The sequence below is a fragment of the Lathamus discolor genome, chromosome 3, assembly GCF_037157495.1.
Source record: "Lathamus discolor isolate bLatDis1 chromosome 3, bLatDis1.hap1, whole genome shotgun sequence".
Taxonomy (NCBI): domain Eukaryota; kingdom Metazoa; phylum Chordata; class Aves; order Psittaciformes; family Psittacidae; genus Lathamus; species Lathamus discolor.
The window spans coordinates 92,289,519-92,433,697 of record NC_088886.1 but is presented as its reverse complement, the minus strand read 5'-3'; the positions used below and the strand labels follow the sequence as shown (position 1 = coordinate 92,433,697).

At 38.7% G+C, this 144,179-nt stretch overlaps 3 protein-coding genes and 2 long non-coding RNA genes across 15 annotated transcripts; 4 read left to right on the top strand and 1 right to left on the bottom strand.

Annotated features, from left to right (window-relative positions):
• Nucleotides 1-2,683: 2,683 nt before the first annotated feature.
• Nucleotides 2,684-18,708, top strand: LOC136011123 (uncharacterized). Of its 2 annotated transcripts, none has more exons than XR_010611216.1 (4): nucleotides 2,684-2,819; nucleotides 13,685-13,733; nucleotides 16,169-16,293; nucleotides 18,634-18,708. It is a non-coding gene; the product is annotated as an uncharacterized LOC136011123 (long non-coding RNA). The 2 variants fall into 2 exon arrangements; XR_010611217.1 differs by lacking the exon at nucleotides 2,684-2,819 and adding an exon at nucleotides 3,688-3,773.
• A 3,858-nt stretch (nucleotides 18,709-22,566) lies between these two features.
• Nucleotides 22,567-51,772, top strand: TANK (TRAF family member associated NFKB activator). Of its 10 annotated transcripts, none has more exons than XM_065670593.1 (12): nucleotides 22,567-22,808; nucleotides 23,394-23,527; nucleotides 27,369-27,542; nucleotides 28,171-28,244; nucleotides 30,610-30,718; nucleotides 31,563-31,675; nucleotides 39,787-39,966; nucleotides 40,825-40,901; nucleotides 43,061-43,179; nucleotides 45,070-45,653; nucleotides 49,940-50,095; nucleotides 50,169-51,772. In XM_065670593.1, the coding sequence occupies exons 4-12, from the start codon at nucleotides 28,173-28,175 to the stop codon at nucleotides 50,175-50,177; spliced, it is 1,419 nt and encodes a 472-aa protein (XP_065526665.1). In that variant the 5' UTR covers nucleotides 22,567-22,808; nucleotides 23,394-23,527; nucleotides 27,369-27,542; nucleotides 28,171-28,172; the 3' UTR covers nucleotides 50,178-51,772. The 10 variants fall into 10 exon arrangements, 9 of the variants coding, with proteins under 9 accessions (XP_065526665.1, XP_065526664.1, XP_065526663.1 ...); XR_010610727.1 differs by having other exon boundaries at nucleotides 22,568-22,808; nucleotides 49,940-50,265; nucleotides 51,287-51,772; XM_065670591.1 differs by having other exon boundaries at nucleotides 22,568-22,808; nucleotides 49,940-50,108; nucleotides 51,287-51,772.
• Nucleotides 51,773-76,556: 24,784 nt separating this feature from the next.
• On the bottom strand, nucleotides 76,557-82,486 carry LOC136010010 (uncharacterized). The gene is made up of 2 exons (XR_010610728.1): nucleotides 81,570-82,486; nucleotides 76,557-78,075 (listed from the first exon to the last, which is right to left on the bottom strand). It is a non-coding gene; the product is annotated as an uncharacterized LOC136010010 (long non-coding RNA).
• A 290-nt stretch (nucleotides 82,487-82,776) lies between these two features.
• PSMD14 (proteasome 26S subunit, non-ATPase 14) lies at nucleotides 82,777-131,330 on the top strand. The gene is made up of 12 exons (XM_065670588.1): nucleotides 82,777-82,892; nucleotides 87,851-87,938; nucleotides 90,830-90,881; nucleotides 105,916-105,987; nucleotides 106,307-106,426; nucleotides 107,456-107,526; nucleotides 108,507-108,657; nucleotides 120,929-121,036; nucleotides 124,433-124,507; nucleotides 127,250-127,375; nucleotides 128,639-128,701; nucleotides 130,900-131,330. Exons 3-12 carry the CDS (start codon nucleotides 90,834-90,836, stop codon nucleotides 130,996-130,998), a joined length of 933 nt encoding a protein of 310 aa, XP_065526660.1. The 5' UTR covers nucleotides 82,777-82,892; nucleotides 87,851-87,938; nucleotides 90,830-90,833; the 3' UTR covers nucleotides 130,999-131,330.
• A 4,085-nt stretch (nucleotides 131,331-135,415) lies between these two features.
• On the top strand, nucleotides 135,416-141,334 carry TBR1 (T-box brain transcription factor 1). Its single transcript, XM_065672799.1, has 6 exons — nucleotides 135,416-136,107; nucleotides 136,491-136,645; nucleotides 136,970-137,091; nucleotides 137,426-137,584; nucleotides 138,383-138,444; nucleotides 140,491-141,334. The coding sequence occupies exons 1-6, from the start codon at nucleotides 135,416-135,418 to the stop codon at nucleotides 141,332-141,334; spliced, it is 2,034 nt and encodes a 677-aa protein (XP_065528871.1).
• Nucleotides 141,335-144,179: the final 2,845 nt, after the last annotated feature.

Genomic DNA, 144,179 nt, shown 5'->3' with positions numbered 1-144,179 from the left:
CCAGCTATTGTGACTGCAATTGTGGAATCTGTACAGAAAGTTTCTCCCAACATCCAGTTCTTAGAGCTCTCTGAGAATAAAGTCAGGATACATCAGCATACATATCTGAATTAGTAGTAATATATCAAGTCCTGAGGACTTAATATTGCACTTAGGAGCTGGATCCTGGGCAATGACAAACTTCGGGATGCAGCACACAATGGCAGCGGCTTGCTTGCACAGTACTTCCTGTGCAGAGGCAAACCGAGTGGGAGGGCAGTGGTTTCCTGGCACACAGCATGTTAAGCAAGGCCTCAGCACTTCACATCTTCTGTGAGTCAGAACAAGGAAAGTGGTAAAAATAGGTATGTGGGAAGTGGGGAAAATTCATTATAGTTCTACTTTAATTACAAATGGATGATTTCAGTCCTGGTGTCTTTACAGATATGTAATTTTGTATTGTGCAGAAAATAATAATAGGAAGCTTAACGTACTGCAGAAACTAGCAGTGTTGCTAAATGCAGAGCAATCCTAAAAAGGGTGGGTGCCAAGCATGTCTGCATCATATCACAGGATCATAACTTTTTGACAGAGATCATGGTGGTCACCAAGCAAATCTGATCTGCTGGGCTTTTTCCTTCCTGGAGTTTTGTCTTACAGGCAAACAAAATCAAACAAAATAACACCAACAAATTGATTACTTACAGTTCAACCTTCTCTTAAGCTTCTACATGTCTGAAGATTATTTGAGCTACCTCTGAAATATATGTGTTTCTTAAACCAATTTTGAAGGGAGATCATCATTTTGGATTTTCCGAAGTGGGAAAAAAGGTTAATCAATTCTTCTGAAGTATACTGATCTCCCACCACTCAAAGCTATAGTCAAGGATTTGCTTACAGTAGTTAGAGACAAACCAGAACATTTTATGCTGTAGAGCTACTGCAGGTGCAGGAGGCCTCTCTTTTTACCTTGTAAAGTACCTATTCAAAAGCCTGTTTTTCTCCTTTGATTTTAATATAAAATCTAGATAAATGCTTATTTGTACTGTGTATACAAACTAGAAGTCTGTTGTTCACTGAAAGATGATGGTATTATTCTTCATTTGTATGTGCTGTAAATATGTAAAGAACATTGCAGTACAGAGCAAATTATTTGGTACTAGAGAATTATCTATCTAAATTAAATTGAGAGCTTAAGCATGAAACATCAGCAAAGGAAAAGGAGGAGAAGGGAAAGATGAGGAGAAAAAGAAATCTACAGGGTCACATAGAAAGTTAATCCTGGTGCTGGATAGCAATGAAGAATTCTCAGATTCAAAAAAAAAAAAAAAAGAGAGATATTTATAGCTGTGGTGACAGTATGACTATTTAAGCTCTTGGTTTCTCAAAATTACATCTCCAGCATGTCTATCTATAAAAATCACCCACAAAACTGTTGGACTACCTAACTGAATCTTGTTGAAGACAGCTTGGTTTTTTTCTCCCGAAAAGCTCGCTGAAGCAAGAGCTCCTGAGTAACAAACAACATCTGAACCTTGCAACACACAAATGCACGGTGTGACTTCAATGCTGCTTTCTGAATGAAACTTGCATTAGAGAGGAAGACGTGTGCAATATATTCAATACCTAATTCTCACAGTTTAGTGCCCAGGTCCCAACTGGCATTCAGCACAGTGCTAAATTTCCCCTTAAGGTTACTTACACATACTGGATTTAGTCTGTCTCCAGAGGTATTCTCACCTAACACATGACGGCTCTTCAGCCATACTTACATGACTCTGAAATAGATCCTCGCTCTCTCCCTATGCTGACACTGAAAGTGGAGGGGGTGTGACTCCTTACCTCCTGACAGACTTTGTATCCATCGTGCTTTCAGAAAACTGTTTTGCCCAAGCTGAGCTTGTCTGAGCACGCACCAACAGCTGAACACCCATTATAACTTGTCCTGAAAATTTCAAAGCAAATTCAAATAATCAGTATTGTCATAGGTAGTATTCAAACATGAATGCAATTGTAATGGCTATCATCTAAAAATAATACATGTATATGAAATTGCAGCTCAGTTCAGAGCTCAGCAATAAAAAAGGCATCTTAGGGTATGTTTACAAGCATGCCTGCCATATGCTACACTTAGGAAAAATTATGAGAATTACCTAGCAAACACATAGAATAGTTTCAGAGCTCCAGGTACATGAAATACCTGCTTTTTGCAATAGGTCTATCTTTGCTCGATTCAGAAACTAAACTAGTTTCAGGTGTTTAACCTCAAAGGCTTAAAAGACATAACAATACAACAAATCTGAGTTGAACCATCCACCTAGCAATAAAAACAAGATCAGTGCATGTCTCTGATAGCCAAAATATGAAGGATATTTCTATTTTGGAACTCATTTATATAGACCAAAGAATATGCTTTTAGTGCTTCGCAAAATGGAAAATAAATTCCTACTATGAAATAAGCAACACATAAACCTTGGCAGCTGGAAAACAAAGGAGCTGACACAGAGAAGATTTAAAGTACCACCCGCCTAATCTTGTATTCATCACTTTTTGGCAGAATTTATTTCAGAATCAATGTCAATTACACTTACATAAAAATTACAGAATTACCCCCCTACTTCGTTAGCATGATTACTACTTCAGTTCTTCTTTCTGTTATGACAGCACAGTAGAGGTCTCAGACTTTGAGAGTTCACATACTGTACAAATATACAGAAAACAATACTGGCTGTCCTGAAAATCTTAATTTGATTTGAAGAAACTGTGAAGAGAGGAAGAGAATAAGAAAGCAAGGGTCGTTTATTTATACAGACAGAAGGGGAGTACTAGCATACATAAAGGTACCAGTATGTGGCTTCTGTTTTCATGTGACCATAATTTCTATGCAGAATGTACTTCTGTTTCTTGTAATTAATTTCTTGTGAGGAATCCATTTTTGACAGGTTTTGGGGATGGGTTTTGTCTTGGTTTTTTTTTTTAGCTGCAATTATTCTTTGAATTCTTACTGGTGTAATTTGGAGTCTTCTTTCTGCTTTTTATGTGATACACACGTACATTTCTTAATGTTTTGTACACAAGGATAGCCTACATTTTGGGGGGGAAGTTAATACAGCATATTACAGGGGAGACATGCAGGAATTTCATTAATTCTTTTGTTTTCTGTTTGGGTTGGTTTTTTTTTTTCTCTTAATTTATAGGAAAATTAATTCAGACAGAATGTCTAGAGTTGATCTTTGGGTAGGGAAAAACATGATTATTATTCATGCAGCAGTGTTTATTTCCATCTGTCACCATAGCAGTTCTTTTAATAACTTATTATACAATTAGTTCAATAGCCTTTCTGCTCCTTTTCTACCACTACTCATGGAACATTCTTATTGCCATAATGTTTTCACTGTCTCCATTTTACTCTCCATAAGTAAATCTATTTTAAAGGTTTTAGTGGTATGCTGATTTTATTTCCTGTGTAGTTTCTAAGATGAATCTCCAGAACACCTTTAGAAGCTACATACACAAAATAGAGACAAGATGAATTGTGAGAGAAGAAACCCAGGACCGTTTCTAGACTCTAAATAGTTATTATGTTGCAAATTAAAAATAAATTTTACACCTGCAGAATGTTTATGCATTTCTTCATGAGCACATGAAGGCTCCCATTTCATCTTCAGAGAGGTGGTTGAGCTCCTTCAGATCAGAAGCTTTTGCAGGATTCACCAAGGAAAAACTAAATGCACAGTCCTTCACAACCCCACAGGCTTAACAGGAAGTTTTCTAGCAGAGAAAGGACATACATGGTAAGTTTATGTTTACAGAACCAGCAGTCCCTTCAATGAAAAAAAATCAAACCTGAGTGTAATGTTGGAGGGAAAGGAAGGGAGAAGCTGGGAGTGGAGGGAAGAAGGGTAAGACTAACTGGCTCCACAGTATCTATGCAGAAAACCATGTGGGTCCTGGTGAGCAAGTTGAACATGAGTTAGCAGTTGTGCATTTGCTGTGATGAAGGCTCCGTTAGCAAGGACATAGCTAGGAGATTCAGAGAAGCAATTTAGCACTGGAACAGGCTGCTCAGAGAAATTGTGCAATTGCCTTTTTTTCCAGATTTTTGAAACTCGACCAGATACATTTCTCAGGAGCCAGATCTAACTTAGAAGTTTACCAGGCTTTGAGTATGAGTTGGGCTAAACGATCTTCAGAGGCCTCCTCCACCCTAGGTTGGTCTGTGGTTCTAAATGTACACTAGAGGTGCATCTTTTTTCTTCATTATAGCTCATCTTTTTGGCTAGGCCTGCTTGGTTAATATTCCCACACTTACAGAAGAAAATATGAACCTGAGAGTTGACTTGATCAGTTCTGTTCTTAATTTCCAGCCCATGTATCTCTAAAGATCTGATATCCAGAGGATAATTTATATCCCAGAGAATTACAGAGAAAAAAGTATAAGAATGTTTTAGCTAAGGAATAATGTTTTATTTCCATTTGTTTAAAACATGAGGGAGAAATGTTTTTGATAAAAATGTTTTAAATTATCACACTAGGCCATGAGAACCATTTAAAAATCTGTTTCAAATATATAAATACAGAACAAGTGGATGAAAAAGCAGTTGTGACTGCCATCTGCTTAAAGAAAAAAAAAGAGGCCAAGGACATCTATGGCCTGTGGAGATGCAGATGAGCTAATCCAATGAAGAGATACTGATATTCCAATAGTAGTTATTTTGGTTAAAAAATACAGAAACCTGCTAGTGAGTGTTGTACTGCTGCTTATTACTTCTTATTGTAAGGCTAAAAAAGCACCCATCTGCCATTCTGAAACTTTCAACAGTCTCTGGACAGGAAATATACTAAAAATTTTATATTCAATAGCACAAACGATAGCACCACAGTACCAAATAAGACAAAGCTTTCCAGATTTATATACATAGATTTGTATATAGAATGTTGCACATAGATTTCTATAATCCTGGAAGAATAAAAATATATTAGTAGTATTCATTCTGTTAGATGTGTTCTAGAAATGCTAGCAGCCTTCTAATTGACTCTGTGGATGGTCATCACTGAAGAAGCCAGAGAAAAACATCAGCAAGAAATAGCAAAAAATGTGCTGGGAGTTTAAATTTCTCATGGCTACCTGGCTTTAAAGCATTGTGAAAATGGTAGTAGTAACCAGTATTCCTCAGCTTCTGCTACTTCTTCTGGTCAGCCAGCTTTTAGTGAACTTACTCCGTCCTCACTCAGTTTATGAGAAACATCCCTTAGCTGCCTCTGGTGAATGCTATAGGATAGGTATGACCTTCCCCTCCTCTCTCACTCACAGGGCAGAACATGGCATCATCTTAAGCAGAGGACTTCTGCAAAGACATTTCTGTTTGCTTAGTTCAGAACAATTCAAAACTCATAATCTAAAATCTAAATATGTTGAGAGATAAAAGAGAAACTCAGATAGGCATGCTGACAGAATATATAAATATATATGTAATGCTTAACTAAAAAATGCTTTTTCCTCTGTAGAATGAAGATAACTCGTTTCTCAAAATTAGATCAATTGCAGTGGTGTTTTATAGATAGCTGCAAGCCTAATTGCCAGATCTACCAGATCTGAGGAGTTTGGACTAATCTAGTAAGTGTGCTATGGAAGAAATGTGGGGGAGATCCTGCAGCGTTTTATTATATCAAGTGAAATGCCAAGAAATGTAGCTATTTTGGCCTGACCCAAGCACATCCCTGGGAAAAAAGTGACCCTGACCATAAGAATCTTGACCATCATTGACCAAATCTTGACCAAACCATGTATCATTTTTTAAACTTTACTTCAGTTGTCAGACATGAAACCTTTTCTTTCTTGTATCTTACAGGATACCTTAGTTCTTTTTGCTCTTTCTGTTTGTTTTTATTTATTTATTTACTATTTGCATTCAAGACAATAGCTTTTTTTTTTCAAGTATAGAAATAAAGGTACTTAGAGACAAGCCATTACAGAAGAAATAGTATGGCTTATTATTAATATCCATGGTTTATAATAGAATCTTTCTCTATGAATTATTGCCTTTGTGCAAATAGTTTGTATTATAAATCTTCTATTGCACTTCTTCCAGCAGAAGTGCTTTCAGCATACAGCCGCACATTTGACTTCTCGCGGTAGTCACTCTCTGTGACTCACGCTGAAAAAAGGTACTTTTGCAATGCTAGTAATATTCTTTCACTCACTGCCTCTAAGCCACCGTGTCAGACTGAGGGAAAAAAACCAAAAATTAAAAAAAAATGTTGAAGCACAGCGGAGGCATTTCTGCGTTGCATCAGTTACAAATTTTCAATAGCTAAACTTTATTGGCCGTATTTACTAAATTCAAATCATAAAACTCTCTTTATTCTTCTCAAAAACATTCAGATTTATGACCAATCCAATAAATCAACTGTTTTATTCACAGTTTATCATAATGCAGCATATAGTAAATGGTTCTTCCTATTTCTAGTTATAAAATAACATAGAAATATAATTAAAATCTCAACAATACGTTTCTAGTAATACTTTTTCATCTGAAATATGAATATTGCTGCAGCTGGACATAAGCTTCAGCAAAGTCAAATTCATGGAAAAAGTATAACTTCAAATAAGAAAGATGATACTCAGTCTCTGACATACTGATACATCAGAGTTCCCTGAATTAGAACATGCAAACGTAGATGTAAAACATCCTTTATGACTATTCTCATACAGAGGCCCTAAAAATCTCTTATTAATTGAAGCTGAAATAGAAGTCATACATAAAGTTTTAACATTATAAGCACAATCTACTGAATGACAGAAGAGGAAAAAATACTATGCGTTTTGTGATCCATGCATTTTTCTCTTTTAAAAGAAATATACATGTACTGCTCACAGCTTTGTAAAGGTACCACTCTTTCCTTGCATTTAGCTTAACCATATAAATAAGAATGACCCATCTGGGAAAGATCACAGGATCACGCACTTCATAGAACTAGACCTTTTAGTATTTAAATTAATGTCAGAATCTCCATGGCTTCTAAGTAACTGAAGTAACTTTAGGCTTCAAAAGTAGCAGAATTAAGAGCAGTATACAACGGTATGTAATGAATAATCAGTAAGAGCCTGCATTGTAATGTGCATAGAAAGGTATTTGCAAATAACATATAATAAAAATTATATGATAAATTGCTGTATTGAGGAGAAATTATAAATTGACATGTAGAAATTTCTCTACAACATAATTCATATTTAACAGATGAGTCTGCAGCGTGAGTGTGAAGGAAATGTTTTCAAAAGCACCTGAATTAGTCAGCAATAGACCTTGCAAACGAGATTGCGTATAGCAGGCAAACTTATCATACAATAAATTCATACCACCATTATCACCTATCTTGTGTAGTCAGTCTTTCTAGCTTGGACAATTATTTACAGCACTATTTTGATGAGAAGTCCTTTGAGTAGGCTTCACTGATACAGGGAAAAAGACTTGAGCAAATCAGAAAGCCATCTGCCTGAAGGTTTCCCTGGTAGTACCAAAGGTGCAGGTCAGATGATAGTGATGATGGAAGAACTTGTTAAAAACCATTTCTTTTTGAAAGGGCAAAAAAGTCAATGACAAATAGTGAACAGAATGCCAGGCAAATTATTTACTGAACAATGACAAGAATTAAGTCCATAGTTCCAAGGACAAATTATATCCACGCTGATGCCCGCCTAGTAACCAGTTTGTAGTCCCTGGTGCCATGGTTTAAGCCCAGCCAGCAACCCAGAACCACGCAGCTGCTCGCTCACTCCCCCCCACCACCTCCTCTCCAAACTCCCAGAGGGATGGGGAGGAGAATTGAAAGAATGTAGCTCCCACGGGTTGAGATAAGAACAGCCCAGTAACTAAGGTATAACACAAATCACTGCTGCTACCACCAATAATAATTATTATAAGGGAAATAACAAGGGAAGAGAATACAACCGCTCACCACCCACCGACCGATACCCAGCCCGACCGAGCAGTGATCTCACCCTTCCGGGTAACTGCCTTCAGTTTATATACTGGGCATGACGTGCTGTGGTATGGAATACCTCTTTGGTTAGTTTGGGTCAGGTGTCCTGTCTCTGCTTCCTCCCGGCTTCCCCTCCTCCCTGGCAGAGCATGAGATTCAGAAAGTCCTCAGTCACACTAAACATTACTGAGCACCAACTAAAATCATCGGTGTTATCAGCACTGTTCCCAAGCCGAAAGGCAAAACCACAGCACTGCACAAGCTACTAAGAAGAAGAAAAATGACTGCTACTGCTGAACCCAGGACCCCTGGCCTTCAAGATTGTGTGGAAAAGACTCAGTGTGGAAGTCAGCTGTTGTGTGGAGATATTTTCAAAGGAATTTTTGCAGAAGAAGTATGATAGAAAATCAAGCACCCAAACCTACTTATTCAAATGCACTAATAAAGAATTATGAGTATCTATGGCTTAGATCATCCTATTTCTTTAGAAATTACATGTTTATAAATATCTTGTCCCTATACCTTGGGCAGAAATGTGGGTCTGTAGTTCACCAGATCCTCCTCCTTGCCTTTCAAAAACTGGGCATAACATTAGTCCTTTTGCTAGTCATCAGAAACTTTCCCTATTCATCACAACTTTTACAAAGGATTTTTTGAGAGGCCTTACACTGAAAACAACAACTGCTTCAGCACCACCAGATAAATCCCATCTGTTCATGGACTTACGTGTGCTGCGTTTACTCAACCTGATTCTGATTTAATTGTCTATCGTGGACAAAATTTTCTCCCTCGAACTTTGCTGCTAGGAACAGGGACATGTGAGGCCTGACAACAGACCTTGCAATAATGACAGAAACAAAGACAGCAGTGGTGTCGAACTTCATCCTTATTATTAGATTTCTTGCCCCGTTCATCAAGGGGCAATGTTTTCCCATGTCTTCCTTCTGCTGCTAGTGTACCCACACAAGTTTGTTTGGGTTTTGGTTTTTTTTCTTGTTCACATCCCTTTCAGTTTCAGCTGTAGCTCAGCTCTGGTCTTCCTAATTGCATCCTTGCATGTCCAAGCAATGTTTCAATAGTCCTTGATAGCCTGTCCATGCTCACAGCTCCAATACACTTTCTTTTTTGTGCTTGAATTGCCAAAGTTATGGGATTGTAAATGGGTAGGTATGATCTGTAAATTTATTAATAGATAAGCGATAATCCCAGTTACAAGACCATAATGTTGCAAAATCTGATTAATTTGAGAATAGATTCCACAAACAAAACTTACAGGGCTCTGTGCTATTCCTTATGATTAAGCAACTCTGTGATTCATCTGGAAGTTCACTATCACCTCAATGACCAGACACAAAATCTTGAAATCATCCATTAGGTAACTTCAGAGAATTATTTGGAAAACTACAAACCTGAATTTGTGAGCAATCAAGAAGCACCATCTGTAAGGTTCTATTCAAAGTACATTATAAGAAAAAACTGCTGAGGTGGAATCTCTGTCATTTTGATATTCGAAAACATAAGGTGAACCCAAATGCCAAACTATGCATTTAATGAATCATGCTGTTTTATGAGACACACGTATAAAAAATAGGAAAATGAAGGTCATGAGAGGACAGCATTTTTAATGATTTCCCAAAACACCTTTTGTATTTCACAGCATTTCAAATCTTTTAAATACTAGCTATTTTCCAGTAACCTATTTTTATTCTTTGTATTATTTATGTAGCTGCTAGCTGAGACATGCTTACTAGCAACGTATGCATGCTCATCTTCAAGCGTTAGCAACAGAAAAGTTAAAAATAATAGGGAAATGGTACCTGCAGCACAGATGGGAGAAATCCCAGAAGAGCTGGATAAGCTTCCGGTAAATGCCATATTTTTCAATCAGAAAAAAAAGTTCAAGTCAGTTCTTGTTTTCTCAGAAGCAGTTCAATCAATCTTAGGCAAGCTGTTTGTTGGGGGGAGGGTTAACATTACCCTAATGCCAAACACATTCAGATGTCAAAATGAAATAGGGATGGAGATAAGGAAGAGAAATAAATCTGATAAAATAAATAAATCTGGTAATATAATTATTGTATATTCACTACCCTTTCTGCCAGGCTGACATTTGTAGGGCCTTCAGACATCCAAAGACTGCAGATAGATGTTTGCTTTCAAGTCAGTTTGTTTTGAAAACTCACTGGTTTAAACAACAAGAACAATTTGGTTAAAAACCCAATCTACTCTGAATGCAGTATGGTTTTAAAGATTCAGTCTGAACATTACCCTGAATTTTGTGAAGAGGGTGAGATTGGACCGTGAAAAATTTGCATGCCACGGAAAAGACAAGGAAAACCAGATAGGTAACTAGCACGACACAGGCTAGAATCCAAGTAGTCCTCCCTTTTACCTTCTAAATACTGCTAGAATTTGCTTTAAGACTCTTCTGGTTTAATTTTCCATAATCCAGTGTCCTTTGTTATTCTTAGTCATGAGCAAGCCTGCTTCTTGGCAAATAGGATTTTTTTACAACTGCAGCTGCTCTTTAGAAATAACTCAAAGCTGACAACAGCCATGGCTCCTTCCAGGTTGCTGGTTGAAAACTCAGATTCATCATCTAAGTACAGATCATCTCACCACATATATCTCAGTCTGTACCTATGAATCCCTTGTTACAGCAATGTTTTCTCCATCTCTCATATTTTCTTCCTCCTTGGTCATCTCTTCCAGGGCAGATGAATTCCTGCTTTCAATACTACTTTTTCTACCAGTCTTCCACTTCATGTATTTTTCTAATGAAGTATTAATGAAATAGCAAAATGAGAAAATCTTGTTTCCTTATCAAAAACGCTGAGGATTCTTCTTTTTGCTACTAGTCTGTGGGGCTGGTGTTTGTCATGCTGGAGTACGTATGCTAGAGACACATGCAAGCCATTGTGAACAAGTATCTAACTGCAAAAAGTCATGGTGGCCATAAAATTGAAAGGATGGAAGGTTTCTGAGGTATAAGAAAAGGCATAGGAAAGAGTAGCTGAGTTAGAGAGAGTTGGTGGAACCTGGGCAAAGGCAGAGCAAAAACTGCAAAACTTTGCAAGCCAGGCAGACGCAGCAGGGAATGAGGACAGGAGGATCTAGAAGGAATGGAAATAATTCTGGGGGAGAAAGAACAGAGAGACCAATGCATGATGAAAGGCAATCGATGTCTGGCTAAGAGAAAGGAAACTTTACCTTGCATTCCTCAGTTCTACTGGAAAAGAATTCTGAATACACAGGACCCTTCCTAAGATGCTTTGCATGTTAATTGGCTGCCAAAGATAGGAATAGGAGTGAAAGCTGTATTTATAATGTAACAGAACGGTACTATTATAGATGGAATAATTGGTGTCTGACATCTCTCCATAATTAATGTTTTTCATCATACTGTAAACCCATCTTAACCTCTTGTCAGTTACTGGTTTTTTCCTGTAGTGTGAGACATTACGGTCTCATTTTTTTAATAGAAAAGAGGCCAAAAAATTCATTATTGCTGTTTATTAACATTATTCCAAATGATATAATGAGGTATTACCCATGGCATTTTACTGTATGTCTGCTCAAGTAGATTGGGATTTGCAGCAAGGTCCTGTTTAGACACTGAATGAACCCAACAGTCATGTTTAATAAGTCTTATGTTCTGTCAGAAAAAGCAGCTTATTGCTAATGAGATGTAGTATATTATTCAATACCCAAATAAAACCGTATTGTTCAAATATGTGCCTGGGGCACATATCTGACAAACACTTACGGAAGCAAAATGCTGTCCAAAGAGACAGTGATTAATAAAGACCAATTGGGTGGAGGTTGTTTCCATGTTCTAAAATACTGGCTTTGCTATACTTCTTTCTTGGAGTGAATCCAGTCTGAGAGAACAGTGTAAGTATGCTGGGGAGAGTTTCAGGGAACCAAGGAATATCCACGGGGTTTCTGCTACTGGCTGAAATGCTGACACCTTGTACAGAAGAAAGATTTGCTGGAGTACTGAGGTGATGCCTGTGTATATTCAGTTTCTTTAGTTGAGGTTTAAGCATAAATAAGAATTATGGTGAACTATTATTACATTTTGTATTAGATTTGCAAAACATTTTAGCCTGGCTGCACACTATGGACATAGTCATTACTCAAAGAGAATTTGTATTGTTCAACTAGCACAAAACACTTTTCACAAGCTACATGATGGAAGAAAAACCATAATTGCTTTCATTCTCTCATGGGCCTCTAGTGGTAAAACCTAAAACCTGGTATCTCTATGTGGGGAGTTTACCCAGCTTTCTCATATCTTTGAACAGTCACATCTATAGAGCCAATGGTACCCAGCGCTAAGCCACAATCACCTACTCTTTCCTTGCTTACTTCCACATAAGTAGGAGTTGCTGCGTAAGAATGCCCTTATTGATTCAGAGACTCCAACAGCAACTAGAAATGGATGTCTAAGGAAGCAAGTTCTATGCATAGAAGATTCACCCTTCTTAATTCTGCTCCATTTTATTTAAAGCTCACCTCAGCACACCTGTCAGGTGGCCAGAAAACATAGAAAAGCCCACAGTACAGAGGAGTCAGAATAACACAGAAATATTCTGGGAGAAATACCCAGCTGGAGTAATAATAGATAATATTTTACTTCCATGTAAAAGCAAAAATTCCTACAAAATTTAAGAGAAACAGATTTCTGTGACATATACTATGGCAGTTACAAAAAAAAGTAACAAAGGTAGAAAAATGTTATACCCGATAAATTATATGAATATACAAAATTTTCCCCTACTGAATTTCTCTTCAGCAAATTCTACAAAAATTGTCCATGAAAGTTTGTAACTTTGTATTTTTCTCCTATTTCCTATTTGCTTACAAACTAGTCACATATGTTCATATATTCCAAATACAGATGTAGTTTAGGTTTCTCCTTGAGACTGTCCTCTTGAAAGAACACTTAATTTTACAATTTATTAACCTTGTTATTCATAATCACTATGATGGTATTGACGGACAAATATTTGTGTTGAATTTTAAAAATAAATTTATTAAACCATACAGAAATCTTAACATGGCTGGTATTCCATTTGGCACATTGGAAAAAACACAGCAATTGTGGTTTTGCAACATAATTGATGTATTCAAATATCAGGCTTATGAACTAATAGTACATTGTCCTGAAGTGGCTTTATAATGGAGAAAGATGTTGAAGACTCAAGAAATGGAATACTGTGATACTTGATCTAGGCTGCTACTGTAGACTGGCCTTTAGAATAATGAAAGCAGTCTGGGCAGAGCATAAACTACTGGGGAAAGATAAGGAACAGGTTGTGCCTATTTATGCTGCTTCTTATTGTTCACAGCTAAATGAATGGTAATTGAGAAGTGCTGTTACATATTTTATGACACTCTGGGTACATGCTCTGAAATCCCATGAGGCCTGGTTTAAATTCAAATTAATCCTAAACTACACTTAATTAGCATTGCTGTAGTCGACTGCTTTTTCTGTTGCAAAGAAAAGTATGATATCTTACAGTTTTGTTGTTTTCAAATGTTAAAATATATGATGGAGGTGAAGAAGTGATTTGGTAGCTGAATGACTTCCTGGCAGGAGAGAATCTGACAGGATGGCATTTTACTAATTAAGAAGAGTGCTGGACTAACCAGATGGGAAAAATACATACTGAAACTTTTTTCTTTATTCCTTTTTTTTTTTTTTTTCTTCCCCAAGACAATGTAGAAATAAACAAGAACAATAAAGGGCATGCAAAGAAGGACTGGTAAGTAAGGCAATTTGCTAGCATAAAATAAACTTACCCAAATCAGATAGTAGCCAAATCATCCTGCTTTAATCAATCAAAAATCAGCCAGGAATCAGAAGCCACTGATGTGAGCAAGATATTTCTGTGCTTCAGACCCATCTCTAACATTAATGTACAGTGTGACACCTTGCAAATCGACCAGGACTAGATCTATACAGACATTTTAAGTGTCTAAATCCAGCATGTTGGGGGGGGAGGGGGGGTGTCAGATTTTCCATCTCCTTTAGAAAAAGAGGAGATAACTCAAACCACCCCAGTGCTTGGGACAAAATAAGAAATGTGCTTTAAAAAAATCCCAACATGCTAAACAACAGTGAGATTTTTTTAACTACCTTAAGCTCATTAAAGGTTTTACTTTCTATGCTCTAAGTTAAATTTCTGAAGAGTGTAAAAGAATAATACAACAATGTAAAAAAGATGGAAAATCAGAAAAGGTGAGGCACAAAATAGGATCAAGAATAAGGCAGAATAAAGATGTATTCTGGTAATACATCTGTCGCAAGACAAAGACAAAGGGAAGAGCTCTGCTAGTCAGTGGAGAGAAACTATTAGATGATGCTGAAAAGGCGGATACCTTTTTCAGTTTTCTTCACTAGAAGGGTCAACCTCAGTCAGCTGGCTAAAATAATTAGTATCAGTGACAAAAGGAGAGAATACAGGCGAGAATTATAGCTTGCATAAGACATTTTCAAATGAGCTGGGCTTGAAGAAGTTCCTCTCAGAAAACTTCGAGAACAGAATAAAGACATTTTAGAGCCATTAGCAATGATCTTTGAGAACTTGTGAAGAACTTCTGAAAGAATGAAAAAGGACAGACATCATGTTTATCTTAAGAGAAAAGAACAGAAGAAACTAAGGAATTACATACTGTTCTGCTTTACTTCCATTCTGAGAAAAACACTGGAGCAAATAATTGAACAAGTTTGTCTAAAAGCCCAAGTTTTTGTCCTGTTTTAAGGACATAAAACAGGCAGCATGTATTTCTTGAAAACAACAGTGGAAAATCTCAGCTGGAGCATATTGTCCAGTTTGTTCATTGTACCTTGTGGAAAATGTGGTTCAACTGAAGAATAATTAGAGATTTAGAAAAAAAATCTGTAAGAAAGAACAGAAGGTCCCTTGGGAGGCTGTGAAATCTTTATCACCAATATAGATCTTCAAAACAGGCAAACATATGTTAGAAATGGTTTAGGTAAAGCTGATGCTGCCTTTGGCAAGGATGGTATCTTCAGAGGGCTGGTTCTAGGCATCAGTAAAATAGAAAATCAGTCAGTAAAGGCGATTGTCAAAAGCAGCAACGTGGGAATGACCTACTACTTACTGTGCCATAAAACATACAAACATTGTTAGAATGGAGGCTAGAACCCAAGGTTTGTTATACCTCTGAGACTGGAGAATTATAATCTATGTCTTCTGCCCTAAATAGTCCATGCAAAATTGAATTTTCATCTCCAAGAGACACGACTAGAAAGGATTTAGGACTATAGAGTATTACCCAGAGGCAGCAGCTCTACTTTAAGCTTTTCAGCAAGCTAAATCCTCTGTGTAGGAAAGAAGTTATGTACCAGAGGCTATAAATATGGTACACTGGTACCATGACCCTAAATTCTGTTTGCGATTCTTGTCTGTAGGTACTCTACTGTCTGTTCAACAAAGTAGAAGTATATAGGTTAGAAGACACAAATCTGTCAGGGGTTGGACTGGTAGAAAAATACTTTATCAGCCCATTGCCTCTGAAGAATTTGAAGTTTAAGGTCACTTATGAAAAGGTCCAGGCCATAGTGTAGATCAAATAGTCTAAAAGAGAGCTTTAGAGACAGCTATCAATTTGGCTGTACTTCAGAGTATGGATGGGAAGGTAAAGCCAAGCACTAGGGAAGGAGGGCCTCCGGTACTTCGTTTTCTTATTCCCAACTAACATGACATGTAGCACTTTATCTTTCCTGGGTTTATTACCCATAGGAAGAGCTGCCTTTTTTAATGGTCTTTCCTGATCTCCCTTTTGTGATCTGAAATGTAGTTGTTACTTGCTGTTGCAGGGAAGAATTTTTCAATTTTTCTGTGTAGAATTCTACCATTGGATTCAACACACCATAAACTGGTTGCAGTGCAATATAAGAGCAGTGGCAGGTGTATGCTAACAGTATAGCAATGGTCAAAACCTAGTCAAATAAGAGTATTTCTAAATGGTATAGACAGAAAATACTGTGAGAAAAATACCACTTAGAACATTTTTTCTAGGCCTTCAATGTGTATCTGCTGAAGGGAAACGGTAATTAATCCAGACAGAGTGACATATAATAGCACTACAGGAGTATGGCAGTTTGGAGTTATCCCATGCTTATTCAGATCTCTAATACAAGCCAAAATTCTCTTACATCTTTTGCTTCCAGGAAGCCAACAATAAATGGATACAATGCTAGAAGAGCAGGTGTGTTTTCACTCAGAGGAAGCAGCTACAGATTTGAAAATGACTTAGCAGCTGGTGAAAAAGATGACTGAAGCTGTGCCAGACAAAGTAAGTTAGTGTGTGTGTGTGTGTGTGTGTGTATGTGTGTGCGCGCACGCACACGTTTTGCCACTAATTATGCAAAAAGGCCCAAACCCATTGATCATGTGTTTCTCTCCCTGCTTTACCAGGAATAAATCTTGAAGTGTGACAACTCTTTCAGAAAGTCAGAGCTATTACCAGTGATGTACTTTCTGTATTAGAACTGAGAGCACACAATGAATTATCCTTTTTTTTTCTTTTATTTTTAGTACACATATTCCTGTTTACAGCATGTTAAGAATAAATATCACTTGCAAGAAGATGCCCAGTATTTTTGTTTATCATTTAGTCCTCAACCAAGCACAGTGTCAATCCGCAGTAAGCCTCTACACAACACATAGCTTCGAGCTTTATTTGCTTAAAGGTGGGAAAGATTTTCCATAAAATTCAGCAGGCACAGCTGCTGATTTATCTCTGGTAAATGTAGGTATCAAGAAATTTTAGTTAAAACTTGAGTAGCCTGACTGCTCAATGGCCACTTAAATCTTTTTTGTTTACTTGGCTACAGAAAGTAATTGCAATTGTACATGGTAAAATTTACAGAAACACTCATCTGAATATCTTATTTTGTCTTACACATCCTAATTAGTCAAGCCTTAGACCCACCAAACTCTCATAGGATGACCACGAGTAAGAATCAAGAAAAGCACCCTGTTTAAATCATAAAGGTATCTTTTCACTTATAAAACAGCTTAAAGATTAACACAAAGAGCTGAAACAACTATATCAACAAGACTGCAGGGTTGAATAATTCCAAAGTATTTTTTTCACTGTGCAGGGAAACAGAGCTATTTCTTTTCAAATTCTACTATAACATGCAACCAAAAAATGTTGAAAGGAAGTATACCAACCCCACGTGTTGAGGAATTTACAGATATATTTTCAGTTGCTTTATCTTCTTGTAAAAATAATTTAAGGGAAGGTTTGTTTTCCTTAAAAAGTGAAACAGATTCAAAGCATTTTACTAGCTTTCTCTATAAATTTTACTTTAGGAGGAAGCATGGAAAGTTCATTTCCTTGTACAGGTTTTAACTAGGGTAACATTTACTGGTGTAGATGGAGACTCAGTTCAAAATTTCTGCACTAAATGAACTGCATTAAATGGCTAGATGCTGTTACTAGCACCGATCTCTAACCATTACTCTTTGTGAGGCCTTTTTCTCAAGAGCTGTTTACAGTCCACTAATGAAGATTACCTTGCTGTGTATTTACACAGACATATGCTCTGTTAAACTTTGTGTGCCGTTAGATTGATTTCTAACAATGAAAGCCATGATATTATGCAGCTGATCTTCAGATCATTACATTTTAACTGTAAACATAGTGGAACTATTCAGAGTGCCTTTTCAGAAACCAGATAAAATTCACTGATTATCTTTAATAAACCTGCTCAAAGGTTTTATATTTCAAATGAATATTCTAAAAAAATAAGAAATAATTCTGAATGGATGTTCCAAGATTTCTTGGAGCTTCTGCATTAGTAATGTTCCCTATCCTTCTACAGTATCCTGTCTTTTACAGGAGATTGTTTAATGTAGAGGAATTCCTACACATTTTTATCAGCATGAAGTCATTAACATAAGAACATATGCCACATTGGTTCAGACCCATCTTCTCTTCAGCAGTGGCTAGAAATCAATGCCCTGGGAAGAATAAGAACAGGGCAAGCATATGTAATACTTCCTCAGAATCTTCTTCCAGCTGCCAGCTATTTTCAGGTCAGAGAACTTCCTGAGATTGATGCTGCCTGTCTCCTTAGTTTCCCACAGTGAATCTCTCAAGTATTATCTTGTCCAATCTCCCCTTGAACACATCCCAAATGTTCACATCCTAAGCGGTTTTGAGAAGAGGTTCCATAGGTATATTGACACAGGTCGGTTAACTTAATGACTTTGCATCAACACATCTCTTTCCCCAAACTTTGCAATTTTATGAGACTACAGAAGCAAAAATAATACCATTGCATCTATGATAATCCTGCACCACAGAGCTCCCATTTTTGCAGAAGAGTAAAAGAGGTCATAAGACCCTAGAAATTAAATGTTTTATTTCAAATGCCTCTCCTCTTTGCCTTCATTCGCTCTTACTCCACACTAGCAGCCTGAATAAAGGCTTGAAATCAAACAACATTCAACAAATACTGCAAAGGCTCCTTATATCAATCATGTTTTCTTAAATTAGAAACTGAATATAATATAGCTCTGTCTAAATCACCTACCAAGATTTACTGAATTTAGCAAGGAACAGAAGGAGAAGGCCTGTGTAACGTACTTGATATCAAAATATCTCACTTTTTCACACTGACAGGTCTAACGAATCAATGCTTATGTGTAAAATCTCCTGAGCACTTGTCTCTATGGCAAAAAAAGGCGCTGATGTTAGAGAAAATGAATTTCCAAGGTAAGTGTTTTCCCTACATTTTTCTACAGAAACTCAGTTTCACTACACAGTAGTTTGGGGGAAAAGGGGAAAATACACAATAAGGATAAAACTTAAACAGAGCTCAAGGGTCTGCACAATTAAGTTCCTTTGGAGCTTAGCTAAGAATCAGTGGGTCGACTATTCTTCTTTCAGAAGTATTTCACTCTCCATCTTGTAGCACTCTCTCTATATGTAACACAGATTTTGTTCTATATAGATGAATAGCATTAGTTCTACAAAGCTGTTGCTGCTTTCTGTTGGTGTCATTACCAACACAGGCTTTTTCTTCACATGTTAAAAAGTATGTATTATATTCAGTACAATAGTTGCTATGTATCCAAGCATGCAGGGTTGCCTTTTTATGCACTAATCCCTTTTCATGGAGGGTAACCTTTTCCCAGGGTAATGAGCCTCCAGAAATCATGGGTATCACTTACAAAAATAAGGGATGCTGCACTGGATCCAAAGCCAGTTTACAGGCTGTTTCTGCTAAAGTCTGCTTCAGAGAATGATTGTCTGCTTGCAGTTGCATTTAAGGAAGTTCCTCAGTTGGGTATTTCTCAGTGGAAGTTCCCAGCTAATATTAGTCATAAGCTGTACTCAAGTACAGAACCGCATTTCATAATACTGTTGACACTCTTCCCAGGCAACATAAAAATTGTCTATATTGTTACTAAAGAGATGAGAAAAGAAAACCCAAACCTTTGGTTTTTACACTTTAGAAAGAGCAAATTATAAACTTCAGCATTCAGATATATAAAAATTACAAGATGAGCTAAAAACTTCATAATTCTGCTAACACTACTTTATGTTGCTTATAATGTACCAAGTCTGTACATCTGCATTTTGATTTCGTATTCTTTAGTTAGCTTCCGGAACCCAGGTTTTGTCTGCTATTACAAACGACAGGCAAAATACATGCCTGATTGGCACTGTATGTACTGAGGTTTTCACAGACTCATCAATTAACTATACTTGCTGTTGGAGAAAAAGATAGAAGAATCAGCCTCACAGCTTCACCTTCCCTCTTACCACGGGGACAGTGACATTTGGTCTAAATGTCACTGTGCTCTAATACACAATTCTCCTTTTCTGACCAGGAAAGGCATTTCAAGAGCAAAATACGCTTTTTATTTCGTTGAAACAACAGCAACAACAAGCTACTGAAAGAACAGAGACACTTTATGGCGTACATAAGGTATGCCATAAAGTAGTACAGACTCTTTCAGGACCCAGCACACTGTCACACACTCCCTTGGCACCACAGTTTAAAAGTTCTGGAAAAGGTTTAAACATCTGACGTGAGCCACCTAGTGTCTGAACGAATGGCGACATTAAGAAGTCAAAAGAAACATTTTAACCTCTATCTGACAGCTGCTAGAAGCCGATTTGTATCTATAAGCTTAAAATTGTAGACAGGGATCAGATTCAAACCTTTACTGAAACACAGCCTTCTGGGAACTGCTAGGCTCAAGCCTACCTTAAGGGCAATTAGCACACTGATAACACATTAGTAGAGACTAGGTAAAATTCCTGTTAAAATACCATTTCAGGAGTAAAGTCAATCAGTAAATTGTACAGATGATGTGAGGTATTTAAATAACTGTTTGACCCACTCAGAGCAAACTTTCACATTTTCACTCTGTAAAAGTACCAACTCGCTACTCTTCACACACACACCCCCCAAGAAAAAAAAAAAAAAAAAGAAAAAAGTTTCTAATTATAATTAGTCAAAAGAAGACTCTCTCATAGTCTGAGGATAAAGTGAAATAAAATAATGTACGTCTTCACCATCACTCCCGAACTCTAGATAAGTGGTTTGCAGCTGGTTTTAAGATTACCAGATTCCTAATAATTTGTAACTATGCCGATATATACTTGCTCTTCCCAGTTATCTTGTGAAGACTACATACAGGAAAGCAATTCTGCCTTAACAATGACATAAAAATGGGAAATATTGATGTGGGACAGGAAGTCATTACTGGAATAGCTGTAGGGAAAGAAAGCTGAAAAGGTGTGAGCAGAAAAACATAAAGAAAAAGAAAGCAAAACGAGGAAGAAAAGGACAAAAAATAACTGATTGTAAAGGAGAAACCACTCTAAAAGTTTAGAGATCGGGTTAGCTACACAATATAAGGTTCGTATTATTTTCACTGGTGTTTTTCTTTTCTTCTATGTAACAATTTATTCAAAGGGTTGGAAGTCTCTAAGAATGTCAGGGTGGGTTACTGTAAAGCTTGTAGCATACATCTTTTTGCATTTGGGAAAGAAATGTAAATAAAAACTCACTAAATATTGAAGCTAGAGGAATGACCAGATTCTCTTGTTCTTTATTGTGAAGGAATATTACCGATAAAGTACTAAGAGAATAATGCATGTGATTTGAAAAGTCTTGTTTACATATTGTTGTCAGTTTTGCTTTGTCAGGTTTGAGACTTTCACTGCAAATTTACGTTAAGTACATTTCTAGAATTTAATAAACAAACTTTTATTTCTTATAACAAATAGCACGCAATGATAGTGTTATGGAGTTGGCATATGTGTTATAGCTCTACTCAAATTCAGGTAGCCATAATCTTAGTCAGTAAATGTTTATCAGCAGATAACACCTACTTGTACTTTTCTGTGTATTATCCCTTTGTAAATGCACAGTTAAATTATATTTACACGCATTGATCTGAATTTAAGAATTGCAGGTTTTATTTCAATTACTGAGATAGCCATTACCATTTTAAGCACAGAATTTCTTGGCAGGATTGAATAAAAATTTAAAATGTAGAAATTAAAAAAGAAGAAACAATAGCTTCTTTTTGCCTTAAAAAAAAAAAAAACACTAAAAACTGATTGATCGAAACCTGAATGTCTCAAACACTCTGTCTCTGAAAGATGAAATTGAATCCCTCCTTTTTTGTAGACATGCTAACACAGTAAACCCTCTCCAAACCTTAACAGTTCATTAAAACCTCACCTGAAGCTCTTGACAGTGGCTAACCAGGAAGTATATTTATTGGCCCATCAAACTATCTGCCTGTAAGTCTCTTTAATCTTAGTACAGACCAAAAAGGTTGTTAAAGACTTAGCAGGAAAGGTAAATTATAATAGAAATAACTTTCAAAAGAGTACAGAGAACAATGCCTGGCCTTCCTGTGGCTATGTGCAGGCTCAGTCCACGGGCTTCCAAGGGCACACACCCAGGGTAGGTAAGGTTGAAATGCAGGTTCTGATCTGTGAATGTGCAAAGGGGAAAGTTCTGCTCTAGCAGAAGGAACACCACAGCCTGGCTGCGTGGGTATGTTCACCAGGGTTCAGGGATGGCTGAGGCCAATTCAAAATCTGTAATGCTTCTCTGCCACTAGCTCTGTGACTGCACCTGTGCAAGTATGTAAGAAACACCTTTTTCTCCCACCAACTCCCACCCTCCTACACACCTTCAGGAAAAATGTTGTACTCATGCATCTGACCTAAAGAGAGAAGGGCTTGTAGTAGGAGAAAAACTAGAACTCTGTGTTTCCATTATATTCTTATATATAAAATCCATTGCCTACACGAATTAAATGCAGGGAAGGGAGAAATGCCACCTTAGTAACCTACAAAAGACTCTTTAATCAGAAAGTACTCTGGGCATGAAAAGCGTAATTATGTTACAAACAGAAACACTGTTATTTACAAATCACGCTAAATCAGGGAAAGCCTGAAATAGGAAATGATCTGTAGAAATCAGGAGCAGTACAGCCCCTGCCTGACGGGGGTGCCCGGCTGCAGCCAGGCAGAAAAGGCACCGCAGGACAGATGGAGGGGAACCGAGAGACGCTCATCCTTGCGCGGAGCAGGAGAGGCTAGCGTTGCGCTGCCTCGGCGGCGGGGAACGCCCGGCCTGGCCGGGCAGCCCGGTGCTGCCGCTGCCGCTGGCCCTGCCCTGACCCGACCTGACCTGACCGGTGGCGCGGGCAGCGCCGTGGCCCCGTCACAGGGCGGGGAGTGGCATAACAGGAAGTCGGTTCTGGTTCCTGGGTTAGGGTGCTCAGGCAGGAGCCGGAGGCCGGGGGCTTCGTGAGGCGCTCGTAAGTCTGATCCCCTTTTAAACCGCTCTTCTCCGTCCCGCGGGAGTAGCGGGCGCTCGGCCCAGGAGACGGGGTGCGGGCCGTGGCGCTGGCGCAGGATTCCCCGCCCGCTCCCGACGCCGATTCCCCCTTTGGCGCCGTTCCGCCCGGCTTCGGAAGCGGGGCAGGGGCCGCGTAGTTTGCGCATGTAGGTGCTGTCGGTGCCCGCGGGAGGGCCGGGGCAGGAATAAGACCCTCCCCGCGCCGCTCCGGGAGGGCAGCGGGGCGATTGGCGGCAGGCGGCGGAGCAGGAAGCGGTGTGCTGCCTGCAGGGATGGCAGCGGCGGAGCGGGGGGTAACTCCAGCGCCGCTGCGATCACCGGCTGCTTCCCCAGGTCTGGGGGGGTACCCGCCCCCTGAGCCGTAACTCTGGTACGGCATCAGGGGCCTTGCCGGCTTTAGGGGTTTCCGGCTCTTCCCGAAGTCGGACAAAGCGGGAAACTCGTCCATTAGACGGAACAAAAACCCAAAAAAACCAAAACCGAAACACCAAATACCGAAGTGCAGTGAGCGCTCTCAGTCTCTCACAAATGGTTACCTCAACAGGTTTCCAGTTCCCGAGATGATGGCAGTGTAACTTACAGAATATTTCCATCGAAGAAGCTGTTTTGAAAGCAGAAATATGTAGAGAAGTACTTGCTTCTGGATGGCATTTGTGTTCTCATGTGAACCTATGAGAGGTAGGCATGTGTATTATGAATGAATGTGTATATACACATGGTTAGCTAAAACTTTCTTTCTTCAGAATTTAAGGTGTTTTTCGAGGCACTGTGAAAACTCAGAATGTGCCTCTTCAGTGATCTGTGGAGCTGGGGTTTGAGGATGTATGCAGCAGTATGTTGCTAATCTTTGTGTTGGGGCTCTTTTGGCATTTGACTCGCAGAAAATTTATATTACTGTTTGTTGGGGTTTTTTCCACCTATGTCAGCAAAATGTTTCTCAGTTGAAGCAAGCATTTCAAGAGCATCTGCAGGTTTCATTGGATTTGTTTACTTAGAAGTTTGTCTTACAATGTTCATTATAACCAGTTGCTTTAAAGTGTTCACTCAGAGATAAAATTCTAGTTCTTATTGCCATAGCTCTGGCAACTTAACATTCACAGGTACTCACATTTGCCCCCCCTCATCAAACAAACTCTGGGGCTAATCTCTCTCCAATTCTGTCCCTGTTACAATAAATGCAACATTTTGTATTGCTGCATCTGTTCTGACTACATATTGCTGTTAAATTGTGAAAGTCTTTAGGATCTAATGAGTATCTAGAATGTCAGTGTCTAAAGATCAGAGTTGTTAACTTTGGCCTGAATATGTTCCAGCTGCTTTATGGATACAGCATAACTAAGCCTCATTAAAATACTGGGGGTATTTGTTTTGGGGGTTGTTTTATTTTAGGGTTGTTGGGGTTGTTTGTTGGTTTTGGTTTGAATGGATGTAGGGAGAAGGGTAAATGACAAGGAACAGTTGGCAAATTCCCTGATAAATATTGATGCCTGTGAAGGAAAAGCAGGAAAAGGAGCCAGTTTTTCTAACTGCAAGGAGTTCTGGATGTGAGATAGATAGCATAAGAAGCAGTTATTTATTCCAGCAGCAGGCAGTTCAGGGTGTGACTACAGAGTAGTTTAATCCAATCTAAATCTAGACTACTGCAGTCCTGCCCGTGGTTAGTCTCGTGTTCCCACTGCCCGCTTATGTTGATAGTAGCGCTCCAGCAGCTGCACAGTGAGCAAGATCCAGTTTTACTTCTGGGATTGGATTTTTTTAGGGGTATTTTTGCTGCTTTTTTGAGGAAGTTACTTTGGCATACTCAACTGTATAGCATAGAAATACTAATACCAGTACCAGTAAGTGGCAAAAATACATGGCCAGAGATGAGGTAAGGCAGGAGTATCCCTTACTGTGGCAAGGCAGACTTGCATCACGATTATATAACTGTGACTTCATGTTACAGTTTTGAAGCCAGTGCTGCCATTGAATACAGCGTTTTTTTGTTAGTTTTTTTTTGAACATTGAACACTGTGTTCACTTTTTTGCTGATGATTTTGCTCCTATGCTTCTTCCTTGTGTTACCATGCCTTTTGAAGTGGTCTGTGGAACTGATCTGCATTAAAACTAACAGCAAAAATTCCTCTAGCATTTAGTTTTAAATTGGATTAGTTTGCTGATATGGTTTGCAGTAAAGCTGCTTCTGCTGGAACAAAGGGGAGGGCGAGGTGGAAGCAGAAATGAATGTCTAGGTTTTGAGGAAATATAGGACCAATTCTCCCAGTTACAATTCCATCTAAAAGTATCACTAGTAATGACTTTTACTGCCTCTTTTCCACTGCATTGAGTCTGGATTTCAGGGAGCTACCATTCTCTTTATTTTCCCCAACAAAGTAGAAAATCAGGTGCAGTACTACAATTCTGCCTGTTGGATCAGTTACCCATGGTGCCAGCAGGCCAGATAAGAGCAGAGCTCTTTGTTAATACTCACAGTCTTAATCAATCCGTAAGTAAAAGGCTGGAAGTTAAGTATAAATTTTAGATACTGTTTTTCAAATTGAGATTTGAATTTGCATGAATGAAGGTAATGCCTTCATTTTCTGTGAGTCATATGGAGCTGAACCCTGTTCCCCATGCTAGAAGCTGAACAGAGTCTTTTAAATTCCATTGCAATAATTTTTTCAAGTAACCTTTTATACGCACAGGACATCGCCATTTACTAGATAAATTGTTACAAGTGCCTCTGGAGAATTCCAGTAAATTACAGAATCAAAATCAGTGCAGACTCTGCAGGTTTTTAAAAGAATCTGAGAGCATGTTTTCAATCACTTTCAGCCATAACAATACACTTCTGCATTTTAGTACCTGCCCCTGCAGTCACATGTAATACCTGATTTTATGTATTGAACTACATAAAACAGTCCTTTATTTGAAACTGAAAAAAAGCCAACCCATGTGTTTAAAGATGTGCCTCAGGTATTAGAATTAATATTCCAGTTAGTGGGGGGATGCTCTTTGTGGGAGAAAAGGGGTGGATGAAGCTTTACTAATGATGCTTTGAGACAGTCTGCATGGGCCTGAGATTATAAACTACTGATGTTCAGAGGAAAAAAAAAAAAGCAACCTTTCGTATGAAACAACGTGGGCATTTTACACAAAACTGATAAACTTGCATTTCAGTAATACTTGTTACATCACAGGATCTGTAGGTAATTCCAAGCTGTTAAAGAATTCGCTTTGCCACTGTTAAAGTACAGCCACACTGGAGGTGAGATGTAATTGCTTTTGCAATACACACACATCATTAGAGTGAAGTTTGCAGGACAAAATGGTGCAACATCCATACAGCAGTCTGTTGCCCCTTTTAGCAAAGTCAAACCATATTTCTGTATTCAGGCATTATGATATGGAAGATGTTCAAGAGCAAGGAAACATGAAAAAAAGCTTCAAGCTGCAATCCTTAAAATTTTGACCAGGGTCCAAGACAAGTTATCTTCATCCCTTCTTGCTTGGCTTATCCTTTTCTGAGTGCACCACTTTCCTTAACAGTATCTGTGGTTTATGAATAATCCCAGAGGATAGTGAGAGATGATAGTCGCTGCCCATACTTGTGTACTGTGAGGTAACAATCTTTAAATATCAGGGGAGGTGATGTGAATTGCTGGGGGTTTTGGGGTGGTTTTTTTTGGTTTTTTAATTTTTTTTTTCCTCAATGCTGACACCTTGGGGATTTAGGGTTTGGGGTTTTTTGAGACTTCACTTAAACTGTCTTCTTCTGTACTTATGATAAATTTTGATCTTAACTTTCATGTAACATTACTATAGAAGCAAAGGACCTGTGTTTGCAAAGTTCACTCTGACTTGAAGTCTATGACATTTAACAGTGTTGTAGTCTTATGCGTCAAAGTTCATGAGCTGTAGCTTCAGGAATTGTTACTGAAATTGTTCATAAAATATAAAAAGTGAATAGTATTGTGTGAAAAGGTCTGAAGTCTTGCTAATTCTTACTGGTTTGTACTCCAATTTTTAGATAAAAGATGTCTTCATTCACCTTGTAGTGTTGCTTATGTTGCCATTTTCAAATATGGCATAGAATAGTTTAGGTCCATGTGATGTAATGTTATTGAGCTTTTATCTTTATATGACTTAACCCCAAACTCAGCTTTTGCCATTTTCTTTTATTGCCATTTTTTCACAATTGAGTAAGCATGAAACTGTTAGAAGTGTCATAAAATCAGGTAATAGGTGATCTACAGCAATTCTCAGTCCTCAAACACTGTAACCACACATAAATTTACACATTCTGTACTTACAAAATTAATCTGCTTTTATTTAGCTTTTGGTTAAACCTATACCTGGACTTAAAGTGAAATTTTTTAGGTGAGCAGAGCTATAGTTCAAACTATTACATGAGTTAATGCTCAAACATACCTCACATACTACTTGAATTTGATATTGATACGAATCATGTTATATATGGTTTTAGTTATGTCTTTCTGGTTTTTAGCATTCTTTCTTTTTCTTTTTGATTACTTTTCAGGTCCATGAACTTGACCACCTTTTCAGTGATGAAACAACGTTGGGAATTGTGGACAAAATTGGAGAGCAACGTAATAAAGCTTATGAAGCCTATCGACAAGTGCATCTGGAAATTGCTGTTCTGAAAGCAGGCCAGTACACTGCAGGGTAACTCCTTAGGCTGTGAATATAGTAGGTGGGTTTCAGGTTTTTGACATTTAATTTGTTTAATTTATGTTTTGGGGATTTTTTGTTTGTTTTAAAGGTAAGAAAAGCATTGTCTGTTTTGGATGATTAATGAAGTCTAATATGAACAGCAATGATGTGTATAACTTTACCTAACTTTAATGAAGTATTTTTTGAATTTTCATCTGTTTTAATAAAAAATTACTTTAAAAATTATTAGTGTAAATAGCTGATATTAAATAATTTTTGTGTTAATGAGAAGATATGCCATATGAACTATTAGTTTACTTAATGTGAATGTCAAAGACTCTAGTGGGTTAAGCACTGTGCAAGCTATTAGGAGAATAGAGTTTGTGTGTTGAAACATCTACAGCAAACTCACCTTAAAATTATTCTAATAAGTATTGATTTTTAAAAATAATCATCTGAACAGTTATTCTTTAACTATGAAGTAGTAGAAAGATTCTAGAAGCATTCTGACCACTAAGGAGCACTTTTGAATTTTTACTTGGTCTGTTGTGGAATACATTACTTCAGGCAGAAATCTTCTAGAACTTCTCATCATGTATGCCAGCATAATGCGAAGCTGTCATTTTTGGGCTTTGTCATACTCATTTGATCATGTGTATTCTGCTCAGCAATGGAACCTCTGCTGCAGGAAGACTCGAACGTTTTTAATGCTGCAGGACTTTCTGATACTTCCACAGAGCCGGTAGGTTGGGCTTTTGTTCAGGGGCAGATGAACCATACTGAGTGTCAAGTTATGGAAGCAGTAATAAAACTGGGAGCAGGAAAAGGTCTACTGGAGAATATTCTGATATTTGGGCACAATCTTGCTATCCCCTTGCATGGCAAAATAAACTAGCTGAGGCACTGCAGAACAATTATCAAATCAGTCCTATGTGCAATCAGCCAGTATGCAGTCTATCTCCGTTCGTAGTCCCTTGGAACAGTGCTGGTGCAAATCTGTAGCATTTTCTGTACTTAACAAGTGCAAGTAGCATGCCAATATGTTTTGTGCTGAAATTGCAGCTAACTTAATCAAAGGCAACATATTTTGGAATGTTTGGAAATCTTTTAAACTGTCTCTTATGATGAATTATTAATTATTATTTAAAGGAAAACCAGTCAAATTAATACACCTGGGTCATCTAACAGTGCATGAAAGAAACTTCTGCCCAAGAAGTACAATGTCAGAAAGCCATTCTGAGGTCTGCAGAAGAAAACCAGAGATGTATGTGAAATAATCAGTGTTCAGTGAAATGCTTGCAAGATCTTTATCTGCATTTTCTCTGGTTCAGAAATCAAGAAAGTAATACTTTCATAAAGTAATACTTTATGAATTCCATTAAGTATTACTTTCATAAAGTATTACTACAATTTCAAATCTTTGTCCTAATCAAACTTTCAGTAGCTGGATTTCATAACTTCAAAAGAGAACAAAAGTATTTTTTCAAGCATTGATTCTATGATTAGTTGGACTTTTTTTTTTTATGGTGTTTTTCAGGTTTTTTATCCAAAGCCCTGGTTTTTTAATGACCTTTGTACAGTGCTTTATTCTAGTAACTTCCTCTGTTCATTGTGTGGCCTTCACACACTGTTGGATTGTCCACAATTATGTTGTTAACAGTTTACTACTTAAGTTACCAATAGGCCACTTGTTTTGCCAGTCTCTAGAGCTGGGAGCCATGTCAAGCACACAGAAGCCAGAGTCATCTCGGCCAGATGGTGTTTGATACAGATGGATGGTTGGTTGTCATGCAGATCTTCTAGTTGGTAACTTGTTGCTGCCATCTGACTCAAGGAATAATTTGTGCACACTGGCTGTCAAAAGCATCTTCTCTTCTATCTGTTTTAGCTGTCATGTCTGTGCTCTGTACAGAAGTGTTGACAAGACATTGCTGTTGTACATTTTCAATTTGCTTCTCAGTGATTTTTCTGCTTCATGAGGTCTCTTATAGCTGCTGGAGTGTACTGCTCTTTGATCACTTTTTTTTCTCTTTTTTTTTTTTTTTTTTTTTTTATAAAATCTCACAGCACAGCTCCTACCTGGCCTTCTAAAATACAATTTGCTTGTGGATTTTTTTATTTTTTTTTTTTCCTTCCTGCTTCACAGACAAACACATTGGGTAGTAAGGGGCTGTGGAATTTAAATGTGACTGAGATTTGAGAATTAGACAGTAGTATGGATAAACTATGGATAGACATGAAAACAATGCCAAGTCTTGTCCCAGGTCATGACGTGTTCTGTAATAGACATATTCTTAATTTCAGGAAAATTCAATGAATTCCTGTAAGTTTCCTTCCTGGGACTTCACAAGTTTTCTTGCTTGTTTTTAGCACTACTATAATTGCAACATTAGGCATGTGCTACTGAAATAATAGGCTTTGAATACTAGTATCTTCCTGCCACCTGACTATTTGTTCAATTAACTGGCTGTCTAACAGTATTTATACACTTCGATGGAATGTGAGCAGTCTTACTAGGCTCTGTGTTGCCTGTTTATAGCATGAGATAGAGTACAGCTAGATGAAGAATGGGCTGCTTGCTTGCTTCTCCCTACATTTTCTAGGTTAGAAAAACAAGTTACTACATTCAAAAGAACAGGCAAAACTCTGTTCATAGGCAGTTAAAGTTATTTACAAAATATTTGTTGCATGGAATAAGCAAGACTGTTTCCATTTAAAGTTATCTTTTTGAAAGCCTACTTTTATATAGTAGGGGGAGAAGATTACATTTATCTGTAGATAAACTAACTGACCAGCATTCTGAAGAATACTAAAATTCTAATTTTAAACCTGATGTATTCTGTGGCTATGTGAAGAATCCTGACTTAAAAGTTACCCTGTCCTTTACAACTGCCACAGCTGAAGCAGTTACTGAAATCAGGATTTATTTCCTATAATAACTTTTCTAATAAGTGAAGTCTCAAAAATACGGACTCATCAAAGGTGACTGTAGTTGGGCTTTCACACAATTAGTTATCTTCAAAAATCAGAGCTGCTTTTTATATGCCAAATAGGAGACCCCTAGTCAAAACAGAATAAGATTAATGCTAATTAAATTATATTTGCAGACAGAAAACTACATGCAGCAAATACGTGAACAGCAGGAAAAGATAGAGCTTCAAAACAACATTATTGCAAAACTGAAATCACAGTTAGCTGCTCTGAATGCTAATAGAGGTATGTACTCTAGTTTGCACATTATTTCTTTTTATGCTGTGTTGCATTGATGAGTAGTTCTGACTTTGTTGCTTCAGTTTTTACAATATACATCTCTCAGAGCAGTATCGTACTTTTCTGTGAACATGAGAGTTAACACAAATGTGCAGTTTCAAAATCTATTTATAAAATGCAACACTTCTGAGGTCTCTATCCTCTTCAAGAAATTGTGAGATTTTCTTTAGAGGTAGAACCTGCTTACACTGAAGACAATAAAAGTTATGAAAATATGGGTTCAAACTGTTCACTAGAATTAGAACCAAATTTGTTACATATTCTACAATTATCTGTTACTAAGTTTAGCTCAGGTTATTCTAGATGTGGGTGCTGTGGTTACATGTTTTTTCTGTTTGATAAGTCTTGTGATGCTAATCTTACTGGATAGCCAACCTCTACAAGCAGGTAATTCTCTTTCAAATCAAACAGTCATTGATGGATAATTTTCCACTATTTGACTGTATTACAGAAATAAGATAAAAGAGTCAAAGTAACCATGTGTTAATCTGCCATGCTCATTAAATATTTATTCACACTAGCCTAACACTCATGGTTTTCATAAATACTAGCGAAGTGGTTGGCTTTTATTTTCAAGCATATATGTACACTCTTTATTGCTGGTTTAATCTTGCATTGTCTATAAACACAGAATTGGACTTCTCTTGCTTGTTTGATATGAAAGGTTGCTCAAAGAAAATAGAGAACAATATAAGCCTAGCTTCTTTTAAATTTGCTTAGTTAGAAACTGGCTGGGGAAAAATGAAGTGTCAATCAGCTCAATCAGCTGCTTTTTTTTCTTTTTTTTAAGGTAGTGTACACCCCTACATTCCAATGCATGAGGACATTGAAACCTCCAACTTGTCTTTAAGGCAGCTCTCTGAAAAGCTGAATGCAGCAAAGCAAAGAGAAAAACTCTTGAAGGTATGGTTGCCTGCAGTATGCTTAACATAAGATCACATTTGTGCTGTGATTACACTATGAGAACCTAAGGAGAGAAGTGAGATTTTTACCTTGAACTGCACATTTTCTAGTACAAGATCCTCACCTGAAGTGCATGAGTGTTGTGCCGCTTTGGTCTCCTTAGATGAACTAAGCATCTACCTTTGATCTTCCCAGTGCAATCACTGCTCGGCCATCAAGCTCCCTAGAATACTTTTGATCATAAAGTAGGAACTCATTTGCTCATTTATTTCTTAACCTGCCAAAACCAATGGTCAAGACGGGGCCTTCTCTTTCTCTCACAAGAGCTCTTCCCATTGCAACCAGTCAGTGTTTTTGCAAGAAATGAAGAATCTGCACTCAAAAAGTGGTGGCGTGAAAAATGAAGTAGCAATTGCTCTGGAGATGCTAATGATTTGTTTGGGGTTTTTTAAATAGCCAGTTTTAGTACAATTTCTCTTCTGGCCCTCTTCACTGAACTAACACGAAGATTGTTACTCTCAACAGGCTGTAGTGACAGGCATGAGAATAAAGCAGTAGTGCAGAATAGATGGGAAATGCCTTGAATGGATTTTGTATATTGGAAAAAGACAGGGACAGAGATGCACTAAGTTGCATTGCTCTTATCCTAGGTCATCCTACTGTGTTTAAGAATTGTCTTGTAACACCAGATCTCTGGTGTTTTAATATGAATCTGCATAACAGAGACCCTGTAAGAGTCATAAAAAAACCCGTATAGGAAATCAGGCATTGGATTTAAAAAGAATTAATTTCAGGATTTGTTTCCTAAACCCAAGCTATAAACAAATTAATTATGCTAAATTCATAGAAACGATTTTTTTTTTTTATCAGAAATGTTAATTTTAAAGTAATTTCGTTGGATTGCTGATGCTTGCTTAATTGTCTTGAAGGAATCTCATTTGAGACTAAGCCTCTGTAAACATGTTAAACATACTGTTACCAAAGATTTATATACACTCCTTTTTATTAAAAAAGAAAAAAAAAAAGTTTTTATATAAGTTTTCTACACCAGAATCTGTAATCACAAGATATAATTTCTTTCCTAGTCTCTGCATTTCTATGGAATACAGCACAGCTGAAGGGTTAATTCTTTGATGACTCACCTTTGCATAGTTTTGTATTTCTGTGTCTTTAGTTGGATAAAAATTATGTCTTACAATTGCACATGCAGACCTGCCAAGTCTGGTATTTCATACTCCTGTTTCTGAATGCTTGCTCAAGAACAATAGTTTTAAGTAACTTAATTATATCATGAATATGGGAAAAGGAGCTGTATTATCTGCTCTTCTCATGGGAAAACACTCGGAAATTATATTATCTATACACAAGATTAAAGCAATGCATGAGAATCTGGAATCATTATTTCAAGGGCTTTTTCACAATGGAATGTAGGTGATTTGTTTTTATCTGCATTTCTTTGTGTAGTCAGTTACTGCAGTTACCTCTCAGCACCAGGTAGTTCATCTGGATTTTGCTTCATCTGTACTATGAACAGAAATATTTCTGATGCAGAATCAACTATACAGTCTGTCTGCATTTAAACCCACAGTTTATAACATAGTGCTATAAAAATAATGTCTTTTCAGAGGGGATCAGTAGAGCTCTAAACCCTTGCAAAGTCAGGTTGCCCCGGCCTACTCTATGTTCTTGTTACTCAGAATGTAGTAGCTCTCTTACTCGTAAGTGCTGAGAGCGTGGAGCTTGAGGGAAAATACATTTGACTGGACCAAGGCTGGCTTCTTGCAGAGGCATGTGGATATCTTTGCAACATCCTTCTGATATAAGGAGGATCCTAATGTTTGGTGTTGTGCCTAGAAAGCTTCTGCTAACCTGGTAAGAGCGATACAAAGATGTCTAGACAGCACAGCAGAGGTACACACACTTCTGTTAGCTCTGGCTGTGTCTTGGCCATGCCATTTGTGAGCTGGCTATGGAGATATACAGCAAACTCTGTACCCAAGTCCTTGTGTTACTGAATAAACTCAGGGGAGGAGAACCATATAACCCCTGTTGAAGATGGTGGAAAAATAATTGCATTGCTATAAATGCTTTATATGCATTTGTGGCAGCAGCAGCCAACTTTTTGCACTTTTTAAACATACAATTTCTGACATAATCTGCATGGAATAAATGTACGGAACAAGCTGGGGAAAATGAACAAGTAGCAATTCACCGGGACCACATCAAGATAACCTGAGAGTTCCCATTTCTCTTTCTTTCTGAATAAATGAATTAAAAGTAAAAGTAAAATTAAAAAAAAAAAAAAAAAGCTTCTTCACAGGCTAGTTAGTCAACAAGTGGAACTTCCTGCTTCAAGGGAAAATTGGACAACTTCATGGAAGAGAAAGCTGTTGAGAGTTAATAAATACATAGAAACTATTACTAAGAAGGTCTGGGAATTTACTAAAGGCTGTACCATCAATGCCTCCCGTTTCCTCATACTCTTTACCCAGACATATTTTCGTATCTGTTAGTCCAGAAATCCATCATCCTCTCACTGACACAGTATAGTTGTCTTGTATCTAATTCAATAAGTATTGGCCATTTTCAGCTATTGAAATTTGGAAGCTCTTTTGAAAGCCTGTATTCTTCTAATATTCTATCCACATTCTTCTCTAAAATAAGTTATGTCTATAGCTTGTCCTCTACTGCATTAACTGCTTTATTCTGCTTCTCCATTAAAAATTTCATACTTAAAAAAATTATAGTTCCAAATAATAAATTATGATTACAGTCTTTAAGTTAAAATGTTGCTGTTTCTTCATGTTCCTTGAAACTCAGTCTCTCCCATGGCTGGAGGTGCCTGAGTTTATCAATAACTTTCAAAACTGTCTTTTGCTGAGTTAAATGGGATTTCTCAGTGGACTGTCCTCCAGTGAAGTTAATAGAAATCCTGGATTTAATGTAGTAGGTGCATGGTTAGAGCTTAAATTTTAGTTTAAAATGAGGGAAGGGTCAGCTTTTCTGTTCTCTAGTAGGTGGCCATAGTTGAGTATTTTACCTGCTGTTGTCAAACTTTGTTGCCAGTGTGTTACAAATGTTGGGGGGAAAGGGGGGGGTTGGTTTTGGTTGTTTTTTTTTTTTTGATTCACATTCATGTTCACTGAAATAGGTGAGTGGACCAGAGTGGCTTGGTGGTCAGTACCAAACTATATACAAGATTATCAGATTTTTTCAGTCACTTGCTTGAGGAGACCAAAGAGACCTAAAATGTTGTCTGGTTTTGTGTATAGACTGGCCAAACTCTATTAAGCAAGTAAAATACAGATCTGGTTACTGTTTCGGACCCAAAGTTACACAGCAAACAGAAAACCTTAGTAAGCAAGATTAGACAATGTAAAGTAAAGCTTCTTCTGCATGTTATTTTTAGTACAAAGTCAGATATCAGACTCCTTGTAAACTCCATAAAACATGAAACTAAAGTCAGTACTTATGACAAGAAAACATGTTCATGTAGAACTAACTAGACCCTGCTACCCTGTATAAGAAATTCTGGTATTGATAGCTTTTTTCTTACTGCATCATCTGTTTAATACCAATAATAAGAGTTTGTGGTTAAACCGTTAAAAGCTACAGTTAATATTCCTTGAGACTACTTGCAGTACATCAGTTGAAGAGTATTCTACCTTAAAGCTATCTGACAATTTAATTATTCCGGGAAGCCATTGAAACACTAAAAATAAAAGGGCCTGCCTTTGCAGCAGTACACTCTGGGGACTGACTGGCTGTGGAGAAGCTCTGTTGGAAAGGAGATGGGGTCTTCTTGGACAGCAAGCTGAACGTGAGCCAGCAATGTGTCCTGGTAGAAAAGAAGGGCAGCAGCTTCCTGAACTGTGTTAACAGGAGCACAGGTAGCACACCCAGGGAAGTGAATATCTCTCTTTATTCAGCATTCACTGGACTGCATCTAGAATATTACATCCAGTTTGGGACCTCCAGTACAGGACAAACATTGATAAACTAGAGTGAATTCAGCAGAAGCCCCACTGAGATAGTTGGGAGCTTGAGTTCACACCCCGTGAGAAGAAGGTACAGAAACTGGACTTGTCCAGCCTGGAGCAGATAGGGCTTCAGGGGAAGGTAATAGTGTTCTAATAACTGTGCCGAGATTAACAGGCAGATGGAGCCAGGGTCTTAGCCGTGGTGCATGGCAAAAGGATGAGAGACAATGGGTAGTTGAAATATGAAGGGTTCAGGCTTGACCTATGTAAAAACTTTCCACAATGAGGACAGCCAGGTGTTGGAAAGAGTTGACCATAGAGGTTGTGTAGTCTCTATCCTTAGAGAATTCAAGGCCAAACTGAGTAACCTGATCATGTTTAAAAAATCCATTGTATGATCAATTACTTAACTGAGCAGGTATAGTGTGTGTGATATACTTAATCATTATGGCATTAGCTTTATAAACTTCAGCCAGTTTATAAATCTTACCCCATTGTTGCAAATATCCAAACTCAGTCAGTACTAGAAACTGTAAGATCATCAAGCTATGAAGGGCTATATTACTGAAAGATCCTAAAAAGTACAGTCATTTATCCAGTGTTTCTCCTGGTGGTGTATCCTGACAGTGCATGAGAATGATGATTTATGTCAGTTAGGTACTGATATACCTTCATTACAGCATGTTGCATGGCTCTTTTCACGTTGTTTCTTGTCCCCACTTCCTGCAGAAGAATGTAGGAGGAAGGAAAGAGAACCATTACTGCAGTCCGTCCAATTATCTGAAAGCTTTTAGAAGCTCACATGTTACTTGGAGCTGTAATAGTCACAAATAGATAAACTGTGTGTGTACAGACCAATGCTGTATCACAGGCTTGGTGAGTTATTTTACTGTTTGAAGGCAGAGTTGTTCTTCAAGGGAAGTGTCATCTTTGACATAAGATTTTTCCTAGGTGTTTAGATTTCCAGCAAATCATTTTTTAAATGGGAAATTTAATTTGACCATCGAATGGCCAGACATAGATACAAGGAAGAAATTCTTTACAATGAAGTGGTGAAACACGAGCACAAGTTGCCCAGAGAGGTAGTAGATAACCCATCCCCAGAAGCATTCAAGATCAGGTTGGATGGGGCTCTTGAGCTCCCTGATCTAGTTGAAGATGTCCTTGCGCACTGCAGGGAGAGGTTGGACTAGATGACTTTTGAAAGTCCCTTCCAACACAAACTATTCTTTGATTCTAATGTTCGGGAACTCTGTGACCAAATAACGGCTCAGAGGTAGCTTGGGGTCTGTGAACCCACACTATATATCACTGCCCATTCCTGGAGTGGCAAAAAGAAGTTCCCCATACCCTAATGTAGTCTTTAAAGAACATGGAAAAGGTATACTTATAAAACTATGTTCAGCATATGGCCTTGCTATAATTTTCTTCAGATCTGTTAAGCATACTTTTATGCATGTCTCCATCTTCTCTTAACACAAATTGTATTTTTTTCCCACAGCACTGGATATGATTGTCTGTTCTCATGGATCAGATACTTCCTTAACTTGCTTTCAACTTTCTGTGCCTCATAGTACTGTAATTCTTCATAGTGTTCTTGTGCCATTTCAGAAATCTAGCTGCTTTAGCTTCAGTTACAGATGATGACATAAGACAACTGTGTGCAGTTCTGGTGTCCTCAACTTAAGAAGGACATGGAGCTGTTGGAGCAAGTCCAGAGGAGGGCCACGAGGATGATCAGGGGGCTGGAGCACCTCCCATACCAAGACAGGCTGAGAAAGTTGGGGCTGTTCAGCCTGGAGAAGGCTCCATGAAGACCTCATAGCAGCCTTCCAGTATCTGAAGAGGGCCTATAAGAATGGTGGAGAGGGACTCTTCATCAGGGACTGTAGTGGTAGGACAAGGTATAATAGGTTCAAACTTAAACAGGGGAAGTTCAGGTTAGATATAAGGAAGAAGTTCTTTACTGTAAGGGTGGTGAGGCACTGGAACAGGTTGCCCAGAGAAGTGTAAATGCTCCACCCCTGGCAGTGTTCAAGGCCAGGTTGGACAGAGCTTTGGGCAACATGGTCTAGGGTGAGGCATTCCTGCCCTTGGCAGGAGGGTTAGAACTAGATGATGTTAAGGTCCTTTCCAACCTAAACTGTTCTGTGATTGTTTAGCCTAGAATATTCTATGCTTGGTTTTTATCCAGAACTATATGTAAAAAAACAAAAAAAAAAAAGTCTTTCTCCTTTTTTTCTCCTTTGCTATTTGGATTTTCTTTTTCAATTGCTTCCCTGGATTCTTACCTACTATGATGTATATAGATATATAGATTCTACACCACAAGAGTGTAGAAAGCGTTTCATGATCTATACATATATTCCCTACATGACCTGCTAGAAGTGCAAAGCATGGAAAAAGGGTTAGGATTAAGGAGTTGCTGGGATACAAACATCCCATTTTTAGATACTTTTGAACCTACTGAGCAGAAGAGACTTAATATGGACCCTTGAGATACTATCCAAGTCTGGAGCTGCTTTGAAGCTCGCACTATAGGTTTACTATTCAAAGTCACAAATGAGACTGAAATAAAAAAACAATGCCTTCAAAGCTCATTTTCTGTAGGGTTGGGGGGGGGGGGTGTTTCCATCCAGCTAGTGTAATTTTTTGAGGCTAAACTATTGTGTCAGCTGCATATACACACATCCATGCTTAACCTCCCAGTGTCTCTGTAGACCAGCTCTGGTCTCCCTACATGGCTCTTATTGTCTAGAAGAGTAGCCCTTACCTCCTAACTGCCAAATGCACAACCTCACCTAGTTTAGGTCCTATTTGTTAATAAAGCAAGTGCCTCTGAAAAAGCACTTAATTTGTTTTCCTTTTTAACTTGCCCTACCTGCCTAGAGTGTTTATCACTGCTTTTTATTTATATTAGTTCTTGCAGAGTTAACCCCCTGGGCTTACTTCTCTTTCAGAGACAGACACTGGGCTTCAGGCCACATTTTATAACACTTGATACAATTCGAGTACTTCTATAGATTTCATAAACTGACAACTATAAGGTTTTCATAGCTATAGTTTTTTATCATAAGTTGTTTCTTGAAAATTATCCAAGGACTATCTTTGTTCATATTAAAAAAAATACGCTATATTCTTCATTCCACCAAAAAGTCCACATACATAAAAGCTCCACTAATTATATAGATAGTTAAAGTGGGGCCAGCCATTGCTTTTTATTTCACTTTACACTGCAGCCCTACTTTGAGTACTGTGTGCTATTTTGGGCACCTCAGTGTAAGATAAAGACATCAAGCTATCAGAGCATGTCCAGAGGAGGGTGACCAAGATGGAGAAAGGGCTCAAGGGCAACAGTTAATGGGGAGCAGCTGAGGTCACTTGGTTTGTTCAGCTTGGAGAAGGGGAAGTGCTCATCTCCTCTGTCTGACCAGCAGTTGGACACAAGGAAGTGGAATGAAGCTGCGTCAGGGGAAGTTCAGTTCAGGCTGGACATTAGGAATCACCAGAGGGTGGTCAGTCACTGGAACAGGCTTCCCAGGGAAGTGGTAATGGCACCAAGCCTGTCAGAGTTCAAGGAGCATCTGGGCAGTGTTCTTGGTTACATGGTTTAGCATTAGGTGGGCCTGCAAGGAGCGGAGACTTGAACTCAATGACCCTTCTGGGTCACTTCATACTTGAGATATTCTGTGATTCTGTGGTTCTATGATTCTGTTATTGGGTCTGCTCAAAACTTAAGCAGAATATAACCACCTTTAAAATTGTTTAAGGTTGAAATTAATTAAATATTATTTTATATATTGTACATACAATATATTGTACATAAAATGTTAATGTAAATTGTACAGTAAGTAAACCAAGAGAGTGTCTTTATTTCTTATAAACACTAATGTGACTTTCAGAAATTCAGAACATACAATCCTTTTGAGTAATTATCTATGATAAGTTACCACTGTGTGTAGTGGTAGAAGGTCTTTACTATCAGTTTAAAATTATTAATGTCATAAATAAGACTGACTCTTACTTATGTTGCAAAAGCTTAATTTAGCTTATTCCAGACTGCTAAATAGTGATATTCCACAAGACTCAGTTCTATTAATTGTACTGGTGTTTCTAAAATTGTTTTTTTAGGAACAGTTAGAAATAGAGAGCATGAAATTGAAGCAACTTGAAGACAAAAATAATCAAAGGGAAAGGAAGCTGATATTTGTTATTTCCAACCAAGAAGATACAATAAGAAGTCTGAAAAGCAAACTGAAAGAATTAAGTGAAGCACAAATGGGTATACAGATGCCAGCAGATAAAAGGGAGGTAAGATACAAAACCATGAAGAGATAAAATGATAAAAAAAACCCAACAATTTTTAAATTATTCCTTCTTTCAAACATGTTCATACTAGTTATTATAAGAAATCATTTTAAATTTAAGCATCATATAGTTACTTGGAAATCGTTAAAGTATATAAAGCACATAGGGAACACCAAACTATTAAATACATATTGGCTGCTTTGTGTGTTAATTATTTTATGTTATGTCATCAAAATTTAGTATTTGTGAAAACTCCAGATTAGCATTTCTGTTTTGTAATTTTCCATTGGGAGTTTTCACCAAGACTGAGTTGTTTTTTTTTCATTTTTATGGCACTCTGTTTTTGGTTACAGAATAGCATCCATAGTGCTATTCTGTCCTTGTGGGATAGCTGGATTTAAAACTATGTAATACTGGAGTGAACCACAAGGTGGTAGTCAAAGTTAATAACTTACTTCAAAAACAGCTAGAACTCTTTGACATACTGGCTTGTGGTGTGTTCTTTGAAAATTTCAGTTAATATATTGATTTTTCAGAGCTAAAGCAGCTAAATACCTGACTAGCAAGCTTCTACGCAATATATAATCTTAACGTACATGTGACTGAAATGGAATTACAGTCAAGCAATATTCTTAGAACCAGTTTCCTTTCAGGGGAATATGAGCGGAGGAATGCCACACTGAGTTAAACTAAAAATAGGAATTTCACAGAAACAGTAAAAAACTGCTTTTGTAATTCTATGAAAGTTTTGAGAGCTTCCAGGACAAGGTGAGGGATCCCATGATATTTTTATTCAGATCAGGGTGAAGAGCAAAATTATTATGCTTACCTCCGATCAATATTTTCATATTTTACTTCAAGGTGAAAAGTAAGAAAGTTGTTCCAGATAAGCCTGACTTATCTCTAGGGATCTCTGGTGTTTCACCTGTGTCTGAAAGGTAAATGCTTTTGTAGCACTGTTTTTTAAATTTGCTTTTATTTGTCTTTTCTGCTATTGAATAAGACCAGCTATTTCCCTGTTTTCTACACAGCACCTTAAAAAATGAATGGGGAGGTGGGGCGGGGGAGGAGTAGAGGTCAAAGAGCCAATGTGGGAAGGTGTTAAAGCCAGCAACTATATGGAATCATAGCTGAGGCTTTGCAAGTGTGTAGGGATAAGTTGAGAGGAAGAAAAATAGCCACTTGGTTCAGCAGGAGGTTAAACTCTCTGGGAAACAGCAGTGGATGTTAATGCTGGGTTTTGGGTAAGCATTAACTCTCTTCAGACCAGGAATGTACAACTGTTAACGGATTAACTGATGGCAGCACAGCAGAGGAGCCTGCTGCGCTGCCAGGAGGAGGTCTGATAGTCAGCATGAGCCATCCAAAGTGAGAGAGTTTGAAATCAGGTTTATCTGTAAGCTGAAGCCATCCAGCCCTTGCTATGACCAAGGGACCAAAAGCAGTCTATTTCCTAAGCCAGTATTCCGTCTTGTGCCTGTGTTTTCGGAAAAGTATTGACCAAAGTCTAAAGTTTGCATTTTTCACAGGATAGGCAGTAATGCCACTTCTCACAATTTTGCTGAGGTCAAGTAGAAGATTCTTTAAGGTGCAGCTAGGAGAGTATTAGGGAAAAGTATCACCAGTTCTTGCTGTCTTCTTATACTCTTGCCTAGGCATCTGCTTTTGGTAGATGAACTACATGGATCTATAGTTTGAGTCACTACTGCTTTATGATAAGAAAAAGAGGAATAAGATTGTGATGTGACAAAGACTTTTCTGTCCTTAAAGACTTCTTATCTTCATACTGATTTATATCTAACAAATAAAAAACCTTTAACTGTCTTCTGTCTCCCTGCTCTCCAGTAACTCCCTTACTTTACTGTTTGCTTGGAAAGAGGTATGTGACTGGTAAGATTACTGGTAATCTTACACTAGTAAGATTATAGTATCACAAAAGTCTAGCAAATTAAGATTGATTCATCTAATCATATGTATATTTTAAAGCTCTGACAAGAATCTTTTTTAATTCTTTATTTATCAAACACCTGAAAAAGGGTCAGAATGTAAGTAGTAACAGTAGCAACTTTAACTCCTTCTGTAGATTTGGGGGGTTTTTTCAAATGAATTACAAATAGACATTTGTGTCTTCAGAAAGAGAAACACAACAGAAGTAGGAACACAGCCATTACACTCCTGATTGCTATATGAATAAGCAATAAAGAGGAAAACAATTCACTGGATCAAAGAAAAATCCCTTTTGAGCTCTTCTGATACAAAGATGCAAAAGAGAACTCAAATCCAACTTCACTTTTTCATCCTTGAAGTTCCATTTTATAACATATCCATTATATTGTGCTTAGAAATATAAATCACTCAGCAAGTTTATCAAAATTTTGCAATGGAATTTTATGGATGCATCAATAACTATTAACCTAGTGCCTTTAGGCAAATGAAACTCACACTAGCATGAAGAACTATTTTTCTATTCTTAGTGCAGGTAACTAAATACGGGATGTCCATATGATACTCTGGAAAAGATATAATAAAAAAAATCCCTCAAAATAAAAGGGAAAGTCATGTGATATTGCATAAAATAGAGAAGTAATGAGTTCACAAGACCCTCTTCAAAATGTCAGGTAGGCAGAGAAGGAAGAAGCAGTAATAAATGCTTGTGTATTCCTTCTCCTGCAGAGTCTGAAATGCACAGAGAAGAATGGACAACAATTAATGTTTGCAGAACTATCAGCAGCTTATTTTCCCTATAATGAGATGGAAACAGTATCCTTGTGAAAGATAAGCTGTTCCACAAAATACCTGAGAGAACTCAAGAAAATGTAAAGGCTGGATTTTCGGGGGGGGTCATCCTTGCAGGACAGGCCCTAAGGTCGAATGTGTATGTGTGTGATATGACTAAACAGCTCTTTGACGAGGTTTTCTTTTCCCTTTTCTGCTTGCTTTTACTGAGGAGAACAAAAATATGTATACGTATGTCGAGGAACAAGGTATCCAAGAAAAGTAGCTTACACTATTGTTTTTCTCTGGTTTGTGGGTGTGACTAGATTAAAGGTCACAACAAGCTGAATTGGTTGACTGATCTACAATTTTGATCTTCCAGGGAGAATCTAGAGACTATTTTCCAGGACATGAAAGAAGAGTGGCATCGAATATGTATGCTAGCCAGAGAACAAACAGACCAACTGAGTAAATTTAAGATAAAGCCAGAACCTGAAACTGGTAATATCATACTTAAGCTCTTATTGTGATTCAACTGTTTGAAAGCTTTGCTTTATATTTGAAAATACTGTAAATTACACATACATAGAAGTACTTCCACTGTTTACCATCTGCCTTTTTCAAGTCTGTTCACATGGTGCTCAGTATTTCACCAAGAAAACGCACCGCCAGTTTTGGCATTCTATGACGAATGCTCCAAATCACATGCTATAAAAGACAGTCATCACATCAATGGCTCTTGTAATTGTTTTGTCCCTTGGAGTGAGAGGCAAGCACTTACTACATGTGATATTCCATCATACTGTGTGAATGACAGCACTTGCTTGCTTTTAATTTAGCTGTCAGTTCAAAAGATGTCTGTTATGAATGTCTCTAGCCCCGTGTCTGTTAGAGGAAAACTGCTGGACTGAGGAGAGCCAGAGGACTTATTTTCTAGACTTCCTTGTGCAGACTTTTGAATGCTGTTTTGTTATATGGGACAGGAGTTTAATCCAACACTTCCTGAAAACAAAAGAAAGGCTTGGTTTTTATTGCAACTGGAAGAGATCCTGAATGTTGAGTTTTGCTAATGCTTACATTATGTTAAATGTAAGCTATTATCGGTATTCCTTGCTAGCTAGCAGAATCAGATGCTTAGGTGATCTGAAGAAACACCTGCCAGACTTACACGGTTGAAGCAAGAGATGCTGATTTCAGTATTCGCTTCTTATTATGTTATATAATTACTGAAGTTTTGTTACATTAAGTGCTCATGTAGAGCTTGTGGCTTCAAATTGCTGTGTCTGAACTGTACTGTTATATTCTGATTGTACAATACTAAACTTTATTATTTAGGAGTGGGAATTTTGGGGGGGTGAGTGCTTGGCAACTTATTTCAGAATGGATTTGTTTTCCTTAAATAAGTGCCTAACTCAACAGTGTGAAAAGCTATCATGATAGAGGTTCAGTCTACTTGATTTCTGTTGTTCTGTGGCCCACTTTACTACAGTATCTGAGTGATGTCAGAAGGCTGCTGTACAGTAAATGTGTACTGAAGTTATTCTCTCACCTGATTAGGAGTAACCATGTGTATTATTACCATTTCTCTTAATAAAGTGCTGAAAATCATAGAATCACAGAATGGTTTGGGTTGAAAGGGACATTAAAGCTCATCCAGTTCCAACCCCCTGGCACAGACAGGGACACAGTCCACCAGACCAGGGTGCTCAAAGCCCCATCCAGCCTGGCCTTGAAGAGTGCTAGGGATGGGGCAGCCACAGCTTTTCTGGGCAAGCTGTTCCAGTGCCTCACCGCCCTCACAGTGAAGAATTTCTTCCTTATATCTAGTCTAAATCTACCCTCTTTCAGTTTAAAGCCATTCCCCCTTGTCCTGTCACTACAAAATGTAGTTCTTAAAACAAAGGGAAAATTTGGTCCCAGTTCTGAATACTCAGTTTTAAGTATTTACCAAATTTGGAAACCAGTGGGATTTTGGTACCTGAATACCTTCAAAAATTGTGCTTATGGTGCTTAGCATGTTCTTGGCACCATGTGAAATGGTTTTGGTTCCAGCTTCTATTTCTGCCAGAACACTTCAGTAAATATATGCAAGTATGTGTTAAAGAGTATGGGACAACATAATTTTCAATAAAAGGAAAATGTTTACAGTCATAAGTCAAAGAGAAATATTAGAACAGAATTACTTCCTTTTATTTCTGTTATGATACTTTTGTGTCAGAGCTAATGTTTGTGAAAGAGAGCTATGTCTCAGGCTGATTTTAAAGAGAAAAACTAAAGGTTAGAAAGCCAGTAAGGACTATCAAAAACCTCTCACAAAAAATACCCCAACCACGCCTTTAATAACTATACTTCAGTGGACTGTTTAATTTTTTCTTCATTCTTTCTTTGCAGAAATACAGTTTTCCATGCCGATACAGTGTACTGATAAAACTGATGAACAAGCAGAAGAGCTTTTTAAGCCTCGGGTTATAAAGGATATAAATAGAGGTGCATCATGCATCACATCTATCACACCAAGAGGAGTGGGCCAAGATGAGGACAACTCCTCTATAGAATCACTTTCTAAATTTAATGTCAAGCTTCCACCTACAGACAATGACTCTGCTTTCTTGCAGAGCACTCAGGAAAAACCAGCAATTCCTTGTACTGGTATAGCTGAAAACATGCTTCAAGATCATCATTTTAACCTGGAGCTTAGAGACCGTGCTGTTAACCTCAGTAAATTGGAACCTAACTCATTTGAAGCTCATGAAGTTGATCTCATGACCTCAGCTTTGCAAAGTTTAACTGCTGTTGACAAAACAAATCGCCCAGATTATGCAAACATGTCCATAGAAAATACCCATGACAAAACATGTTTAAAAACAACAGACACCGGTTTCACATTTGTACCTAAGCACACAGACCAGGGTGTACCTGAAGTAATTTTTTCATCTTTAGAAACTGCTGGGACAATCGTCAGAGGTCCTCATCAGGTATCTTTCTAATAAATACATTCCAAAAATTGGTAATAATTCAGTGAACCACTTTGCAAAGATCTTTGAGATAGGATTAATATATTCGATGGGGTATCTCATCAGTCTTTTTTAAGACATTCTCTCTTGTCAGGTTTTCTTCCTGATACTGCAGAATATGCACAAGGCACTTCTGTGAAAGGGCAGGAATTTAAACAGATGTAGACACTGGATATGCTGGCACAAATTTCAGTTCATTTAGTTATTAATTGCTTCTATATATTCCAAAGCTGTCATTAATCTGAAATTGCCCCTTAGATTGCTTTCTTTCTACCCTTGATTTCAGTTGAATAGGGCACATAGTTGTTTTAACTGTTCTTAGTGTACAGCAGAGAATATGACAAATGGACAATTAAAAAGCTGAACAGTTAAATACTTCACTGTGGGAAAATGATCTACTTTTTATCTCATGTGAAGTATAAACAGCACCTTATTCCTCCCTTTAAGGGAACTCTTCATACTTTAGAAGGAGGAAAGCTTATTTATTTTTTCAAATGAAGGAAAGTTTACTAAAATACTTTGTTTTAGGTTTATGTATGTACTTCAGGCTTGAACTTCGCTTATAGCTACTTGAAGTCCATGGGAACTTCTGAAAGCAGTGCCCAGTTGCTGTAATGCAGAAAAACATTTCAGCAGGTTCTGACAATCACATCTCTGAATACTTCGCTTCTTTTCTGTAATCCTTTCTCAAATGAAATTGCTGGCAAAATAATAATGGACCCTTGTAGACTGGGGTTTTTTTACATTTCTGTGGCTTTTCTCACACCTTGTGAGAGGAAAGGTTTTCAGGTATAAGCAAATAGTGATACTTAGAAATTCCGAGAGGATGGATTTGGCAGATTTTTACTCTTTAGGTTAATGTGGTTTTGTGTTCTTTTCTCATGACAAAGCACATGCAGCAGAAGTGCTTTACCTCTTGATTTTGCCGCTGCATGACATGCAAAACTAGCATTTGGAAAGCTATTTATAGGACATGATAGCTTTGATGTTTTCATCTCCTAAAACATAGTGCAGTTTAGATTTCTACTGCAAACCAGTTCTGGATGAAAACTTTAAAGCATGTAAAGTTTGCTGTTCTTCATCATTGTATTTTAAACTATAAGCCTGATTTTTCAAAATGCACTTTAAATATTTGTTTGCAATATGAAAGATCTCAATTCTATGCCAACTTACTAATCACAGATTTTATTGTGCTTTATTTTCCATTGGGTCCTTAGTTAGAAGTTGTGACTGAGTTAAACAAATCAAACCATTTAATCACTGGTAGAATTCCTGTGGAGCTGTGAAGCATTCACTCCATTGCTTGTTACTATCCTCTTTTTATGTATTCCCTCTCCAGCTAATTCTTTTACTAGTTAGTCTGTGTATTCATTTTTCAATAGATGGCACCCTGCATTGTGTATTACAGAAAGTGAAACAGCTGGTATGTGATTATAAATTGAGAGGGTAGTATGCAGCTTAAAAAGTAGAGAATTGTGGTTGAATAGCAATAAGCCTTGGGTTTGATGATGTATGTTTTTGAAGGAAAATATATTAATGCTAACGCTTGGAGAAGAGAAACCTAATTGTGAACCATTTAAGGATTTGTAAGTCAGATCTACAATAGTCCTGTACCACATAAAGGACATCAATTAAAATGTTATACCTTATCGAGAAGCTTGCTTGAAATGAGCCGGTACTACTTTAGAATTCATTAAATATATGGCTGCATGTGTCGGTACATTTAAACATCCCTCGCCTTTATTCAGCTGCCTTCTGAAGAGGCTTTTAAGTATTTTTCTGAGTGATTTGGATTCAACTTTAGTTTTTTGACTGTTAATTGTGCTAAAGGTTTGATTCAGAGATAATATATATGAAGATCAAACTAATAATGTTGTTTTAAAGTTACTTGCATATATGCCCTTTCAACTATATTAGTCTTAGCAAAATTCATGCATAAACTTGTTCTTAGTGTTTTTACCATCTTTCTAAGGGGTAGTTACACTGCTTACTGCTTCTATTATCCCTGCCGCTGGTAAAGCTCCAATAGGGATGAATTACATACCTGATTTTTTTTTTTTTAACTACTATGGAAAAAAATTTCAAGTATTTACTACATATGTTAACTTATAAAATGGAAAACCCCATAAATGAAATAGATTTGGCAACAGTTAAGTTCTTGGAACTGCTCTCGGTTGCTATAATAAATTTAGCTCTTTCCTTCTATGTGGATACTAAATGTGAAAACTCAGTCCTGTTTTCTTAGGATGTAACTTTAAAAAAAAAAAAAAAAACGTGACTGAAAAGAGCAGCAGATTAAAATAAACATGGATATTAGTGGACCTAGGATTTTACAGACTACATTTAACTGAGACTTGCATATAGATGCATATGTTTATCGGTATTCACAGATTGAGGGGGTTGTTTCCACCAAAAATTGTTCTAAGAATGTTCATGATTTTTAAAGCAGATTTATAGTGTATTGATGTTAATCTGAATATTAATGTTTCTGAAATGGAACATCTGCTTAAATATATCCCTGTTCTGAAAAGCATATTAAGTACACTCAAAGAAAGGAACAGAAGTTAAGTGCCTGCCTCAGTGGGTTGCTCTAAGAGTACCTCCCCTTTTTGCGCTTTCAAGATTAGAAATCTAATTTTGTCCTTTCTGGGGTTTTTACAATACTATTTTATTTTCTTTCAAATTGTGCTTTACGTCATAAGGTATTAGAAACAAGTAATTCTAAACACATTTCTGTAGGGATGTTTAAGTGTGTCAGTGTCTAGATAGATTTAGTATGCAATTTACACCAGCAACATACAATAAGTAGACTCTTTGAGCTGAAAAAAGTGGTGTGATTGCACTTAATTACTAATTAGTCAATTTAATTATATGGATTGCTGACCATAATGAAAGACAGTAAATCTGCTATTGCTATCTGATAAGCTAAACACTGTTTAAATAGGGAATGGGCAGGAAATTGACTTCAGGAAGTTTAGCTGGTTTAAAAAGAAGGTTTAACCGTAATGAATGCCGGGTTAGTTGTACAGTGAGTTACCACGGGAGGAATAAACAATAGATTCTAACTACTTGGCTTGATGAAATTTGAATAAGAGCTAAAAATTAAAACTCTTAGGTAAGTATTGATAGCAAGAAATTTAAAACTTCTAAAGAAACTACTGTCTGAAGTATTCTTGTTTGCTTTGCCATGTGTGACTGAAGCAAGAGAGAAAACTGAGCCAAAAAAAAACTGTAGGGTGCTTTTCTCTTCTAGGTTCCATCCCCACATAGAGTTCAAACCAGCTTAGTTCCATTCTGTCTACTTCACCATCACAGTAGTATGCATTTAGTTTTCAATTTACTCAAAACTTAATCATCCTGGCCATATAACATAACAATTTTATCTTGGTTTGCTAATACTAGTGAAACTTAATTTTTAACTTTACTCTGAAAACTGATAAAAGACTTTTTGATTCTTAGTTGGTATGATGCTAAATAATTAGTGCACACTGTGACTTAGAGTATGTATCAGACCGAAGTCTCTTGAACTGCAGGCAAACAGGCTTGCTGACTTTAACTAGCTCAGGGACCAAGAGCAGTACAGCTGCTAGACCAAATTTAGTATAGTTTACAGAATTGCCTGAATGCATGGATAGATATTCAGGTGGTCCCATTGAGTATGATGATGTTATGGCAGAAGGGATTCCTAAAGAGATTTTTTAGACAATTTTTAGACAAATATAACATATATTTACACTAACAGCCAGTCAGAGCAAATAAGTAACTGAGGCTGTGTGACATTGCTCTAGACATTTTGTAAGTGAACTGAAAACTAATTAGGTGTCAGAATAGAAATAAAATATGACTCATATTAATTCTTACAAGAAACATTTTTTTCTAAGGTAAAAATGTGGGTTTTCATTTGTTTTAAATGGCTGTTATGTACTGTGACTTCTACAGTAAAATACTGAAATGCAAAGTTAAAGAAAAGCTTCAATATATGTCAGGCTGATATTACAGACTTTTGTTCATAGCAGTATTTGTCAACAATATATACCAAGGCATTTTAATTGTTTGCAAGGATAGTGTGTTTATAGAACTTAAAAAAAAAAAATAATCTAAGTCCTATGTTGCTCTTCTTAAATGAGAACTCTTTAGTTTATGTCTCTGGCCAGACAGGTGTAGAAAACACCTATATAAATACAAACCACAGCATCATGTAGACCACGTAGTAAACCACAGCAATAATCATTTTCTGTTTCTTTTAGCTCATTTGGCAGCCTGAAGACAATGATTTGCTGGCACAAGCTTATACAGACTCTGAACTGAATCAGTGTGGAATATGTGAATTCTGTCGAGAAGTTTTCCCACCATCTATGACATCTAAGGAAGATTTTCTTCGGCATCTGAATTCCCACTTTAAAGTACAGTCTTAATGTATGAGAATTCAATGGTTCACTGTTTTGCATATATTTTGATTTTTTTTTTATTCAATAGATATGCTAAGAATTGAAGAATTAAGACTTCTTGTAACAAGAACTCATGACTGAAACGGTGTGTCAGATAAGCAAGTTTTTAATTGTCCTTTGACAAGGTAACATGAAACTGTCAGTCACGTCAATACTGTAATTCACATTATTGCTTGTTATGCTTCAGTATTGCCTTCAAGAGTGATGTTAAACACCTTTTTTTTTTCTTTTTCCTTTTTTTTTTTTTTTCCTTTTAATTTATGAGTGTAGACTTGAAGAATTAATGCCTTAATCTGGCTGGGGAAACTGATGTAATGCTAGGATGCTTTTTCTCGCTATCCAGTGATGTGATTATGTTCTCCTTGAACATAAACAGGAAGAGAAGTAGACTCTCATTTTTCATTTCTCTTACAAAAGTTCCAAATTTAACTTACGGTAGCGAACCTCTTAATTGAGATTCTTGTAAAATCGTCGCAGTAACTGAATGCGAGGTATGTCAAAATTGGAGTAGGCTTGTTCATTAGTAACATAAATGAATGGTTGACTCTCCCAGATTAATTATTTACTAGAGAGAGTAATCAAACATAGCACGTAAATTACCTGTTTGTCAAAATGTATCAGTAGCAATTTTATGGATATGTTACATGCTATAAAAAAAAAAAATATGTATTTTGTGTACCTTTCTATCATTAATAATTTGTGAAAATACTCCCACAGAAAAAGTTGTATTACTATGAGGGATAAAGTGAGAAAGGATTAAACTTTCCCTAAAACTAAGAATACCAAAGATTATTTAACTTTCATTCTAGTCTGGTATGAAGGATTGCTGAAGTCTGTTACAGCCTAGAAAGAAAAACCTAATCACTGAAGTCTCAGTGACTTAGTTTTTAACTAGAATAAGCTTAGTGGCCTTCCCAATGCAATTTAAATGTGTCTAATTGAAACACTGTATTCTGATAAAGTTTGCACATTTTCTGGATTTATTAGGATCAAATTAAAAAGGGGGGAGGTACTAAGTAATTTCATTTAATCATAGCAACTAGAAGCTTTTTGCATTTGAGCTGCGTATAGGGTTTAGTCCTGATATTTGATAATTAGCATTAATATTTTCATAGCAGCAAAGCACAACGGTTTCTCTTTTTAAAGATTTTTTTGCAGGTGACACTTCTGGGAAGAATTAACACCTGCACATTTTTAGAAATGGATTTTTCTAAAATTATTTCATCTATTTTAAACATCTCATGTTTGTGACTGGCTGTCAACAGAGTGTACTGTAATAAACAGCAGTGCGCAGGGCTTGTCTGCTCCATGACCTGGAGAAAGAGTTTGTTACTATTAACAGCTCTAAACCCCGGCGGTATCCAGCGCAGAGGAGGATACGTTCATCCCCGGGCTCGCCGTGCAGCGTGTGAAGTACCTCCCAGGCGAGCGCGGCTGGGGGTGGTTCCTGGGAGAGACAGAAGTTCCAGGATTGGGAGGAGAGATGGGGATTCGCACATTTCCAGCCAGCCCGACACAAAGCCGACTTGTCCTCTCAACCGTGAAATTCGAGCTCAGGAGCTCACGTTATTAAGAACTGAACAAACTGCGAGTCACCTTTAAAGAAAATAAAGTCATCTCTGTGTGTCCGTCGCCGTCGTGTCTCCCCTCCCCGCCGTGCGCGGACGCTGTTCGGCTGGCGTGGAGGGAGCCCCGCGCGGGGCCGCGGGTCTTTGTTGCTGGAGGCTGCCAGAGCTCCGCGCCTCCCGCAGAGCCATGCTCCCCCCCGCTTCTGCGGCCGGGGGAAGGGGGCTGGACGACAAGACGACACAGACACAGTTGTCCAAAGCCTCGTCTCACGCAGAGCCCATCCCTCTCCCGCTATGAGTGCTCCTGCCTAGTGCGGCGTCTTAGGAAGCTGTTCAATTCTGCGTGCTTAAAACTATTGCTGCCTGAGGGCGTCTGGTTAGGCTGGGCCACCAGACCACTACGAGGGGCACCACTGTGGTTTAAAAATAAATAAATACCACTCTGAGCAGTTGCGAGCGACTTGAAGTGGGAGGCGAGTGCGGTCCCTGAGCGGGCCCCACTCATACAACTTTCCTGGAGGAGGCTGCTGCTGCCAGCAGAGACATCTGCTTTATTACACTCACTAGAGGAGGTTCAGCATTCCTCCCTCCGCTCCCTCTTCCTCACCAGCTCAGCTCAGCAGAGGAGGTTGAATCCAAACGGGAAATGGGATTTCATTAAAAATAATAATACTAAATTATTACTAAATACTTGAGGGGAAGGACCGAACAGCAGACTTATGCCAAGGGGCACTGCCAAGTTGCTGCCGCTCCGGGCCGGCCGGAGTCCTTCCCGGAGCCGGCGGCCGCCGTTCGCGGGAGGTCTCGTTCCGACCCGAAGGGAAGGCAGAAGGAAGCAAACCACCCCCCGGCTGTCCATGGGCGGGATGGGACATTACGGCCGACTCAACCCGGTGCAAGAGCTCGGTGCCGGCGGCCGGGGAGAACACATGTAGCTGCTCTGTTTCCCCGGCTAACTCGACAGCTGCTCGTAGCTCCAGTAATTAGACTGTCAGTGCTTGTTAGAGGAAAGGAAAACGCTCCTATGACAGATTCCACGAGTCCTCTGTTTTTTTAAGATTTCTCAGAAATCACCAGAGCATTAGCCGCGATCTTTTATTTCTCTGGAATCAGAAGGGAAGAAGTTCCCTCTGCCACCTCGCACTCCAATCAGAGCGCTCCTCTGACTCCCATGAAACACATGAATTTACTCTAAGAGGCTCAGAAGTTACCTGCCTTCCCTGTCTACCCGGGGAAAAAAAAAAAAAGGAGCTCCCTTGCTGTGTGAATTTGCTTTTAAAATCCCCTCGTATTTCTGAATTTAACTAAACAGATAACTCAGTAGAAATGCAGGTTTTTCTGTATTGACTGAGCAGAGGAGTCTCTCTACGCACGATCCTTCCTCACCCGAGCTAACGTTAATTCAGAGAATGCTCAGGAGAGGCTCTTCCCTCTCACGAACAAAAGCACTGGAGGATCAAGCCGAGATGCTTCTACCCCCACCCATGGTTCACTCAGCAGATGAAACTCAGAGGAGGCGATTTCTTTCCCTCCCTAACGTACATTCCCCTTTCCCCCGCAATCATACAAGGTTAACTCGACAGAGGAGTCTCAATCCAAATGGCAACTGGGATTGCATTTAAAAAAAAAAAAAAAAAAAAAAAAAAGAAGGGGGAGAAAAAAATCAGAAATAGGGAAAGAAAAGAGAAAAAGCAGCAGGCTGATTACGAGGTGTCAAAACTGCCAGGAGCAAGAAGGTGATAGCAATCAGGGGTGAGAAGAGTGCGCCATTCGTGCGGGGCAGCTAATTATCCGTCTCATTTGAGAAGAGCAGCATTCGAGGCAGCAGCGTTCGCCTGCTGAACGGTGACAGATTGGCGCGGAGGAGAGGGGAGGTGTTAAAACAATGGAGCCGGGCTTGCGAGCGCTGCTGCATGCTAATCAGCCCGGCCTCCTTCCTTCCTTCCTTCCCTCCCTCCCTCCCTCCCTCCTTGCTTTCCCTCCCTCCGCCTGCCTGCCGCTATCCCTCGTTCTCTGTGGCCGCATGGCAAGCCCCGCACAGCCAGGCCCCTCGCAGCAGCCAGCATCGCACTCGGCAGGGCTGGTACCCAGGGGAGTTCCGGCGGGGCGGCACGGAGGGCGGGCAGCGTCGGGGGACCTGGTCTGTTGTGGGTATCGCTGGCAGATTTCAGATCTCGCCCTTGGTGCCCAGGCTTCCAAGAGCCCGTCAGTGTGCGCTCTGCAAGGGGAAGAGGCGAGGAGGCATTCCTACAAGTCCTGTGGGTTCTTTAGGCTGGCATCCCCGCTCCCTCTTCCCTGCAAGAGGACAGCCGGGACTATAGCAGTGTTCCCTAGTAAGAGACGACCTCCACCAAAACCCCAGACCAGGCCCAAAAGGTGAGGGAAATGCAGAGCTGTGCCAATCAGTGATGGGCTCCGGGGGCTCCGTTGCTTAGCTCTGCACAGTCACTAGAGTCCAGAATGCTAAACGGGTTGTAAGCAAGTTGTATGGCCTCTCTTCCACCGCTGCCTTTTGCCTCTCTGATCACTTGGCCTTGCGAGCCTGAATGACCGCATATACCCAGTTTGACCTCCTGAGTTGATATGAAAAGGGCCGACTTCCCTCAGACCAGGAACAGCTATTCCCATTTGCAATCAGGGCATCAGGGTCTGCAGAGAGAGGATAAATGCTTTGCGTGGGATCGCTTTGGCTCTAGCTCTCCCAGAAAGTCCATGCTCTGCGGGCCCTGCCGGGCAAACCCTCGTGCTGGAGCGTTGGCAGCCCAGCTACAGCGAGTGCTCCACTCTGCCAGGGAGAAGCAGAGGAATGAGCGTTGGAATGTTTACTCTCCAATATTTCTCAGTTTCCATTCCATCCTGCCCTGAAAGATTTCTGATTACTATACACTTCAAAATAGTATTTATTACAGATTTACATAATCTGTATGTTTTATGTTAAGGGAATAACACATTGATGCTGTACTACTGAAAGGAGTTAATCTAAACTATGTAGTGTCTGCTATAACAGAGCTCCAACTAAAACAGTCTTGTTTCCTGGCACTGACAAGTAACACATATCCAGAAGGACACTGCCCAGCATATTAGGTAAGATGCCAGGTGAAGCCATTGCTCGACTCCTGAACCTTCACTGGGTTATGGATCAGCACTCGGCAAAATGAACTTATATGCGTCTCTCTGTAACCTCCCATTTAATTTAACAAGTGTTATTTCAAATAGCATGTGCCTGTTTTATGACAAGATTCATGTGAATAAGCAAACACTGAAAGGGATTAGATTGGTTTGGGCCTAAGGTAAGCAGCATGATAACTCAGGTTGAATGCTATTCAAAATAGATTTGAGTGCATGCATGGCCAGGCGGCAGTAATAGCATTTATATTTTGTTATTCTAAGTCTGTCGTTGAGTGTACTTGATGAGATTGTCCATGAGCATACAGATGGTGAGATTTTCATGATTCTGTGGCATACTGACATCTCAGGCTGCAAAAATAAATTCCCAGATCGCTGCAATACCTAAGAAGCAGAAAAATGCAGCTCACCTTGATGCTCCATATTCAAGTGCTTTATGTCTGAAGAGATTTTATAACACTAGATTCACAACTTTGTGCAAATCTGGAATGCTGATTTAATGGATTTACAATATAAATCAAAATTCAAGATCACTCCTGTGCCCTCGTTTTAAGGATATTATTTTTTCCCGTGTTTCTGAATTTAGAAATATGGGGGTGGAGATAAAATCTTGCCTTTCTTTGCTATTATCTGTAATAATTTTTTAAAACTGTACATAAATGTGAAAAGGAGGAACTGACTTTTCACTAGGTCAAGTTTACTTTTCATTGAAAGCTTTTCATTGAAAGCTCGATTTCACATCATTTTCCAACTGGTAACAAATTATTTTATCTATTTTGATGATTTATGCTGCACTGAAAAGGTATTTGTGTCAAATACGAATGCTAAGATAGCTCCTAGAATATAATAATCACTTTCTTTTTTCCTAAGCAGCCATACTGTGGACTGCTCCGTGCATCAGCCTCTTCAGCCTGGAAGCCAGCCCTGGTACTGCTCATAAATAGCTGAGGTAGGGCACCCCCATTGGTTAAGGTCTGGACGCAGACATGGTGCTGTGCTTATCAAGGTCTCTGAGCTGACCGAATTAAACATTTTAAATAGATATATGTAGCAGGGTGATATGGTGAAAATGAGCTACAAGAAAAACACTTTGCAGAGATAAGTACGTACTTTCAAAAGGTTTAAAATATTCAATCGGTGAAAAAATAACTACTTGTAAAAACGTGTGTATTTTCATTATGCTTAATTTGCCATTCAAAACAAGTTTTTCTTAATAAGCTCTATTGTTTCTATCTGTTTTGTGAAATGTAATACGTGTGAGACAGAAAGCAGACTCGGAATGTGAATGAGTCTTGTTTTCTCTTTCTCTCTTTCTATCGTTTTAAAAATACAACTTTATTCATATTCACAGGCTTCTTTAAGTCGAGAAAAGGATTAATGGAAGTGGCATGACATTCCTGAGGTCATGATCTGCAAAGATGAAACATGAAATCGTATCTGCTAGTATTTTCCTATATCTTATTTCTGTGCAATATAAAAGTCTCCATAAGCAAAACAGTCTCTGGTTAATAGTTATGTTTTCGCTCTCAGCAATGACACAAGCTTCGTCAGGTTTTCGCTGTTTGCACAGTTCATTAAAATACTTTAATAAATGACTCGTTGTTTTAAAAAATCACCACACTATCACTCGAGTAAAAACATCTATATCCTCCCAATCCTGCAGTGTCAAAAAGTATAGTCTCCCAGGGCAAAAGGTTATAGAGCCTTCATAAAGGTTTCCCATCTGTCAGCAAGCGCGACATCAAGCCCTCTAGGTGCTGTGAAAATGATTTTCTCCGGAATTCTCCAGTCCAAAGATGCCACCCTCTTAATTACAAGCATTCGAGATCAAGAACGCCACTGAATTCCCTGGAGATACACAGAAGATATGCAAAAATAATCTCTTCTCTTGTTCGCCTGCCAGGGCTTCTGTACCTGCCCACAAGCTCGTCGGCTCATTTGCTGGGTAGTGCTGGGTGCACGGAGGGCAGCCCGCTCAGCGGCACTGCCACCCTCCCGGCATTGCTGGTGTGCTGCCATCGGAAGTGGCTTCTTTATAGCTGACCGCCAGCAATGAGTGACAAATAATGTTTTTTTTTTTTTCTTTTTTTTTTTTTTCCGATTGACTAACGGCCCTTCTCGCCAGCACCAGACTCCTGTACACGGGTTACTCCTCACGTACACGGGATAACGGAACGAAACAAGTCGTTCAGATTGTCAGAACATCTACTTACAGCAAGTGCCCTAAAAACCCACACAAACTCTTCCTGGGGTCAGTGTGCATGCAAAAGAATATACGTACAGACGGGGTGTGGAGTCGAGCCTTTGTGTGACAAGACCGTGCCTGCACAGCAGAAACTGAGCCTCCGGTCGAGCGAGAATCCTATCTACAAATGTCCATTAGCACTTTTTCCAGCGGTGACAAACAGGTGAAAGGCCATCCGACCCATCAATTTATCAACAGTCGAGCGTTGGAGGTTTCTGTTGGGTTAAAGGGTTTACAGTAGTTGGAGGAGGAGGTACAGAATGAGAAGTGAGCAGGAGAAAAATGCCATTGTAGACTTAACGCAAGTTCTCTCCCAGTACGGAACCAGACCAAGGACTAGCTAGCGTGAGAGATACTGTTCAAAGCGCCCAGAGACCTGCTGATGGTTACGTCTGGAGAGGTTCTGATTGTGTTGCCAATCCGAGCAGTGTAGACTACATTTTTAATATGTGGAAACATGTACATAACTCTGGACATAAGGGTGGGGGCGTAAAAAAAGCCACGTCCAAGCTCAATGGGAGCATGGGAGAGAAACCTCGGGCTTCATGCCATCCGAGATGTGAAAGCCCACGGAGGCTCAGCAGCCAAAATCGCATACACTGATTTTTTAATAGAGTTCTTATCCATGTGTCCATTTAACTGCAGTTGATGCAGACCACTAAGGCTTGTTACTTATAGATTCCCAGTTGCCTCAAGTGATACAAGACAGACGCGACAGGAATATCCCTAATTATAAGGGATTCATCTGATTTCTTTATTCAGGGAGTTTGGTGTCCCCAAGTATTCAAAGAATGATGAAAGTCTTCCAGCATAAAGCCGCCGGGTTTAACCCTCCCGTCCAAGGAACAGGAACAGCAGGCTTCCTTCTACCATTAAAACTCCCTTCCATTCTTTAGTATCAGTTCTGAAATCTCCTTTAGCGGGCCACTCCCCGCATTTCTCAGAAGTTTTTATTTCGTGTAATTTTGTGTGTATACACGCACGCATTTCAGGCAAGATAAGTCTGAGAAGAATACGTAGCTGGAAAGCAATAGGAAATACTCTATCAGTTGGTCATGACATATCTTCCTACACCTTAGCAAGGTTTTAAAAAAATCGTCTTTTTTATTATTATTTATTTATTTTGTGTAATGATAACTTGGAGTTATATGCCATGACTGCAACTGCAACTATTCGAAGATACGCATAGTAGTAGTCTGTGAGTGCCTCTTGCAAAAGAAGATGTTTATTTTAAAGTTAGTTCAGTTTTACGTGGGGCGTTTTAATTGTTTGAAGGTTTGCGTAAGTCTTCCCGACCTGCTCTCCACAGAGGCAGCACTGTAAGCGCGACCCGCATCGCGGACCCACGCTGTGCGCCATGTGCGCTCGCAAAGCTGCGGCTTAGCGGGGATTTAGGGGACCGACGGTCGGTGTGAGAAAAGGCCGATACAGCCGGTATTAGCAAGGAGGTTGTAGCCATTCCTTCAAGCTCTCAAGCTCATTACCAGGTAATGGGCGTAAGTGCAGTAAACGTTTATAAGCTACCCTGGCTTTTCATTTCATGTCGAGTACCACGAATGACAAGTAATGCCCTCCCGCCCGGCAGCCACTACAGGCGCAGGAAGAAAAGGCAGTCCCGTCCGTTCAGTCTTTCCCGACGCCACCATCCTGTGGAAAATGACCTGGAAATGGATGCAGTTCTTAGAACTGTCGAATGTTTTACGGGCTTCAAGGGAATCGTGTAGCAAATAAATCCAGCTTCACTTTGATTTTAGTCAGTCTGTCAAGGTGAAGATATTGCCCGAATGGCAAGAACAGCAATTACCTAGCCCTTTGCGTGAGGGTAAGAAGATGATCAGGATGATGAGACTCCCACAGCATTTCAGGAGGTCCGTATTTCCCACTGGGCCTAAATGACTTTTCCATCAAAGGGTGAAGAAAATGTCTACTATAAGAAAATGCCAGTGAAGAAAATGTCACTATAGAACAGCCTGGTTGTCCCTTTTAGTGAAGACTTTGTAGAAAATAACACAGAGAGGGGACTCACTGTCTAGCTGTCCTCAAAACCGGCCCCTTTCCTTTTGCGATGTTGCCGAGACGAAGCTAAGAGGGCATTAGCTTTCTTTTAAACAAAAAGTTCGTGGCGTGTGTGGATGTGTTTGTGTTGGGAGGGGAACTATCTTTCTTTTAAAACAAAATTGTTCCTCGGATTTTTTTTTATTATTATGTTTTTTAACTAAGGGTTAAGGGACACGTCCTCTTCTTTGCCTTCAGAAGAAATGTCAGAAAGTTCGAATCTCCTCGCTTTCTCTTCCCAAAATAAACTCCTTGTTATGATTAGACGTGTGGTGCCCTAAAAAATGAGCAACAGCTTCCAGGTCCATGCATGCACACACACAAACACAAAAACAACATTCAAAACATCTTTGAAGAAACAGGCTAGTCTCAACCTTCACATCTAAAGTCGCAAAGCTGAAGTAAAATGCCGTTTAAATGGGTTCTTAAACTTCTATTTGGTGGCATTTCCTTAGGTTAACTGTTCGCGGTGCTGAGATACTGTGAGCAGCAACGCAGCTCCCTCAGGGACCCGTGCTTGAGCCCGCTGGTGACTCCGTGAGCCGCCAAGCGTAGTAAAGCACGGGCTGGGATGTACACTGGACTGACTTTACCGTCTGATTTAAATGTGATGATTTTCTCATTTGTTGCATTGTTTGTATTAATACGAATATCTTGTTATGTTTGTTTTGTCTCCTGGGAGCCAATAAAGCTGTGAAGTTTTTCTTTACACCAAATGCAGCTCTACGGGCGATCAATCAATGGGTAGTTTTTGGATAATCTGCGAGAGTGAGAAATCTAATAAAGCAAGCAACTAAAAAAGGAAAACAAAGTCTATTTTCTGTTAGGTTAGCTACGTCAGAAGTCAGGCTTTCCACCATGCCTTTCTAAGATATTTAAACAGCTACATTTAACTCTCAGGGCAGCACCTTGCTAAATTAACTTGCTGGCATATAAGGGAAAAAGTTTAGACATCGTGACCTCGGCAGCAATGTGGGTGACTTACTCTTACAATTAAATTTACTTTGACACTTGCATTTCTCCCCACCTCCTCCTCTGCAGTGGTATATGAAAACACACTAAGGTGAAACAGGGACCTCTCATGAAGAGAGGGAACAAATAAAGAGAAATTTTTAAATTACTATTGCTTTACTATACCAGGTATAATCTTACGAGGTAGACAAAGACGACGTAGTTAGCTTCTAGGTCGCAACAAGGTCCATAGGAAACCGTGCCATTTAATTTCAAGGCAGCAGTTCTCTTATCACAACAAAATGAGTTATAAACAGATCAAAATAACAATCTGAATTATCTAGCATTAGTGGCTGAACTGAACAGCCCCGGATTACGTGATGAATTGTTAAATTGCAGTAGCATTGTTTTGGAATTGCTAATTAAAAAATAAGTAAACCCCCATGACTCTAGATATGACAACTGAAAATATCCACAAATTATTTAATAAATGAAGCGTCTAACAACTCTAACACTTCCTGCTCGCCTTGTTAATAAATGTAATTTGAGGTAGATTTAAAAAATCTCCCATCTAAACAGTGAATTCATTACGCGACGTTCAGATCTCCAGATGCCTATGGACTCCTCGGAATTAGGTGTTAAATAGACAAAAGTGAACCAAACTGCCTTTAAAAGCACAGCATGACCATGTAATTCTTTTTCCAGTTTGTGGTAAAAAATGATGAAACTTCTTTCCAAGTAGCTATCACCCAGATTTAGTGTGAAAAGTAGTGTAATTGTAATTCACGCCATCAGGGTCTATCACTGATAGACTATCAGCTGTTCTGTAGTTAGGAAGGCTTTCTTTTCAAATAGGAAAGCTGCCAAGTGCTCTGTGATACCTCCAGCAAGCTTATCGGATGGAAGATCGGAGCCAAAACAGCAGCTGCACACATATGCAAATTGGCAATTAATAGTATAACATTCTGGGGAGGATTTTTTTTTTTCTTAATATGGGAAAGTATAGCGGAGCTACCTTAATATTAACCTTAACAGTGACAGGGAACTTCTTGCCTGAGTGGCCGAAGAATAATTACCCTCTGGTGAGACTTTCACTCTATTACTTTCTTCCTTCACACAAAGATCAAAGCTTTGTTGTCCTGCCGAGTTTGTCTCCATCATGAAAGTTAACTTCAGGCGATGGAAAAAAAAGGGGATACCTTGTAGCTTCAGCTCTCGAAAGTAGGGAATCATGGCAATTTGCGCTTCCCTTCCCACCCCCAGCTTCCTAAAGAACAAAAAAACCCAACAACAAAAAGAAAAAAAACCCCACAAAAGAAATAATAATTAAAAAAAAAAAAAAACACCAAAAAGGGGGGGGTGTAAGGGGGGGGGGATGGATGGATGGATATCATTTTTAGATTTAGTTTAGGATGCTTATCCTGTTCCCTGAAAAAATGTTCCTTGCTATATTGAACTCTTAGGACTGTGCACTTGTTGTGGATACTCTAATCAACGACAAAGTAATTGAAAGGATTAGGTTTATGTATTTTTTAACGTATTTTCCCCAGCCTACTGCAGCAAACCAGCTTGCTTTATTTAGCCCAGCATGTATGAATACAAGACTCCCAATTAATGCAGTTGCTTGCTTTAGTCAGAACATTGCCTTTCAAAGGGTACTCACATGATCCTTTTCTTGTAATAGCAGGCTGGAGCTGGGAAGGCTTTGCAAGGCTGCTGCATTTCACAGCAGCCCGTCCCCAGCGCTTAGCCCAGTGTCTGTCTGTCTCTTCTAGGACAGGTGTGGGGTGATTAGCTACGTTTTAGATAATCTGTGAATTTTTAATAGTCCTGTTTTCACGAATAAAGATTCTGGAGTGTTTAGGGTTAGGAAGAAAAAGCTGGTTCTGCACGAAGGCAGGCCAGGCAGTTCTCTCTTCTCCAGGGGCAGGTGCGTCAGGACGGGCCGCTGGCGGCCCGCCTTTGCTGCAGCCGGCCGTGCGGTGAGGGCCGACACCGGACCTCCCCACGTCTGCCGTCCTTGTCCGCTCTCACTCCCTCTCCTGTGCCAATCCCTCTCCATTTTATTACTCAGTAACTACATTTGGAGTTGAAACCCCTTTGTGTTGCTACCATTGAGCTGTATTTCTGCTCCAAACAGAGGCTGCTTGGGAAGGCGGCGCAGGCGGGGAGCGAGGTGTCCGTCCCGCCCAGACGCCGCTTGAGCCCGCCGGCAGCACGCAGCAGCTCCGCGCAGCGCGGAGCAGAGGCTCCCGCCGCAGCGGCGGGCGCGCCAGCACTGCCCTGTTGAGCAGCACCTGCCACCGCAGCGGCCAGGGATTGCTCCGTACCACTACTTCGTGAGTCACGCAGCAGCCTGAAATCTGACGGCCCCCTCCCCTCTGTTTCCAAAAGAGGCTCTCCCTACCCAGGTCCAACGGCGGCTTTCTAGACAGCACCCGACAATCCCGTCAGACAAAGAAAATATAGTCAGATCTAGAATGTAATTCTTCACGATCCTGTTCCATCATCAAATCAATATCGCACACGAGTTAGAGAAAAGCGGGGATATAAACAGATCCATACATTCTGGTTTTCATCTAGAACTAGGATATATAGACATTTATCTTCCCAGATCTTAAAAAAGTCAGATCTCTGGGGGGGATATTCTTCCTCAAAATACTGGGGTCCCAAAGGCAGGACGACATAAATCCTCATCTAAAGTCGACTACAGCAAAAAGAAGACCAGCTTGACTAAAGTATTAGCTCAACTGGACACAAGCAGGAAAATCTGTTTGTAGGCTGCTCAACAAGCAGTACTTACAGTCACATGAGTTTCTCATCTCCGCGTTTGTCTGGATTACTATTTGCAGTGCCTTTTTCCAGACTGCAAACACTTATTTAATACCTCCTTTGAGCCACTCTTTCATTTTCTTCCAGGGTCTCATAAACACATAGAACATAACTATTCTTTAAAACTGCTGTAGTTTAAGTTGTGTTTTAAAGTTTCATACCAATTACTCAAATCAGTATCCCAATATTTATATAAAATATCTTGGTAATTTCTCCCATTCATCAATTTGCTGTTCAAGTTTTAATTTGGACAAGGAATGGCCTTCAAGCCTTTTTGTGAATATATATATGAATACATAAAAATAAAATGCTTTGCATTCACATAACTTTGCTTCTTCTGTTCTAATAAATCTGCTTAATCAGTTAAATTTAAAGAACATCTTAGACATTGTTGAACATATAATCTCAAATAATGTAAGGAACAACCTAATAAAAATAATCCTGATGATTACAGTTTCACATGAATCAACTGTATCCAGGAAATTCAGAACAAAAATAATGGGATTATTTTTACGATTAAGGAGACCAGGGGTTGGGCCTTCATGCTCAGTTCACTTAATTAAAGCAGCACACTGGAAAACATGTAGTGCTATACAACTGCACGCACGGTGTGGAGAGTTCTGTTCTCTCTCAGCTTTGGGTATGGTTTCCATACAATTGTTATCTGGGAACATTTGCATCAGATACAGGTATATGTACAGTTGTGCAAATAGTGTATATATATCTATATTTCCCCTTTTAACAGTATTATTTCTTTTTTTAACAGTACCATGTTACTCAGGCATTTTTATGTGTGCATTTATCCTGCTTTAGGAGATGAGGTGGTGGTGTTCTTTTCTAAATTCTGGTCTCCAGAGAAAACAAAGAAAAAGGGGGTGTGTGTTTTGGCCTATCTCCTAATAATTTTGAAGTATGTTGGCAAAGTGCAACCATTTTTGACTTAGAAATATACATTAAGATACTGGTTTGTTTGCTTGCTTGTTTTTAATGTTATAAATAAGACTATTAATACTAGGGAAAAGGCACAAAACCCCCGACCATTATTTGCTCTATATGGCACCAGTCTGTTGACTCAAAAGCCTTCATGAGCTCCTGAACCATTCTCACCATGTGATATCTCTCACCAACCTGGCAGGCCAGAACTCAAAACTAGAGGTTATGGGAAAAGACAGAAATATCCTGGGGATGTCCCATCAAAGAAACAGAGGATATCTTGGAGGTTTAAAGACAGAGAGGTAATCTAAGGATTACTTGGGATACTGAGGGGATGGGAGTAGACACAAGTAAAGAATATAGGGGGATATAGGAAACAACTACAAGAAACCAATTTTGATGTTAATTGGAAAGCTTTACACTCGGGTATTCTATTATATCATTACTGTATTCTTCTCCATGTTTCTGAGACAAAAGATGTGAATGACAAATCACTCACAATTAATTTCAGAACTTTGTCCACCAATCCAGTACCAATTTTTGTATTGTAGAAAGCAACCCTTTAATTTTTACATCAGTACAGTTGGGCAAAAGATAATTTGATGCACTTTTACAAGTACATTCTCCTGACATTACTAAAGAGAAGTTGTGAACAGCAAAGGTTGAAGAAGAAAACAAGTCAGTTAAATGTGATGGTAATGGAAGAGTCACAGTGGCAGTAAGGCTGCCTATGTCGGTTATTTCTATTTGATTCATAAGAACCACAAAAAAAGGCTTTGTTTTCTTCCTTTGTTTTCCTCACAGTATTTAAGCACTTTTAGTGAGATGGTGTCTTCCAATGTTAAAAGATGATGCTGTATTATTGCATTTGAAGGACATGATTTGAACATTCTAGAACAAATAGCTTATGAAAGTTAGAAATAAAAAGAAAGGAGAATTACAGGAAAAAAGAGCCACAAGAAGAATCTCTAGAACACTGCACCATTGGAAGACAGAATTGCTCCTCAGTAAGAGTGAACTTTAGAATTGGATTTTTCTTGAGAAAGAAAGGAAGAACTATCAGGAAAGTAGTAGAAGGTGGGACTGAACCAATGTTTCTGGATAATATTTGCAAAACTTTGGCTAATCCATGGCTGTTTCAGCAACCGTAGCCATTCCACTGGAGACGTTTCTGTAGAAATTGAAGAAATCACAGTGGCAGTTCATAACTTCTGTGTTTGAGAGCTGGAGAAAGCAATGTGCCTATGGATATAAACTATTACAGAAAAAAAAAAAAAGCCTTGTTCTTCATAGTACACAAATTAGATAATATTAAAACATGTTAAATTTAATTAACTTCATTTAGATAAGCAATTTACCATAATATTCACTTCTACAGAATATTTTCAGCAATAATTCTAAGGAACTTTTGAATGCATAATTCAATATATAAACCCACATCATCTGTATATAACTGATGATGAGTCATCTCTTGAAGATGAGAATGGAAAACCAGGTAAATGTGTAGTACAGAATACAATATTCAGCAGCTGAGAGGCAGAGGCAATACTGTATTAGTTTTAGGACTGCTACTGGATGTATCTGTCTGATTTAAAGGGATATTCCGTAGATGGAATGAGAGAAAAAGTCTTACAAGCATTTAATCTCAGGGAGACCTGGACTAATGGGGAAAGGTCACAATTGGGAAAAACCCCACTTTTGTAAGATCTGTAATAGTGGGGCTGGTCAGATGTTCACAATATATTGCTCACCAAGAAACTGAGCCCAAGAATTTTAAGTTTTTTGGTGAATAACTTTGAATAATTAATCATTCTGAGAAAATCACAATCTGTTCACCAAGAGTTCATGAAAAAAACAAGGTGAATAATTCATTATGAATTATTTGACCAGTTTTAGCAATGAGATTCTAAATCTGTCTTCTTATGGATATTAACCTCATTAATACTATTTAGATACAACGCTTCAAGATAATTAAAGTGATGCAATATTGCACATCTAATATGGCACAATTGAAGCTACTGAGTTTTTTTCTGTAAATACTTCGAAAATAAGTCTTTATGTATTATAATTTAAAAAGACTCTCTGTCTCACTTTAGAAGTACTGGTAGTCTTGGAACAATTAATGCAGTAACAGGACCTTTCTTACATAAGAAAGCCTTGATGGCAGGCAGATCTAAATGCTTAAAATCTGCTGGGGTTTACTGCTATAACACACAGCTGGGTGACCAATTCTGTGGTAAGATGCTGTCACTCCTGAGTGTTAGGGAGTTTGAGAGTATGCCTAATCCTGCACTGAGAAACAGAACTTCTATGGATGTGAAGAAATCAGGTTCGGATTCCCACTCTTAAATATTTTAAACCCATTAATTATATAATAGTTATTGTACAATAATTTCGTAACTGAATAATGTTCCAAGACTAATTTCAAACTCATCCAATGTGACATCCTAAACCAGCACATTTAACCTATTACTACACTATTTCTTTTCATATAGAAGCATGACATTGTTTGAAATAAAAGCTAACATATCTTGACAATTTCCAAGCAACACATAGCCAAGTATCCAATTTTATTAGGTAAAGCTGCAGTTTCATGACACTTTGAACCACTCTGCATCAGAGCTGTTAGTGTGCTTTCTGCCAAGCATGTCTGCCTACTCCCATACATTAGCAGTAGTGTTTGGATGACTTTCCCCCCTACCGCCTTCCCACAGAGGTGAGTTGTTTCATGGCAGAATACTATTCAGAATGCAGCCTGACAATACAACTAGGCTGGTTTAAAAGCAAGCCCCTGTCAAAAGAGATTCTTTTTTGTTTCTGAACCTGGTTGCATACCTTCCTGGCATAAATATTGATCTGACCCCATAGGGAAGCCAAAGAGACAGAAAGCCAGTCTTATAAATATACCACTTTGGGTTAGTAGCATGCCTTTGAACTACAAGAGTATCAGTTTAAAGTCAGATGAACGAAGGTGCCAATGAAAATGCTGGAGAAGAGCACAGCAAAGAGAGCTCAAGGGAAAGCAGTGGTAACATATGGCCAAAAGTAGGGTTTGCAGCAATCAACGTTTAGATTGGCTTCAGCTTTAGTGGAACCACAGCCTTGGATTTACTGTAAATAAGATCCAATTCTGAAGGACTTCCTCAAAACAAACATAAGGCAAGTCATTCCATACTCGTCCCCCAAGAAAAATACCAAAAAAATGCAGCAATTACAGTGATAGTAATAGTAGTTATAACTTACTTCATCTAATGTATTTTCAACCATTTGGCATACCACGTGTGAGTCCACCAGTTTATTATACTTGATGCTGAACAGAGTTTTACCCATGCAAGATTTAATCTGACCCTTCAAAGAATATTTCAAAAACATTTAATTGTAAATTTAATGCAGTACATTTTGTAAAGTGTTTTACTGTTTACTATATGCAAATATACATCATATTACTTTGAAACGTCAGTAAAAGCCTTTTAAAAGAATAGCTCTTGTGGAAGAAATTTTCCAGTTAAATAATTATGAAAGTAATCCTTTATCGAGTGCTATGCTGTTAAAATCAGTTTATATATTATGATTATGAAGCTATTTATTATCAATTATTTATATACTTCATGCGTATTTTCAGTCCTACTTCTAAATTTGAATATCAAATCTGAAATTATGTAGATATAACTTCAAAACAATTTTCTTCCATGTACTACATTAAAACATATGCAGTGAACACATAGTAAATATGAAAGACAATCCACAGTTTGACAGTTCAAAAATATGCTAATAATAATAAATACAGTGAAATTGTCATTGCAGTGTGTTGGCAGTATGCAAAAGTGTGTATAGGTGGGATCTGGCTACATGGTTCCTATTCACACCAATGATTCAATCACATACCAACTCTAGAAATTTTCTTCTCACTAGTTTAGTTGTTGGGGGCTTTTTTAATCTTTGGTGCATTTTAAACTGGAATTAAAGAGTGACTGATCTTTGCTAATTCCTTGGCTGTGGCATTCAGGAATACAATCTTCCCAATTCTACCCTTTTCTGCTCTGTATTAAAGAAGGAATTTATGCTACAAAACGGGGCTGTAGCTTTGTATTGCTAATAACTATACAGCTATAGTTACTACTGCAGCTATACTGTCTTTACTGGTTAGTAATGTCTAATGTTCATTCATATGACACCGTAAGAATTCTGTAAGAATTCTGTAAAAAAATTTATGAACCCATAAAACAGAAGATTATGGACTGGATGGACAAGATTTCATAGAAGCACAACATTTTAGAGTAAAATATAGTAAAGTGGCTACTAGTAGAAAACACGCATGTGGGGGAAACATTCATCACTTCTCGCAACCTAGTTCTCCCTTAAGGTCTGGGAAAAACACTGAGCAGATTTCTGACAACTACATATCTTTTGAGTACTGATGGGTTGCCTGGTGGATCTCTATTGCTCTGCCCTACAGGAACTTTTTATCTTAAGGCTAGATAAGTCTTTGAAAGGTTAGCTCTTTTTTTGCTGTCAGATGGGTTCCCGGGCTATGAATAGAGAGATCAGAGTGAGATGAAAGGTCCACAGAAATAAGTAGCAAGTCTAGATGGATGGAAGTCACCTCTAAAACAAGGTATACCTTGGTATGTATCAGCAAGAAGGAAAGGGGATCTACATTTCAAAAAATGACAGACAAGAAACTTGATGAAACAGAAGATCATCAACCATTTATTTATATGAGAGGGTGAGATGGGACCTCCCACCGACTACCAACTTGTTCTACGAAAACTTTAGCTCACTAAGCTTTCAACAGATTGCTGTTTGTCAGCAGTTGGTCATGATTTTACTGATTTTTTCCCAATATTGTGTGATGGATTACATTGAGAATCTCAACTTGCATTAAATAAAATTTAAAAAATGATTTTTCACACAAATAACTTAAAGCTTACCTGAAAAAAAATATCAGTGATTTAATAGCACAAATGTGACAGCAGTAAGAAAGAAAATGTATCCCTCTTTGGCACTTTCTCCAACCTCTCTCTGATATTCTATGAACTATCTCAAAGTGCAGATGAAAATATCTTGGTTTCAGACTTACTAAATTACATTAAAAGCCTGTTTGGGTTTGTTGTTTATTTTTAAAACTTTGTGATATCTTTTCAGATCTTGTGGCTGAATTACAGTCTCCTGAATATTATTGTTTCAAAAGGATCACCATAATTATAAGCATAAGCAATTACTATATTTAGTCTCTTCAGTTAGCAATTCCAAATGCTCAGAAGATATACATATCAAATTTCACAAGTCCTTTAATTGCAGGTGAACAGACTTCTTCACTGTATTTAACCAGACACATACTAAGAACTAAGATGTTATGTAATTTCCATAAATTGTAGACAGTTCACAACAAAGCCTATTGTTCTGGGGGTTTTGGTTTGGTTTGTGTTAGCTTGTGTTTGGTTGGTTGGTTTGTTGGCTGGTTTTTTAAGTCACGTGTTTCCTCTAATGTACGATTTGTTTTTTAAAAAGGATAAGGTAAATATGGGCATTGTGTGCTAAGTAATCAAACTTGCAACTAATAAAATGCATTTATAATTTTTGAGAAAGAAAAAAGATTTCTGCTTTTTACTATTTTTAAGGCTATTAATTTTTTAAAAACTTTTTAAACCAGCTATTTTAGTATCTATAATCTGATTTATTTTGCAATGCTTTAAATGTCTACTATGGAACTAAGAACAACATGTAGCTTTTAAAGGAGTAAGCTCAGAAATGCCATTGTAAACACAACATGCTAATATGATGGGACAAAAAATTAGGACACACTGCTGTCACCCTAGGAGAAGCTATCAGACTAGTTAGGTTTTAGTAGGAGACTATTTTCCCTTTGAAGACAACAGCCTCCCTTTATTTCTTATTCTGTTCTGCTCCTTAAAGCCATGGCTTGATCATGCATTCCAGTGTTATCTCAAAATAGCAATATACCCCTTCTTGCAGCAATACTCCTCTTTCTTCTTTTTCCTGGAGAAGGCAGGATAAAATGGCTACAAATGGTCAGTAAGAAAGTTTTATCAGTTTCAAATGGCTTCAAATATGAGATTTCCATAAAGATTAATGGCAACAGATGATCTGTAAGCAGCAAACCCAAATATTCTCCAGGTAAAAGTTTTTGTTCAGGCACTCTAGCCTCTAGTTTTAGTTAAATAACACTATTTAATTGATTAAAAAACCCCAACAAACAAAAAACAAACAAACAAAAAAGCTTGCAGGCATGTTTCAGTTACGCAATAGATAACATAAGAAGTTCTCAGAGATAACTAATTAAATGCATTTCATCTCTTCAGTCTATCCCTCAAGTGCTCTATACCTTAAGAGTTTATATTCAAACATATATTGTAGATTCTCCAAATGTAAAGACAAGTCACTTTTACCATACTATTTTTAAGAATTTCTTTAGCATTTAGTTTAATAATAAGCAATATGATTCGCTAGGGAGTTCAGCAAAGAATTCCATACATGATAAAACCTGGGAGATCATTCTTGCCTACCCTTCACTCATGCAAGCAGAACTTCCTGTAATAGTTACTAACTCATTGTCTAGTTTAAGTACGTCCAGTATTAGTTCTTTCATCCATCTTTTTCCGAGTCTGACACGTAGTTTAAAATTAATGAAAGTAGGTCCTACTTTTTTTAAACAACTAAACATTTCAGTTTGAAAAGCAACTACTGTGCAAGCAGCCTGACTTAAAGAGAAAAATACAAGGGAATTCTGGATCCATAATTCACCCTCCACCTTCTGACCCCACCAACCGCCATATTAGTGTGCCCCCACCAAAATACCAGCTTGTGTTTACAGTTTCGTTTCTCCTGATGGTGGATGGGCGCGTGTACACGCACTCGCTCTATGTGCACTCAATAGGATCATGATCTGGAGAGCTGAAAATGTAAACACAAGCTGGTATTGTGGTGTGACTAGCGGTTTGTGGTTTCTTTGTTTGAATATTTCAAAAATGGCACACTGGCCAGAACTATAGACGAGAAAAGCAGAGCTGCTATTTCTATAAAAATTTGATGGTTCCAATATTCACACTTCAGGTAGGTAAAAAGGGCTACACAATTGGAAGCTATTATTTCAATACCTTATTTTAATCAATACAGTTGATTACACGTCACTGCACAAATTTTGTTTTCAGGGATAGATAATAGATTCTTTGCCCTTAATTTCACATGATGAGGAATACCCTGCTTGTTTAGGTGCCTATTAAGCTATTTTTTACAGATCAGGAATATTCTGTTAATCCAAAACTGAAGTAGGATATATGGTTAAGCATTCACAGGATTAGCTCATTTTACATGACTACAGCTCATCCTCTTTTCATAAAGAATGTACGTGGAGCTGGCCCTTTTCCTTAGTCAAGCTCAAACATGGATGCATATGCGGACCAAACATCCCAAGCAGAGCTCTGAAATGGCATATCCATACAGTTACAAGAGTGCAGACTTAAAGTGGTGTAATTTCAGAAATAATTGTTTCCTTTTTGCTTCACTGGAAGTAAATGAAACAAAATGACTCTATGAAAAGGCCATGAGTCCAAAACCTCATGTATTTTTTCTTCTTCTAAGTGTATCAGCCAGTCTCAATAAAACTTCTTAATAAAAGCATCATTTTGCTACTGTTCTGAACATCAGAGGAGGGGAGAGGACTGAAATTCAGCTTATGTACTGGTTTATACCCACGTATATTATCATATTATACTTTTTTTAAAATTTATTTTTAATAAGCTTCTCAAAAGTAGGTATTTTAAGTAAGGTTTTTTTTTTTTCCAATCATTTATTTTAATCAGAGTTGTGGACTGGTTCTAACACCTATTACACATATTACACATGCTCATCACTGCAAATTTAAACAACAGCTGAAAGCAAAATCTAAGAAAAGATGGAAAAAAGAAGAGTGGTCTTCTCAAAACAGTAAAAAAAGTCCTGAAACTCTATTAGTATTAATGCAATAACTCTGACTTTTTATTCAAGAGCGACAGTTCTGCAACTAATACCAGTGTTCCATCTAAGAACAACAGTGTTATAGTAACTTACAGCTCATGAAAAGAGCATCTGGTTTATAAATACTTATAAGTTCCATTTGATTGAAACATCTCTCTCACATAAAAAGCAGAAAATTCTTTCTAAAAGTATGTAGTATTACCTTCCACACAAAATCATACAATAACAACACTCAATTTTCCTCTTCAAAAACTTTTCATGTGTATTTCAGGAACATTTAATCATTTTACACAAACTGCACAACTGCAATGCCATCATAAGGTTGAACATCTTGCTTCTTTTTAATACATTACTCCATATAAGCACCCTCACAAAGACAGCTTGTGAGCATTTCACAAATTATAATAATGGAACCACCTACATGTATATCAGTGCTGACAGATCTGGATCATCTTATTTTCACCTGCAGTAAGTTCAGACTCAGCTGAAAACTAAATTATACAATGAACAGCTTTGTTGTAGGAATATGCATGGCCTTATTTTTCACCAACATTTGCAGAACAAATGCATGCAGTAGCATAGATATTTAGTGTAAATGGTAATAAATACTAATGATTTTGTGATCTATTTTTTTCCATCTAAATCAAAAATAAAGTTCATGACTTCATTTCTTAACATACTGCACTGCAGAGGAATGGTATTGTCTACACTGAGGCATACCTGTTCAATAGACATTATCTGTAATAGTTTAATGCACAAAGAGGAAAATGCATAAAAAAAATATTCTTGCTGTTAGCTGACACTAGTAATAGTATTCCCATTGACTGCAATATCATGAATTAGATGAAGAATTAACTGAAAGAAAAATTAGCATTTAGCTATTACAGAAAATACTATAGAATTCTGATGACCGTTTATAATCAGGACCTTTACTATATGCAGTTCTTAAAGGTAATAGCAGTTCTGGTCTAAAATAAGAAGACTGCCAATGAGTTGATAATGCCACTCTGGAATTTCTGAGCTTTAAAGACAAATACTGACCAAATACAGACCAATAAAACCAAACACTCATCTTATTCCTTGGCCATTGTAGACTGGTTTATGCCAAGATGCCTTCAGTCATATAGAACATGTTTGCAACTCTTAAAAGGGAAAGACAGCATTATTCACAACATTTCCTTGTGTTTGAAGATCTATCTTAACCATTTTTTCTAAAGAAATAATAAGTACATACTCCATGCAAACATGAAATAAATGTATGCAATCCTATATGAAAATGTCTTCCCCTCCTACTTGCATCAGTCGATGTAAAATAAAATAAACCCATCGTTCTTTAGTAAGCTTTATGAAACAGCATATTTAGCACTCTTAGCTGCTTCTACAAAAAAAACCAACACCCTGCTTATTCAACTGGCAAAATGACAAAGACCTCAAGAGGCTATAGATCCGTGTGCCCAAATTTAAGCAGACTGGATTCTTCTTCCCTAAAAATACCGCTTTGTTCAAAATGTATAAGGGGTAGCTGCTTTCTCTGTCATAAGAAAGACTTCATATTATTTAAGGGATTTTTCTATTTGTATAGTAAAGCATAATGCTAAAAGCAACAAGGAACAAGACTTACCTGCATTGTAACAACTCATAATTGTAACAACGCATGAGTATGAAAACATTATACTGCTTCATTCATTACGTTAATGTAATCCACGACAGTCAAGTATATGTGAAGCCAATTATAAGGGAAATATCAAAACTAGCTAGAATTTTACTGGTAAGCAGTGATGAAAATTTAACAAATGTTCAGAAAATGTAGAAGAGCTGAAAGAAATACCATAAAATAAAAGGCCTACAACATGTTAATACTGTAAATAGCTCACCAACTTTTAAGTCTACTGGTTGTTTAAAAACTAACTGCAATATCAAAGATATCCTCAGATAGTTAGAAGCATGGTTATTTTTCATGCAGCAGGCAACCTATTCTTATGCTTCAAGACAGTAAAGGTGGTTTGCATTTACAAAATTTTGTTACTTAAGTATCTGTGCATATAACAGTACCAGTTACATAAAGTATACATCTAGATTGGACAACATTCATACTATCAGCAAGAAAAAATGTTACAATAGCTTCGATTTGTTTTCTCAAAATTAAAGCTAGAAAATATTTCCTTAAAAACTGTGTCCCAGGCAGAGGGTCAGAAGACATAGTTTAAAAGGCCTGGCCTCTATGCCTGATTTTGGTGATTATCTGAACAGATTATTAGGTAGACTACATGTGATGATCACTACTGGGGATTATTTTTCTCTTTACTTACTTGAGAAACAAAACCGTAAAAAACTGTAAGGAGAAAATCTGAATGAACTGTTTTGGAGAGTTTTTGAGTGGGATGGAGATCCTTAAGGTTACTGCTTATGTGTACCATTAAGAACACATTTTGCCATCTTCCATTACAAAAGAACAGAGCTAGTTTACCTACCACTCATTTAAAGAATATTAACTATTCATGTATTACTACTATTACAAAATCCCATCTCTATTATCAAGAACAAAGTCAATGGGTAAAGTAGAGCACAAAATCTGACCTTTAAAAATATTTGTAAAGTTTTCCTGTTTTTTAGAGAGAGATTTTGCTTAGCGGTTAATAAATTCAGATAGTGACCATTTGACCAGGTTTTTTGAAAGTAATTAGCAGCTCCAGTTACCTGAAAGATGGCGCTAAGATGAGCAGGCAGTTTTAAATCGATGCATTTCTAATTAAAAATGATGTTATTTACAGTCACTCAATAGAAGTTGTAAGCAGCTGTGCTCATAAAGAAATATGCAACAAAGGACTGATGATTTTTTAGATGCTATCCAGAGTTGCTGAAAACAGCAAGTGAAGGATGTTGAATACAAAAAATGATTGATTGTTAGCTAGATGAGATTATCACTCTTGCTTAAACTGATTCTTTTATGTCACTTGGAAATATGTCATTTAATTAATTTCTATATCCAATTTTTGTGGAGAAGGGAAACTTCTTCACAATACAGAGCATAAAACTAAACTGAAAGAAGCAAATAGTTATGTTAGCTTGTTGGACAGGTGCTGAACAGGGTACTACAGAAAGGACAACACAGTGGGAGTTCTAAATCTACAAGCACTAGTCAAAATCTCCAAGCTCCCAAAATACACAAACATACTATTATAAGGCCCTGATACCCTGAAGTAGTTTCTACAGAGTGTAATTACTGTAAGGAAAAGATTATTGAGACCAACAATTGCATTTATTACACCCAAAATTCTCTATTGCACAAATGCCATATGAATCATCATACTGTATTTCAGATATTTTAAACAGTGCTCAAAACTACTCAAAAACTCTAAAGCATTTTTAAAGCACTAGAGTCAGCTTTGTGAACTGCAGACTATGGAAAAGTTTCTCTGCTATATTAACTAAAATCCATGATCTTCAAAAGGCTCCAAGGCACAATTACAGATTGTGTATTGTATTATGTTTAACAACCCAGCAACTCAGATACCAGCAATACAATAGTTTGAAAAACTTAATGAATAACAATTTTTCATCTTCTAATTTCAATATCTTTGTTTAATTACAACAAGCTTTTGTATTTACTTTTGCCTCAAACATTTTGCTTATCTGTGTGATATTCTGCTTATCTGGATTTAGATACATTTTTATCAGTCAAACAAAATGTAGTCATTTAGACAGTGCTGTGACAACACTTTAAAAGCAAGAATAAACAAGCAAGTCCTATTTTTTTAGCAGAATAACCAAATCTGAAATACAATCATAAAATATGGTTTAAAATAAACTAAATTAGGTTTAGTTAAATTTAATTTAAAATTAACATGAACTTTTCACAGAACAGGTTAATGATGCCTTAACTGATACTGAGTGCTGCTTCATTAGTTACCAGGAACTCAACAAATATGCAAATATTTTAATAAAAAATAGTATGTGCAAGTGTAATATTTACATCTACCTTCTCTGCAAGAGATAGAGATCTCTTACTGTTTTATTATCTTAGCAAAAAATATCTGAAATGGATCGTATTTCCCACATCTACCTTTGCAATGAAAACTCGTGGGTTCAGTTGGTGCTTGGACTGAACTCAGGACCTGGAATAAGACTGGGGGTGGGGGGGGGAGGGGAAGTGCTTAGTTGCTCAAGCGGAAAGAACCAGAACTCCCTAAATGAAGGAAAAAATCTGGAAGCATACGATTTTTTAAAAAATCACTGAAATTAAAAATCTGGGCCGTATTAAGAGCTTCTTCAGATCATTTCTGCAATGGAGATTCAAGCTGCTACCACATGGTTCCAAATATTTAGGTCTCCAAATACCAACTGTTACAACATATCATTAAAGTCAGTTTATAACCTTAAATCAACTGAATCAAGATAGCTAGTGAGATGAGATAAATTGCTACTGTATTTATTTATGGTATTCTATGATTTTATGGCACACAGCCAATATAACTAAAATAAGGATCTTGGCTTACCTGTAATAGTTCATTGCCAATTGCAAGTACTCTGCCTATCCAAATTACAATTTTATCAATGTTTGTAAGGAGCTTGCCTATTCAGTAGAATAAAATCCTGAAAAATCATATTTCTGACAATTCAGATGCTACAAGTATAAAACAAACCTTTTCTACTACTTCTAATATTTTTATTCTGATCAGTGCAGAGAAAAAAACATGATCACAACTGTACGAATAATGCATAGTCAAGAAAAAATTATGATGTATTTTATTTTCCTTTTCCTTCTAATAGTGTCTTATGTTACAAAGAGCTGAACCAACTGAAGTCTGATGCATATGTTCAATCAATAAAATAGGTATTTTCTAAATCAACCAAGAAGGAGAAATATCTAAGCTTATCTAGCTAGCTGTTTACAATTTGTATTATCTCAGAAAATTTCCAAACACAATAAGGCTCCATCATGCTTTAATGTTTATAAGCATAGCAGAGAATTCTACTAAGGAGGAGCTGGAAGAAAGAGTCAGGACAGTGAAAGGAAAAAATGCCACGGGATGTATCTTGGTGTATCTTATGGAAGCACTGTGGAATGAGGCTATGTAGCAATTCTTCTTTACTTTTGTATCCTTAGAGAAATGCACAAATTGCATCCCTGTTTGTGGGGCAATTTCAAAAGAAAAACTTCTGGCTGAGTGGAAAATCTGTTTTCATAGAATAGTATCATCCCTACCATCCTTTAATAAGACATTATAATTACTTTCACTGTTGTCACCATCATTATGTCCTCCAGCAGGATAGTCGTGGATAGCTTTTCTTTAGCATATCTTTACAAGTTAAGTTGAAAGCAATCTATTTTCTGCAAAATGGCTGTTTTCATTGTATACAGGACACTGAACCTCTTGTGCAGGACCTTTTCACCATGTTGTGATTGATTTTACATCTATTGAAAACAAGTCTGGTCTCTGCCACTTGTTTACCCTTGTATTCTCTCTTCATGCTTTGGTATGCATTTTTAATTAGATACACTCCAGTTCTTTCACCACTAGCTAACACTTTTATTTGGGAAGCAGTCTTTACTAGCCCTGCAAATATCCGCTGTTCTTTGCAATGTCAAGTCCTTTTCTCACCTTGCTTTGACTTGGTTATCACTTATATCACAAGTAATTCATCCATCTGTTAACTGCTCCAATTCACATTACTTGGCTTTATTTTAAAGATCTTAACAATGGTCAATGGTCTCATCTGGCAGCTGGTTTCTTGTAAAAAAATGTGCCTTTCCCAAGTGACACTCTTGTGAGGATCAAAATATTCACTGAATGGGTTTTATCTAGCAGTTTACAGGTCCCTCGGGCTCTCCATAGAACATATTGTATATACCCAGTGCCTTGGGCATCCCATGTGTAGCAATGTGGAGGACTTCACCTTCTTCAGTTTTATTTCACTCTTCTCCAGCTTTCTGCCATGTTTTCCTTCCATACTGTGGGTTAATTCTTGCCACAAAAAAAAAAAAAAAAAAAACCAACCAAAAAACATACCATGCATCTATGTGAAGGTTTAAGTCTGGATCCAGGGTGTGCCTTGAAAGCAAAACTCTTCATTCCGACACACTTTGATGCTTTGCTTTGCCCCGTGAAGCTGTCTGGGAGTGCTGGAAATGGATTTTTTTTGTATGAAAAACTGCACACCAGAAATATGCTTAATACACTTTCGTTGCAAATGGGCACTGCATTCACTCTATGGGTCTCAATTAGAGCTATCCAAAGTAAAAAATACTGAAAGAAATAAAACATCGTTACCCTGTTTAGCCGTACAGATTTGTTCCTACTAGTCTGTACTACATCCTAACGCAGACATAGCCACAGAAGTGATTGAAATTGTCTTTATTTCTTGGCTCTCACTACCTGACATTGGTAAAAACAATTTACCAGTTACACAGCACTTTTTTAAAGGAATGTTTGATTCCAACAACAGAAATATCTTAAGTACTAAAGGAAGCGTGAAATTTATTTTTATTGTGGCACCAGAGGAAAAACTCCCACTGAATAAAGAAAAAAATTAGAATTAGGTGGAACATCGTTCCATCCCACAGTAATCCAGAAAAAAAACCTACAGTATGTCCACCTTACATACCACCTTTCTCTTAATTTACAGTCTTCAACTTACAGTCTTCTACACAGTTATTTAAATAATCTGTCTCTCACGGAGTAGCACCTTTGCAATTGCCAGGGACACAAACCCACTTCTCTGTTTCCTCATAAAAATTTTCCATTGACACCCCCAACACAGGCATTTCCAGCAAGACTTATTTTTTCTTGGCCTTATCTTCTCCAGATGGTTTGTAGATAGTTCTCACAACTCAGCTATCACTTTAAATAGATATAAAAAGACAAAAGTCCAGTTTCCTTTAGGACTGTATATGAAACTTGTATTGGCTGGCAAATACTGAAACTTCCAATATAAACGAGATCTTTTGGCTCCATTTGGGAGGGGTGGTATTATGACTCACTGTAGGGAATGTTTGCTTTCTTAATACTCTCTTCTTTCAAAATGGGGATGGATTATATCCAAATACATTGTTACCATTCTTCTCACCCAAATTAATCTGGGTTTATACTTGTCATACTTTAATGGGCAGGTCTGTGTTCTAGAAGAGATAGATTTGTTTGCACGTTTTCAATAATCATATGTTTCATGATTAATGAAGCCTCTTTCAAACCTCTAACAGCCTTCTGCAGCTGACTGCAGAATTGCTGAGAAGACTAAAAAAAGTCATCTCACTCATATACTATCTTTAACTAATCTTGTAAAATTTTATTCATTGTCTGTGACAAGACCTGTTATTAGTCTGTACACAGCAAAAAGTTATCAGGCATTTTACAAGCTGTTGGGGATGTCACAGGGGTCACTGTAAGCACTTGTAACTGTTTTGAGTGCTTGCCAAGTATGACAGAGGAAACCATTTTCCCATATATAGGTTTCTCAAGGCAGAGCTCCAGTCCATTCTCAGGGTAAAAGGCTTCAGTTTAAGAAACTACTGTTCCTCTACTTTTTTAGTGTTTGACTAGCAAACATAGTTCTAAGAAGAAAAAACAAAAAAAACCAAAAAAAAAAGCAAGTGTACTGCTTCTGATTCTTTTATCCCCTCACAAGGATGATGTCAGCTCTTTTACTCCCCAATGTATGTTCAGTCCCTATGCTCTCCTCCACATGCTTAAACATAGAAAATGTAACTGTCCACAACTCTAATGTTTTGTCCAATCCACAATGCAAATGGAGTGCATTTTTATCCTAGACTTTCTAAAATTGTATCTTCTGCTGAGTTTTAGTTTTGTTCTGGTTTTTTAATACTATGACAAAGTCCTGGAGACTTCCTCCTATCCCAGCACTAACAACGTTCTGTTTGTTTATATATATGATTTGCAAGTAAACAGTGGCCAGTCGCTCTGTATATTCCTCATATTCTACATACAACTCTTCAATTTTGTCACTCAGCTCTGTAAAATTAAACTCATTAATTACAGACCTGCAGGAAAATTGCTGCTTTAGCCCAATCACAAACAGACTTGGGGGAAAATCACACACCAGAGAAGTGAGGAGTCAGGAAAAAAAGGTGTGATCTCTTTGCAAGTCTGATCCCTACTGATCGCTTTACTACGAGCAAGGATAGGTTACTATGAGGAAAACCAGAAGAATGTAAGGGTCCATTTGAAAGAAGTTTTTACCACTTATGACAGCCACCCAAGCAATAAAAAAGGGAACATATCTTGAACATTTTCACTCAGCACTGCATTATAGTAAAGCAATAAATAGAAATATTCTATGGATTAGCACTGGTTAGACCAAAACAATAAGGGATTCAGGAGCATGCAAGAGAGTGCCCTTCTGATTAAATGACAATTTGGAAGTGTTTAACAACATATGGTCTCTTTTCTATGACATATATGATTAAGAATATATCTTTTTTATATAAAAATAAAAAATGCCATCTGTCATAAGTACCAACTATGATACTGCCTCTGTATATCCAATTAATTCACTATACTTTCTAATGTAAATATTTCTCCTATTTTCTCCTTTTTTCTTCTTCTGTAACTATATTTATTTATAAAATTTCAATACATGTATATATTTAAAAAGTCAATACTATGACTTGAAATGTAATTAAGACTAACAATGAAAGTCTGTTTCACTTTGTATTTCAACAGAGAAGGGCCAAATCCTCACATGGTTTGAAATGACATAGCTCATTTAAGTCAGTGATTAGAGGCAAATTAGAAAGACCTAACTATGTTGGTTTTCCTTACTGTACACATTAACACAAGGGAACACTTTCTGTAAATATTTTTGTTTCTTTCTCTTTATCGGAAGTGCTTAAAGACACATGACTGCAGAGTGAGGATTGAAATATATTTAGTATTTCTCATGGAATTCTGTCAGAATTCCAATGAACACAGAGGAATAAAAGGATTGCTCTTAAAACCACAGTACAAATCAGGAAAATATACAATGCATTTCAGTTGACTGAACTAATACTTTACCTCATTAATGAAATAATTAAAAAAAAGAACTTTTTACCACATAATTATTTTAATTACTTCTGGATCATTAAAATATGCAAGAGTCTCAAAATACAGTCTCAAGATTGTAGCAGTTAGTTTTTGCCAGGTTAAACCAGGAAAGAACATGACAGCCTGTTTGAAGCAGGGTGCAAGTTTTCTTTTGTATGAGACATATATAGTTAAACACACATATGCAGACAGACACATGTATGTCTTTACTTTTTTTTCCGAACAATTTCACTGTGGGTGCAGCAGTAAACTGCCCCACCAAGTTTTGCATTAGTAACAGAAAAAAGAAATGTCTGAACCACAACATAAACTACATTTTAAGCCTTCAGCTTTTAAAGAATCTGTCGGGAATCGTAACTCTTGTGATTTCCTCGGCCTAGTAAAGATCTGAAAAGGGATGGAAGAGACAGTTACAGGAACACTGATCGGGCCTCTCTTTTGTGTGCATGTGTGGGGGGTGTTGTTTTTGGTTGTTGTTGGTTTGTGGTTTTGTTTGTTTGTTTGTTTTCCCCAAAAAGATTGCCCTTCTTAAAGAGCAGAACAGCAGTTATAATGGTAACACACTTTCTCTTTTGATTCATTTTACACAACATGGTATAAAACCCTAAGACTTCCAAGTCTGCCAAAGTTTCATGGAAGGGGTGACTATATTGGTGTGAGGTTCTATCTACATAACTTATATCTATATAACATATTACCTTTTCACCTGCTTCCATGTAGTTGTCTATGAGCAGAAAATGCAGACCATCTTCTAATAATACATCCTCAATCCTTAAAGGAGCTTTCAAAAACTAACCATAATGTTCTTCTTGGAACCTTTATTCACAGTCCTAATAAATGGTTTTTAAAGGTTCTTAAGTAGTCCAATACTTTCTAAAATACTTGTAATACTTCAGTAACTAGATACAAATGAAAGTCTAAAATGGCAGTGTTTCAGTCATAATAAGCTCCTGAGGCACTGAGTCCCACGACCTGTTCACATATTGTCTGAAAAAAAAGTATTTCCTCAGTCTTGTATTTTCCTTTTAATTTACAAGAGATTTTGTTCCTATTTTAATGTAATAGAAATTCCAGTTTGCTTCTCTGCATCATTCATCACCATGCATGCTTTTATCTGATAATCTCCTGTTTATCTTCTACGTACGGCAAAAATTTTCACTTTTCCATTTCTGCTTAAGCTGATTTTATTGGTATGACCATTCTCTCTACTCTTCTTTCAATGCTTCTTATTTTCTGTAATACTGCTTTTGAGGAGTACATGTGATACTGTTTCTATTACATAATCATTCTTTTATCGATTTGATGCCACATGCTCTTCTGCTATCCTGTCACTTAGTTCTCTGTGCACAGGTGCCATTCGACTGCAATTTGCTTCGGAGATACGGGCATTAACCCACAGCACTTCATAGTTTAAGGGTTTTGTACCACTTTCCATTGTCACCTAAGAGGCGGCGTCTGAAGGCCTCTGCTTCCAAAAACTCGAAGTAACTGTGACAGTTACAGATGTGCTAGCGCACAATCCAGCAAACAGAAAAACGCGGGTGCGACCCGCTGCCTCAGCGGCTCCTCAAGCTTTTCCTCACTGACGCCGCCAGGCCCTCAGGGGCCTCGGGCCTCGGGCCTCAGGCCCAGGCCGGCCTCAACTCGCCCTCTAGTCTCGCCGTCCCGAGGACCGCCGCGGCTACCTGCGGCCTCAGCGCCACCGGAGTACGGGGCGAGCTCTCCCTCCTCGCTCCGCCTCCCCGAGGGAGGCCAGCAGCTGCTAAAGCCGCCGGCGGCCGCGCCGCAGCAGGCTTAACGGCCGCAGCTGCTCCCAAGCCCATCGGCGGCACACACCGTTGCCATGGCTCCCTGTCCCCCCCCCGCCACTTCCTGGGCTGCGGGACCGGAAGCCCCAGCCACGTGCCCTTTGAACCGGGAAGTGGTTGCGGAGGCCTGGGCGGACTTGGTTTGAATGAAATCCGGCTGATTCACGGCGGCCCGGACCGAGGTGGCGAAGCCGGGAGCGGCTCCGCGCAGAGGTGAGGACTCGGCGCGACTGGCGCCCTCGGCACCGGCCTTCTTGGGAGCCCGTGTGGGCTTCGCCGCGGCGTGAGGTGGTCTCTGCATGGTGGCGGCCGGACTGGGGCCCGGCGGGTCGGGGCCCGAGCGCCAGGCGATGGGGGGACGACCCGGCAGCTGTGGCGTGCCCTCCGTGGGAGTGAAGACGGAGCAGCTTTGGGAGCCCGGGGGGGCGGTTTGCTCCCCGGGCGGGAGGCACGCAGGCCCCCGTGGGGTCGGCGATGCCTGCCTGTGTTTGTGCTGGCTGCGACCGGAGAAAGTTTGGGCAATTTCGGGCAGCGACGGTGGGGCTGGAAACAGGCGGAGCGAGGCGGCCCGGCCCTCGGGAGCGGCGGGGAGCAGGGCAGCGGCCCGTCTGGGCCTCAGCGCCTGAGAGGCCCAGGCGGCTCTGCTTTTTTCTCCTTCCCAGCTGGGAGCAGCCGTCGCGTCTAGGTCGGCAGCGCCTGGGTCGCAGCTACTGGCCGGTGCCACGGGCCGTGCCCCCCAGGGCAGGTTTGTTCCCCTTACGCATCCGTCGCTTCTCATTTTGGGGACTTGGCGGACTGAAACTGCTGCTTCTGGAGTGAAGCGCTGCGGCGGTGCCTGGCGGTGTGCGGCTCGAGTACCGGTGGAGGGGGGAGCTCTGGCTGGGACACGAGAAGGAGTAGAAGTCTAATCTGCGTCAGACAGGATGAAGCAGAATTGCGTAGAAATGGAGCTATAATGAGAATGAACAGAGCAGTTTCTGGTATACAGCAGACCTAAGTATCGTTTTCAGAACAAGTCATGTGTTGTAGTTAGATACTTGTAAACAGTTGATAAATGAGAGTGTATGTTGATGTCATAATTTAAAATTGTACTTGTTTCCACTACACTGTAGAAACCAGGAAAACAACAAGGATTCAGCTTGACTTTTAAAAAATTTTACGCAAATTATTTGAAAACTCTGTGTAGCTGAAATGGTACTAGGCTAGCTGAAGGGTCCTACAGGTTTGTATTAGTCTTAAAAGCTTTCACCCCTGTGAGCCCAAGGTGTACTGTAATGCTTGCACACGGAGAAAACACTTGGAAGAATATTCTGCTGAGAAGAGCACTGTTTGTGAGTTTGTGTCATGGAAACAAGTAAGACCTGTGCTTGTGACGAAATCGGGAAATTGGCTTGCAGATGAATTATTTCTGAATCAGTGTGACTTTGAGCAGCTAGCTTTTGCCTATAGCTTAATGGAAAATTTGTGTTCTGTCAGGTGTTCTAATGTGCCATGTCAGGGATATTAATTTGATATCTGTGGTTAAGAAAATGAGAAGTTAGAGCATAGTTCAAAAGTAATTTATATTTTGGTATTATTTAATGTTAGCTTGTAAATTTTCTTGGAAGCAGTTCAACCTCGACAGACATTACAGAGTGTATTCTGACAGTAGCTACAATTATCTCCTGACATCTAGGATGATGGGAAAAACCAGGTATTTAATAGGAGACTAGTGTGACGATGGAGTCTTGGGTGACGTGGCTTAGTGTATGGCGTACCTGTGCGTGGCAGGGGGTCGGAACTAGATGACCTTAAAGTCCTTTCCAACCCTACTATTCTATGTTTCTTTGAGTTTGTGGCAGGGGATAGTTCTACTGTACTCACACTTATGTAGATTTCAGAGAAGCTCATTACTTTATATATAGCATAACATTAAAATTATTTTTGTGGGTTTCTGTGATGTTGTGATTTGTTTTTTTTTCCCTTAACTGCAACTTTGGTGTGAATGTACTTAAGTAGCTTTAAAGTAGCCCGCTTGGGTCTGGGTTACCTTGGTGACTAGCTCAGCAATTAATGTAGTTAGAACTAGGTTTGTTGTGCTTCTGGAGATCAGAAGGCAGAGTCTGAGAAGCTAACCTGCATACCTTCTAGTCAGCTCAGGTCTATTGAGATACAGGTCTATACAGTCCAGAAACATTGGGTTTACAGAGCTAAGCATGTTATGGAAGCAAAATAGTCATTTAGCTCTGGACTTGCACTACTGAAACTGCGTTTGTTTATGGCATGGTTAATCTTTAGCCTTAATGAACAGATTACTGCAAATTAATGTTGGTGGGTTTTTTTATCTCTCTTTTCATACAAAAAGTATAGAAAGATAGACCCACCCCCCCTTGTCACATGTGAAGTCTCTGATTAAAGTTTCTTTCATTCAGCATTTGGTGACTTTACCTGCAGTGAGGTTTTTCTTGGTGAAATGATGTTTCTCTGCAAGATGGAGTTTCTCAATTAATTTATCTTCATAGCTGTTTGTCATCCCTAGTGAAGCTGAAACTGTTATAGTTACAGCAAAAAGCCTTAAACCACTTTTTAAAGCGCTGTTAAAGTTGTTAATCCATCTGCTATGTGGAATTTGTCAACAGGAGATCTGGAAGTGCTTATAAAAAGCTTAGTATGCAGACTCAGGTGAAGAAACTGAATTACCAAATATGAAATGATTTGCACTAAGTCATGCAGTGTACAAATTGCAAAGTGTGGAATAAATTGCTGTCACCCAAGTCTAGCCTGATACTCTCTCCACTAATTGGGTAGTTTAGTAGCCAGTGTTTTCCATGTATGTTGAAGCTATTTCAGATTTTTTTTCTCTTTTTTTTTTTTGTAATATCTCAGAAATTGTCAACCTGGGAGAACCCTCTTTCCTTGAGGGATTGCATCATGGAATGTTAATGCTAGATAAAAATAGTGCACTGTGGTGTGAAATTTGTCTCATGCAAAAAGATACAGTAATTTAAGACTATTTCAGTTTCAAAATATGTGCTGAAACTTGTCAAGTATAAGTACAGTGGCTATTTTTTTATACCTGTGTGTATGTATACATTTGTGCATAATGCACTTACATAATTTCATCCGTTACCTTACGAAAAATATTTTCATTATTAAAAGTCAGCATTTAAATCAACTTTCAAGTGACTTGAAAGTAACAACCAACAACTGAATGGTGAACCAGAGCTCTCCAAATGGACAACTTTTGCCAAGTGTTAGTTACCTAACAGTAGTATTATGAACACATATTAGACATGATTTAAAAAAAAAAGTCCATTTTCAGATCAGTTGTGAGATGCTCTGTGTATACTTTGACATGAAATATATGCTGTGTATATATATGAAGTATATACTATGCCACATGTTTAATAGCAAAAAACTTTTCCCTTTTGAAGCCAGGACAGTTTAAAAAAATTACAGTAATGGAGGTTTGGTTTGTTTTTGGTTTTTTTTAAATACCATGGTATGTCCAAGGCTCTTTAGCTGAAGTGTTTCAAGCATGGGCGTACACAAACAGAATCTATTAAGCTAGGGTCTTTTGTTTGGTTGTGTTTTGTCCCACCAAAGTGAAAGTTTATTATAACTGGCTTTTTGTGGCTTTCTTCAACTTTCTGATATGGAACTGTTTGTTTAGTCTTCTGTGGTTTTTGTATATATCTTTAAGTATGTGTATAGGGGAAAAACCAGCAGATAAGTGTGTAATTAAAACTAGCCTTTTGCATTTTGCAGCAGAGGGGAAAAATTCTCACCTGTAAGTTACAATGTTGAGTGCCTGCCCTAGGAAACCCACTAAGCTCACAGAGATCTGTCTCTTTAATATCATTGTAGGAAGTGGGGAAGGGGGTGCAAGACTCCTGGGTGGCCAGCTGGCTAAAACTGAATCGGGTTGCAACTCTGAAGCCCACTTGTGAACTGGTGGCAGTTCTATTGCAGCCTGTGCTAATATAACTGCTGCTGTTGTGGTCCTGTCTTGTCTGATCTGGACCATTTCCTTTTTCAAAGCCAGCAGAAATGTAGTCACTTTTTTCTTTCGACTTTTTAGTGGAATTCCATCCCAGCCTGTCAGCACCAAGAAACTCTTTTGTTCTTTCTTGTCTTGTATTTAAGGTTCAGAATGGTCTTTGTTAAACTCCCTCTGTTCCTAATAAAATAAAAATAAATAAAATCCAACTCCAAAGACATTCTTTGGGCAGCGTCAGCTTAAAGAATGATTTGACATAAACATCTTCTGGGGTCTGGATTAGTGTTAGAAGCAAGCAGCTTTTCCAAGACCTCTTTCTGTTATGCCAAGACAACTGTTTCTGGGATGCAGTATGAATCCTTTGTGAAGAGGGTTAAACCCAACATTTTTGTTAGCCTATCAGTTTCCTGCAAGGCTGCACAAATGGCTGTCCTGGCAGTACTGAGAAAGCAGCATCGAGTTGGTAAGCAGCAGCAGCAGCTTCCCCACTGCTCCTTATGTTAGCACTGACATTGAAAAAAATGTCTATCAAATCATGGCCACAGATCATTTCACAGATCTGTTTTAAAACACTGCAGTACAAATGGTTGAGTGGATTGACTTAGTGGGCAGTATATTTGGGGAGGAGACTTTTAACTCCTAAACTGCATGTGAAGCACCCTTTCTTAACCTGAATTTAGGCAAACCTGAAGGTCTCTGTGACTTTCCCAGTGAAGCCAACTGGTCTTGCAGAAGCAAACAGGAAAACTGTCCATACCTGTGGAATGTGCTTTACCTTTGTGCCTAGGTCATCTTAACTATGGCAAAATTTTCGAAACTAATAGCAAAGGACCATAGTTCCAGTTTGCAACAGCATTTTTAATCATTTGTTAGCATTAAATTGTTTAAACAGGTTATTAAAATACCTCACTCTTGCATGGAATTCTGAGAAACTTGGGAACTTATTTCAGTGTTACAGATACTTGGGCAAGACATGACATGTACAGCTTCCAGGAATTCTATAGTACAAGGAGGTGGAATAAAATAAAAGGCATTCTTTGGGTTATTCTTCAGTGGCGCTTTGGGTTATTCTTCAGTAGCGCTTTGTCCTTTTGTACGTCATCAGTGTAACATTTCATTTTATGTATACTGCTGTTTCTAAATTTTACTGTGTTTCTGCCCTTTCCCTCCTTTCTGTTTTTTTTTTCTACAGGCAAGAGACTTCCTGGCATCAGCTTTATAGTCAAAAAGTGGGAGCTGCTGCTGAGTTTTGTCTCCTGTCACCTCTTTCTGAGCACCAGGTTAGAAATGCATATTTGCTTCATTTGTAAATGCTAAAGTTATCTTAATTAAGACTTAAAAATTTTGCTCAAGGTGTTTTAAGCTTTACAAAAGCATTATTTCATAAACTGAACTTATGGCTGAAATACTTGGGCACAGTGGATTAACAAAAAATAAAATTGATTTTAATTTGTAACACTAGCCTAAATTCTTCAATGCAGAGTAAACAAATATGATTAGGTATAAATATACTATAACTAACTAAGCCACGTTCAGTTACAGATAAGGAAGAAAAGTATTAGTTGCCAGAACTCTAACCAGAGTTGAAACACAGAGGTAGTGAAATAATTTGCTGCACATCTAGAACTGGTTTGTGAATTTTTTTTTTCCTTTGTGCTGTTGTCTTAACAATCAGAACGTCTTCCTTTCAGTGGCTAGTCTGTGCTGGGTGGGAAGTCTTATATCCATCCAGTTCTGTAAGACAATGAGATTTTCTTGTTTCAGTGTGTGTAACCAATTATTCTAATCCAACTTTAATATGACAAAATATGTTTTTACAAGTTATGTACTATTTATTCGGTTGCATTAGAAGTTGGAATGAATTATGTAAATATGAATGAACTAGAAATAACAACTTGTCACTACTAAAGTGAAATGTAAGTAGGTATAAGATTTCTTATTCAAGATTACCTCTTAAATGTACAGAGGTAATACACCTCATCATCTTATGGAAGTTGTAATTATAGGCAAGATCAGTTTTATCGTTACCAGTTGTAGAGACTAAGAGTTTCTTAAAATAAATGTGCAGCCATGATTGATCATAATTTTAGTTACTGTAAATCTAATTCTCAGCCACTCTTCAGCCCTCATTAGTGTCATGAAAGATGAGTCATTGTGGGTTTCAATGGAGGAGTATCTACCACAGAGGGGTAAAATGAAATGAAGTTGGTGTTGCTTTGTACTTGTGACTTGAAGCCATTTACCATGTGCTTACATAATAGCTTTAAACAGCAACTTAACCTTTCCATGGAAATCCTACAACTTGATTTGGAATTTTATTATAGTTCAGTATAGAAAAGTGTGTATGCTTTATGTGTAGCCTTTGCCTGTAATAAAGAAGCTTGGTTTCAGTGACTGTCTGAAAAGAAAAGTATGGCCACTGACCCTTTAATAAATCCTTTTTAGTGCTTATAGTGCCAAGTTAGATGTAAGGAAGTACTTGATGTTATTTGGGGCCCCAGTTGCTGGGTTTGTATGTTCTACAAAATCAAGTGAATGAATCATATGAAGATAATAGCTTGCTAGTGCATTAAACTAGGAAAGTGAAATTAGCAAATAGAGCAAGCAATATGGATCCATGTGTCTTAGATATTGTTGTTTGAAATGAGTGAAATTCCATGCATGATTAAAGTAGGAGTTAGATAGTCGTGTGTAGTGGTAAATTCAAATGCTGCCTCTTTGTGTGTTATCAAGAAGCTTAAATTACCTGTTACAAACTTCAATTGAAATAAAGCCTGTTAGTATCTAGCCATAAAAAATAGTACCAAATTTCAAAGGAATAATGAGATATTAACCTTCAACATAAAGACTTTTAATACACAAAGTGAATTATTCTTCTTGAGAAGTTCAAAGCTCTTTTGCATGACTAATTTTTTTTAAAAAACTTCTTGAATTAGTATTAATGAAATCTTTTGAAATTATGTGTATAATTCCATTATGTGTAATGTCCATTTGGAGTATGTATATTGGAAGTATTAGTACTTCTTAATTGCTTTTGTATCACCTGATCAGGCTTTGTCATGTTGCATTAAGACTTGTGCAATTAAGTTTCTGATTACTTAGTATCTTCTAAGTCACAAATAAAATAAGCCAGTAAAGTTTACTTATTTCTATTATCTTTGGAAATGGCTCTATTTGCTGAAAGCAGCTGTTTAAAAAGTAGTATTCGGTAGGTTGGGTTTTTTTGTTTGTTTTATCAACTGAGTTTTAAAAAATTAAAGATAAGTAAGGAAGATAAAGGCCTGTTACAGCAGGGACAGAACCTTTACTTAGATACCCACAATTAAACTGTAGATTACTAAAGTGCTTTTCAACAACAGAAAGTGAATAAACATTAGTGTAATTTTTTTTAGTTGAGTACCTTAACAGTTCTTATTCTTGGAGGTCACTCCTTTGAAAGTTGCAAGATAGAAAAGCTGCTGCCTTTTTTTTTTTTATTTTTTATTTTTTAATTCCTTTAAGTAATGAGTTAGTTGCATTGATTGCACATGCAACACTGGAAATGTATTAAATGACAGTATTGTCACTAGTGTTCTAACTATATACACATTAAATGTTTACTTTACAGTATTTCTTTTTAGTATAATGAGTTCATTAAAAAAAAAAGCTTTTGATGATAATTCAGAGATCCATAATCTGCTCAGTGTCTTTTATATGGAGTTTTGATAATAACTGACAAGCTGTAAGTTAATTAGCACAGAACTTACTAATGAGGATGCTTAAAATCCTTTACTTTCACGTTTTTATTGATGCTTTCTGAACAAATTGGAGTAAACTTGATTGTATATCTAATAAGTTTTAGGCACTTCTTGAATGTAGGTGCTGTTTTAAGCAATAAAAATCCCCCAGTTAATTGAATGAGAGGAAAGTTTTGAAAAGTTTGTCAAGAGTGCTTGTCTTCAGAAATGGGGGTAACCCAAAACCAAAGCAATAAAACAAAGTCTGTTAATTAGCATGGAAGACAGCTTCTTGAATTAATATGTGGTGTTAATTAACAGGAAGTCTGATGTTGTGTTGTAATTACCACCAATATTTTTGACATACTGAGTGACTGAAGGTGAATTATATAGATAGCAATTTAGTAAACACTTCAGAGATTGGGAACATTTTTCCTTTGTTTCTGTTTTTCTAGAAATATGGATAGACTTCTGCGACTTGGAGGCGGTATGCCTGGGCTGGGACAGGTTAGTATATAGCTTGTTAATATCTTCTCTAATATTAATAAATTCTGAAAAATTCCATTTACTGTATTTAAACAACATGAAAAAAAAGGTTCATAGTAATAATCTCTGCCTCTAGAGATGCTATGCAAGTGTATGCAAATTATTGTTACAGCCTGACCGGCTTTTTTTGTCAATATGAACTCTTGTGTTGGCACTGAGTTTACAGAATGTTTATAAACTTTTCATTTGGCATCTGAACATTTTAAATTTTGGATTGAAAAACATTGGAAACACAGAATAGAATAAAAAATTTCCAATTATATGGATTTTCAGAACATAAAGATTGTTCTGAATAGCTGAGCTCCTTTGGTGCATAATTTTTTTTTCCCACTTGCTCCTTCATAAATGATGTACTTAAGTCCTTGGATCACATCATGATCAGCATTTTAAGACACTGAAGTATATGTAAATTTTAGGATGTAATTTGAGTTAAATTTATCACTTGCAGGTAGTTATAGCCACAGATATGTGTGTTTGTTTCTTCGTTTCTTAATTTCTTCTGTAGTCCTCACTACTGTAATATGCTAAACAGCAAAAAGGCCTTCTGGCAGCCGCCCTTGTTCCAGTGGGAGACCTACACACGTTGTATGACTTCTGCTACCACTAGAGCAAGTCCTAGTACTTTTCTTCTTGGCCTATTGATAGGGCAAGTGGTCTTGAAAATTAAACCAGTCTGATTTTACTACATTGGGGTGACTACTGTGGATATAGGGAGAAAAAAAAACACAACAGACCCAGACATTAGGAACTTCTTTGTCTGAGGCTTGTAGGAAGAATTATTTCCCTAAGGAAAGAGCTTTGGTGTAATTTTCTTTGTAGTCCTGGCTGGCCACAGTAGCTGGCCTTTCTCTGCTTTCCTCATTTGCCTCCAGGGCTCTGTTCTACACTGAAAATACAGACTCTTGTCCTGGAGGAATCAGTTCTGTTTGTCTTAGGCTTCATGATATGTGTGTGAGTTTGCTTCTGGGATGATTGAAATTGCTAAACCCGCAGGTTCTTTTGGGTGTGTGTAGTGTGTTCGTGTCCAGTATAACTAGGAAAGGATTGTTTTAATACTGAAGCATTTGGTGAAATATTCTAGGCTGATTTACAGCCTCTAGGTGTTTTGCCAAATAAACTGTAACTTTTGGTGCATAATTTTTTTTCCTTTTTATAGCTGAAATTCTATTCACGCTCTCTTAGCGAATCTTCAAGCAGCCCTCAGTTATTTTTAGTTTTACTTTCTTAAACAGTTATTTCTCTTGTTCCTCTGAGCTGCCAGCCTGCTTCATGACTCTTCATTTTTTTAACATCTGCGCAGTCTAATCACTCAAGCTTTCACTTCTTAGTCCTCTCTGAACTTGACGGGTATCAAAGCTGTTTTTCAAATTTACAGTTAACTCTCTGCTGCTTTCTGAATTTCTCGGCTTTAACTTAAAGCTTGCTAGAAGATTGTGGCAGACAATAGAACATAACATACTAAAGCTTGCAGAACTCCTGTAGCAGCTTTGGTCTGCTGAGCTACTCTGTGTTTGTTTAAATGTGGAATTGGCTCTTAAATGAGTTGATGAGTATGTGTTGGATTAAAAAAAATAAGGGCAGAAAACTGAATTGCTCTTCATGCAAGTTGCTGCTTGCACTGGATATCTTGACTACTTTTGTAGTCTTTTGGTTTATTGAATCAGCAGGAAGGCTTTTCAAAAAGAATAATTTTAAGTCCTCAAAATACAGTTTCAATGGATCTTCAAAGGTCACTTTTGTTCCGAGTATTGATGGATTGATAGTTGAATGATAATCCAGAGTGAATCAGATAGCTTTGAGGTGGAAGAGAGAAGTTAAGACATTTTTTGGACGTGCTTTGTCCTGCTAGAAAGTAAACAAAGTTGTTACCATTTGTTCCTATGAGAGAGTTTTCAACAGTTGCACAAAGCTTTTTGTTTTTCTTACTGCTGTGTCACAGTTGTTCTGTCTTTGAAGGTTTTGCTTTTAAAGTTGAACATAGTAAAAACATCTGAGTCATTCTTGCTGACATAAGAATCATCTGTGTGTATAGTCTCGTAGAAAGAGAGTAATTTTCCAAGTAATTTTATAATAATTTGGGGATTTTTTATTTTTTTTCTTGTTGCTGGGGATTTGCCTAGCAAGAGGGGTGAATCACATAAGGTCTAACAGTCCGTTTGATTTGCTTTGTAACTAATGTTCAAGTAACAGCAAATGCTTGGTCAGCACAGTTCCTATTTGATCTCTGCCAAGAATTTATTTCTCAGTGACTTGACTTCGTTTCTCCAATAGCAATTACTCAGGTCTTTCACCTTGGTAAAAACACCTCTTCCGATTATTATCCTGTTTGTTTTTCTTTATTTCCAAACTCAATGTGTTGTCCCAGGTGCTCTTTGGATTAATGTTTTTACAACTTTCAAGTATTTTTGTGTCTTGTATTCCACTTGAAAAATCCTTTCAGTGATTTCATGGTGGTTCTCTTTTTGTAATACTTGCTCTCTGAGCATGCTATTGAGTGGCTGATGGGTCTTCAGTGTTGAATTGTCCAGAGATGGATTGTGCTAAATTCCACTGACCCTAAGCCTGTCTTTATATGGCTAATAAACATATCTTTAAGGAAGTGATCTTAAGGTGATATTTCAACAATAAACTTTCTCTCCACTGACTTTGTGGCTTAGAAATTTTGAGCCATTTCCTCTCTTTTAGTCTTAGATGAACAAGAGGCTGTCTTCATGAGGCAGCAGGTGGACAAGAGAAGAGGGAAGAGAATCTGATAGCTTTGGGCGTCACATAAGCCATCCACATATTTCCTGGCAGTAAACTTGGTCATTAACTTTGTGTTCTTTGTGTGGGAAGGTACCCATGTTTAGTTTGAACTTGTAGTAGATAAGGCCTTCTTTGCACCACTACTTTATGCAGAAATTGTTTTACATGCTGGGTATTGTAGGCATTTTTATTTTGCCCTATGGTAAGATACATAAAACCCCCGAGTGATTTTAAAAAAAGATATGGGGGAATGGTAGAAGTTTGAAAGTGTTGTAATGTTCCAAACAAAATGCTTATTACTTAAATTTTCATTCTGTTGTTCATGGAATTTCAGATTTTGGCAATGCCCTTGTTTTCCTTCTTTTGTATGGTCTCCTCCCTTCCTCCTCCTGCCCCTTGTCATGTTTTTTAGTTATCCTCCCTTTCCTGGTTCATTCTTTGTCTCTCTGTTCATCCCCCTGGAATACTGCCCACCACAGAATTTCACTAGTGATTGAATACTTCACTTGCATTGTACATTTGCTGCAGACAAATTAACAGGCTTTGTGGGGTACGTAAAAGCATTATACTTATGTAGCAGGCAGGAATTTGGAGCAATACTCCTCTTCATTTTGTATGCTGAGCTATTGTTTGCTACAGTGCCACATATGCCTCTATTAGGCAATCCTACTGGATACTGTTTAAGAGTGTGAGCAAATAAAGTGCATTTTTAGCAGAGCTCTCTCTCTTCAACACTTTCAGAACAATAATCCAAGTTCTTGTCCATGCTAACACATCCTGTCTATTTTCCTGAATCCAGATGTGGTAGGAAGCAGTGAAATAATGACACTTTTAAAACATGTTGAAAATTTTTATTACTTGATGGATTTTTTTTTTTTTTTAATACTCATTTACATTGCTCTGTTGGTGCAGACAACTGTTCTAGTGCAATAAATGCAAAATAAAACTGATTCTCTATTTCTGATTTAACATATTTGATGGCAGAGGGGAAGGGAAAAAATCCAAATGGGAAGGGAAGGAGAGACAGGGAAATGACCTGTGTTTTCTTAGGAGTGTTTACACCTTGACTTGGAATATAGAAAATAGAAGTGCAGATAGCTATTTTATTTGAATAATGGACTTGCCAATTAGCCATCAAGTGCTTCCATCTGTGAAATAGTTGATCAGATGGGTTAGCTGGGATGTTTCCAGATTAGGGCATTGTAAATGGCACTTGAAAACTGTCACTTTGATTGTGAGGTTTCAAGCATTGTACTGCTTGATGCTGTGGAGCCTTTTTCCCTCATATTATCATGGTTTTTTTAGAATATGCTTGTCCCATTTAGTACATCTATGGCACTGTGGGAACTTGGGAGACCTGCTACTGATCTAAAGTTGTGTTTCATCTGCTGATCTAGCCAGAATGGTTGTTAGAAAAGAGCACTGCTGACTCCTTATTCTGCAGGGCTTCGGAAATAAGAGCTGGTGATTTGGCAGGCAAGGGAAGGTCAGGCTTAGTGTAGATCATTCTCAATTAAGTGCAAGTTTCCTTGACTTGCTTCATTAAGCTGTTGTGTCTCCTAAAGTAAGTGATGTGTTCTAGTTGGCTAATCTGCATCTTAAGATTCTGTATACGATAAAACAAAACTAAACACACTCAAAAACCCACCAACCAAAAACCACACACAAAACCCAACTGACCAAAACCTTCAAAACCAAATCAAATCCAAATAAACACCTCTCCAACCCCCAGAAAAAAAAAACAACAACCACCCCCCAAAACCCAACTAGAAAAAAACCCCAAGACCATAACATCTTACTGAAAATTGTTTTGGTTCATTGATTTTTGAACCACATTGGATTTTAGTTTGAAGAGTGCAAATGTGTTTTATTTAATGAAGTGCTTCTTTCCTTTCGAAAGCTGTAGAATGTTTTACTGTCTCAGTGTCTGTTTCAGCTGCATGACTTTTTCCTTCCTGGGTGTATGTGCTTTGTGGTTTGAATTGTGGTGATACTCTATTGTCTGTTTTTCAAATGTATCTGAAGCTTCATATATTCTTTCTGAGAATACCCTAAGGGGAATAAATTTGAATTCTAGTTCGTAAAGTTGTGCATCATTTCTGTGCCATTGCTTCTAAGGCATTTTCCAGCTAAGTTCTCAAGTACTAAGAATGTTAGTATTTCTGGAATTTCAATGCACCTCCCAATAGATGAGATGGTGTACAATTTGGGTGGGTTATTTCAATTTTATTTTTTTCCTCCGAAGCTGTCAACCCATTTAAAAATTTGAAACAGTTTTTCAGTGACAAAACATTTTTCATCTTTAAAAATATCCAATGTTAACTCCCATGAAAAGTTCCAATGGCTTTACTGATTGCCTGTATCATCTTCTGTAGAAAGTCTCAGCCTCAGTTTATATAGCCAAAATATGATTTTGCTTTAAGGAAAAAAATATACCTTAGATATAGAGACTTTCTCACTTGCATGGTCTGGGGTGAGTATTTTACTGCATTGGTTAGTGTTTTAATACAGGGCTGTTCAGCCTAAAGCTTCATGTGAAATTTAGGGAATATGATGTAGCCTGAGTCTGCTTACATTAGAAATGATCATAGCTCCATGGGTGGTGTAGGCTTATTTGAAAGTTACTGGGAATTGCTAAAGGCTGGGTATAGTTTCCCTACATTTGAAACATGGTTGAGTGATTGTAGTGTGATTTATAGCCAAAAGTGCTAATGGAAGAGGGAGAGAGAAGCATGCTAGAATTGGTTGGGGAACAGTCATATGATTGTACTTACAACATGGTGCATACTTTGTGTTATAAAAGCTGCTGTAAGCTATGATGAGCTGCACTACATCTATACCTTACGTATTAATTGCAAACAGACATAAACCTAAAAATAACAAAGCTAGTGGGTTGTACCTGGGCATTTTCAGTTTCCTCTGATCTACTATTTTCCTGTAAACTCTGGAGACCATTTTTACCTGCCTTCTCTTGGCCTCAGATCTTCAACTTCCTTATTTCTAATAATTAGGCAATTAGCTTCTCTCTCCTCAATTTAATTGCTAGTGTAGACCAGCCTACTTTCCCCAGAAGAGACAAAGGAGCTTGGACAAGGAAATGAGTGTAGCCATAATGAGAAAAAGGGGAGGGGGAAGCCTAAACAAGAGAAGACATCTTTGTGCCTTTTGTGTTACACCTGTTCACTTGTAATATGTTCCTTTCTGTAAGCAGGAAATAGCCCCCTTACAGTGATAAATCCAATTTATTTCTCTTAGAAATTGTTTCTTCTTTCTGAAATCCCATGCTATTGAATATTCCAAGTTACAGTGCTACTGTGTATCACTTTTAAACAAGAGCTTCTGTTTAATTCTGTGGTGGCGAAGAGTCCTCTTCACTTTTTTCTGGAAGTTTGAAGTGGTGTTCTTGTATTAATAGTGGTATGGGGTTTTGGCTTTGTTTGTTTTATGTTTGGTTTAGTTTGGTTTTTGGGGGTGTGTGTTTTGTTTTTCAAGCAGCTCACCTTCCTACATATTGCCACTGAGTCTTCCAGTTCACCTGCTTGTCTCCAGAGGACTAAGTCTTCAAAACAGGGAGCTTGTAGGCATATAGAAAGAACCCAGTGCTTTCTTTTACATATTGAGTAGATCCCTTGTAACTGCTCCGCTGTACGAAGTGTACTTTAGGGTGATCTCAGACAGCACCCGCTAAGGGTTTACCTTCTTGGCAGAACTGCTGTTTAGAATAAGGTAATTAAAAATCTGCATTAGAACAAGACTTCCAGAGATAGACCAAATCTGCAAATGCTGACTTATCTGCCTTGAGGCTCTCGTTTCTAAATCCCAGTGCCCATTACCCAATATGATAGTGCTAGGAATAGAAAACAGGGTTAGTCCTGGGCTTATTCTGGAGTGAAACTGACCTTCGTATTTTCTGGATTTTCTTTTTGCGCAGTAGCTTGAGGTTGGAAAAAAAAGTTCTTTTCAAAAATATGTACAATGTTACTGAAGATCTTATGGCTTTTTGTTAACAATAACATTGCCATAGACTCTTACAAAGGTTTGGCTTGGAAGGGACCTTTAAAGATCATGTAGTCCAGCTTGTCCTTATGCTTGATAATAAGGAATATTAATTGCAGTGATACAGCATACCTTCCCATGCTTTTTTGTTTGTGTCGAATTTGTCTGGAGTAGAGAAAAAGCACTAGAACTAGGAAAGATTACACTTAAGGGGCCATTTCATGCAAGAGTTGTTGGGAACAGTGCAAGAAGTCTTGATTACTGCAAATTATATGAAGGTGATATGTTTATAAACAATTTTATATCATGAATGCATGTTAATATTGGTTAATAAGTATTGATTTCGAATAAAAATTAGATTGACTAGAATAACTTTCTGTAAAGTACATTGTGGTAAAATTAAGCTTATCTGACCTCAAAATAAATTCAGCTAGCATCGTTTGGTGCCAATTTCTGGTAAACACATATTTTTCTTAGTAAGCTTTAAGCCTCAGTCTACAAGAACATTTCAATGGTAGTATTGGAAAACGTGAGTTTTCTGTAAAACACCTCTGAGTTATATGGCAGTTCTTGGCACTTGTAATAGGCTTTGCTCATCTGTCCTACAGGTAGATGTGAAACCCTGCACGTGCCCATGTTGGTGGATTACTATACCTCTTCCATGAAATTTAGTTCAAGAGAGATTACTGATAGATGGATAGATTAGAAACATAACCTAAAAATTCAGTGGCATTCTTTCTTTAACTAAAACTCTGGCCAGTTTCTCTGTGGAGTTTCCCAGTGAACTAGAGATTATTTTTGTTTGAAGTTTTGCTTAATTTAAAAACAAACAAAAAACCCCATAGAAACAAAGCCTCCAAACAGAAAAAGTAAGCAGTAGAGTTTTGGCTCTGCACTGAAGAGGTGTTTGCAAACTGGTGATCCCAACCCATTTAACCAGCTGCTCAAAACTATCCAAAGTTGCATGTTCTGTAATTTAGTTTCTTGTTGTGGATTGTTTTTTGTGGGTTTGTTTGTTTTTCTTTCTTAAAGGAGGGGAGATGGGAAACCTTATATATTCCAAGTCCATCTGTATTGCTTTTTATAGTGTTCTGTTGTAAATATGAACCTGGATACAGTTTTTTTTTTAGGAAACAGGATTTTGTAAAACATACTGGAGCTTTTCTTTTTTTTTTTTTTTTTAAGTTTTTATTCTTTTTTCCTTCTTTTTGTCTTTTCTAATCTAGCCTGTTAAGGTTAGATTTGGGGTTTTTTTGGTGGGTTCTTCCCCCGCCCCCCCAAGTATTTTTAATTTGAAGTACCAGTTGGTGCCATAATATTTCCCTAGTATCCCCACTCCATTTTGGAGTCTGAGACTGTCTATGAGACTAAACATATTTCTACAATTTTTATTTCATCTGACATATGGTGTAACAAGACAATGTGATCCTTTCAGAAATCTAGGCTGTTTGTTGAGACTTATGGTATTTTGTGGTCTGTTATGTATGCTTGATTATAATTGGTATAAAAATGGGCCTAAACATACAAACTGTTTAGACATAATGCTAGCTTCAAAATATAATCCTGTTGATGTGGAACTAACTATAAAGTTCTGTGTGTACTAGCTTGAAAAACTGCAATAAATTTTCCAATTGCTAGTAATTAGTGTGTGATTCACAGTGCAAAGTAATATATTTTTCCCTTTTTATGAACTCTTGCAATTTTTTTCAATTTTTTTTTTAATGAACCAGATAATTTTCTATGTCATGACTGATCATGTTAACTTCCTGTACTGTTGAAAATGCAATACATAGCTTCTGGTGTTTGTCATGACAATGTTGCTAGAACCATTGAGATCTGTGAATATGGCTCAACTCCCTTTGCTGGTTCCACTGATGGAATATGTACAAGTTGGTATTTTCTGTATTGTCTCAATGCAGGGAAAAATTTCTCCACAGTCAGTTTGGTTTAGTTTTTTCAGGCTTAGTGGTGTGTAAAAAGCATAATGCTCATCTAAGAAATTCTCTGTTCTTTGTGTCAGTGTATCATCATGTTATGCTACTTACTGACAAAGGGTAAGTAGAGATGAACAGTGGTACCCTGGTGAACTTTTAAGGTCTTTTTGTTATCACTGCTATGTCTGAGTTTGTCCTCTCTGCAGGTAGTGCTTTGTAATGCTTGGGGTTTCCCCCCCTCCCTTCCCCCCCCATACCAAACTATACGCTCACTGTTGGATTTACCTCCATGAAATGGTAGTTGTAAGCTCTCTTTAAGTGCCTGATCTTTGTATGCATCCTTTAATATGATAAATTATTATTTCACAATGATTGTTGTTGCATTTATACCCCAGTTGCTATTTCCAGCCCTCCACCTCCCCACGCGCCCATACGTACGTGATAAAAGTTATTATTACCTGAAACACTTGTCTTGGAGGAGATAAAGGAAGTAAAGAAAAAGGGGGGGAGCGTGAATACTTTTGTAGAAGTAATGCAATTTTTTGTAGGTTTTGTTTTTCTGTTAGTTAATCTTTCTCAATAGTCTTTTAGATGTAACAGCTGAAAATATGTACTGAAAGGGTTAAGTCGGCATGAAAGAATTCATTTCCACTTTAATGACCTAGCCTTGCTGGGTTAGGACGATGGGGAACATGCTTCTGACTTGTACTCCTATTGCCAATTAACACCTCCTATAACAGGTTGCCTCAGCTAGTCATTGAAGCAGAGGCAGTAGAAATAGTTTACATGCAGCTTGTTTTTCACACTAGTTGTTTAATACTCACAAAATTAAACTATTAAAAGGTTCTTTCTTGCCTTACTGGGAAAGAAATAAACACTATAGCAGGCACTGTTCGCTTGTGTGTTCTATGTTCACATTTGAGTTGTTCCAGTTGCAAAAAATGAAGTAGTAATGATTGTCGCAGTTCTTATACTTTACACAGAAATATGTTTTTTTGCAATAAAGCCTGGATTTGCTCTACAGCACCTAAGTTCACTGCCTTTTTCTTTTTTAGTACAGTTACCCTTGCAAAACTGTGTTTCTTTGTTGAAATAGCTATGGTGAATTTCAAAAATCATCTTCGGCGCTATTAGTGTGACACCAGAGCAGAGTTTAAGATCTGCTTAAACAATAGAAAGCATATCCATTTGTGGAATATTTCTCAGTTGCTTGTGTAATTAATCAAGTGCACTTTCTATACCTATTTGAATAAATGTGGAATAGTACAAATAAAGAGCAGTGCTCTAAAATGACACTTTAGTTCACATTTAATCAGCAGGTATTTTAATAACATAATAAAATTGGCTAAATAATTGATACCAGTTCACACTAAGAGAAAGGTGGAGTAATATACCTAAAAGTGTTAACAAATTTGCTAAAAGGCCTGAGTAGCTAACACTTCAAGGCGTTAGTTTTTATCCTGTTAGAATGGCAAATGCCTTTAACACTTCGTCAACAAGGGGTGCCCAAGTAAAGGGCTGCTTTTTATATTGGAACATCTCCCTAACTGAAACAAAAATAGTATCATGCATAATTTAATATTACAATGTAATCTTCTGTTCATATCTTGAACGTGATTAGTTTTCCATTACAAGTCTTACTGAGAAAATTTAAGGGGAAGAAAAGTATTTTAATAGTGGTAACTTAATTTTACCAATTATTATTGAAATTAGGATTCTGCCATTCTAAACAAAAAACAAACCCAGAATTTGGTTGGGGTTTATGAGATGGCTGGCCATCAGGCAGCTCATTTCACTGACTGACAGCATGTATAGATTCAGAAAAAAACATCCATTTTCAGTAAGTAGCATAATAACATTATTATTTGAGAACAGGTTCTGAATTTTATTAATCTCTGTATCCAGCTTATATAGGAAAGCTTGGAGAAAATAATAATTCTGTGTAGTTTTCAGATAGATAGCATTTTTCTCCAGTCCCCTGGAGAAAAAGCTGTGGGTAGGCATAAGGAAGGCAATATTTGCTGTTTTGCAGTGAGATGGACAGAGTTACAGAACTCTGTGCAGTGGGGGAGCTGTCTGACCTTTAAATACTACAATGTAACCAAAAATACAAGCAGATCTCTTGCATTGCAGATACCAATGTTTTCTTGTTTGGTTTTCTGACACCAGTTAATTTAATTTGGTGCTCTGCTTCATAAGGATGGTGGTTCTTTGTTAAAGTTGGCAGGCAGTGAAGTTTATAAACAGTGATAACAGCACATGCTGTGGAGGGTCAGTGTAAAATACTTTGCCTCCATGTAGAGGTTAGCTAATAAAATCTTTCTTCCTCTTTGCTTCATGAAAAAAATACATAAACTTCTGTGGAAGGCTAGCAGAAACAGGCCAAAGAAATCTCAAAACATGTAACCCATTGCTAGCTCCCACATACTGTGTAGCTAGCATGCAGGAGCTGCGACTGTCACTCCAAGACTCTGTTGGTTTATCAGCCATTTATGGAAAAGGAAGTGGTCAGAGATGGAAGTAAAGCAGTTACAGTTTCCAAAAGTCGTTTTCAAATGGCATCTTCTAGAGCCAAGTGAACTACTTGGAAGACTCAAGATCTATTCTGTTAAACCTTAGAAGTTTTAGGTTAAGAATTTGAACTTTGGGGTTATAATTTTTTTGTAGAAAGACAAATATATGCTTATAGTATTTTATGTGCCAGTTAATGTTTGGTAGAAAAAGAATATTAAACTAGATCTGGTTTATATGTCGATTCTTGATAGTTCTTGGCATATGGATCCTTTCCTCCTCAAAATTCTTGAACTGGTTCATCAGAACAATATGAGAACAATTTCAGAACTCTGAGCAGCTCATTCTAATCTATATTCAAAGGAAGGAATATTAACATGAGAATTAATACACATAATTGGTACAGTGCTGTTAATTATAATTAATCTGGAGAACAGAGCAGACTGAAAGGATATAGCGAGGTCTTCACAAAAGAAGTATCTGTGACCAAAAAAATTACTATGTGCTGTGTTTCCTAAGACTGAGAATGAATAAACTGACATTATTTTTTGCATTGTATGCTACCATTAGCTAAATTTTAAGATTTCAGGTAATTGTCTGGTTGTGTGATAAGGGTGGAAGCTAATCTTCGTTTTTGCTATCATTCATGTGCTTACAACGGAACAGTGAAGTTCGCAGTTAATATTTCCTAACACTATGTATTTAAGTTCACAGTGAATACTATGGTTTAAAAAACAAACAAACAAAACTCCACAACTAAGCAAGTTGATTTGTACCAATGAGGCATTCCTTTATGAATTAGCAGTGTTGCCTGTTCTGAAAATGAATTGTTGGCTATGGATGCTGGCAGGAGAACTTTAATAAAAGTTTTGAAAGAAGAACCTACTCTTCTCATTGAATGCCTGAAGTATTGCTAAGCTTATTGTGAAAAAAAAACATAGTAACAATCAGAAAGTTATTTGGGCATTTGAAACTTTGTCAGTCAAACAATTTAGTGTAGTATTTCCTCTTCAGGACCATCACCAAGGTAAATGGGTGTTTGAAAGCTCCAAGGAGTGGGGAAATAATAAAAGAAGGAAAGATAAGAATGAGTGCAGTAGGATAACACCCTGCCTTCAGTTCTTACCTTTGCTTAAAATAGAAGGTAATTTAATTGCCTTGTTACAGAAACAAAATGTACTAATATTTGTGTCCTCCCTATCAGTGTTGAATCTACTGACTGATTTTAAATAGATTTTAAAATGGGCAAAGTTATGAAGGATGAACTCTTACAAGCTGTAAACACAGGTGTCTGCATACAGGACAAAGATGAAATTAGTGCCTTGGCTGCAGGAAGGGTGTCGGTGTGATCTTCCTCTTAACAGATGTTAAAGATTCTGTACAGGAGAGCCTACTTAAGAGCCACAGTTTGTGGAATAAACTTCAGTTCAAGCTCCTACTTTTTGAGAAGCTAGTCTCAATCAAATGTCATCATTAGCTTTTCAGAAATCGCAGAACTACTTACACTAGTTTTGGGGAGATCTTTTTTTCCTTTTTTAATGCTATTTGAAAAAAAGCAAAACAAAAAAAAATGCTTTAATGGGATGCCTGCTTACAATGGAATGTTAAAATCTTGGACTAAATGTAGAATATGCATGGTGATCACAGTGTGGATGTTACTGTTCTTCCTAAAGCAGACTGGTACTGGTTTTGTACTTTTACCCTCACTTCAGACCCTCTCTGGTCTAGAGCTGGTAGAAAATGGGAAGAAAGCTTTATGTGTGGAAAAAGGGGGTTGTTACCAAACTAGGATGTTAGGGGTTTTTTATTAAAATGCAACTTATATATCCTTTATTCTTTGCAGTGATTAAGTGAAGATAATTTAGAATAGACTTAAAGCAGGGGAGATACAGTTAAGAAAGTGAACCTACATGTTTATGGAAGAAAACCCATAGTAATAGTATGAGAAAATAGTTCGGTGTTTGAAATTTTGTCAGTCAAACAGTTTGTAGTAAATCTGGAATAAGTGGTTCAGGTGCCTTGTGCACCTGGTTCTGTGAAATGTTTTGAAGAGCTGTTCCTAGAGTAGTTCTTCATTGTTAAGTGTTATAGGATCACTTCTCCACTGGAACATCTCACTGTCGGGCTATGGCTAGTCAGGGAAATAGCCAATGGAGTGGTGGAGTTGATTAAAAATGGGCTTTTGGCAAGGGTATTATAGAAGGTGGAAAGTTAAACCCGATGAAAAATTGATGATGGAAAGGCCGAAGTCACAAGAATTAGCAGTGAGTAGTAAGAAGTAAGGAAAAACGAATAGCACAAGGTGTTGATCAGTGGTATCAAAGTTAGAAATGAAGGTTTGAAGGTATTAAAAAGCATTTATGGTTGATACAGATCCATGCATGTGTGTGAGTTTCAAAATACAAAGATAGGATTCAAATTACAAAGATTGAATCTGGAGCTAATAGAGAAGGAATTAATTGACATGGGGAGGGGGGAAATAAAAACAGCTGAATTTTGTTACTGTCTTTAAAGCATTCTGAAAACTAGATGACTTTTTTTTGTATGCTTAAAAGTGAAAGTATGCAGAAAGAACAATTGCTATACAAATTTAATATGCTGATTGCTTGCATTCCTGGGGTTATCTTCAGGAGGTGATAGCTTATGTTGATAGCTATTTCTGTTTGATGTTGTGTGGATGCATGTTGCACTGAATTTCTCCACTTGAAATGAAAAATCAAGAATTTACTCAAAACTTTTTTTCCCTAATTTTGCTTATGCCTGTGTAATCAAAGTTCTTAAAATATTTCTGAAAAGACATTAAGTTTTCCTCTTTGATCTTAAGGTGGAGTATCTTTTTACCATATTTCATAGTTGTTTTGTTGCCCTTCTAAGTTTACATCATTTAGTGCAGAAGTAACCTTTTGTCCTTTCAATGGAAATTTGTTGTATGCAACTTGGTAATAAAGTAATGAATGTACTGTTAATTGGCAGTAAGGAGGTATGCTTGTATGAAATTATGTAAGTAAGAGCAATATGTCTTGCTTCTCGAGAAGGGGACATTTAAATTGCTGCCTCCTGTGTTTTTCATTTTCAACAGTACACAGAACCTGTTTCAACCAATCATTCACACCTGGGACAGTTGTGCTAATTTTTGAATAACTACTCATAAGGCAAAGAGCAAAGTATTTTGTTCACAGCTTTTCCACCTAGGGATCGGAGGTCCGTTTTTTCTCTCACTGTACCAGTGTATCTGCAAAGTACTCCCATAGCCTTTATCTGCAAGTCCTCCTTAGCTGAAAGCTGATGAAGCAAAGGGAAATTGCTGTTTGTGTTGGTGCCAGTTAATCATGCTAGCCCAGCAGCATTTACATTCACACCACTGTAAGAAACACATAGTTAATTGGAGAACTGGCCGTATTTTACAGCTGACGAAGGTTAGCATTGTGGCAAGGCTGAATAATGGAAACTTACCTGACTCTTAGCCTGTGTGTCTTGTAGCAGGTTTGTACCTAGTTGCCACTTTATTTGATTATTTTGGTAAGTTTGCTCTTTAGATTGGTATTGTTTTGGGTGGGGGGAAACAGGGAATGATGACTAGGTGACTTGTATTACAAAATAGGTTAGTGAAGGAAGGTGCTGTGAAGAAGCGTTTGAGGTCTGGGTGTGCTCTTTTATTTGTTTTGTTTGCAAGAACCGTATCTAACATGCAAAGTCACACTTATGTATGCATTTTCCTGTAAATTTTGTAATATGGAAAAACAAAAGAAAATTATTATAAACTGCAGAACAACAGTGGTGTAGAAAATAATTATCTATTCTTTTCATAGGGGCCACCAACAGATGCTCCTGCAGTCGATACAGCGGAACAGGTTTATATCTCTTCGCTTGCCCTGCTGAAAGTAAGTGTTCTGTGTGTACTGCATCTGTGTATACTGTTGGAGATAGGGCACCTGACGCTTATCCAAAGTTTATGGACTTGTGCTCCTTACATGCTGGTCAGGCTAGTTTTTAAAATAAATATATGCTGTTTGGAACACTTAGAAAGTGAGAAGCTGATTTTAATTACTTCTATTTTATTGCCTTTTTACTATTTTATAGTTCCTTACAGTTTCCAAAAGTGCTACAAGATGCAAATTATCAACAAAGGCTGAAAAAACTTTGCCAAGTCAAACTTGAACCTTCTGTTAAACATGCAGTGTCATTTGGTCTTAATTCCAGATGTTGAAGCATGGCCGTGCTGGTGTCCCTATGGAAGTTATGGGTCTGATGCTCGGGGAATTTGTTGATGATTACACTGTGAGAGTGATTGATGTTTTTGCAATGCCACAGTCAGGAACGGTGAGTTCTTTGCTGCTAGACCTTGGTTATTTTGTTCGCTTCTGTGTTTTTTTTCTGTATGGTGAATATTTTTTTAAAAGCTTTTAGTGCTTTACCTCATTCATGCAATCTTAAAGTATAATATACGAGGTATAATTCGAACATGTCTAATGGATTTAAGTGTTTCTGTAGAAAAAATAGTTCAGAGGTGTTTTGTTGTGGTTTTTGTGGTTTTGTTTTTTTTTTTTTTTTTTTTAGCAAACACTAGTACATAAGTGTGTGTAACGATATATGGAGATATTGTATCTTTATGTATGTATAAATATATTGGTATAGCATCACTTATAAGATTTATAAGTTGATAACTTGAAGAACTCATACTGTGAGCCAAGGGAAGGATTCAAAATGTTAAAGGTTTGATTAGAAATGTATCATGCCCTCAGTTGTGATGGTACTATAGATAAATTTCAGAGACATGCTCTCTTTGAGAGATCTTAGGGTGGTATGTCTCTTAAATAATATTTTTGTGATGTGAAAAGATTATTTATTTTAATTTTGAGTAAGATATTCATATTATAAAGATATTTTAAAGAGATCATGAACCAATGGGTAAAATTGGAATTTATAATAGAAATTTTAAAATTCTTTTACCCTGGGTTTATTCTGTGCATGTGCATAGTACAAGTAGGATCTACGAAAAACAGAACCTTGAAAAAACCTGTAGAGATACCACAGGCCAGAGTTTGCAGAACAAAAAGAGAAGGAAAAGATGAATTCCTGTGTCTGTTTAATCGTGTTTACTCATAGTAGAGATTACTTGAATAGTAATTCAAATTCTTCTTTCAGCATTTTAAAAATCACATTTAAATACATTTATAAAAATTGTATTTTACATTTACGGGTGTTCTGTCAACTAGTTTTAATGTAGATGGGTTGCCCGACATAGGCAGATGCTTATGAATGGTGTTTAAATTTGTTTGTGGAAAGGAAAAAGTTAAAAATACTGCTTTATGTAGAACTACTGTGTTTTTTGTTTGTCTTCTATATCAGGGTGTCAGTGTGGAGGCAGTTGATCCTGTATTTCAAGCAAAAATGTTGGATATGCTGAAACAGACAGGAAGGTAAGTAACCCTAAAGAGGGCTGACAGTTACAGGTACTCCCTGCATGTTGTTTAGGAGGTACAGCTGGGCTTCCCGCAACAGTAGTGGTCTAAGGGGCTATTAGAAATGTTTAAAAAGAAATAATTGGCCCAGAAATCAGGTAAATAGCATAGCATGTATTTCAGTTCATGTGTTTCAATTGTCAGGAGACTGTTAACTGACGTTAAACCTACAGCTCTGATTATTGCACAGAAAGATTAGAATGCTGCTCAGTTTAGTATAGACAGTTACTAGACAGTATCTGCTTACAAGATTGATTTTTTGATTTCTTTTAATTAAGATAAAGCCCATGAAGTTGTAACTTACTTATGAGCGATTTTAATGAAAAGGGGAAATAATTTTGTAAAAGATCATAGTATTTTAATAAATCTTTATTTCACTCCTACCTCTCAACAGTTGTCGCCTGCTTGCTCAAATTCTTTAACTGTGGGAAAAACTTCAAAATTAATGTTAGCAAAAAGCTCAGCAGCTGAACAGAACAGTGCAAATTGCTTTTCGACTGAGTTCCTAGTTCTACTGCTGGTTTAATTGATATTTAATCCTTTCCCACTGTTGGTTCCCGTTGTCCATGTCTGAAATGGACTTTCTGCCGTGAAAATTCAACCCTCGACGCCAAGGAGTTAAAGAGTAGATATTTACTCAAGTGCTGAAAGGGTAAAAACTGGTTCAGGAAAGGTGTGGTAACAGGGTGAAAAACTGAAAGCATGATCTACCACTGCTAATGTGCATCCCTTAATGATAGCCCTCTTTTGTCGCATTTATTCATGTTTTCACCATACTATGGTAAGTAATTTAAATATTTCTAATGTGGGTTTTTTTTCACAGCTCATCCTAATTTATGCCCCGATACATTACTATTTCTTGTGTTGCGTGGTTTTGTTTTTAAGAATCTCGATGTCTTGTTTGGTTTTTTTTGGTTTTTTTTTTTTTTTTGTTTCAGACCTGAGATGGTAGTTGGTTGGTATCATAGTCACCCTGGCTTTGGCTGTTGGTTGTCTGGCGTAGATATCAATACTCAGCAGAGCTTTGAAGCCTTATCAGAAAGAGCTGTTGCTGTGGTGGTGGATCCCATTCAGAGTGTAAAAGGAAAGGTATAGTAGGCTTGCTGCCATTTATTTTATTTATTTATTTTTTTTAAAGGAACTTCAGGAAGATTTAATACAGAAGCAGTGCAAGTATGTGCAAGTTCCTGTTTTTTTTCCAAGGCCCATTCTGCGTTAAGAAAAAAAAGATCTTATTGTAAATGAAAAGATAATTTTTAGTTTATTCTGCATCTTATATCAGTAGTCCTTAAATAGACTGGACATCTTCAGTATTGTCAGTACACATAACTAGTCATAATCCTTCCTTAATATTTTGCTGTTCAGGTGTCACTCAACATGGATGCAACTGATAAGCCAAGTATGCATTGTTTCAGGTATTACATTTCAGCCACAAAATCTAAGATCAATTGCTAGCAGATTGGAATAGGTCCAGCCCCTTATCATGGGCACTAAGAAGGCATTGATTTATAAGCATTGCATATGATGGCTTTTAGTATCATTTCTATTCCAAATGTTTTGCGAAATAAAACTTTACAGAAGACTTGATTTCAAGCATTTGAGTTTTTGAGAAGTGTGCAGATGAATGATTAAGTATGTTAAATGATAATGAAAAGAGATTAACTTGCAAAGCATATTGGGTTATAGTTGTCCTTTGTTGAAATCTCTTTTGTTCTTGTTTAGTTCTCTTTTTATTTCTTTCTAGCCCCATATGCCATTTTCCTATTTCCTGCCTCATGACAGCAGGGAGCAGCTCTATTATCACCTTCACAGAGCTGTCTGCAAATGTGAGAGGCAATTCGATTTTGCTCAACCACAGGGAGAGTGGATTAGAAAAGCTACAGAACGTACAGAAATTGGCTAGGTGGTTTACTGCTTTAAAATACTGCTGAGGTGTTTTGTTTGAGCATGCACTCCCATTGTATTGTAGAATAATTATTGAAGTGCGTCATGGTATGTATGGATGATATTAATGTAAATTTATAAATATTTTAAAAGGAAGTGTTCATCTTCTCTAAAGCTGTAGTATCATATTTCCTGTGAGACAGATCATATTAAAGCTACCAAACAATTTCACTAAGGGTTCCCTTTATTTCATAATAGAATATTCAGAAGCTACAGTTGCATTTTCAGTTGGGTTTTTTCTAATTCTGATTTTCATAGCAAAGTTGTTTATGTAATAGGAAATAAAAAATTAATAGCTTCTAGTTGTTTGGAAGCTATTAGACATCTGAATCAGTTTTGATCCCTTTTAAATTGCATAATGACTAGAAAAAAATTTAGCTTGTTTTAAGGGGGTTGCAGGGAGACCAAACAGTAGAATATTTAATTGCTCCTGACTTTTTCTACAACTTTTTTCCTTTTGCTTTTTCTTATTTTCCCACTCCAGCGGAAATGTTGAAATAGGATTCTCTTTAGTTTGTCAAAATACAATTTTCAGGTCTACACTAATAATTAATTTAGACCTAAATAGCTATTAAATCCTTTAAGGAGAAAAACCTCCCGGTAAGTCATACTACTGTTATACCATGCTTGGACGCTAAATGCTTTTTATATTTTTTTAATAATTTTTTTTGCTACTGTTGTTTGACACAGATGTCATCTTCGAGGGTCTTTGTTCTCTTCAAGCAAATAATCTTTTGTGTGTTTATTTTGAATGCGAATAAATTCTTGTCCATCTAAACATTTCTCGATTACAGCTCTTATGTCATTGGTGACAGTACTTGAGACAACTGGAAGTCTTGTAATGTTTGTTTTTCATACATGTCTAGCTGCTACAGTCAGATTAAATTATAGTCTCAGGTTTCACGTTAAAAAAAAGAAAGTTTACATCTGTCATTTTTCTGGCAAGCGCATCCTTAAAAGCTTTGAAATAGAAGGAATCCCCAAATTATGAATTCCACTACTAATTAATATCATGATTTGGGGAGTGAGATTAGGCTATGGAATATGTATGATTTATGATCCTGGTTGGCAAGATCACAGATATTAAAACCTATTTTGATTTTAAATTAACTGAGAGAACAGATACATTAGAGCACAAGGGGATTTCTTAGGTTGGGTTTGTCTGCTTCATGTGCATTGATGCCTCAGTATGGCCTCCAGTGCCTCTTTGTATGTTAGGCAACTCAAGCCAAGGTGATTTCAGGGAATTACCTGCTTTTTCTCAGTGCCAACAAAAGCAGAACTGCTTGCAGAGGTAATTTTGCTGGTGCAGTTGCCACTATACTGGTGGGCTTTTGCTCATGTATGTAGCTATTGAGTCCAAGATCATTCCTCATTATACCTTTTACTAGCATAACTGTCTGGCAAAAAAATTATAGTGAACATGTGGCATAGAAGATTTTAATATGGTGTGTTTTGACTGAGATTAGATGTATTTAAAAACAAATTCCAAAATAACACATTAGCTAATTTTAAACCTGCCTTGGGGCAGGTCCATGCCCGTATAAATTGCTATGGCTTATAGTCAGTGAAGCAGCCATGGCTGTGCTAGTGAAGAATAACCAGGGCAGAGGTTATTTTCATGTGTCAGGAAGTTGAAATGAATTCTGATGAGAAACCTCAGGCTCACTTTGACTGGCTAAAGCATTAAAAAGCAGTTTGCCCTGTTACTGGTAGAAAGTGAAAACTTAACTTGTTAGCTGTCCTCATCTAGACACGTGTTCCAAACACCTAGGGATGATGATGCATGATTGTAATTTAAAAATTAGAATACATACAATTCTTATCAGTTAACAAACAAACAAACAAAAGAACAGAAGTTATTTTATGTCTTACTAAAGCAAATGAGAAAAAAAGTCATATAAAATTCTTATATAAAAATAAAACCCTCTTATAGATCTGTGGATTAAATGCCAGCTGCTTTAATGGCCATTTTAAGACTATGATATTATTGCATAATTATAGTAGGACACATGAAGGACAAGTAGTTCTAAATACTGATCTTATTACTTTCCATACATATTCTTGCACATGCAGTATGCTTTTTCATGACTCTGTACCACATATAGCAATTTTTAGGCTAACAATGTACTAGCGGTCTGTGAAATAAACTAACAACAGATCAGTGAATTTTAACTGAAGGTCAATGTTATCAGAACCCAGAGAGAAAAATCTTTGGTTTTTTTTTTTTGTTTAGCTGTTTGATTTCTGTGAATGAAGTCAAAGCAAAACATGCTGAAATATAGCCAGTGGGGCAACCTGGCTTAGCTGTTGCTTCATCTTGTACTTACTAATAAATCTTTCTTTTATTCCCTCCAGTGTTCCAGTCTGTGCATTGGAAGTTGTAATTCACATTTAGAATATTCCGCAGAAGCAGTAATTTCATTAAAGATCTGCAGTAAGCTAAATATTGACATTTCATATTTATTTCCCACATACATTTTGAGATGTCTGTACAGAGAGCTACATACCTTTGCCAAAAACTAAAAATAAATTTTTTTTGGACTTTAACTTAACAGCTGTTCCTCACCTCTTAAGGAAAATATAACTACACTAAACTTACTGTAACATAGTGTCTTTAACTCCACAGGCAGTAAGAAAAAATGCGGTTATTTGGGGGTTTTTGGTGGTTTTTTTTTTTTAACTGCTTTAAAATTTAAATCTTTATTATAATGGAGTCACCATTTGAACCAGTTTGGTTTTCTGAGGCAGTTCACTGATTGCCCTTGATTAATAATTGCTGGCATAAAGATTAGTAAAATATCCAAATTTTTCACAAGTCCATTTTGTGCATCTGAGTAGTTTATTGGAGCTTGTGGTGTTTTGTAGGATATGTAGCACAATCTCTTATTCACACAGAAAAATTTAATGTCCATTATACCATACTTTTTTCTAGCAAGGCACTGTCAGAATTATTTGTAGGAAGATCTGGGGTTTTTTGGTTTTGCTTTTGGTTGCTGAGGAAAAGACTTGTCTTTCTGATAATTTTTTATAAATTCTACTTTGCATGTTAATCACCTTCTGACTGATTAAAGCAAATCTGCTATGCATCTTTATCTTGTGCCTAAGCCATATCCTGCCACTTTGATTAAAAGGTTTTTACAGTGGTATTTTATCCTTATTTTACCCTCATTCAGAGGATACAATGAGAAAAACATGTGTGTTTGGGTAGCCAACTGAATCAATATAATTCCAGTTGTAAATGATTTCAAGAGAGTGTAGTCCAACTTTGTGGGCCTAGTCCACTGCATGGATAGTGTCAACAGAGTTCAGACCACCTCACTTAGGTAATCTCTTCTGGAATTGAAGGTTTGATACTTCATAGATGAGCCAGAATGTGGGCTGTAGTCTGAAACCATTTTGTTCAAGCAGTTTCTTTTCAGTGGAAGTTCTAAATTGCTTTCTTTTGTTCAATTTATGAGATCTTTAGAATTTTGTTCTAAAAGGAGTAACAAATGTGATGAACTTTATCATTTGTTCCTTTACTCATTTTTAAAGTGTGAAAAAAATGTTCTTATGATGCTCCTGGAAGTCCCAAAGAGGGACAGTTACAATGTATGTTTAAAAAAATAAAAAAGGGAGATAAAGTATTATTTGTCCTAAAATAGCTATTGTCTGGTGAGAAAGATACTTTATCCTTCCTGTACAAATAAAGAGCTGAGGAGAAGAGAGGTTAGTGGAGTTGCTGCTAGATGTCCGTAGCAAAGGTGTGTTTGTCCAAAGCCAAGGTCATCCTGAGCAAGACGAAGATCTCAAAGTACCTTAAGATGTTAACAAAGAAAAATATCTTCAAGTATTTAAATTTCTGTTTAGAATGGTAAAGCAGTCTACACCTGTCATAAAAGTATGGTGTCTCAAATACTGTACTTTGAAATGTAGCATTCCAGCGTATTTTTAATTCTTACTGTGCTAATGAGATTTTGTCCATTTTTCACAAGGGACAGAATTTAGGTAGGCATAGGATAAAATGCCACTGAAAAATCAGTGGCTGAGCAGAACTTTGTTTTTCATCTGCCGGATGACCAGCTCTGGAGACCTGTTCCATAAAACACTTCTCTTCCTCTTTTTTTGCCCATTGATACTTCCAAATCTAGGTGACAACCTGTGTTTAAGTAGTTGTATATATGTGTATATGAGCAATATGGTTTTGTTAATACCTGATTTCAGTTTTTAATTCTCTAGAGTAATATAGATGGTCATTTTGTTGAGTGCTGACCAAAGAATAGTGCTTTGTAAATAGTTTTGAGATCTCCTGCTACATTTACATTCCAGTTTCTATACACTACATTATCTCGACTTGCTGGCTGTGGGGAAAGGCAAACTAACTCCTTTTCCAAAACAGGTTTTGTGTTGCAAATCCTCCCAGCTTACAAAGACAATAGGTATGGTGAATGGTTCTATAACTTGACAGTCTAAAAGACTGAAACCAAAAGCAGACATCTAACAATTACTACTGTGAATATTGGAATTGCCATCTAGCCTCAAGAATATTCTTCAGCTGAACATGTCTTACGCTAGTTTTCTGAAAGATGCCACATTTTCAGACCTTCACTCTTTCATTAGCAATACTGCTTTGAACCCGTCCTTCTCCCTTGTTTGTTTGAATTAACCGCAGGATTGGAGGAGATGGTGACTTTTTTAAGACAGGGAAAAAGAGCAATCCTTGAGATGTGTGGAGAGACTGGTGTGTCATCCCTGAAATTTGGCATTTAAGATAGCCCACTAAAAATTAAGTTTGTGAGTAGATTTGAGCCACCTAACAAGATTTTCTTTATATACCAAACTCCTCTCCCCACTTCATGCATTTGTCTTAGTAACCTTTGTCTTAATAAATCTTCCCCAGACACAAGTCAATTCAACAGTCATTGAGGTACAGTTTGAAAGTGTTAACAAACCAGTAAATTGACTATTTCGCCACTATTGCTTTGGAGACGTGTCTTTTTATTGTGAATTATTATGCAGATAATATTTTACAAGAAAATGTGTTTTAAAACATGTGATACCTACAATTTTATGTTGGAGTATTTTATGCCTGGAACAACTTCTATTATTAAAACTGGACATGCTAACACTTTTCTATTGTAAAGGGAAAATTCAAAAATGGAGAAGATAACTTTACAATATGGAATTTTGGCTAGAATTTCAAGGGTACATTTCTGTACATTTGTATAATGTCTAGTATATTTAGATACTGTTACAGTACTGTGATATTTCTAAATGGTGACTGAACAGAGCATTTGGTGCAGTAACCTGTATATCAGAGGGAGAAACATCCTGACTTGATCTAGGCAAAAAATGAGTTTCAATAGAAGACTGATTTGGAGAAGAAGGAAGTAAATATGTGTGTGCTGGGTTTGATTACTGTTGGTTCAATAAGGACTGATGCTCTTTTTTTTTTCCTGAAGAATCACATTTGTAAGAGACTAATTGCATCTGCACTACAGTGTTTTCAGTTCAGGATGTGTTTTTCTAAACCTAGGCACAAACTATGGCAGTAGTAAAACAGTTCAATACTCCTATGTACTACTGGTTTGTTACTGCTTTGTTTGAAAATCAGCTTTTCTTTTTTTCTTTTTTTTTAATAGATTTGCACAAATTCAGAATAACATTTTGCATATTAGTAATTTTTTCTGGGATGCCAAAACTGTTAACATCAGTGCTGCTGTTCTAAAATTTGCTAGGGAACATCTTTTGAACTTGCTGGGATCCAATTAAGTGATGTATGTTGACCTACCAAAAATTTGCATAGGTTACTTCAGTTCATGCCCTTTCTTGAGACAAAAAAAGTTCCAAGAAGACTTCTTGCTGAAAAGTATTAAATGTTTAATTTCCTTTTGCTGTGGTGGATGTAGAATAGTCCATTTATCTTCATTAAGGCATATAGCTTTAAAACTTGTAGTTTTGCTACTTGAGAGTTATGGATGCATGCACTCACTTGTCAAAATAAATGTATTATACTGTAGTTCTCTCTCCTCCCAGTATGGATATTGAAGTTGTATTGCAGATTTGACCACAAGTAAGCAATTCTCTAAGGATGGAAAAGGAAAATGCACATACTCCTAGGAATATATTTTCCGGAGCTAAAATTGACATTTTATAAATAATTTCCATGTTGCAAACTTCAAACTCACAATCACAGCAATTCAGTGATATGCATTTGGCATGAGTCAGTTTCAGTTCTTAGTGCTTTTCATTGGAAATGGCATAAAAAGTAAGATTTCTTTGAATTTTTTATGTTGTGGGCTTACAGGGGACAGAAGATGTTCTTCACTTGTAGTTGTCTAACAGTGCATGGCAGCATAAATAACGAAATGGTCATAAAGCCAAGCTGCACTTCTCAGGTCACATGTTCCATTTCATTTTTAAAGAATCCAGAAACAAACTAAGCAGTTGATAACAGGTCAGTTGCAGGTGATAAAAGAGATTTTAGATGGGACATTACTTCTTTTGCCACACCTGGCATAACCACATCATATCCTTCACAGAATTGTCTTTAAGCACTGGTATGTTTGTTCATAAACATATGGCATAAACAATACATTGCTATTTGAATTCCAGGGACACAATACATTTTTAAAGATAGTCACCATATGTCACAGATTCTTCACTGGAAAAAATATTGATGTTAGAAATGCTTTAAATTTAAACAAAAAAAAAAAAGGCTGACTTATTTCTAACTGAAGTTTACCATTGAAACAAGCGGGTCTTGCACAACAGGACTGCTTCTTTCAATATTGTTGGTAGATTTGATATTGGTGGCATGTAAGAATTAAGTCTGTAAAGTACTCTTGAAATTCTTTCTCTTTTTGTTTTGTTTTGTTTTTTTTTAAATACCCCACAAATTTATGAAGACTGTTTTAGAAAACGTGTTAATATTTATATGGCATTCACTTTCTCAGAAGCAGCTAAAATAAGTGTGGATACTAAGCATCCTAAATTTTAATCAAGCCATTATTCTTAATAACTATGTATAGACTAGAAAAAGCCAGATTTTTATCTAGTTAGCAATTGTGGCATCCAGTGCTTGTCCTAGATTGGAATAACTATGTATCATATTAATTATAGCTATCCTCAAATTTATTAAATACACTGCAGATAATTGTAAGTTTTGTTTCTAAAAATATATTATGCAGGCTCTCCTGTGGGTTGTTGACCCCAGGGAAATGCTTAAGAATTTGCTGTATACTTATTGTCTTTTTAGATTATTATGCTTTTTGAAGCTAAGACAGATGTACAAAAAGATGCAGTTTTTATTTTGTATTGGCAGCTTCCAAATATTTAGTATCTATTTCCAAGAGCTGCAATTAGTAAAGCATCCATGGTACTGAAATCCACACATCCCACAAGCTAATTATATTTGCAAGGTCAGATTGAATACATATTTTCAGAAAAATAAAGGGTTATATAAATGTGTCTTCTACTTGGCTGTTATATCACAGTTTGTTGATCTGGAGTATAATGTGTACAATTCACAAATTTGTCTGATAACAGAAAGTGGTGTGTGATTGTGTTTATTTTACTAACCAGTATATTCACAGCAATCACTTCCAAATATCTCTCCAGTAAAGATGTGTTAATTACAAAACAGACAAGGTCTTCTATTATATTAAAGCTACTAACAAGAAGACAGCAGGAATCACACATGTAAATAGCATCATCAACCCCTATTTTAGTCCTCTGTTTTGATCTGTGAGTTGCGCATAGACCAAAGGTGCTATTAAAGACTCAGTATATGAAATAGGCAGCATTATATGAACAAAATTTATTCAACAAGAAAACAGACCTTTAACATGAATTTAACAAGCCTGAGAAATTATAAACTCTCATATGCTGCAGATTCATGCAGTGATAATAAACAAAAAAGGAAAGTAAGAGGTTTCCTTAAGCTAGCCAAACTGCTAATGGTTTTGTTATAAGCTGTCTGCTGTGGAAATGACCTCTGAAAAGTCTGAAGACACTTATACTAGGAAAAATTAAATGGTCAGAGTGGTGAAAGAGTTGCACTGCGGAAGTGAATTTGGAAAAGAAAATCTCTACCTTCATATTTCTGGAAAATATCCCAATGGCATAGACTTTTGTTTAACTTTTTAATGTTTTTACAGAAAGGGAATTTAGCATGAAGCTTGGAACCTGTAGTTTTCACTAAAACAGAGCATGCTGCGTTAGGCAATTTAAGTGCCATGAAAGCTTAAAATTTTTGGATGACAAATACTGACTTACAACAAGAATTTAAGTAACTGAGTAGCATTTTGTGCTGCTTTTAATTAATCCTTGGAAGGATTTTTTTGTTCAAAATACTGTGTCTAAAGTTTCCGTTGTAGAATACAGGGTACCCATGTTGCTGTCATCTGATTGCATCATGCTGTACTTCAAAATGCACAAACACGGAGAGGAGACTTTGACTTGTACACACCTCCAAGTGCTCACCAGGGCTTTTTTCTTGAATCTTACTGTGGCATAATTAACACCTACTTCACCCATTGCTCATTAGTACACTGGACATTAATGAGTCTATTTATTTTGAGATAATCCTCTAAAACAGGGACTGATCTGTGCTCACTGTGAAAAAACCTAATGCATTTCATAAGAATATGTAGGATTTATTGTTGTATTTATGTTTTTATTGCGTGTTAGCTCTAAATTTAGTCGCCAGGTTGTTGAGCATGTTAGTTTCTTTAAGATGGTTGCTATAGTGATAGCAGCAAATTCCTTTAATCTTAGTGTAGTTAAAGTATTTGGTTACCATTGGTTGTCACAGTGCGACTGAGACGAGAAATATAATTCACACGCTTACTTTTTGTACTCCTCTGAGATTGTAGAAATCGCAATTTCATCCATTTTTAAAGCTTAATATTTGTGATTTTAATTTTTCATACCACTTTCTGTTAGATTGATATTTGTTCTACTTAGGAAATACTTGCATTTCATTCCTTCAGGAGGACTGATAGACCAAACAGTCCTTTTCCACACAGATAGTACCTGAAGCATAGCAAAAATTACTTTTAGTCAGAACTAAGATGCTAGAGTAATATTCAGTATCACTCAGAAATATTTTAGCAGCTAGTTCTCATATTTTAATGTGAAATTTATTCAAACATAACCTTGAGAGCACCAACTGCAATGTTGAATTTATTATCAAACCCAACTTTTTTTATTATTAATTTTTATGTAGTTTTTATGACTCAAGTCATGACTCAAGTCTCAAAACAAATCCATGCTGGACAATGGCATTTGTTCTTGGATAAGCTCAACATTTATATAGTGAAGTTCTGTCAGTTAGACTCAGATCTAGAGACATGGCCGCTAGTAAGTTATAAAGCAGCTACTTGTCATAATAGTATACTGCCAAGTTCATGTTCCTTGCTCTTCAGGATAAATTTTTACTTGCTTGGCTTTTTTTCCCTTTATTTAGATAATCTCTGGAGAACTTGTGATGTGGAATTTTTTTGCTTTGCTTGACTTTTTAATTTATCCTGCCTGTTTGTTGCACTTGGGCATTTCCAGGTGCTCATAAATTAGAGCATCTGGTTAAAATGGAACACAGACAGACACATAGAAAAGCTTGTCAGAAGTGTTTTGGAGACAGAGAAAAATCTACTAGCAATAAAAAAAAAAAAAAAAAGGAAAAAATAGAATTGCTTTGTATGTTACCACAAAAAAATGTATAAATATATAGAAACTCAGATTTTTTTGAGAATTAAGCTTTCTTCAAATTTAATTATTTTTTTATAGCATTAGTATCAGATGGCATGCTGTGGCTGCATATTAAATCTGAATAGTGTTTTGGTTTTATTATTGTTCAGAAAGAAAAGTCACTGTTAACTCACTGTAATTGGGTCACAACCTAACATTTTTAATGAAGAAGATTATTTGGTACATTTTATGCATGCGGTTTTAAGATGTGACATATGCAGATGGGTCTGGCCAATCAGCTGAGGGTCTAGGCAATAGCCCTTAGTGGCATTGAGTCAACACAACTGAAATGGTTGGGTCTCAGAAGTAAATACAACAGGTGATAAGTTATTAGTCTTTTGCAATTTATGCTTGGATAATTTCTTTTGCTATAAACACTTGCCAATTAACCTTACTTCCACATGAATGACTTCAATATTTATGTTGTAATCCTACCAAATTGCATATGTGTTTAGTTATATTGGTGTAAATGGAGAGGAAAATGCTAGAACAAAGTGGAGACTCTAGCTTTCTCTGCCACCTTTCAGCATCAGTGATTTGTTTGTTCAACATAAAAGAATTGATTCAGGTCTAATTCCTCAAAATACCAAACCAGCCATATAAATGCATCTGTTAGTGTCTAACCCATATTATGAAGAGGAAGGGAATAGTAATGATTATAGAAGATTTTAAAATGAGATTTAAAGTATTTGGCTTAATGAACTGGAATAACTCTTCAAACATATGCAGACAAGATGCCTGTCCTATTTCTGTGGATGTACAAGGCTGTATGTGCACTTGTCCAGTTGAAACACTGAGCCCTAAGCAAGAAAATTTATCTTAAGATTACGAACCTGTAATGGCAGGTACCCAGTAAGGGTGGGTTTGGGTATGTTGTTGGTATGTTCTCAGTTCTGTTTCATCTCACAGGTCTTGGATAGGGGTATGGGTTTTATTGTGTGGGGCCATGAAGTCCTATTCCCAAAGATTTTCATGGAAAAATTCAGCACAGGACAATAAAAAAAAGTGATGGTTTTATTTTATTTGCACTGAAATAGCACCGAATATTACCTACTGTGTACCTTTAAATCATAAATGACCTTGGTTTACTTTTACTCTGTTTTTTACTCCTGAGCATGACACTGACAAGGACTTTTTAATCCATCAGACAGTTTATAGACCCTTTCGTAGTCACAAGAAGCAAAAAGCATCTGACTAGAAGGGAATACATGGGGCAAGTTCCTTGCTGGCTATAATTTTGTTGTCATTTCAAGTATTGTGGTAGTATAATTGATGTGACAGGACTGGGCTTTAGACTTGGTCCCTTAGCTTGTGCTCACTTTCAGTTTTAGTCTCTCTCTGTCATTCATTTTGATTGGGTAAGATTTAGGTGACAAACATATGCATACCGTTGAAGCTTAGAGTAAGCATACAGAAAAATTCCATGTTATATGATGATACCATGTATATAAAACTTACAGCTCTGTGGAAAAGGTAATAATTGGTGTCACCGTACAATACAAGGTAGTGTACTGTGCTGATAGCATAGCCGGCAGGAGGCTCTTTTTTATTAATATTATAATTAAATGATTTTCTGGATAAAGGCCAAAACCAGATGAGAGTTGACTGTGCCTTGTCCACTGTTGCTTGGCACTATTAGTTGCATTTTCTAAGAAGAATTGACTTGACATCTTGTTTTTTACAGGTTGTTATTGATGCCTTCAGACTGATCAATGCTAATATGATGGTCTTGGGACATGAACCAAGACAAACAACTTCAAATCTGGGTCACTTAAACAAGCCATCTATCCAGGTAAACCTAGTGTTGATAGTCCTGTAAATTGCAAGATTAATTCCACAGTTTTGGGGAAAAGTATCTAAAACCAGTAAGATACAAATTGTTTATTTTTCTCTCTCTAGCATTTTTCAGCATGCATTTATAATTGATGTGATTCATCAATGGAGTTGTATATGTGAAGGGTTTAAAATTGAGCCCTAAATTAGCTACCTAAGTGTGAATGTATGTATAAGTATATACAGCAAAGGTTAAAGTACAGATTTATGGAAATGCAGACTTTTAAAAGTGACAATTGATGTCATGTTATGTGACACAATATAGGTACTCGTTTCAGTGCTGCAATTTAAAATTGCTGCTTATGAACATCTTGGCTTTTCTAGAGGTAAATTATTCTGAAGCAAATTATAGAAAAAGTTCCCTCATCATTAATAATCTTGTCTTTCTGCTGTATGCTTATACTGGTTCTTGCTTCATATGTAATCTAGATTTAACCTTGTATTTTGTCTTAAATAATTAATCTCTGATTTTTACATAATGCAGTAATTTGCTGAAAACATGGTGGAGTAGGAGCTTCATTGGGGAAATAGGATGTTTGATCAGCTTCAACTGTAATGTTTCTTTTGAGTATGTTGTCTTATATTTCTTTGCAAGCATTTGTGAAACTTAAATATTCAAAGTTTGGTTTCTGAAGTTGACTTTCACTAGTAAGACAAAAATGTTGGTCTTCAACAAAGGAAATCGTTATTTTGAGAAATAGCTTCTGTCCTGAAGCACAGTATTCTCTGGAATGATTAATGCTACTGTGTCATTCTTCTGCCTCAGTGTTGGAATTTTTTTCCTATTTTCTCTCCAGAAAACTTTTTTTTTCATACTAAAATGCATGTATACTTGAAACCGTGAAGCCCAGTTCCTGCTCTTTTGATCCATTATTTGAACAATACAAGTAATATTTCTTAGATAAGTAGCTAAGAAAAAGACCCTACGCTAGTCATAGTAGAACTGAAATAAGGGCTGAATTTCTGCTGTAATAGAGTCATCTTTTGGGAATTACTAAATCACCATATCCCTGTCTTACAAAAGATCAGTTGTTTTTATTACTAATGCATTGAAACCCTTTACTATTTATAAAAATGCTAACCAAAAAAATCAGATAGTTAAAGAGTGTCTGCTTCAGGAGGTGGTTGTGTTTTACTTTTGATTTTTGAATCAGTAAAAACTGCAAACTATCATGAGTATGAAATAAGCAGCTAATACTCTTGATTGGATATAGACAAGCCCATGCTTGCATGTTTCAGGGCTTTTCTAACTGAGCTTCTCTGGGCTGTGTGTAATGATCTCCTTTGTAAACCCCTGCAGTATTGTTTTAACTTCATTATTTTAAGATCGCTGTTCCTACAGTGTGACATTTTGGCCATGCAATTTTTGGGTTTCTGTTGTTAGAGTGGGTATTTTTTGTTTGTGTGGGGTTTTTCTCAGTTTGGCAGTGTTAAGCTTAAAAATCACAGTTTAGAATGAAACTCTGTTCTTAAGTCTGTAAGGGCTCTTGCAGTTTTGTTTTGCTTTTATTCTAAGGTTATGAATAAAATTCTGACCCAGTTGGGGTCAGCAGCAAACTTAATATTGATTTCAGCTGGGCTGGGAGCAGGGATTTTAAGACATTAATTAAAATCTCAGGAATAAGAATAGTACATGGTTTGAATTCATGCCTTTTTCTGGTTTTGGGGGTTTTTTGTTTGGTTTTTTGTTTGGGGGGGGGTGTTTCTGGGTTCCCTTATCAGCAGGTTTATTACTTGCTCTTTGTGCATGTGATTTGAAATGCTTTTTGGAATGATGTTTTTCATTTGAAAAAAAAAAAAAACCCTATGAAGAACAAGCTTTGCTTTAAAGTGTTCTGTGGGCTTTCATTTAACCTGTTGCAGTGGCTAAACTACAACTGCTCTTCAGGTTTGAAGTGGAATAGTTGCTTAGCTTTTGCATTTGTCCACTGTTTTAAGGAGTGGTTTCAGAAGAGGAGGCAGAAGAGAGAGTACAGTTGGGGAAGACAAAGACGTTTGTGAAATTTTAGGAATTGTGGAAAACTCCCTAAATATCTACAACTGAATTTAAGCACAAACCCCAAAACCTCATTTTGAGTGGGGTAAGAAGATGGCAGTGTAACTACTTACTGCTAATAGTTTCAGCCATAAATTACTTTATTGATGATAAACTCTGTATTTTACAATTTTAATTACAGTAAGTGGCACAAGTAATGGTAACCTGGAACTGCTGGTTCTCATAAATGTAACCCTTAAAGTAGCTTTGTATCTTTGTATATGTGTCTGCAAAAGAAATGTGTTTAAAATGTATGTATGAGAACATTTTCAGCTTTCATACAGATAATTTTGGAATGCTGAAATATTAAGTTGCATAAGATGCAAATACACGTTCATTCTGTATAGCTCTAAAGAATATATTTAAACATAAATAGGTGCAATGATTTAAATATAAACAATATCACTAATTCTGCATATTTGATGTATGATTTATCATATCTCATTTCTAAATGTATACTTCATGTGCAAAATTTTATATGAAAAATAAATAGTTTTAGATGTGATGATTTACGATAGAATTTTCTTAAGCTGCCACATCCCCCAAATATTAATCCAACTCGCCCTGAAGTCATAAATGCACATAATAAATAATGTAATGCACATGAGCAAAATAGAAGATAACACAGGTAGGTGTCACTTAACCTAATCTCATTCAATCAGATTGTGATGTACGAGTTTAAGAGTTTAAGGCCAAATTTGTAAAGGGCATAATTATAATGAGAGAGGTTTGGTGGGATTTTAATTTTTTTTTTTTTTTTTTTCTTATCGAAAGTTCAAAAATAGAATTAGCTTTACTACCCAAGGTTAATTTGATGCACATAATCTAACCAATACTTGACATGTTTAATCACCATTTCAGGTGCTCTTTGTATTGTACCTTGGAGAATTAAGTTGGGAATTAAGTTAAATTGTTGTAAATAGATAGCCACCATTCCTTTGTTTGTAGAAGAAAGAGCCTTATTTTAATAGAAGTGATAACCAAATTTATTGAGAGAGGAAGGATTTGAGAGAAATATGTTCGTGCATATGTATCGGTCAAATGTTTGCAGGCAGTTACCACTTCTTCCTATGATAGTTGTTACTGTGTGAAAAAATATGTGGTTTAGAAATAGAAAGTATAACTGTCAGAGACTGACGAGAAATAGGAACAGGTATATTTACTGAATACCTACTTATAGTCTCTGTGTATTTATTTCTTCGTGGTTTTTATTTAAGTGATGTTTGAAGATGGCTATATTTAAATTAACTCTTCCCTTCTAATATTTCTTCATTTCAGTGGGGATAATTTTTTGTGTAAACTTTCCCCTGAATTTTACAGGCACTAATTCATGGACTGAACAGACATTACTATTCCATCACCATCAACTACAGGAAGAATGAACTAGAACAGAAGGTAATTGTTTTAGCTTTTATTCAGAGGACAAAGAACACTATACACACTGTGTATTTAAGATTTGAGGCAAAATTCTGATTTCAACTGCTGATACTTTTCAGTAGGTGTTTTAACTCCTGGAGTAGATGTCTTCTCTTCCAAAAACCCATGTGTAGTCATGATGATGAAACCTTCCAAACCACATTCTAAACTTTCATATAAATAGTTTGACAACATTTTTGTCCCTATGTTTTATGGAAAGTTCTCATGCTGTTCTCTGCGCTTAGCAAGTTTGTGCAGAGTTTCAAGCTGAAAGACACACTAACAGCCTTAGGTTTTCACAGACTGGAATTCCTGAGGCTAGAAGACCATATTTTACAAAATGGAATTGTATAACCAAGGAATCTCAGGTTTTAATTGTCTATAATCACTTCAACAGAAGGTGCTTCCAGTTGGTATGAATAGAGCTCCCTAAGACTTCACCAAGCATCAGGAAGTGGTGATGCCCTGCATTTACAGAAAAAATACTGTGCAGTTAGTGACAGCAAATAGTGTCAGTTACTTTTGTATCAAACTTTCTCAATTACAAGTAAAATATAGGTTGACAGTCTCAACCAAGAAAGCAAACAGAGAAAAAGCTTACTTACCTATGGAAGTTTATTCTTGAAGAGCCAGATTCTGTCCTTAATTATGCCTGTGTATAAACTGATAGCCCAACTGGTAAGTTGGAGTTTATGGTGAAATAGTCAGAATAGTTTTCTTAGTTTGACTTTTAGAGGGGTAGAAGTAATAAGAAAACTCAAGCTTGAACAATGAAAGAGTATCCATGCAAGTCAGGGAGTTGAAAAGAATGCTGAAAAATGCATAACCCTTTTTATGCATAGTATCAGAATTGCAGGACCTTGCAGTTAAAGGAAATAGTAGCTGATTCAACAAAACCAGCTCTTTCGGGAAATGTCAGTGAAGCTTGCAGAGGTCACTGTTTCTGTTCAGATACAAGTGTGGCCAATCCAGTCTTTCTCAAGTTCCAAATGTGCGTTTTCTTTAATGGCTTTACATATGTAAGTTTTATTACCTTTGCAAGTAGGAGCATAATCTTGACCGAGTTAGGAAAACTTTAATGTGTGAGGTGGCAACTATCTCCACACATCTTTCATAAGGCAGGTTCATATATATCTCAAAACCCCCTCATGGTGGTGGTGATCTGTTAGCTCCATCTGTAGTAAGAGTACATGCTTCATGTATTAGATGAGGAGCCCATCACACCAAACCATAATTATAAAACCCAGATAGCCTAGCTAAACTGTCCATATGCAGTTTGCCTACAACTCCTTCTGTCAGTAACTGAGATCTTGCTAATACAAATTATGACACAAACTTTCAACTCGGTTCGTATGTTCCAAAGCCAGGTTTCTTTGGGAACTGTGTATAGAATGTAACAGGCACTTTTATTTAGGTGGTAGCAATTGCAGGGTTTATGGGCTCTTAAAGATGGCTATAGTAAATATTTGCGGATTGAAGGAAAGCTGAAACTGCTTGCTGAAAGGGTCCTCCCCACAGTCCTCAACTGTGCAGAAGAGTCACAAAGTATGCTTTCTCTGTTGATGAAAATTACGAAATTGCCTTTGTAGCTATTCCTTCACTCTTTAAAGAATAACATCAGAGTGTCAAGTAAAACATTTTAGATATTTCTGATAGTCCCCACGTTTATAATCATCAAAACTCTGCATCACTTTATCATGTTTTTAGGGCTGTTTACTTTGCATGAGGACACATACACGCAAGTCATGCTTCGGTTTCTTTTGAAGTTCACTTCTTCACAACTGTGGCAGCTGCTTGCATATAGTTCAGGATAATCAGTGAAGCCTAAATAACTACTTCATGCATTTAATCCAAGCATTAAAATATTTTCCAACTTTGTCATAGGCCAGGAGCTTCAACCATTCCTTATTTGGCAATTCAAACCATTCTGTTAGCTCTCCTACAATGCAATTGTGCATTCTCAGCTACAGAATAAATAAATAAATAAACCCAACAACAACAGGAAAAAAAACCCACACAAAACCCACAAAACAACCCAGAAGAAAAACCTGAGTATTCTTGTCAAAGGTAATGTGGCCCTGGTTTCTGTACCTCATTTTCATATTTAGGGTTCAAAGAGTTTGATCTTTAAAACCTTATGCAAAATCTCTCATCTGCTCTATCAGAATCATGGAATCATAGAATAGTTAGGGTTGGAAAGGACCTCAAGATCATCTAGTTCCAGCCCCCCTGCCATGGGCAGGGACACCTCACACTAAACCATCTCACCCAAGGCTTTGTCCAACCCGGCCTTGAACACCGCCAGGGATGGAGCATTCACAAGCTCCCTGGACAGCCCATTCCAGTGTCTCACCACCCTGACGGTAAAGAACTTCCTCCTTAGATCCAATCGAAACTTCCCCTGTTTAAGTTTTAACCTGTTACCCTTTGTCCCATCACTACAGTCCCTAATGAATAGTCCATCCCCAGCATCCCTATAGGCCCCCTTCAGATACTGGAAGGCTGTTATGGGGTCTCCACGCAGCCTTCCCTTCTCCAGGCTGAACAGCCTCAATATTCTCACCCTGTCTAGTTGACTATTGTGTTTCCTGTGTTTAAACATTGTAAGATGAATGATTTTTATTATTCCTACTATTAGGAACTTTGTTTTTCTGTCCAAGATCTTCATAGTATTATGAATGTATTTTACAATGAATGCTCTAAAGAGATTTTATTTTGCAGATGTTGCTAAATTTGCATAAGAAGAGTTGGATGGAAGGTTTGACACTTCAAGACTACAGTGAACATTGCAAACTCAATGAAACAGTAGTGAAGGAGATGTTAGAATTAGCCAAGAATTATAACAAGGTACTCGTATCCCATAATGAAAGTTTAACTGTAGCTCTGTTTATGAAGTGAAGAAATTCATTACTTAATATCAGAAGTAAGAAGCTGATTATCACAAGCTTTGTTCAGAAAGACTTGTGAAAGGACTAGACCATAAGAACAGAACAACTGTGGCAGGAACTCTTCTGGACCTTGGTGGGATTTTGATTTTTATAATCTGTTTTCAGCAAAGAGTTTCTTGGGTTTTGGTTAAATTAGGCACAAGTGTGTCTTTAAGGGCCTTGTGGAGACTGTGTTTCCTATTAAGCAACTATGTATAGTTTCTGTGTGAAGTTGCCTATTAGCTCTTCAGCCTTTGCCATTTGACTTTTTGCCCTGAACTAGCAAAGAATTTAATTACATGTTTTGCTTTGAAATGTGACTCATTACATCAATTTTGTGTTTTTACTTACTGAAGAGAATATAAGATCATTGTAGATGAAAATAAACGGTTGGTTAAACGGTTCATTCCCTCAGTCAAGAGCTACTGGACCAGTGTAGCAGAATAAAGCTTATTTATCTGTGTCATTCCAGTAGATAGATACTAAGTATTTAGAACACATTCTGAACCTCAGTTCAAAGTTCTTTTTAGACAACAAAATTAGTATTAGTGTTGTAAGAAAGAGGAATCAGTTATCTGTACTGCTTTAATACTGGCACTCACATTTAGAAATTTTAATTTCCTGAAAGTTCTAAAAACCAAAATTCAATATTCCATTTGCTAGATAAGTTAGTGCATCTACTTTATAAAGACACTGTGCTTGAAGGCAACAGAACATTATAAAAATGTATTAAAATAAGTGCCTTTAAACAGTATAAGGATTTATTGAGATCTAGTCTCCAGCAAGTGAAACAATGTAGATAAACCAGAAAAGCACAACCTAAGTAACATTATCTTCAACTATCTCTAACTATTGATACTGTGCATTTAAGATTTTTGCTTAAAAACAGGTTTGTGAATATCTGACAATAAAACCATTCATGAGTATTTGCCTTGATCTTTTGCACTAGCACTTAGTAATTAAAACCACGTCTGCTGAAAAGCTGAAGTACCTTTCCTTTTGACTTTCTGAAATGTGTTGTCATTTGATTTTTTTTTTTTTTCCTTTTTTGTTTTGTGGTGGGTTTTTTGTTGTTGGTTTTTGTGGTCTTTTTTTTAAGAGAACTGTATTTTGAGAGTCTTGTGGCTTGGGGAAAAAGTAAATGAAATCTGAAACACTGACCTTTTCTGTGTTTCTTTCACAGGCTGTTGAAGAAGAAGATAAGATGACACCTGAACAGCTGGCAATAAAAAATGTTGGCAAGCAGGTGAGGTGTGATGAATTAGAGTGAGGTGGAATTGATATGCTTCGTTCATTCTAAATATTAATTTTTTTTATACGTGCGTAGGTGATTTTAGTTCTGTGTGCAAGATATTCTCAATGCTCCAGATAATTTCTTTTTGTCGAAGACTGTTGTGTAAGGAACAAGGCTTTTGACAGAATATCAGCAGAATATCTGCAAGTTGTTCTACATGTGCTTGTATTACATGCTGAGGAGCAGTGGTGAAATTTGGTAGTTTTTCTTTTTGCCTTTCTTCTTTTCTTTTTTCTTTTTTTTTTCCACTTCTTTCCAAGAAGAGGCATAAAGATATCCAAGTCTCTGTCAGAGAGGCCAAAGGTATGGAGACTAAAAAAAATAGTAGTAATTGAGAAAAGGTAGGAGTGTTGTTCATGCGTTATGATAGCTGAGGAACCAGCTTATCCCTATCTTTAGTTCATGAACACACGGTGTTCAGCTCCAATACACGCGTATGCAAGTGAGCTGCATTTCTTTGTATTGCTGTTGAAGGAAAAATGTTTAGGACCATAGCTGGAACTGAAAATACCCACTCAATTCATTCTGTCCCTTTGCAGTGTTTGGGAATGTAATATCCTTGTAGAAAACTTGACAGAAAACTATATCTCCGTTTGTTTTGAACATAAAGGTTGTGAAAATGTGCTTTGGTGGGCAAGAGGAGAGCCAAGCAAGTTTGTAAGAGGTCTTCAAGTTCCAGAAGGGCAATGGAAACAAAAAATGGCTTTCAAAATATGCAGTGTGTCCTTAAAGAACCAGTATTTATTGTATTGCTAGTAGCAGTAGAATTTAAAGGATTCTGGATTGCTCTTATGTGTCAGTTTCTAGCAGCAATGTCATAACACATCTGCACTATTGTGCAGTCACTTGTGTATTTCTGTATCATTCAGAACAATAGAGTTTATGCCCACCTACACATACATAAATATATGTATAAAATAAAACATTTAAGAGGGGTTGTATTTTAAGGGTTATGATGTCATCTCGAACAGAACTTGAGCTCCACTAGTTCTTTAAATCATTATGCATAGGTGAAAAAAAAGAAAAAAAATATTTCCATAGAGTTCATTAAAAAGAAAATTTTTTTTCCTGATAAATTTGAGTCTTTAAATTACAAAATTGTTCAGTTAAGTAATTCCTTTTGGGGTTTTTATGCAGCTTGTATAAAAAGCTTTGCAAACAAACAGCTGCTCACAATAGGGAGATTATGTTATTAAGCTGCATAATTTGGTAGGAACATAAGAGAATATTGAAGAACTGTGTGATCTTTGAAAATTAGTTATTTAAGAAGGACAGCTTACACAGATTTTCTAGTGCACTTTTGTGTGAATTTAAATAGGTTCATTAGATTTTGACAGTAATTCTTTTTTTAAAACTTCAAATTCCTACATGATTGTCTTCCATATTTTAATTTTTATACACACAAGAATGCTACAGTGATACTTCAGTAAAGTTTAAAGATGTGGGGTTTAATGTGCCTGATAATTTTGAAGTATTTGGAGATTAATTTCTTAATCTGAATTCTGAAACTGAAGAAGTGCATGAGCATGGTTGTTGACCAGAAATAATCTTATTGTTCTATGCAGATGCCCACAAATGCCCACATCAATTGAGTAATAGTGTGTGGGGATGTGTATTTTCAGAGCACTGCTCAGGCTTAACATTCAGTTTTTCAGAACATTTGAACATAGCATTATGCTTTTTTTTAATAATTTTTATGGGTATAAATATGCTAATTTTCTTGCAGTCAGCTATTCAAAGACTGTGTTAGATCACGCTGGAGTCTTTACAGGATTAAAACACCCATTTGTACAACGATCTCAAAACAAATTGCAATGTTCCAGAACTGAGATTAAAATATTGGCCTTAGTGAGATGTATGGTGAATTCTACATATTGTGTGTCGTCCTAAAAAATCGCAGCTGTCATGGTTACTCTTCAGATGCTGGGTAGGAATTTACTTCCTAAACCTGTTCTCAACTTAGTATGGACTAATAAAACTTTACTCATGGAAATGCAGTCATTTGCTAGGTCTTGCTTGAATGGAACATTTTAGGAGCTTTACTGGCCTGTGTTCCTTAACTCACAGTCATCTTAAATAGACCTGAAGTAAATGAAGTCTTTCAGAGATGTCTTTCATTCATTTCTCTCATGGCATCCTTTGTGTTTCAGGACCCCAAACGTCATTTAGAAGAGCACGTGGATGTGCTGATGACCTCAAACATTGTCCAGTGTTTAGCTGCTATGTTGGATACAGTTGTATTTAAATAACCGATTTACTGTTTGTGATGCTTTCTGTGTATATTTGTTTATTGTTTCTAATACTCACAAAACAGAGACTGTTGAGGCTATATTTGATGGAAGAGACATCTGACTTCATTTGCAATGTAAGTGCAGCACTATAACACCTTTCGGTCTCTATTTGTGCAGTTGCTTCAGTTTCTTCGGTTTCTTTATGTCAGGGTCTTTACAGATTCCAAAGTATTCAAGAACACAATGTGGGCAAAAATGTATTACATTTTCATTTAATATTTGGGGGAAAAATCAGTAGTACATATATATTTTGATTGTTGCAACATAATAAAAATACATTTACAAACCTGTCTATGGTCTCGAAGGTCTTTTTTTGACGAAGGGACATTGGGAATTAACAGTGTAGGAGAAATGTTGGTACAGGTTAATTTCTACCCACTAAAACTACTGAGATGAATTGCTGGGACAGCAAAAATTCTCTAATGAAATTTGGTTTCCATTGATTGCCAGATACTCGCATAGAGATTAAAAAAAATCATAAAATCAAAATTGTCGTAGCGCTGAATTCGAAGCATGTACAAAACCCAAAATGCTGAAAATTCCCCTGCCAGCTCCCTTTCAATATTATTCAAGCCCTCATATTCGCAGAAGACAACTGACCTTAAGAAAATGAATTCAGTTATGCTGATAACTGAATCACACAACTTTCACAAACGGTGTCATAAATAGCAGTATTCTGAGAATAAACATTAAAGTGATAGAAGCTGTTCTAGATTATATGAACCCTCCCTCCTGTGAAAGAGAACGTACACAAGATGTCCATATATGAAAATATATGGAAAGAGTCCCAACTGGAACACAACATTTAAAACCATTTCCACTGACTAGAGGGAAAACTTGCAAGAAGGCATGTGGGTTGGCTGCTTCATTTTAAGCAGGCAAAGCCAAAAACCTGGGCTGGGGAGTGATTTTGGATTTTAGGCAGGGGACCCGATTAGGTTTTTTTGTGTAAGTATTGGGTGGTACTGAGGTTGATTTGATTGTTTTGTCTGGGCTTAAGTGTTCTCTTTCTGTGTCACAATGTTTTGTTCACTGGTTTGTTGGGTTTTGTTTTATTTTAAATAAATGGCAACAGTTGTGGCAGGCAAATATTTAAAACTAGATCCATCTTTCAGTGTTATTTTTCTTTTCCAATTTATTTTACTTCTTACTTGATAGTAAAGAAATAACCCATACAATTGTCTTGTTTTCCATTTTGTGCCCAGTAATTTTCTATTTACTTACTCATTCCCATTGAAAGGTTTTTCTTTTGTTTGGAATTTCTTATTTAGGCTTTTTAATTTACTATTTTAGAATAACACTCTCTCAAAGTATATTTAGCATGCACTAACTTCAGAGGGGAACATGCAGATTTTTGCAGCTGCCCTCCTTATGGCCTTCCCTCTGCCCCCACAGTAGGCAGTAGAATATCAGGCTGGGAAAATGGAGACAAACCAAACCACATTTGCCAGCATACAGTCAAATGGAAGTGCTTTCTGGCGATGCGCACTGAAAACCTGCATATCGTCGAGGACACTGTATTTGGGCCTCGCCGTTGTCCCATGTGTGCACCCCAGGGTGAAATGGGGCAGGAGATGATGGGGGGACTTGCCCCAGGCTCATCTGCCCGCGGGGCTCTGCGTCCCTGCCGCTCTCTACTCCCACGCGCACGTGTAGCACCACGAGGGAGACGCAGTTTGGCAGGTCGTGGGTAACATGGTACTGCAGAACAGGAGAGGAGCTATCGCAGTGCTGCAGTGTGTACATGCCTGAAAGGCCGGTGTAAGGAGGGAGACAAACAGCCAGTCTTGCATATTCTAGATTAATTTTGACAACTGTACATCTTGCAGAGGGTAGCTGAAAGGAGACTGTTGGAGATGCGTATCTCCTGTAGAATGAGCTTGTGCTGTGGTACCCTGCTTTCGATCCACTCTTCAGTTTGAATTGAAGGCGCAATTTTCCATTTACTAAGACGTTTTATGAATAATCAAAAGGCTGGGTTTTTTGGGGCATCTCGCCTCATTTTTGTCCAGTGCTTTGGGAGCAACGCAGAGGATTTGGAAGAATGTGTGCATGCAGTAACCTGAAACGCAGCAGTCCGTATACCATCTTGGAAAAAGAAAGGTTTTCAAGCAGCCACCTTCTGAGCCTCCAGCCGCAACGGAGCAGACCTTCATTAGCAGCTTGACCCCTCGTCACCTGTCATCACGAAGGATGGGCATATTGTATTAGCAAACCTCTCTCCCTCTTTCTATGACGATTCTATAACACCACCTGCCACGGCATTTCCCCCTATTATACCAGTTTAGGAGTTGTGCACTGAAGATTTTTGGCATATATTAGCACTTCCATGTGATTGGCAGTATACCACTGAATTCATTGCAGCTCTGCATCTATATGGGTGTAGCTCTGAAATTCAGGGCAGCGTTTCCTAGGGTTTATCTGTTTCTACCCGTCTCCTGCCTATAGAAGTCCATTACCTTTCCATAGGTTTCAAGGAAGGAAAGGGGAGGGTGGACACACTGGTGAAACAAGTGCTAGAGCCACCAGTTAGAACTGCTACTAATAAAACTATTTTCTTAGCACCAAAAGGAGAAGGTGTAGCATGGAAAGTTGCATGTGCTGTACCACCCAACTGTGAGTAAAACGGTGAACTGCTTGCTTTTGGCCTTAAAAATTATTTTATTAGAATAATTTTCATGCAGAGAGTGTATGTATGCTGGCTTCTGTGAAACACCAAATAACCAAACTAGCTCACGGCTAAGCAATGGAAAAATAAATGGCTGTGGACTTTCAGAGTGTTGAAATACATGTTATCACAAGTCATGCTGGTTCTGTTCTTGCCTGGGTATGAGTTTGCAAAGTTTCAGCCTGGCTTCAGATGATTATACGCGGGTCTTGGGTGTGTTATGCAATGGTCCAGGCTTCATGACGAGCGGAATTTGAAGCCGGCTGCTGATGTCACATGGAAAGAGATGTGGTCTGTAAAATACCTGAAGTCCAAACTGCTAAAGGGAAAATACCAGGAAAAATGGAACGGGAGAGCTCCTCCCCGGGCAAAAAAACGGGGCTTTTAAGAAGTCACAAGTGTGCCTAGAATGGAAACTGGGACTGGTGCCTGGCAGAGGCGGGGTGGCAAGCGCGTCCCCTGAACTCCTCAGGTGCATCTTCACATCTTGGAGGGTCCTGCTTCCAATTAGCCCGAGGCTCAAAAGGACCCGCTGGCCGGTCCCTCCAGCTGACGGGGTCCCGGGCGGGCGCAGCCAGGGCTCGGGTGCAGAGGCCGGCTCTTGCGGGGCGCCCCGGGCAGAGGGGGCCGGCGGCTGGTACCGCAGCACCGCTGCGGTTTGGGCTCCTGCGGTCCAGCCCTGGTCCCGCCGGCCGAGCCGCGGGCGAGGCGGCTCGTGGCTCACCACAAACGGTGCTGCAGAAGCAGCGCTCCCGCCCGGCGCTGCCTGCGGGACTGAGTCACGGAGGGAGGGCAGGCAGCGAGGGGAGAGGAACCGGGCGCCGGGTGGGTAGATGGATGCCTTCCACCCTGCTTTGCTGGTGATCTCCGGCATTACGGCTCCCAGATAAAATATTCATGTCCTAAACAGCCCGTAAACACCGCGGCAAATACATTAGGGCACTTCGTTTGCGGGGATTATTTCGGAACTTAAAAGAGATGATACTCGGCCGCTTTCAGCGGTGCGTTTTCCCCCGCGAAGCAGGCACGGGTGGGAAGGCGGGGGGGAGGTTGGCTCCGAACGGGAGGCAGCTCGCGGAGGTGAGCGGATGGCAGCGGCCCCCGGCCCGGCCCGGCGCTCCCCCCGCGCCCGTCCCCGAAGTCCCCGGCCCACGTCCCCTCCTTAGCACACAAAGGCAGGGGACACCAGCGCACATTTGGGGAATCGCAGGGGTTTGGGTTTATTTTCCAGCCGTAGTGAAAAAAAAAAAAGAATTAAAAATCTGAAAAGGTCACATAATAATGAGCACTTACAGCAAACACATTCTTCCCTTCCCCCTTCCTTCTATCTCACAATAAAATCATCTCCTTCAATTTGCCATGATCGTCGCGACCAGGAGCCAGGTGATTATCCTAATTAATGTCTATCTAATTAAATTACTGTCAGCGGTTAACCAATGGCAGAAGCCGTTTCATCCTCTCCACAAGCAGCGAGATCAAAAGTGAGTCTTTCCTGATTGCTGCATAGTGTCAATTGGCCAATCTCTTCTCCCAGGGAAGGGAAAAAAAAAAAAAGAAAAAAAAAAAAGTAAATCAAACGTTTGGGAAGCATTTGGTGGATGAAGTGCTGCTTTCTGCCTAGCGAGGGTCCCAGGATGTCTAGCTTCTGATACTAAGGAGCCCTTTCAGATCCAGGGACTGAAGGGTTATTACTGTGGTGCTAGAGCTATGCAGCTGGAGCATTGTCTTTCTCCCTCTATCATGCTCTCCAAGAAATTTCTCAATGTGAGCAGCAGTTACCCACATGCAGGCGGATCTGAGCTTGCCTTGCATGATCATCCCATTATCTCGACCACTGACAACCTGGAGAGAAGTTCACCTTTGAAAAAAATTACCAGGGGGATGACGAATCAGTCAGATACAGACAATTTTCCTGACTCCAAGGACACACCAGGGGACGTCCAGAGAAATAAACTCTCTCCCGTCTTGGACGGGGTCTCTGAGCTTCGTCACAGTTTCGATGGATCTGCTGCAGATCGCTATCTGCTCTCTCAGTCCAGCCAGCCCCAGTCTGCTGCCTCTGCTCCTAGTACCATGTTCCCTTACCCCAGCCAGCATGGACCTGCTCACCCAGCCTTCTCCATCGCCAGCCCCAGCCGCTACATGGCTCACCATCCTGTGATCACCAACGGAGCTTACAACAGCCTCCTGTCCAACTCTTCTCCACAAGGCTACCCCACGGCGGGCTACCCGTACCCCCAGCAGTATGGCCATTCCTACCAAGGGGCACCTTTCTACCAGTTCTCCTCCACCCAGCCGGGGCTGGTTCCCGGCAAGGCTCAGGTCTACCTGTGCAACAGGCCACTCTGGCTGAAATTTCACCGGCACCAGACGGAGATGATCATCACGAAGCAGGGGAGGTAAGCCACCGCGCGGACCCTCGCCTCGCCGGGGGTCGGGGCTGAGCTGCCGGCTCCGCCGGGGGAGCCGCCCGGAACCTCCGCCGCCCCGAGGGAGCCGCCCGCCGGGATCCCTGAGCCGGCCGCCGGGAGCCGGCAGCGCCGGTGCCGATCCCCGCCGGGGCAGCGTTCCCCCGGGTCCCCGCTGCCCTCATCCCTTCCCCGCGGAAAGCTCGACGTTTCGGGGAGGGAGTTTCTCTTGATTTTTATCTCCCTGTCGCTACCGGGAGCCGTGAGGATGAAACACAACGGGCTGGCTCCGCCGCGTGTGCCTGCCGCTGCCGGGGGCTTGCTTCCCTCCTTCCCTTTCTTATATTTCATTTTTCCCTTTCCTTTTTTTATAGGCGCATGTTCCCTTTCCTAAGTTTTAATATTTCTGGTCTCGACCCCACGGCTCACTACAATATTTTTGTGGATGTAATTTTGGCGGATCCCAACCACTGGAGATTTCAAGGAGGCAAATGGGTTCCTTGCGGCAAGGCGGACACCAATGTACAAGGCAAGTTCCTCCAATTAACACTTTTCCCGACACATATGTAGGTGAGAATGATTAATTAAAGCCTTTGTGGACTGGCTCTGGCGACTTCTTAAACGCGAATGAGCCAATGATTCTTTGGAATAAAAAAAAAAGGAAAAGGAGGGTGGAAGAGAAAGTAATAGGTGTTCGGAAAACGCTGGTTTAATCCTCAGTGAAAATAAAGGGGGTTTTGACAGTAAAATGCCTCTGACTTAACGGGATCCTTCGACCTCGTGTGCTGCTGCGGTGGCAGAACCGGGTGTCCGCGAGAGCTGTGATGTGGTTGTATTTTGCTGTTTTGCTTAGGAAACCGGGTGTACATGCACCCCGACTCTCCCAACACGGGAGCCCACTGGATGCGCCAGGAAATCTCCTTTGGGAAACTAAAACTTACAAACAATAAAGGAGCATCAAACAACAACGGGCAGGTTAGTGGAAAAGACGCAGCCGCTCTGCCAGGCTTATTTTTATTGCTTCAGGCAAAATCCTACTGTTACGGAAAGGACGTGTATTTCTTTAGATCGTGCAGTTAGGTGACAGTAAAAGGGGGTGGTGGGGGAGCCCTCCCGTCAATTTTGCCACGGGTCTCGCTGATCCTGAGCGCGTCGCCCGGGCGGGCCCGGCATGGCCGGGGGAGCCGCAGTCGGCCCGGGGAGGTGGCAGCAGGGTCCTGTTGCCCGAAGGCATCACGCTCCCCATCCTTCTGGCTCTAATTTCCTCCTCTTCCCGCGGCCCCCTCCCTGCTTTTCCTCTGCCCGACAGATGGTGGTTTTGCAGTCCCTCCACAAGTACCAGCCTCGCTTGCATGTGGTGGAGGTGAACGAAGACGGGACGGAGGATACCAACCAGCCGGGCAGAGTGCAGACCTTCACCTTCCCCGAGACGCAGTTCATAGCGGTCACCGCCTACCAAAACACCGATGTAAAGAGCTCCCGGGTTTATTCTTCTCGCGGTCTCCCGTGCTCCCTGCCGCGCACCCCGCCGAGCCCGCGGCACTTCCCCCTCGGGTCTGAGGCACCGGGAGATGGGGATCCCTATCTGCCCCTTTGTGCCATCCTGCCCTGGCCGGGGCTGCTGAGCGCCGAGCGCGGCAGCAGCCTCCCGTGCCTGCCTCGGGTGCCCTGCATCAGTGGTGCCGCTCCGCCCGGAGCTAGGCGCTCATTCGCCGCGCTTCTCTTCCAGTCGGAAACAGCTCAGTTAGCTGTTAGCTTAAGCTTTAAGCCTGCAAAGATCAATTAACAACCTCATTGATTGCTCCGGGGGTGACGGAGCAACTTCCTCAAATTAAAAGCTCGTTATTGCCTGGCTACGTTTCGGAGTGGTCTGGCTTTGCTACAGACTGGTGCCCCCTTTTTCAACTGACATATGTTCAGTCCGCATTCTCGCTTCAATTATTTTGCTCGATGCAAATGTAAACTCTTAGCTACCGTTCTGCGGTACGGTCTGCCTGATTTCTGGATTTAAATATATTCCTATCCATGCAGTTAGCAATACTGACACATCTCAAAACATGGGGTTCAAGATCAATTTTCACCGTACTTTTTTCAATAAAGTACGTCTTAAAATTAGACCCTGATATCTGCAAGCATGCCAGATCTTAATTTTTCACGTTTTAAAGGCAATTCGACCGACTAGTGTAAAGCTTGACTTTAAAAACGTGTTGGCTGCAGTAGGGTATATTTTTCAGGCTTTCACAACTCTGGTCCTTTCTTTCCTTAGATCACACAGCTGAAAATAGACCACAATCCTTTCGCAAAAGGTTTCAGAGACAATTATGACACGTAAGTAAAGAGGATTTCTTTTATTTCCCTTCTTCCGCTTCACACACATGTCAGGGGGAAGCTTTGGGATGCGGGCTGGCTTCGTTTCACACCGAAACCGCGTCGTGTCGGGCTCTTCCAGAGCCCTGCGGGAGGGAGGCACCCGCAGGCTGCCCTGGCAGGGCCGCGGAGAGGCTGTTCTTGGGGCCGCGCTCCGCGCAGTCCCGCGCAGCCTGCGCTCACCTCCACGCCTGGGGCCGTGCTGCCCGCACCCGCATCTCGCTTTTGCACTTTGGCGGTTTTGTTGCTGGTGTTTCCTGGCACGCATTTTTACGACCCTGACCAAGTTTCCGTTTCACCTGCAAGCAAAGGCTCCGAAAGAGGCACCCGGGCAAAACCGAGCTCAGACCCTAAGCAACCCTCCGGGTTGGGGTAATGCCGGGGTCCGCAGAGCCCGTGTCAGGAGGAAAGTTGCTTCGTCTTGTTTTGTTCTTCCCTGCGGCTGGATTTTGTATTTTTTACCCCCCTCCCATCTCCCCCCATTCAGGGTGGAGCTAAGGCCTCCGAAGTTTTTTGGTCGCGGTTTGTCCCCGCTCAGGCCCAGCCGCCAGACCCACCGAGCCGTGTCCCTGTGGGACCTGTGGCTGATGCCGCCCCTAACGCGGTTCGAGGGGCACCAGACCCCGACTCCCCACTTCGTCCGGACACCCGGCCCTGCATCGTCTGCCCAGACGGGCCGGCGGAAGGCGGCGAGCCAGGACAGCCGGTCTGGGTGGCTTCGGAGCTCACCTGCCCCTCTGCGAGCGGAGGGAGCTGAAGGAGCTCACCTGCCCCCCTGCTTTGAGAGGGAAACCTCCTTTCGACTCTCTCAACTGCGGCGAGGAGCGGCCTCCCTTGGAGTGCCTAAGCCTGCGTGTAACTTCCTCGCCTGCTTAAAGCTCCCTGACCTCCGACGGTGGCCCGGCATCCCCCAGCAGCGGGATTTCAGTCCAAGGGTAGAAACGATGCCGAGGCCTGAACTAGCGTGAGGGGGCCCCGGAGCCGAGCACAGACTCTGCCCTGGGAGAGGCTGGTGATGCAGGCGCTATCCCCTAGGGGCGGGGGTCGCGGCGGCTGTGTCGGGGTCCCGGGAGGGGAGCTTCGGTCCCTTCCCGTGTCATGGAGGGCGGCCGCAGGGCCTGGCCGCTCTCCTGGGAGCTCTGCAGGGAAGATGCGCGGCCCTTAGGACGGCTGCGTGGCCTTCGCCCCCAGCTGCCATTGCTTTTCTCTTTTTAATAGGGAAAAAACCTTTACAGGGAGTCACTTGAAAGGAGACGGGGGGGAGGGGGAAGCTTCAATGTTGTCTAGCACGTTGAATTTGTTTAAGGGCCAAGTTTATTTTGGATAAGAAATTCCAGGAGGCGTGGAGGGTTAATTAAAGCACAGTTTTATCCTGAATTAAATACAGATAGTAGTTATTCATCCATTAAAGTTTTTATAATCGCAAATTGCAGCCCAGCATGGGAGAATTATATATAGGCCACGCAGGGAACACTGGATGTGTCTGGTTTTACATTTCCTTCAAGTAGGTGTTTAAAGATTAGCTTAATTTAAACTCGGTATAATGTTGATGGTTCGTCTGTGACTCCCAATAATAAGTGATAAACAGCCGATAGAATTCCGTAGTCTGCCATTCACGCTGTTCGCTGCAAATGACCGCGTTGCCTGGTGCGCATATGGCGGAAGCGGTCAATGTGTCACGGCTCGGGTTTTCACGCCGGTCTCATGCCGGTTCTGGGCAGGAGCAAGACTTCTCTCTCCCGTCAATGTATGGCCGATCGGTCCGAAAAAGTGCGCTCTCAGCGCCTTCCCTGCCCCTTCCCCATTAAGGCCCCGGCGCTGCCAGCGCCGCAGGCCGAGGCCGGGGCTGAGCGCAGGCCGCGGGCAGCACAGGAGCGCGCTGGGGCGGCCGTCGGCCCGTTCGGTCCTTTCCCGTCTCTCCCAGAGGGCTGCAGCAGCCCGGCTGCCGCGCCGAGGAGGGCGGCGGGCTGCGGCGGACACCCAGCTCTCTCCCCTTCTCTTGGGCAGGATCTACACGGGCTGCGACATGGACCGGCTGACACCTTCCCCCAATGACTCGCCCCGCTCTCAAATTGTGCCCGGGGCCCGCTACGCCATGGCCGGCTCCTTCCTCCAGGACCAGTTCGTGAGTAACTACGCCAAGTCCCGCTTCCACCCCGGGGCAGGAGCCGGCCCGGGGCCCGGCGCCGACCGCAGCGTGCCCCACACCAACGGGCTGCTCTCCCCACAGCAAGCCGAGGACCCGGGGGCCCCTTCGCCGCAGCGCTGGTTCGTCGCGCCCGCCAACAACCGCCTCGACTTCGCCGCCTCCGCCTACGACACGGCCACCGACTTCGCCGGCAACGCGGCCACGCTGCTTTCCTACGCGGCCGCCGGCGTCAAGGCGCTGCCGCTGCAGGCTGCCGGCTGCGCCGGGCGACCGCTGGGCTACTACGCCGACCCCTCGGGCTGGGGGGCCCGTAGCCCCCCGCAGTACTGCAGCAAGTCCGGCTCCGTGCTCTCCTGCTGGCCTAACAGCGCGGCGGCGGCGCGCATGGCCGCCGGGAACCCCTACCTGGGGGAGGAGGCGGAGAGCCTGGCCCCAGAGCGGTCCCCCTTGCCGGGCGCCGAGGACTCCAAGCCCAAAGATTTGTCCGACTCCAGCTGGATCGAGACGCCGTCGTCCATTAAGTCCATCGACTCCACCGATTCTGGGATTTATGAGCAGGCCAAAAGGAGACGGATCTCCCCCTCGGACACCCCGGTGTCCGAGAGCTCCTCGCCCCTCAAGAGCGAGGTGCTCACCCAGCGGGACTGCGAAAAGACCTGCGCCAAGGACATCGGCTACTACGGCTTCTACTCGCACAGCTAGGCGCGGCCGCCCGGCCCCGCCGTCCTTTTGCACAATAACTCCTCCGCGTTAGCGCACTGACCCCCGCCCCTAGCTGCCCATCCGTACCCCCGGCCCGGCCCGCAGGCAGGCAGGGAGGCAGAGCCGCGGCTGCCGCCGTCCCCCCGCCCCGCTCCCCGCCCGGCCCGGGGGCGCGGGGGGCACCGCTGCTCCGACACCCACTGATAAGTAGGATGCTTAGACTCTCAAACCGTACAGCGCTTCCTTCCTTTTACCACGGATGGATACTAGGGGATAACAGTAATAGTGGGGGAAAAGAGCCTGTGAAATGCCTGTACATAGTACTTAATTTATTGTAACCGACTACTTTGGTTCTGTTGCTTTCTTATTTGTTTGGATTTTCTTTTTGTTTTCATCGTTAAGTCACAAAACTTAGATCCTGTTTAAATTTCTCCCTCCCACCTTCGCTCCTTCTCCCCTTGTCCCCTCCTCGCAAACAACACCCTCCCCCCCCCCCCCCCCCCCCGGGTAAACACTCTTTCTAAATGCCTCTGGAAGTGCAGAGCGGCCCGTAGCTGCGGCAGCGAGTAATGGGTTTCTCACTTTCTCTGCAATTCCTCGCATGAAATAATTACGCCGTGCCCTGGGCTAACACAGCTAAAGAATAGCTCAGCTTTCCCTTCAAAAGAACAGAAATACGTCTCGTAGGAAAGTCGATTAAAGTAGCATGACGCCTTCCAAAAGCAAAATTAACTGCCTCTGTATTTTTTCTTTAAAAGGAATAGCTCGACATCAGCAATATTATTATTTTTGTGGTATTCCTCCTCCCCCTCCCCCCCGCCCCCAAGTGCCAAATCCATTACTGGTCCCTGCAGGTGCCAAATATGCTGACAAACTCTTTTCAAATTTCTTTGCAGTTTTCCCCTCTTTCTTTATATTGCTGTAAATCTTTGTAATGAATAATCTTAAAAAAAAAAAAAAAAGAAAAAAAGGAAAAAAAAAAAAGAAAAAAAAAAGATATAGACGACTGAATTGTTGGTAACCATAGTGTAGTCCAGTGAAGATGAATTGTGAGTTGTATATTTTACTGCATTTAGTTTTGGAATTGACTTTTTCATAAAGTAGCTAACCGAGATCTGACTTCCTGGGGAATCAAATGCACATCAAAAGTAAGAGCGATCTTTCCTGTAAACCTGTTACTAATTTCATGAAGGAGAACTAATATCCCTCCAGGTGTCTCCCCCCGGCGAAGCAGAATAGTAAGTCTTCGAATTTTGAGTAGCAAATCTATACAATTAACGCATTTTTATATAGAGGAAAAAAAAATACAATTACAAACTGAAATATGCATCAGGCTAAATATTCAGTTTAGATTACACTCGACGGGGAAATTTCCTAATAGAAATTCAGGGTCATAAACGTGTGTATATTTTTGACTCTTCTGTAAATCGAATGTTGTGATTTTTATATTTGTTCTGTTACGTCTGTGGAACTGAATAATTTATACCAGTACATGCTCCATTGAGAAATGTTTCGGTTTTTGCCCGTTTGTATCGTCTGTGTATAACAAGTAAAATAAACCTGGCAAAACGTTCACGCCGTGTCGGAGAGCACTTTGCCGTTCTGCACGTCCCAAGTTGGGCGACGACAGTTCAGCCCTACGCTGTCCCTCGGCCAGCTTCGTCTCTTTTTTTGTTTGGTTTTTTTAGGGCGGGTGAAAAGGGGACATAGAGGAGAGTTTACGCACCGCATGGCCAAGCATGGAGGTTTGCAGTCGGAGACATCGGGAGATGAACCCCCTTCGGGTTTTAGATGCTTGTAATTACCCCTGTCTTTGACTCTTAAACCCCCTGACAGCACTTTGCAGGCGGCAGAGGTTCCCTGCTGAGGGGGAGCCGCCCCGTTGGCGGAGCAGAGCCGAGGGGCGCAGCGCTGCCCGCCCGCAGCTCTCCCGGGACAGGAGCGCAGCGAAGGGCCCGCCCGGGCCCTCTGGGGGCGCGGAGCGGAGGAGCGGCAGAGAACCCCTGCTCTAGCGGCACCACCTCCTTCTCTGCCGACCTCCGACGGACGCTCTCCCCTTTAAAAAACACGTACCCATAGGCTTTAGCAGAGGCGTCATGCCCCAGCACCTGCACGGCTCGAGGTGCGCAGATGTTTGGGGTAAAAAGGCCAAGTTTTAGCCTTGATCCGTCAGCGGGGTAAGCGCGGGTGAGGATCCGCCACGGGGGTTTTGTCTTGTCGCGGTTTTGACAGGGGACACCTGAGGAGCTTCTCTGCATTATCCCCCCTGTCTCCTCCACAAGGTGCGGGCTTAGACCTGAGAGGTATCCCTGCGGCCCCAGCGCCTCCGCCGGCTGCAGCGGGCCTGCGGCGACGGCAGCGGCGGCCTTCGGGCCGGTACCTGCCCTGAGGTTGCCGCCGGGCTCACGGTGCTGTCCCCGAGGCGGCGGAGGGGGCCGAGGGCCACTCGACCCTCAAGCGGCGGGACCCCTCTGCCCGGAGAGGAGCCGCACTGCCCGGGAGGGGCAGACCAGGCCGTCGAGGGGGAGAGGGCCCCCCAGGAAGCGCGGGCAGCCGGGGCGGTGGAGGTGCGCACCCTTCGCAGCCGCCTCTCACGGAGCGGCGGGTCCGGGCCGTGGCACCGCCCGCGTCGCCCCGCTCATCGCCCACAGCTCTCCGCCTCCAGCGGACCCGGCTGCCCCCTCAGTGGCGAGGCGAGGGGCTGGCCCGGCTCCCTCCCGGGGCTGCGAGGCTATAGCAAGTTAAATGTTCTCGGCCCTCCTTCCCGCTGTCGGCCAGCAAAACCAGCCCTCACGTTTCCTTCCTCCCCCGCCACCCTCCGCCGCTGCCCGTCCCAATGCGTTAG

What these genes read in the sequence shown, in the direction of transcription:
- TANK (XM_065670592.1), top strand. Translation starts at nt 28,173, where the DNA reads ATGGAACCTCTGCTGCAGGAAGACTCGAACGTTTTTAATGCTGCAGGA. An exon ending in TGCTCTGAATGCTAATAGAG is followed by an intron (nt 30,719 to 31,562) that starts GTATGTACTCTA and finishes CTTTTTTTTAAG; the next exon opens with GTAGTGTACACCCCTACATT. An exon ending in TGCCAGCAGATAAAAGGGAG is followed by an intron (nt 39,967 to 40,824) that starts GTAAGATACAAA and finishes TTTTACTTCAAG; the next exon opens with GTGAAAAGTAAGAAAGTTGT.
- PSMD14 (XM_065670588.1), top strand. Translation starts at nt 90,834, where the DNA reads ATGGATAGACTTCTGCGACTTGGAGGCGGTATGCCTGGGCTGGGACAG. An exon ending in ATGCTGAAACAGACAGGAAG is followed by an intron (nt 107,527 to 108,506) that starts GTAAGTAACCCT and finishes TTTTTGTTTCAG; the next exon opens with ACCTGAGATGGTAGTTGGTT. An exon ending in TAGCCAAGAATTATAACAAG is followed by an intron (nt 127,376 to 128,638) that starts GTACTCGTATCC and finishes TTTCTTTCACAG; the next exon opens with GCTGTTGAAGAAGAAGATAA.
- TBR1 (XM_065672799.1), top strand. Translation starts at nt 135,416, where the DNA reads ATGCAGCTGGAGCATTGTCTTTCTCCCTCTATCATGCTCTCCAAGAAA. An exon ending in GGCGGACACCAATGTACAAG is followed by an intron (nt 136,646 to 136,969) that starts GCAAGTTCCTCC and finishes TGTTTTGCTTAG; the next exon opens with GAAACCGGGTGTACATGCAC. An exon ending in CCGCCTACCAAAACACCGAT is followed by an intron (nt 137,585 to 138,382) that starts GTAAAGAGCTCC and finishes TTCTTTCCTTAG; the next exon opens with ATCACACAGCTGAAAATAGA.